This window comes from Biomphalaria glabrata, chromosome 10 (genome assembly GCF_947242115.1).
Source record: "Biomphalaria glabrata chromosome 10, xgBioGlab47.1, whole genome shotgun sequence".
Taxonomy (NCBI): Eukaryota; Metazoa; Mollusca; class Gastropoda; family Planorbidae; genus Biomphalaria; species Biomphalaria glabrata.
The window spans coordinates 13600912-13722807 of NC_074720.1; the positions used below are offsets into that span (position 1 = coordinate 13600912).

General features: G+C 38.2%; 1 protein-coding gene across 5 annotated transcripts; it reads left to right on the forward strand.

Annotated features, from left to right (window-relative positions):
* Positions 1-10893: 10893 nt before the first annotated feature.
* On the forward strand, positions 10894-121342 carry LOC106066568 (uncharacterized). 5 transcript variants are annotated; one of them, XM_013225633.2, is made up of 5 exons: positions 10894-11061; positions 22715-23538; positions 109691-111354; positions 112241-112518; positions 112792-121342. In XM_013225633.2, exons 2-5 carry the CDS (start codon positions 23515-23517, stop codon positions 113940-113942), a joined length of 3117 nt encoding a protein of 1038 aa, XP_013081087.2. In that variant the 5' UTR covers positions 10894-11061; positions 22715-23514; the 3' UTR covers positions 113943-121342. The 5 variants fall into 5 exon arrangements, with proteins under 5 accessions (XP_013081087.2, XP_055900228.1, XP_013081089.2 ...); XM_056044253.1 differs by lacking the exon at positions 10894-11061 and adding an exon at positions 21237-21564; XM_013225635.2 differs by lacking the exons at positions 10894-11061; positions 22715-23538 and adding an exon at positions 88926-89800.
* The last annotated feature ends 554 nt before the right edge of the window (positions 121343-121896 follow it).

Here is a 121896-nt window from a genome sequence, read left to right on the forward strand (position 1 = left end):
CTACCCCTGACCCTCACTCCCCCCCCCCTTTTTTTATTCTCTCCCTCCCCCATCCCCTAAATCAGAAGCGAGCTGAATAGTTGGACTACTACTGGAACAGTGGGCGCGTGAGGGAGTCGAAGCGCCGCTTGAATAAAAAACTCATCAATACGAATAAACCTCGGCGCCCCGTATTGGTTCCTACTCCGCCCAGGAAACGCTTTCCTCTTGCACGTTGCGCCCCCCCCCCCATCCCCCCCACCCCCTCCAACATTTTTTTTTCACCAGCCTTCACCTCTCTAGAATCGACTGTGCTCCTTCTTACTATCGCCATCTACCTAACGGTTTCCTATAGCGACCACACTGACCAAAAGTTAATGTACTGGGACAGAAACAGACGGGCGTGAAATGTGTTTGCATACTGCTACATATTGTAAACACAAACAAACGAAAAGCAATATTTGATGTCTACAAATGTGTCATTTATTTATGTCCTGGCATGCAAGCTGCTTATGTTTGCGAATCTTGGCATAATCATATGTACACGTTGGTAAATAAAGGCATTGCGTTGTGTTAGTCTTAAGCAGGGGCGGACTGGCAATATGGGCATTCGTGCAAATGCCCGGTGGGCCGGTACCCAAATGGGCCGGTAAGGCCACCTAAAGGACGACACTATAGAAAGTATTAAATTGTTAAAGGTTTTAAAGTTGTTTGTTGTTAAAGGGGCCCTCTGAGTGTTGTATTAAAAAACAACAACAACAAAAACAAACTTTAAATGACTCTAATAGCCTTCACCCGTAAACAGTGCTACAAGTAGGCTTCATCCTTGAAGGGCCGACATAGTCAGCAATCAAAAAGCAACATAATGACAGGTAGAACTAGAATTGGATGCCCATTTATGATATGCAAGTTATGGGCCGAATGGTGTAGAAATACCCGGGCCGATTTGGACACCCAGTCCACACCCCTGAGTACGGTAATATCTCCAGTTGCAATGCTAGATTCAGTAGATTCGTTACCCTCACATAAACGCAACACATTTTTTCTAATGATGAAAGCACACCATTAATCCACGTTTAGGAAATCTTTTAGTGAACAAGACTAGATGACAATATTTATTAATTTGATTAATTAAGCTCTATTAATAACAGAAATTGAACGAGCCTCGACACTATGGGTGCGTCTTTCCCCGACTATTTCAAGAGTCTGGTATAGTCTTGACAATTCTAGACACAAGTGTAACGTACGAAGCAGCCTTTTTTTTTCTTAGCGCTGCTAGAAAATAGCCTACTTAAAATGACGTCAACCTAATTGCATTTTTTTCCGTTTTGTAAACAAAGTTCAAGGTTAGACAGTCAGCACAGTGCCTGATTTGTTAGTAACAATAGACTACCAATGTACTAAAAAAAATACATATTTGGAAGACAAATGAAACAAAGTGCCTTGGAAAAACTTTACTAAAAAGAAATATGTATTTACGTACATTTAAAAGATTCAAATAATTTTTAAGAGTTAAAAAAAAACTTGCAAAATGTATCATTTACACCGAATCAGCTGGTAGAGCACTAGTTTGATCTGTACATTTGAGACATCCCTTCAAAGCGGAAGTTTATTTCCTTCTATTCCAAACCAGACAGGATGGTGGTGGGATCTTGAATGCAGGCAGCCATCTCAAGAGTTTATTTTGACAAAGCTTACTCTCTCTGTCTGTCTGGTCAAACGTTTGTACACCTTATTTCTCCTACACCCACTCTCAGACCATGCTGACATTTTGCACAATTATTTCTTATATCTTGCAACACAAGAATTAATTTTAAAAAAGATAACTCATTAGTTAATTGACTATTAGTCATTAGAATCTTTATCTTTTACCTGCATTTTGTACCAAACAGATATCCAAAGGGGAGACACTTCATTTTAATCATTTATTTATTTATTTTAACATTTTGGGGTAGTAGTACTGCAATATCAATCATTATTACTGTCAAGAAAGGTATATCTGGTCGATTGATTGTATTATTGTATATTATTGTATTATTATTATTTAGCAATCCAATCTTGTTCTGAACACAAAGCTCACATAAACCTGATAGATAGTAACCTTGTTAGTTGTACACCTATTCTAACGCCAGTGCCACTATTTGAAAAGACATTCTAGTTAGACTGAGGAGATAGTTACTATTGCTTAACATGTGCGGACGATTGTTCCATGTCTTTTGTCACGTGTTCAACTCTTAATGGACTAGTAGAAGCGTGACTGTAACACCAGAGATGCCATGTCTTAGTGACACGCTTGCTAGATGACATTTTGATCAGGGACCAAATTCGTGGGTAGGTTTTTGTGGATTGAGGGGCCTTTGTGATGGCTGTGGGTGAATAGAGACAGTAAACATAAAATCGCTGACCAAAGTATTATAAAGTGGTCGCCCCAACTGACCGGTAGACTAAGTGGACACCTTTTTTTTTTCAAACCCTCTTACATACCCTCTGTAGACCAGCTAACTAGTTATCACCGGGGGGAGCATAGGGAGAGTTCCTCTCTGATAATGAATCTACGAGGGATGGGCAGTGGCTTGGAAGGGAGGGCATTGTTGATCCGGGCTTACGGTGGACAGAAGCTGGACAATGGCTTGAAACCAAGCCCTGTTGTCTGGCTATCATTGGAGGGCAATCACGCAACGCTTGAGATATAAGCGACATAACAGCATTAGTGACCAAGGGGCTTTCAAAAAAGGAGGACATACCTTTTGTTAGCTGTTTGATAGAGTGGAAAGGTGGAAGGAGGGGGGTGCCTACATCACAATTAGTGAAGAGGGGAGGAAAGTAAAAGCTTATTATATAAGAGGACTAGGATTGTAAGAACGGTGTGTGTGTGGGGAGGGGTGAAAGGTGGTAGCGTCAATTTAATAGATGGAGGGATAAATACAAGGGGGGGGGGGAAGGAGGCGTGGACTGTCCCCTGTCAGCTTAACGGGAAAAAAGAAAAAGAAAGTTCCGGCATGGGGGAAAATAAAAAGCTGATAATAACTCTGAAGACTAAATTGAGGAGGACGGAGCGGGCGGGGGGGGGGGGATGGATTACAGTAAGTATGGAAGGATGATAACAGATTATAAGTACCACCAGCACACGAGATAGGTTCCCCAAGTCTCTTCTCTTAGTTTGTATCTGCTTTAAAATCCACTTCCTTGTATCTCCCGTAACCAAGCGAAGCAATTAGGGGGGTTGTCTATCTCACAACTTAACATTGTATCGGTCAATTGATGATCTCAATAAATCTAACTGTTATTAGACTTCTATAAAACTGCATAACAACATCAATAATAATATTTATATGACCCTTCACAAAGCTAGAGCCCCATTTGATAGGTGTTTGCCACACATTTTATCATATTGTGTTTCTTTGTTAAAGAGTGTCTTGCGATTGGTTCTACGTACCCACAGTTGTATTGTTATTAGATACTCGTGAAAGGGATTGTTGTGCATCTAAGAATATCACCAAAACATTAGAGGCAGCGTGGATATTGCATGTAGGATACCGATGCCTCAATTCATTATAAAATTTTTATGTAGGTCAGTGATGTCTGAATAAATTTTCACATCTTTATGTAGGTCAGTGATGTCTCAATAGAGTTTTCACATCTTTATGTAGGTTAGTGATGCCTCTATTCATTTCAATTTCTCAACATATCCAGTCAGTGGACAGCGGTACTGGAGTGGGTGGGGGGGGGGGGGAGGGGCGCTAACAAAGGCCACAACATCACCCGTTACAATAGGATGACAGACATTTAGACAGGCATTAGTGATCAGTGTAAGACACATCTCCAAGGAAAAAGTTTCACGACAGACAATGGACAAAAAAAAAAGTCTCAATAGACGTCGCCGTACCAAGGAGTCTGTGAGATAAAGAATCAATCATTGGAAGGCAGCAAACAATAGCTACACCGCAGAGTTTAAATAAAGTAGTTTTGTCTTTTGTTCTTGGAGATCAAGACATTGGTCAGTACGCTACAGAAAGATAGGAACAATGGAGAGTCAGTCACCAGTGACAGAGAAATGTTTGCTAGGACAACAGTCCGACTGCAATGTTTAGGATCAGAGACCAATATGTGTGTGTGTGTGTGTGTGTGTGTGAGAGAGAGAGAGAGTGGTTGTGTGAGTGGAGGGATTCATTCATTACGGATAAATGACATGTATGTGTGAAATTAACTGTGACTAAGTGCAACAAAAGAAGCCCAACATTGTGTGAGTGTGTGTGTGCCCAATGTGGAGGAGCCGAACATTGAAGGCTCCACATAGATTTAGGTCTCATCAGCCACATAAGGAAGCAAAGTACTCTAGTGCAAAGCTATCAGCCCTTGGAGGACACAAAAATGGTCATTATTTTCTTTCGATGGACAAACTATATAACTAAATACCAAAAAAAAAAAAAAGTGTCTAACCTTAGTTTAAGAAAACATTTTTACAAAAATATTTCTATTTTATTTATTGCAATATTTTAATTGCTGACAATCTGTAGGGTTTCATTTAAAAGAATTCATTTTGAGAAGGAAAAAAACAACAACTATATTTCATAATGCTCACGATTGATTACGAGTACTTAAATTAAGAGAGAGAGAGAGAGAGAGAGAGAGAGAGAGAGAGAGAGAGAGAGAGAGAGAAAGAAATTGTTATTGGACATTCTCCAGTTTCGAAAAACTTTGCATTATGTCGAAAGTACTGAATTCTTAAAATAAAATAAGAAACAGTGTGGACTGTGTGGACTGTACCAAGTGACTGTACCAAGTGACTGTACCAAATGACTGTACCAAGTGACTGTACCAAGTGACTGTACCAAGTGACTGTACCAAGTGACTGTACCAAGTGACTTTAAATAATAACATAAAAATACAACAAGACACACCAAAGCACGAGACGAGACGAAACACACAAAGCCTCTATAGAGAATGCCTAGCTCATTTAGTGAATTTATATATCGAAGTTTATCTTTGGGACTCAAATTTGGTCTCTAGGCCTCAAATTTGATCTTTGGGTATCAAGGTTGATCTCTAGGCTAAACGGTTGGCATCAACGTTGATCTTTGGGACTCATGGTTGATCAGTAGGCCTCAAAAGTTGATCTTTAGATCACATGGTTAAACGGTTGGCATCAACGTTGATCTTTGGGACTCATGGTTGATCAGTAGGCCTCAAAGTTGGAACTCAAAACTGGTCTCTTGGCCTCAAAATTGATCAAGAGTTCTCAAGGCTGATCTGTATGTCTCAAAGCTTTTATTTAAATTGCACAGTTGCTCTGAAAGTTCTCGAAGTTTAAACTTTAGATGTCAATGATGACCTTAAGTTCTGAGAGCTGCAATTTTATTGCATTACAATTAACATTTTTAGCGGCCTTCGAACGAGGAAAAGACGCTATTAGTTTTGTGTGGTTTGTCTGTCCGTCGGACCGTCCGTCCCTCCCGTTTACATCTCAGAAACTAGAAGAGAAAATGTAAATCGGACATCATGATATTTTAGATCGTTCAAAGTTCTGATGCAACGGTTACTTTTTTTTTTTCCGAAAGTGACCATCTAACTTTTTAAATTATATATGCAAGCAGATTTTTAAAAAAATTACACCACTTTTAAATGAAAAACTTCAGGGAAGGTATTTATTTTTAAAAGGTCATGGACTTCTATATGAATAACATAAGCTTCATTCATAGATTCGCGCATTGTAAAAATATTTGCATCTAAGGTCACAATGGTAAAAGTGTCAATGGATCATTATAAAATATATTTTCCATTTATTAACTAACTAATTGAGTAAAATACTGATTTAAATGTTGTTTTTAAAAACGAACTTTGATACGAACTTCGTTTTAGTTATAAGTTTAAAAAAAAACGAACTACTATTATAGCGCGCAGTTTTGACATATACAGTCTAAATAAGACTAAATAGAGCCCAGATCTAGATATATTATAAATGTATTAATAATTTGAACAAAATTTTAATTATTATGGCAATAACTTATCTTCTGACAGCTTAGGGGTGCAGATTTATGTATGATGTAAACAGTAATATTACATTAAGAAATTAATCGGATACAAACAGCATAGTACACCATTACACCGTAATTACACGGTAACAAAAGGCTTACAATTCCTAATCATAAAATTGGCCTAGGTCCAGTAATTCTAATTTTAATGTGTGAAGTCCTAAGATTAATGTGTCAAGAACTAGGTCTAGATCTAGCTAGATCTAGATCGAGTTTGTATGACAAATGACAATAGAGATATTAATATTTTTTTGCGAGGGGAAAGTTTTGTCAGTCATGTCTTGCTAGCTCGCTTCCTAAAGTAGGGAAAGAATTTTTTTTTCGTGTTGCCAATTTATCTAATTTTATAAGAAGAATAAATCTTTTTTAGTTTCTCTTTATTACATGTAAAATGTTGTTAATTTTGAATATATGGATAAGGTTATTAATTATTATTAAAAATGTATATAAATATACGCTAAATGAATATATGGAGATGCTGTGGCTAAGGGGTAAAGCATTTGGAACCGGAAGTCCCGTGTTCGAATCAGTTGACCACTTCAAGGTCCGATTTTGAGTTTGTGTTTCTACACAAACTGTCTTTGTAACCTTGTTATAATTAGAAAACATCACAGTTTGGGACTCCCATGTATCATTTAGCAACAACTTAGTTAAATGAGCTACAGGTAGAAAAAAAAACATCGTTCAAGGATTCTCAACCTGTGAGACACTAGTACGGTCATATTATTTTTAAAGCGACAAAACTTTTCTTGTATTAGCCTTGTTGTATTTACCGTGTAGAGTTTTGATCCAGAAATCTGTCTTACACTTTCACGTATTTCTTGGCGCAAAGATGACCTTACAAGTCGACCGCCAAGCACATTGCACGAGCGAAACACGTGCCTCGACTTCCACATAGGCACGTCCTCACCAGTCTAAGTTTAAATGGTTTTTTTTTTAATCTGCGCTCTTTTTACAAGGAGAAATAATGCAGTGTAGACGCCAGGAGAATGGAATGCTGCATTTACACTGTGGGAAATCCTTGACGTCGGAATTCCTAGGAAGCAGAGTAGTAGCAGAGTTTATTGTTAGTTGGAGAGGGGAGTATCACAAGTAAATGGTTGATAGGCTGATAACTATTACTACACCTTATAGTTCAAAATACCAATACATTGCAATTCACAATTTAGTGCAGCTTGTGTTAAAAAAACAGAGTTCTGGAGCTTCTAACCTAAGAAAAGTGTTTCATTACTTTAAGTAAAATGACACATGAAACCGTTTCTCCTTATTCAGAAACATACTGTGCTACATTAGAAGTTAAACGTGTTTACGATGCTATTATTAGACTGACAATGAAACCCGCACATTTATGTGTGTGTGTGTGTGTGTGTGTTTTCGCGCGTGTGAGTTGCAGCTTTGTTTGACCCATGGTTCACACCCACGCGGACACAAGCTTTTCTCCCCTCCCCTCGCAGGCCCGTTGTCGATTCTTACAGGTGGAGCCCGATTCGTTATCAACGGATCGATATCTATGGTTGACATTAACCTAATTGTTTCTGGACATTTAGTCTGACTTCAAATTGATTTGTGGAGATTTCAAGAGTCGACTATCTAAATTTTAAACCCAGCACGATACAACATTATAAAGAGGTACCGATGTTTATAAACTTAGACATATTGCATATCCATCACAGTAAGAAATGAGGGAGAAAAAAAAGAGATTTATTCTGAAGAAGCATGGACATTTTACCTTGACTCGTACAATTACGACAAAATAGGTAATGTTAGTTTTGGTGATTCATGGGTAATACACATTTATAATAGTTGAGGGGAGATAATTTAGATGTTTAGTTTCACTGCATTGTTCCCATATTTTCTAGATCTATTCTGAGATTTAAAGATATGTAAGGATAAAGAAAAAGAGAATTTGGGAGGCCACTTGTAAACTGTGCTTTTTTTTCCCCAATATTTTTACAGTTAATTTATTTATTTAGTTTATTAATCCTGTGTCATTAAGGATAGGGTACACTGTAGAGGTACTCCTTTTAAACCTTGAGATCTATAGTCAAAGCAATGTGGAATATTGTTAGTGTAGTATCATTTGACCAGCACAATGACCAACCGCATTTACTTCCTCAATCTAAGTCAAGAACCCATAAGAGTTGGGTGGGCTTAGGGGGTTCCTAACAATCCCGAATTCAATTCCAGTCTTTACCTGGAGTCAAACTGGTGACCCCTCTGGTCAACACTATCTAGACCTCAAGCTGGCTGGTGGGATGAGACCAATGTTTCACCAGCTACATCTAACCTCTACCTGGTTTAGCCCGTCAGAAGAGACGGTGGCCAGTTGTTGCTTGCTGACAACTGTTTGGAGACACAGGTAAGAACTTGGCTCAGAGTAGAGACCAAGGTACACGAGCCGCACAAAGATCTCGACAGTATCCCACAATCCTCGTATATCCCAGTGCATGTTTTCTTCGCTGATGCATAGTTCTTTAAACTTTTTTCTTAGGTGTATAAAGTAGAGCTTCAGATGGGAATGTTCACGGTAAAGGTTCAATTCTAAACAATTTTAAGGCGCTTTAGTAAGAGATCACTAGCTAAATAATATAAACTAGTTTGTGCTAACATGTGAAGAGCTTGGAAATATATTTTTACAGTGCTGGAAATTGTACAAGCTTTATCTTATCTTCTTATCTTATATATGCACAGCATCTATGCTCTTCTTACACAGAGAAGACTACGCTGGCTCGGTCATGTGACTCACATGCCAGATGGAAGAATCCCTAAAGACATACTATATGCTGAGCTTGCAGAGGGAGTCAGACCCAAAAGCCGCCACTACAGAGATGTCTGTAAGCGAGACATGAGAACCACGGCATCGAACAAAGTATGTGGGAGGAGATAGCCAAAGACAGGACAGCATGAAGACAGGCTGTACGTGCTGGAACGAATATTGCCGAGTGCAACAGAAACAACGCTGCACCAGTCAAGAGAAAGAAGAAAGCTGCACTGTCAACTAGCCCTAAGTCAGATACATATACATGCACGAAGTGTAGCAAACTCTGCCGCTCCGGAGTTGGCTTGATCAGTCGCACCAGATTCTGTCCCGTCTCAAGACGAAATCAAAGCCATTGATTCACCTTGGCGCATCCATTGTCTTCCGAGACACAAGGAGCCATCTATCTTATATAATAAAGATGTTACTTTCGGAATTACCATAGCTATATACACTTTCTATTGTCTGTACATCGGATACACCAAATAGCTATCTATTTCTGGCTATCTACCATAGATTAAACATTTAAAATCTATGTTTGTTCTTAATTGGGAACGGGGCAATTATTTAAATCTCTTATTTCCACCGCAATAAGACATTCTAAATAATAAAATATATATTGGCATCACTTTCTATGGAACAAATATTGAGACATCGCCAAATTTCAAAGTTGTCTTTTTGTTTTATACATTTCTGAAGCTTCTATGGAACAAACAAAAATCTGAGTCTTTACCTCAAAACTCTTTCAGGACGGAAAAGGAGAAAGTGGAGAGGATTCGAACTCGGTTACCTCTTGGAAACACTTTGAAGGGCTAAACCACGCGACCAGCTAGGGCCGCCCTTACCCCACTGCAAGTTGTGAGGTCACAATGGGCACCGAACTTATATAAGCGCCTATTCTAAATCTCCTGAAAACTCATGAAAATCTCCAGGAAAAGTAGACAAAAATGTCGTTTTGACGTGTCATTCAATATAGAAAACGCAAGTCAACGCGTGATATAAAAGGCATTGTCAGCTTTCATTTAATACGAATGTAATAATAGGGCGAATTTGAACCAAATCCAGAAGTTCCATTACTTTTTAAAAACTATAAGAATCACTGGCATATAAATATAGATCTAAATCCCTCTCAATCTCTTTAAAAAAAAAAAAAAAAAAATTTTTTTTTTAATTTGATCGTGATTTTGTACGTAGTAAAGAATGAACAAAATGTAAAGACGAATTTATTTTCTAATAAAAAATCTTAATTTCCACGTATTATCCTTATCCCTACACAGACTGGGCCCCGCGCAATCCCTTTTGCACAGGGCCCCGCAATCTGTAGGACCGGCCATGCCACTAACCAACCATTTAGAAAAGATTTCTAGGTAATTTTTTTTTCAGAAAACGGTAGCACGAATTTGTTAATTGCCTAATTTATTTGATTTACTTTTATTTTCTTAAAACTTGTGACACATCTAAACCATCTTAATAATAGTGGCGCCCCAAGTGATGCTTATGCTAGACACAAGCAAACAGGACCGGATTTAGAATTGATAAGGTCCTAAGCGATTTTAGATATGGGGCCCTTTGTAATCAACAATGTTTCGTTTGCTCTTTCTTCAAAAAGATTTTAAAAATGGAACCATTTTGGGGTGCCCTTAAGTAAGTTGGGGGCCCTTAGCTACAGCCTGTCTTGCCAGTTCAGCTATGTAAGCAAAGTCATACTGAGATTTTATGAGGAAATAAACAATAATTATGTTGCACATTTTCAATGTATGTTACTTTGAGATGAGGGGCAGTGTAGGTACTTTTTAGTAATATATTTTGTTAATTATCGCATTGCCTATAGCTTCTTGAAAAACAAAAGGGGGGATACCTATGCGATTTTAACTTGAAAGAGAAGGGAAAGAGAGAGAGAGGGGGGGGGAGAGGGAGAGAGAGGATATTAGGTTAAGCTACAAATCGAAAATTAAAAACAACATAAACTGTTCTAATCACCAAATCAGACAAGCCAGAGTAGAGATGGTTGCCGCTTGGACACGGCAGGCCGAAACTCCAGCGGCTTTGCATCGCCGTAAGGGGCCGTAAGATCTGAATGCACGCCAATATCGATCTGTTGTCTCTCGTCCAGTGCTTTGTGCCGTGGCTATAGTCCCGTCGCTTGCACGGTGCCGGTGAAATAGTTTCAATAGTTTTCGCTTTTTATTTATTTTATTTAGGTTGTACTTTTTTTTTATTTGTTTTAAGTTTTGTCTGTTTTTTATTTCGAAAGATTCCGGACTTATATTAACGTCTTCATGGAACCTCTAGGTAAGTTTAACCCAACATCTGGGTTTATATAGATTATGCAGTTTTTGTTTCTCTCTTATGATTCGCTCGTCTGTCGGTGTTACTGCTGGTTTACGAGATACCTTGATTTTGGGCACAGGTTCCTATACAAATTAAAAAGATAGGTAGATCTGTTTCCTAGTTAATGAAGACTATGTCAGCTGCCATACATTGGTGACAGATTTAGAATCTAGTACAACGATCCAGACGAACACTTTCAACCCAAGATGAACAGCGTACACCTTTGCAGTGCCAGGTTTTCGCCTGTGTTCACTGCACACCGGTGTCTCCTTCTCAATGGACATCTCAGGCCAATTTGGGTGTTTGTCAAATCACAAACGAGAAAACAAAATGGACAGGCTAGTTAGGTAGATGGACATAAATGTAACGATTCTCTTTCTATAGTACCGATTGTATATGGCTTTCATAATATCCTCATCACCCGACTAAGTAACACAGACAGTCGCATGATTTTACAATTTGATTTGAGGTTTAATTTTCTGTCATCAATAGGTCATTGTATCAATATTACTTTAAAGAAAATAGATAAATATACACCTTAATATACAATATATATATATTTATACAGAGATAGATAGATAGATAGATAGATAGATAGATAGATAGATAGATAGATAGATAGATAGATAGATAGATAGATAGATAGATAGATAGATAGATAGATAGATAGATAGATACGGACAGACAGACAGACAGAGGTGTTTTATATATTTTCTACTGATTATTTGAACATTGAATATCTCTTGTTCAATTACTCAAAGCCCAAAATGTGGCTAATGTCTAAGGTTTCCTCTAAATAGCTTTCACACCTGTCTACCTCGTGATCACCATTAAACAACTAAATACCAGACTAAAGCATACTCTAAACAACATTTTCTATGTCATGGGAACGAAATTGAAAAGTTTCAAAGATAAATCTTTTTTTTTTATATATATTAAATCATAAATAATTTATTCCCGCTGTACGATCGACGTCAAGAATCTAACAAACATTTCTATAGTAATATTTCCCCACGTTTATATCGTATATTGAAAGATAGTCGGATCTATTATTTCAAATGTGACGCACACTTTTATCTCCCCTCAACGAGAATTCAATAGATATACACTTGCCTATGTAAGCCTTTTCCCTGTCTCCATACTCCCATTCCCCCCCCCCCCCCAACTTCCACTTTTTCACCGGGTTTCTAAAGAAACAGATTTGCGCATACCTAATGCAATGTATACATGGGTTTACACTAGAATTTATGTTCAGAGCTAATAAAGTTAGTTTCATTGAAATTGTTAAGGTTTATTTAAAAATATAATAAATAGAAAACATTAGTTTAAGATAATAATACTAAAATTCTGTCAAAATATCCATACGATATCCCTGTAAAGCTAATCCAAGTTTCCTTGCATCCGTGATCAGCCTATTTATTTAGGATAAGATTTATATAAGGTTTTAAGATTGCCATAGGCGTGAGCCATCATCTTCACCTATTCCTGAGTCTTTTGGAACGTCAGGGCACGACACAAGATTTGTCGACCGTCTTTCTCCATTCCTCTCTGTCTTTTGACGTCTTTCAATGGCTGGCCATCCATTCTTTAATGTTGTCTTCCCATCACTCTCTCTGCCTGTTCTTCGTTTTCCTGGTACTGTTTCTTGAAGGAAGGTCTTGCAAGCTTCGAAGACCTTGTAATATGGCCATAGGGAATTAGTTTAGATTTACAATAGTTAGCAGGTCCTCGTGGGGTCTAATTGATGTGTTAACCGTCTCTAATATCTTCGTTTGTGATGCGGTCATTAAATGTGATACCTAGGATCTTTCTGTAACGTCTATACTCCATTGCTAGGATCTTTCTGTAACGTCTATACTCCATTGCTAGGATCTTTCTGTAACGTCTATACTCCATTGCTAGGATCTTTCTGTAACGTCTATACTCCATTGCTAGGATCTTTCTCTCTAGCTCTGCAGTTAGCAGATACCAAGGAGCGCATCACAGATTTTGGTGCCGAGGGCTATGTTTTTGTCTTTCCATATTTTTTAGAGTTTCGCAAGTGCTGCCGTGGACTGTGCAATTCTGACCAGTAGTTCGGGTCATCAAAGACAATAGCTCCGAGGTACTTAAAACTACTGATACTTGTTACTTTTTCACCTCCAATACTGATGCCCCTTCTAAAACCCTGTTGACTATTGGTCATAATTTGATTTTTTTTCGGCATTTATTTGTTTACCATAAGCTGCGGAAGTCTTGTCTATGCGCATCACCAAGTCAGCTAGTTCTTCTTCTGTCCCTGCTAGGCCATCCATGTCAACCTCGAAGCTCATGTTAGTAATTCTTCTTCCTTACAATGCTTACATTACCTTCATAGCGTTCGAGAGTATCTTCCATTATCTTTTCAAGGAAGATATTGGAAAGAGTTGGTGTGATTTTAAACCAGTCTCCAATGCTATTGTTGAAGTACACGGCATCTGTAGAGGTTTTGTATTACTTTTATGAAGTTTTTATTTCTGTTGTACTTTTCCATTGTCGCCCACAGTGCCCCATGCCATAGTCGGTCGAAAACTTTCTTGAAATCAATAAAGACATGGAAAAGATTCTGTTGGTGTTGGAGGTATTTTTCACTGAGTAGTCTGAGGTTTAGGATCTGTTCTCTTCTGCTGGGACCTTGTCTAAAACCAGTTTGTTCTTCTGATATAATTTTGTCTACTATCGGTTTTAGTCGATTTAATAGGGCCAGAGTCCCATTATTGATAAAATACTTGTAAATAGCATTTGACAACAAAGTCCTGCATCTGCTCGGCTTAGATATTAATCCCGACAAAACTACTCATACTGATAGGTGAAGGCGGATACCGGGCGCTCCTCCAATAGGGCGCACCGGACAAATAACGCTGGTGAGCCCAGTTAGACATGAGGAGTCGTTTGATTTTAAACTGCTGCTGCCTTGCGATGTTAAAGCTTCAGAAGTAAATCTAGATGAAATATAACGGCCAACCCTGTCATTTCCTGCAACAAGCGCTCAACTAAGAGCCTAATTGACGAGAGTCACATTCCAGGCCTCATCGCTGTTTCGCTACGGGACCGTACGCTTGCGTTGATTGCGTTTACTCCCTTAGTTGAGGTACACAGAATGCAAACGTGCCTCAAAATAGACGAATGTGATGAAATGATTTCTCCTCCCGAAAGAAGAGACAATCCTTCATTCCTGGCCTTTGGACAAAAACCTTCCTTTAGGTCGAGGGTCATAAAAGGGCCGCTATGGAAACGCCACAGAAGTGCTTAAGGATTTTACGCGGAGACCACTGTCCAAAGGCTCATGATCAACCAGGTCCGTTTTTTGTGGAGCCACGACTTTTTGAGGGTTCCTATACTGTACAGCCACTAACAATGCGTGAGGAACGTTATCTTTCTTTCTGACTCACCACGTTCAATGTTCTTGGTTCATTGAAAGCTCACTGGAGGCTATGTTTCCTCTGGCATGTTCGCCCAGCTAATGGACGTTTCCAAGATGGCGGCATGATGAGACCGGGAAAAGAGTGCCCTCCATGGACGGGTTGTCTCCCTTAACCTTTGGCTTGACTTTCATTCTTGCCATCTGATCTCAGGGCTGGCTTTCTTACACTGTATCACATCTGACGATTTCGTTTTGTTAAACTGTTGACATTTTAATTGAAGTACTCCCTATCTTAATTGTGTCATAGTGTGATGATGTGGTCCGTGTTTTAACCTAAGTATTGACTTCACTTTTATATGCGTGTGAGTCTTGGACGCTGACTGCAGAGCTAGAGAGGAGGATCCTAGCAATGGAAATGAGATGCTACAGAAGGATCCTGGGTATCACGTTCAAAGACCGCATCACAAACCAAGAGATTAGAGAGACAGGGTTACTGCAGCGATTGAACCCCATGATGACCTGCTAACTATCGTAAAAAAATACAAGCTTAAAATCTATGGCCATATTGCAAGATCTTCGGGGCTCGCAAAGACCTTCCATTAGGGAACAGTACCAGGGAAAAGAAGAAGAGGCAGACGGAAAAGGTGATGGGAAGACAACATAAAAGAATTATACTGTAACAAGGTTAAAATACGTTATTCTTTGAATGTTTGAAGTTTAAAATAGGTAATTGTTTGATTTTAACAATGAAAAATATGTTATTCTTTGATAGTAACAAGGCCAAAATAGGACATCTGTTTTCCAAGTTGAGAACCAAACTAATCGAATATCTAGCATTAGAATCACGAGGCTTCAGATGTAGAAATAATGTCCGCTCCCCCTCCCCCCTCACCCAATCGGTTCAATCCTCTTTAAAAAAAAAAAAGTTCACCTTTGACGTCTGCTTTCTGTCCTCTAGTTAGTCAACCCAACAGAACATACACGTACAATGAACACTCCAATGTTTTATCAAGGTTATGTATCCTTGTAGCACTTATTACCTATTTCCGCTCTATCCAATTCGTCCCCCTTCCCCCCCCCCCTGCTTCTCCCCCCCCCCTTCCAATAGGGTGATAAGAACAAGTAGACTTTATCTTACTTTTTCCACTCCGCTTTAAGACGCGTCACTTCCCTCTTACTGCTGTTTGAAAACTGTACAAGTATATATTGAAAAAAAAAAGGGGGGGGGGCTATAACTTAACGGTTACCGTGACTTTAAGATTAGAGACACTTATCAAGTACAATTGGCGGGTGGGAAGTGGGTGGGAAGTGGTGTGTCTGCAGTGTCAGACTTGTAAGCCAGTAGGTTAGAGTTCTAAAGACATCCCACTAAGTCAAAGTGAAGAGTTTTGTGCACAGGTAAACTAAGCCAAAGACAAGGTTAAGCCTTATGCACACAAATAGATTTAAAATATCAAATATTTACATCTTCTTTCTCCAAAGCAGAAAGTTGATCTCAGTTTGGCTCCAAATGATGACCGTTCAGAAATAGTCACACTGACACGATCTGTACAATTAATTAAAGATGAAAGAAAAATAAAAGAGAAAAAATGCAACATCTATTCAATTATTCAACCAATCTTATCATTAGAAATCAAGATAGCATTTTAACCCCCCCCCCCTTTCTTTTTGTGTCCTTTTTACCCACATTTACAATTCACAATCCAATAAATGACCTTTCACATGCATACGCCACTGACCAAGGTCACAAAAGCCATATAGTAACTTATCTTGCTTTAAGGTGGGCGTTGTTTTTGAAACTACTCTAGTAGAAATAAATATTTTTTTAAAGATAAGAAATTGAGAAATCGAAATTTCCAACACAATTTTGAATGAAGAATAAAAAAAAACTTTGTTTCTAGATTTAATTTTTCCAAGGAATACAATCATTAAGGTTTGTAATATTCACTGACAGTTTTTTTTTTCTTTTTGTGATCAATTCTGTTGATTATTTTGCTTTCCAAGAACATTACCAAGTAGTTCTGATACAGTCAGTGAAATATTGGCCGTGAAGGTTGAAGTAAATAATGAAACAAGTATTATACATTTCTAAGCCTATTCCTACTTTGTGAAGCTAATCATTTTCTGTAAGAGCGATTACTTCGCGCTCAATAACTAATGTGTAATTAATTATTAAGACAAAAAATGGGAAAATGTTAACCCATCTCCAATATCCCTACACCCGAAAAAAAATAATCCTGGTTACACTCGTGTATAAATCTAGTATTAAACAATTTTAATTTGACATTAAAGACAGTAGCCTTGACTAGAATATAGTTGGAGATTGAGTGATGAATTTAGTTAGAGATAAGGTATTAATAGTGTGTCATTGAAAAGAATGTATAATTATTATATACATATGTATATTGTCACAAATTAATGTTAGCAGTGTGGCCAAAGATTTCTACCTAAGATGGTGTACACTATGTAAGGAAACGTCTTTTTTTTATTCAACTGTTTACTGAATATATGCAAGACTTTCTTCTGACGTGTATTCAAAATAGACCAAATTAAATTTTAAGATGATTATATTTTGGAAAACTATAACGGTCAAACCTGAGTTTCCATATGTGGCTAATTGGCTAGTATTCCCCCCCCCCCAAATATATAGACTACAAATAATGTCAAATTTCTAGGGAAATCATTAGAGCCATTTTCTAGATCCGTGAACTTGCAAGCTAATAAGAGGAATTGTAATCAGAGCCATTTCTATTGTAAATGCATAATGAGGAGATTGTAGGATTGGAACTATTTGAAGATACAGGCAAGTGAGATTTCATAAACGACACTTGATTGGAATCAAGATTTTCTCATTTGGATCTCCCAAGATTATATTTCGATAACAGAACTAGATTGGAGACTCACAATTTTTATTTTTCATCAACAGCAATAGATTTGACATCCCAAAATGTTATTCTAACAAAAGCAATAGATTTGACATCCCAAAATGTTATTCTAACAAAAGCAATAGATTTGACATCCCAAAATGTTATTCTAACAAAAGCAATAGATTTGACATCCCAAAATGTTATTTCAACAACAGCAATAGATTTGACACCCCAAAATGTTTTTCCAACAGCACTAGTAGATTTGACATCCCAAAATGTTATTCTAAAAACAGCAATAGATTTGACATCCAAAATGTTTTTCCAACAGCACTAGTAGAGTTGACATCCCAAAATGTTATTCCAACAGCACTAGTAGATTTGACATCCCAAAATGTTATTCTAAAAACAGCAATAGATTTGACATCCAAAATGTTTTTCCAACAGCACTAGTAGAGTTGACATCCCAAAATACTATTCCTACTGCACCAGTTGATTTGACACCCCAAAATGCTATTCCAACAGCACAAATAGATTTGACATCCCAAAATATTATTCCTACAGCACCAGTTGATTTGACACCCCAAAATACTAATCCAACAGCACTAATAGATTTGACATCCCAAAATATTATTCTAACAGCACTAATAGATTTGACACCCCAAAATACTAATCCAACAGCACCAATAGATTTGACATCAGAAAATGTTATTCCAACAGCACTAGTACATTTGACATCCCAAAATGTTATTCCAACAGCACTAATAGATTTGACATCCAAAATGCTATTCCAACAGCACTAATAAATTTGACATACCAAAATGCTATTCCAACAGCACTAATAAATTTTACACCCCAAAATGTTTTTGTAACAGCACCAAAAGATTTGACATCCCAAAATGTTATTCTAACAGCACTAGTACATTTGACATCCCAAAATGTTATTCCAACAGCACCAATAGATTTGACATTCCAAAATGCTATTCCAACAGCACTAATAGATTTGACACCCCAAAATGTTATTCTAACAGCACCAGTAGACTTGACATCCCAAAATGTTGTTCCAACAGCACTAGTAGATTTGACATCCCAAAATATTATTCCTACAGCACTAGTAGATTTGACATCCCAAAATATTATTCCTACAGCACTAGTTGATTTGACATCCCAAAATATTATTCCTACAGCACTAGTTGGTTTGACATACCAAAATGTTGTTCCAACAGCACTAGCAAATTTGACATCCCAAAATATTATTCCTACAGCACCAGTTGATTTGACATCCCAAAATGTTATTCCAACAGCACTAGCAATTTGACATCCCAAAATGTTATTCCAACAGCACTAGCAGATTTGACATCCCAAAATGTTATTCCAACAGCACTAGCAGATTTGACATCTCAAAATATTATTCCTACAGCACCAAGGGACTTGACATGCCAGAGTGTTTTTCCAACAACAGTAATACCTAATTGGATACCTAAGAAACTATTTCAATTGAATTTCACAACAATATAATAAGAACTAAGTTGAAGAACAGAAAAACTAAAAGCTCACGAACTATCCAGACGCACATTTTAATGAAGTAACTGTTTTAGTCTGCCAGGAAGATGACTAGAGATGACCTGTACTTTGCTGGCCAGTGTCAAGCAATAAATAAGTGATGAAAATACCAGACATGGTGAAGGCAACCAGTTAAATAATGTTACAATTTATAATTGAAATTAGGATTAAGTTGGTTAGTTTTTAAAATAGAATCTATAGTCTATAGACTTTGACTTTACCAAATGATTGTTATAAGTGGTTATGAATTGAAACATTTTAAATTTTGTCAATGCTAAAATATTTTGTGTAAATACTGAATTGAGGTGTGCATTTACAATTCAAGTTGATTTTCCTCACAGATTTTGATTGTAACTAAGTTCTTAAATGTTTTTATTTATGAATAAATACATAAATAAATATATTTATATATATGCTTTTTTGTGACGGTACGCACCAGTACGGCGTAGCATCACCTTTTTCAATGTGGGATAAATATTATTACTTTTCTTGTATTTTAACGTTTATTATTAATTTATTAGTAGTTAAAAGTTTAAGCAATCCATCACTGAGTACCTGCACCTATTTTTTTTTACACTGTATATATATATCAAACAATACTTGTTTTAGATATATATGCATCAGATATTTATTAAATCTAATTTAATTATTTTTTTCATGACAATAAGTTTCAAATATTCACCATGTTTCCACTACAAATTATCCAAACAAAAAGAAAAGCTTCTTCAAAAGAAACAAAAATGATCAGAAAAAGAAAGAAAGAAGGCAATGATTTGACGTTTGAGGTTCAGACGTTCCTACACAGAACAAAGAGTATTAAGTCCTAGCCCAAGCTGCAGGACATGGTGGCGGACAGTGTTCGAACCCGGGCCCATCAAGTCGACAGTTTGAAGCACATACCACACAAGCAGGCAGACGTCCTGATATTGTATTTTTTATCCGTCTCCCACTTCAGAACTTTTCTACTTGGTAATCTTTTGTTTTGTTTCTCACCTGAAATATTCAATTCTAAATAGCTGACATTCTGGGGGGGGGGGGGGGATACTAATACTAAATATCAATACAATTTTTTAGATGTTAAAAGCTAAACTAAATATCGGTGCTTTTTTTTGGGGGGGGGGGGGGAACTTCCCCTCAATTAGACGATCTTGTCAAAAGAGCAGAATACAATGAAAATGAAAATAAAATTTCCCCTTTTAGTAATAAACCCTCCATGATTGTCGTCTGCTGGGAAACACACTCCCACCGTTTCCGCTTCTGGAAAAAAACAAACTAAACACTTGGATAATTAATCTTCATTTTGAGATTACCAGAGATAGTCTGAATCCTTTCTGGAAATTTAGAAAACTGACTCCCACAGCTTTTCACTCTTGATAGAAGTGCTTTTTTGTCTTTTTTGAGTTTTGATCAATCAAATCAGAAACATCTTGAGGATTCCTAAAGAAGTATGCAAATTTTGGGGGGAAGTTTATATTCCGGAACATACGCCTCCAATTGAAAATTTTTCAAAGTTGCCTTAGGAACAATGATACGCCCACGACTACGAAGGGATTATGTTAGTAATCTCAGACACTGCATTATGCAATAAATTGTTGGGCGGTAAATCCGTCTCCCCACGAGCCTAGGCCCCCCATTGTACGGTACAGTCATGCCTATGACGATAAAAGAGGTATTGAGCTTTAAAAGTTCCAACAGAAATATTCCGCCGAATATTGGAACAAAATAAAAAACACCGGATGTTTGACCTTTTTTTTTTTTTTTGTTGTTCACAAGGTTGCCTACCATTTACGTACAGCATAAGTTTCGGCCTTAATTTTAAGACCCTTAAATGATTCATTGGTAATACGAGAGAATGGGGGGAAAGAAGGGGGACAAGGGCGCCATTGACCTAGTTTGAGTCATTCATTTCCGTGATATCAAATATACATATATATATATATATATATATATATATATATATATATATATATATATATATATAATATATATATGTATATTGGACGTAACAGGTATTAGTGTGTTAGCTTATATCGATGTCTGATCGCAAGTGTTCTGGGACTAGAAATGAGCAGGCAAAATGGCGGAGGGGGAGTTAGGGAGGGGTGGGTAAAAAAATAATTTAGACGCTTGCAAAATGGACTTCCGTTGTCCATTTTGGTTTATTAAGTAATGAAAGACATAACTTTTAGTTGGCATCATCGTGTTATGCTTTCATCCTTACTTTAAGAACACTCTCATTAGGGTGAAAAAGTGCGGTGGTGGAAGGTGGGCGAAGGTAAAATGGGGTGGGGGAGGAGTGTACACCGTAGAACACAGAAGTAAAAAAAAAAAAAAACAGATATGGCGTAGAATTATTGAAGTAATATTCATTATACCGTATCTAAAAAAGATATGGTATAAAAAAAAAGTTAAGGGGTGAGGGTGAAAGGTGGTGTTGAGCGTGTGTCTATGGTGGCAAGTTAAGTGTCTTGTGTTTCACTGCATGAGTGTAGCCCATAAGTCATGTGACTAGCGGAACATAAACAATAAAAACAGTTTCAGTTGATCGGGAGACTTAGAACTTTCAATGCACTAGGCGAGAAATTGAACTCAAGTGACTGCAGATAATATGCGTTTGAATGCAGGTGAATTCTAATTATAGGTGTTTTAGTACAGGTAAATTTAGAATATAGGTGACTGTTTTAGTACTGGTAAATTTAGAATATAGGTGGCTTTTTAACTACCAATAGAAACCGATATCATATATTGTACAAACCTAGTTAATTTTATAGAGTATGACTAGTACTTAAAAAAATGTTAGTTAAAGACAATTTACAGTTTGTTTGTTTTGTGTGGTTTTTTTTAAAGAAAGGTTGATAACAAAGTAAAAGTTAGTCCATTTGACAAAAAATTTTAATAACCAAAGCTTTTTCTTGACATTACATATTGTTCTATAAGCATTAAATAGTAGCAAACTACTAATTGATATAATCAACAGAGAAATACAACAATATTAATTAACTATAAGAATGTTGTACAACCTTTTTTTCGGCACGAGGAGCATTAAATTTCCGGCCCTCGTGTCAGGGGGTGTATGGCCTGTATCATCGTCAGTCCAATGGAACTGAGTTTTCTTCGGTTTAAATATGGGCGGGTAGAAGTTTCGAACGGACCGGATATAACACGCGGGCCGTTGGCATTAAAACACTTGACGGAACTAGATATCATTTGGTTTGAACTGTGTTTGTAGGGGTATACATCGATACAATTAATTCACTCATATTAAAGTATCGTAATCCTGAGGGCGAGGATAAAGGGTTTGTTTCAGGCTGTAGCCTACTACATAATATTTTTAAAAAAATCATTTCCTACTTTAGATAAATTCGATTCAGATATGGTCTAATCGAATCTGATCGGATTGCATTTGATCGGATCTGATCTGATAAGATAGTCATTGAAAAAAATGGGAATTCGCATTCGCGTTATTAGAGCTGCCAGTTTCAGAAATTTGCAGACCCCCCCCCCCTCCGGGGCCGTACACACATGAAGAGAATTGAGTAATTAAACTCAGACATCATTTAATACAGGAGGAATTAATACAATTGAATCGCTGAAGAAAAAGCAACACTCACAAGAGTAGAATCCTCAGGCCTCACGAATATCGGGAAACTGCCTGATACATCTCCGGTAAATTCAGGCAGCCAAAGACAAGTACTTACGCAATAGCTTTGCGGCATTTTTGTGAAAATAAAAGCAAACACTTTGTCTGAAATGACTTTTGTTTTACTTTTAGAACTAAACATTTTTCTTTTTTTTTTCTTTGCAGGGGGGATCTAAAAGTGCTCATCAATTATTGTTCCGATAATAGAGTCCAGCTGCATGTTTGCTGTTTTTAAGATAACCAAGAACGGAAATTACCTCTGCGTATAACTTATAAACAGGGATTGGTCACTGAGATGTGTCAACAATATTATCAATATATCTAGATCTAGATCTGTCTATAGATCTAGACCTATACATCTATATTTAGAGATGGATTTAATCTAGAACCTGATGTAGAGTGTAGATCAAAATCTATATTAGAATCTAGATCTTTATAGAATCTAGACTAGAGTCTAGATCGAACAAAAATCTGCATTTATTTTTGATCTCGTGGTTTAGATTTCTTAACAAATTCAAAGACTAGATTCTAAGTCTAAGTCAAAGATGATTAAATCTAAGTTAAGACTAAGACATTTCTCGCCTTATTAAATTAATTACGCAAATAAACTCAACTGATAGGCTACTCAGACTCATAGAGTTGAAAGACTGACAACCTGCATTTTTGATGATAGGTCTATTCTATAGTAAAAGATCTAAGGTTTAGTGATAGATATTATTACTTAATATTAGATAGATTTAAATCAAATCAATAGAATTTAGATCTAGCTCAAGGCCAACTCAACTGTCACCAAGCTAGAATACATAGAGCCACTAGAAGCTAGATCTAGATCTAGATTTATCTGAGTATATGAAAGATCTATACTATCTTGATCTAGTCTTAGACCCGTCTTAGTTTGTATACAACACTAATAACGACTAGTCACTAGACTCACTGTATAGATCTAGTGGCTTGGATGGATCTGGATGAATTCTTTCAAGCGGTTTGAGGTAAGTCCTTTTATTATCTATGTTAGATCAAGATTTAGATTATACAATATCAAGATCTGTTATACACTCTATATACTCTGAAATACACTCTAGATCTAGATTCTAGAGTCTAGAATAGATCTTTATCTAGAATATTATTGATATGACTAATCTACTTATTTCTCAGCGAGATCCACAGGGGAGTAGTCTGCTTGAAAGATCTTTGAGTAATGATGAACAAAGCTTACATAACTCAAATTAAATAACATCTAAAAAAAAAACAGTAACAGTCTAGTGTAGGACGTTCATCTATATTTACCTAGAATCTAGATCTAGTTCTACATTTTAAATGGAATTTTACACAAGGAACAGTACACTTTATTGAGATGGTGATATTGAACGGTAGACATCTACTTAGAGCTAAAAGATCTATTATAGTGATATATATGATTGATATTTTTTTTAAAGTCTAAATACTATTCTTTTTTTAGTGACTTTCTACAGATTTTAAAGGTTCCTTTTCTTTAAGGATTTTCTACTCATTAAGATTTAGCTAACTATGACCTCATTTTTTGTAACAAAGAGAAGTTGGATCCCATCCATATAGTCTGCCTGGGACCTTGATCCTACTTTATCTTGCCAGAGAAAGATGTTTAAAAATCTCAACACATTTAACTTGGTACCCCTTCCATAGCTGAAACAGAGATATATGAATCTCAAACATTATGATAATGATTAATTGCAACAAAGTGATTTCATTTACTAATGAAAAAGAATCCCCTGTTGTCAAGTATTGCCTTGTTGGGCTGTTTTCAATTAACTTCATGCCACTGTAGGCATTGTAAACAACTTCTGCCCAAAAATACAGATCATTTCTTACCCCTGGTTATACTAGAGAGTTGTTTTATTGAGGTAAACTTTAAGATGCTAACTGAAATAGGGAAATGAGTGAACATTGAGCAAGAACCATTTCAACCCATGAAATAGCAAAATGAAGTGCTTTTTATTTCATACATTTGATGCTGTCTGTATGTATTTAAATTTAAATAACTAGATTTAAATTTAGATTTAAATACTATAAACAGATACATCTTTCCTATGAGTCTTTTTTTTTTCTTTTTTTCTGTATTTAGCTTTTCAAATTCATGTTTTAAAAATGTTTTACTCCTTTAGAAATCCCAATCATTTTGATTTGATTTTTCACAATAATTTTAAAGCACAATTAGTGCTTGTACTGCTCTCAAAATTGATCAGAATGTAAAGGCCTATACCTTTTTTTTAAATTAGCTAATGAAATGTGATTTCTTATAACTTGTTTCAATGTAATCCAACTTTTTTTTTTTATAAATATACTTGTGATGAATAATGTTCCTATCAGGTAAAGATCCTTTACCTATCCCTTAGTCTGTTGGACTTTTGGGGCACCACGCATTATATGACGGCTGTCTCTCTCCATTCATCGCTTGTTTTTCGCTATAACTAGAATCTCTTTCAATGACAGGCCAGTTCATTATTTGATGTTGTCTTCCCTTCGCCTTTTATCTGCCTCTTCTTTTCCCTGGTACTGTTCCCTGCAGAAAGGTCTTTGTGAGCCCTGAGGGCCTCGTGACTGGGCCATACAATATAAGTTACGTTTAGACAGTGGTCAGCAGGTCATCGTCCAAATAGCTATGGTATTTTGTTTCTGATATACTCATTTGTGATACGGCCTTTGTAGGTGATAACTAGGATCGGTCTCTAGCCCCTCGATTCCATGACTATGATCGGTCTCTAGCCCCTCGATTCCATGACTAGGATCGGTCCCTAACCCTCGATTCCATGGCTAGGATCGGTCTCTAGCCCCTCGATTCCATGACTAGGATCGGTCCCTAACCCTCGATTCCATGGCAAGGATCGGTCTCTAGCCCCTCGATTCCATGACTAGGATCGGTCCCTAACCCTCGATTCCATGGCTAGGATCCTCTCTTCTAATTCCGCAGTTAGGGTAAGAAATTTGCGAAAGCACACAAGGATGTCGTCATTTTCATTGGAAGAGATAATATATATTTACACTTTATTAGTTAGAATTAGTTCACCAATGAGATGGCTGGTTTTGTTAGTTAGAATTAGTTCACCAATGAGATGGCTGGTTTTGTTAGTTAGAATTAGTTCACCAATGAGATGGCTGGTTTCCCTTATACATGCTGATAGGAAAACAAATAAAACACACGTTAGCCTATCTACACATTGTTCTAACATGAAAAAAGTGACAGTGGCGACTGGTGTAGATGGCAGAGGGGGGTCCTCCTGACAGAGAGATCGGTGAAGAGCCAATTTCTCATCCTGGCCACGAGATAAAAGCCTTTCTCGGGTCACATGGTTCATAAAAGGGGCGTATTTGCCTCGAACCATTTGGACAACTGAATCAGGTGTAGATGACTGAAATCCGTATTGGCCGCCTCTAAAAGTGAAGATATTTGCAACATATTAAGTAATGTTTTGTCCAAACAACTGAGACAGGTGTTCGTTCGTGTGTGGACTGGAAGGGTGGGTCAATCTACTGAAGTTTTTTGAATAGCTTCATCCCTGTGAGAAATGGAAGAAATAAATCTTATTATTATAATTCTGTACAAGCTGTACCGATTTTTTTAAGGGAAAAAAACGAATATCAAGTCTAAAATAGAATAAAATGTTCTAAAATTTCACGCATTTTTGAAAACCTCCTTGGGTCGAAAACAAAAATAAATACGAAACATAAAGGTCTGAGGAGCAGTAATTTTGTAACAAATAACAAAAAAGGTAACAAAAAACAAATCCCTTAAACTTCCTCGAATAAAAACTTAATTTTTTTTTTAGTTATAATTCCACTTTATTGTCACGAGGCTGATGACTACATACAGATACAACTTTAAAAAAAAAAAAAAAAACACTAGTCTCCTTACATCTCCTCGTGATTCTTTGTTATCATAAGGTTGACGTTTTTATTTTATGGTGTAGAATATGTCACAGGCGTCCTCTTGGTGTTGCAGCTTCCGTCCTCATTGCCAGGCATCCTTCTCAATGCGCAACAATACAGCCATTATTAAAAACCATCTGCCAGATTTGGCTAAGATAGATAACTCTTTCTACTTGGCAATCAGTTCCCGCAACTCTGCAATGCTAGAGCTTTTGTAAAGACTTGATCTTCGTTATAACAAGACAAAATAAACATCAAATTAGGCGGAGGAAAAAAGGGGGGGGGGAATACAATGTAAGGAAAACAAGAAGATACAAGAATAATCAAAGTCGACGTATTCAAATTAGCTTACAGTTGGCCGCCCCCCTTCTCCTTATCTCTCGCGAGATCTACAGCTAGCCCGAGAGCTGAATCACGTCAATTGCCGGACGTGTCCCTGCTTCCCTCATGTTGTATCACAGGCGTCCGTAATGGACCCGGCCTTGATCTATCTCCATGATTTCATTAGCGTTTAAAATGTCTGTCAAACGTCTGCTGAGTTGTTTTTTTTTCTCTACGGCCTAAATAGGGAGTGGGGGGGGGGGAGGCTAGGTGCACGTTGTTGTGGGGGAACATTGGAGATTAGTGGTGGGAGCTGGGCGACATGCAAGGCGCCTGAGGGGCGGGGGTAATTTCACAGCTTATTTTGTATCTAGGTGGGTTTGTATGTAAGGATTTCGGATGAATATTGGCGATCCTCTTACATTGATGTTTAATAAGGTTTGAGTCAAGCATTTGTATTCGAATGCTTGATGCTGTTTTTGTGTTTTGTTTTTTTGACGTCACTGACCATTCACTGTGTTTTGTTGTTGTTGTTGTTGTTGTTGTTTTAATTCACTGATCGTTCACTTAATTGCTGTTTAACGTTACTGATGATTGATGCTGAGTCTGCTGAATTAACTTTATTGATTGTTGAGGTTACTGCTGTGTAACTTAACCCATCATTGGTGTTTCTTCTGTTGACTACTAATATTTGATGTAATTTCACTAATCTATGATGTACTTTCACTAATCTTTGATGTGACTTCACTAGTCTTTGGTGTATTTTCACTAATTTGATGTAATTTCAATAATCTTTGATGTACTTTCACTAATCTTTGATGTTATTTTACTAATCTTTGACGTATTTTCACTAATCTGATGTAATTTCACTAATCTTTGATGTACTTTCACTAATCTTTGATGTAATTTTACTAATCTTTGATGTACTTTCACTAATCTGATGTAATTTCACTATTTTTGGTGTACTTTCACTACTAATCTTTGATGGGGTATTTTTATATTACTATGTCACTTGGGGAATAAACACATTTAATTCACTATGTCATAAAGCTCACTGGTGAATAAACACATTTAATTCACTATGTCATAAAGCACGCTGGCGAATAAACACATTTAATTCACTATGTCATAAAGCACGCTAAGGAACAAACACATCTTACTCACTATGACGTAAAATACACTGGGGAACAAAGACATCTAGTTCCCTTTGACATAAAGCACACTGGGCTTATTCACTGTCATAAACAGACGAGGAAATAGACACATTAAATCCAGAATGTTTTCAAGCATGTTGTTAGGAATGGCTATATCTATTTCACTGTCTTAAAACGGACCAGGATATAGACACGTCATATTCGCCATAGACACACTATTGAACGTGTCCTAACGGAAGGTGGATATAGACACGTCATATTCACCATAGACACACTATTGAACGTGTCCTAACGGAAGGTGGATATAGATACGTCATATTCACCATAGACACACTATTGAACGTGTCCTAACGGAAGGTGGATATAGACACGTCATATTCACCTTAGACACACTATTGAACGTGTCCTAACGGAAGGTGGATTTCATTCAAAAATACAAAACAAAAAAACTTTGGCATTTCATGTAAATAATAATTGCTGTTTAGAACAATCCACTCACACACACACATACACACACCTAGTATTTCTGCAACGTCTCTGGGAATTCATTCAAGCGTAGATATAACAATCTACTTCTCCTAGCGATGGAAATAATAGCACAGGACTCAGCGATGGGTGCCGAGCTCGCTGTAGATGGCGAGCTGACCAACCATGCATTCATTTACGGATGACATAATGTATCAGCCTAATTATTAAGGCTAATTGAAATGGTCGAACGAGCGAGAACCCAAACTAAATTCACTCATATCGAATCGATGTGTTATTGAAACTCCATAGAATATTGACTTTCTTTTCATTCGTTATTTCCTAGGAGAAGGGAAAAATTGAATAAAAAAAAAAAAAAAAAGATCTCTTTTCGCTTGATGGAGTTTCTATAAACAGCACGAAGACTTCGGAATAGTTTTATTTCGAATTTCTCTTCATGGAACTGTTATTTTCGACTACTTCTTCTGTTGATTCATCTTTTGACATCGAGATTTCAATGCCGGCCTCTTTTTCTCCATCGCCTGGTGGAAGCATCAGCTTCTTAAACTCTTTGACCTTCTCAGACGCCAGAACTGCATTGAAAGTGTAGGTCGTTGTTATTCTCGGTATTTATTTCGCTCGTTCTATTGTTTATAGACGTATTCACACAGACCTATATATATATATATATATATATATATTATATCTAGACTGGAAAACGGAAACAAACTCTTATCTAATAGGCCTAATTAGGAGACGAGAGGGGTCTTTTTTTTTTATGTTCAATTACTAGATCTAGATCTAAACATTAAATTATGTTACATAGGTTAGGGTTGAAAAAATCAACTTTACTTCTTATAACTACTTTACAAAACAACGCATTGATCCAACTTTTAAAAACATTTTCACGACATTTGTGTAGTGTTAAAAAAAATCTCCATGTCCAGTCTAGATATAGATATATAAGGCTATGATAAATACATTCTTTGCACTTTTACACACCCTAAAATCAAGTTCTAAGCTCATGCCCTTGTAAGCACGAACTAAATTTTATTATTTAGTGTTGGTAATGATCTTTTAATAAAGCGTCGTTGACATTGTTTAGGTCAAGACCTAGGCAGCTTATTTCTATAGGTCTGTATTTTCAGGTGTGATCAAAAGTCTAAACTATAACGCAGTGAAACGGTAAAAATGGATAAATAATTGAGAAAGAATCAAGTGTTTAACTAAAATAAGACCCATTTTAAAGTGTAAAAATGTCAACTTTTCGGCTGGCGAGTTACTCTCATGAACATATCTTAAAGATAACATTATGAGTAGTTCCTATTTACCATTATTTGTTGAAAAAAAGATCTATAAATAATACTTTTTATCAAAACTATTATTCCAATCAAATGATTAATTTTAGTAAGTGTAGATGATTTACTCAGTCTGTGTGAACTATTGAACTGCGGATCTAGCTGTAGACTTACACGTTCAGAGACACACATCTGGGGTAAAAAACATGGCAGTGAAATCACAGCTAATGTATTGTTACGTATTTCTGAATCTTCTGGCTAGATGTATTAGTTGGCACACAAATAAAAACACAGCAAAGAACGTGACGACTAAACTTTCAGTTTCATTTAACTTTAATGACTATTAACTTCTAACAATTCGTTACTGTAACATGTAGCGTAGAAGACTGTACAATATCTGTCAGTTTACAGTTAGCTATACTTCGTTGCAATTCATCTCTTCACTTCGTTGCAATTCATCTCTTCTCAACTTGCATCGAGCCGTATTCCACAGAACAGACCAACGACACACTTCCCAGTGTCGCTCCAGGTCTCCTAAAGCTGAACCAAGTCGTAACAGACCAACGACACACTTCCCAGTGTCGCTCCAGGTCTCCCAAAGCTGAACCAAGTCGTAACAGACCAACGACACACTTCCCAGTGTCGCTCCAGGTCTCCCAAAGCTGAACCAAGTCGTACTCTAGTCTACCACATCAGAGCCGCACACGTCTTACATCGACTGTATCGACTGTAACGGCTCAAGTCCACTGTAGTTCGCTGTATAGACTTTAACGACAGTAGTCCACTCCAGTTAACTCTACCCTAGTTAACTTGCATCGAGTCGTACACATTTCTCTTCCACAGAGCCGCACACGTCTTACATAGTCTGTATCGACTGTAACGGCTCACTCACGACTCCATACGACTGACTTTCACATTAACTTTCTGGCTTATATAGAGTCCCTAATCGCTTCTCCAAAGTTGCACACTCCTAGTATTCTCTGGAATAACATGTCAGGAAACGTCACATCCTGTCTTTATTTATACACGTAGATTCCAGAAAACACTCGCTGCAGTGTCATCAAGTCGGGGTCACACGTAGTGACCTTTATCTGTCACTGTTCATTAGTAACTGTCCCCCTACTTAGATCTGTTCGTCCCCTGGAACAACACGTGTGGACACGTCACATCCTGTCTTTGTTTGTACATGTAGATTCCAGGGAACACTAGCTGCTGTGTCATCTCGCCGGGGTCATACGTTGACCTCTACCTATCACTGTTCATTTGTAACACTGCCCCCTTCTTAGATCTGTTCGTCCCGAACAGATTCTACTTCATCACGATACTGATGAAATCGATCGACGATCAAGTAGGAAGCTTTGGAGGTTGCCCCCTTCTCAGAGATGTTCTTTCAATCTGGCAGTCGCAGTCCATCTTCTTTCCATAGAAGAATGGGAGCCAAACCTCATTTTTCAGCAGTTCTTCACAAATGTTTTCATCATTCTTGGTATGGAAACATCGACCTTCAGATGACGACATTGGGCACTCTTGTCGAGAAAATTCATCAGCATTCTAACGAGTTCGTGCTTCACTGGCTGAGTTTTACATTTTCAAGCATCTTTTTCCAGAGCTTCTTCAGAGATACACAGGTTCATCACAGTACAGCAATATTCACATGCTCTTCTTACAACAGCAACTGACTTTGGGTTTGTACGATGTCTGTTGGGTTGATCTTCTTGTACAGTTCTGTCACAGATGGTTACTCACTACAGTTCTGACATCTTTAAACTACTTCTTTTCTGTCCTTCTTGCTTCTGACTTAATTAGCGTTCTTCTAAAACCTTTGTTATACTTCATCAAGCTATTCTCATGAGGAATGTTCTTAAATTATTCTTTAGTGGCTTCACACTTTCAACTGATAGTAAGGCTTTCTTCTTTGGTCTGATGGTTCCGGACAGAATCTTTCTAAAAACATAGGCTGTGGAGTTTCATCAGTGCAGGTGGGGGTCTATCAGTGGGAGAAGTGGTGGGCTTGTTTTCTAACAACATGGGCTATGGAGTTTCATAAATGCAGGTGGGGGTCTATCAGTGGGAGAAGGGGTGGGTTTGTATCTTGATCTTGTTGGAGCCATCCACGTTGCACTCTGCATGTGTCGCTTTCTCCGCTTCCTCCATTTGATATTTCTTTGGTTGCGTTGATGTCGTTGTCTTACTTTCTTGTCAATCAATGCTGATGGCAGCCACATAGCACATAGGAAGGTATTGCATTTCATGGCTGTAGTCATCAAGACTGTTGATCTAACAAGTTGTTTCAGCATTATTCTTCGATGGGTGCTTTGCGAATGAGCTGCAAGTTCACTTGAAGGCAAGTTGTCAAACACGTCACCACCTTCATCCGAGTCTGGAGGACTCGACTGTGGGGCAGGTTGATAACATTCAACGTGCAAAGGTCCATCAACTTCAGCATCAGTTTCTATTGTAATTCCTTGACTATCACCAGGGCTTCTCGCGCCTACCTTGATAGCTGTACAAGCTTCTGTTAGGTCTAGAGCTTGTTGGTGTATTTCTTGGCATTCACAGTCTTCTTGCATAGCTACGTACGTACAGTTCTTGTCAAACGCATGAGTGCAATAATCAAGCTTCGAGTTCCTCTCGTAGACACTGGCAGATAGACAGAAGTCTTTAAGGCCCACAGCAACAGGCTTGGACGCAGACCCAACGTTGTCTTCATCTGTTTGGCTAGTTGAGGTACTCATATCAGGTATATCTATAGCTAAAGCTTCGGTCAAACTATAGGTCTCTTCTATTGTTTCTTCAGCGGTCTCATTCTGCTTCTCGTTGAAATAGTAACAGCTACCGTCTCTTTTCATTTCTTGTGGGCCACATTCGTTTGGTTTGCTATCACAGTCACAGACAGCACAACCATCACCAGCATCCCTATCGTAATTGTCTGTATCGCCACATTCTGGGTTGGACAATTGTTCGTTGTTCATCAATGGTGTAGTTCTTTCATCTGTCGACTCAATCTGATACTGCTGAGTGTTCAGTAGCTGGTTCATCATGATTCTCGTTTGATCTTTTATTGTATCTGTTTGTTCTTCAGTCTTGTTGGGCGTGGTAGCTATTTGTTCATTCTCATCCATGACTTTAATCAACTGGTTAAATGAAGAAAATCGGGTGTTGATTTCTGATTCTATCTCCTTAATGCTCTTGTTCACCGAGTTCATTTTGTGTTGCAAGGTTCTCAGGAGCTCCGTCATATTAGGTTTGATTTCAAATTGGCATTTTTCCGGATTCACATCTTCCTCCAACAGGGCTTGTCTGAGACGTGCTGTTAGCGTTTCCTTATTTCCATTAAGCTGTAGACCTCTTTCTCGAAGCTCTTGTCTAAGTTCTTTCATGTCAAGTTCAATAAGAAGTTTGATGGAACACATCCTAGCCAGAAAGATCCCACTTCTGACACCAATTGTTACGTATTTCTGAATCTTCTGGCTAGATGTATTAGTTGGCACACAAATAAAAACACAGCAAAGAACTTGACGACTAAACTTTCAGTTTCATTTAACTTTAATGACTATTAACTTCTAACAATTCGTTACTGTAACATGTAGCGTAGAAGACTGTACAATATCTGTCAGTTTACAGTTAGCTATACTTCGTTGCAATTCATCTCTTCACTTCGTTGCAATTCATCTCTTCTCAACTTGCATCGAGCCGTATTCCACAGAACAGACCAACGACACACTTCCCAGTGTCGCTCCAGGTCTCCTAAAGCTGAACCAAGTCGTAACAGACCAACGACACACTTCCCAGTGTCGCTCCAGGTCTCCCAAAGCTGAACCAAGTCGTAACAGACCAACGACACACTTCCCAGTGTCGCTCCAGGTCTCCCAAAGCTGAACCAAGTCGTACTCTAGCCTACCACATCAGAGCCGCACACGTCTTACATCGACTGTATCGACTGTAACGGCTCAAGTCCACTGTAGTTCGCTGTATAGACTTTAACGACAGTAGTCCACTCCAGTTAACTCTACCCTAGTTAACTTGCATCGAGTCGTACACATTTCTCTTCCACAGAGCCGCACACGTCTTACATAGTCTGTATCGACTGTAACGGCTCACTCACGACTCCATACGACTGACTTTCACATTAACTTTCTGGCTTATATAGAGTCCCTAATCGCTTCTCCAAAGTTGCACACTCCTAGTATTCTCTGGAATAACATGTCAGGAAACGTCACATCCTGTCTTTATTTATACACGTAGATTCCAGAAAACACTCGCTGCAGTGTCATCAAGTCGGGGTCACACGTAGTGACCTTTATCTGTCACTGTTCATTAGTAACTGTCCCCCTACTTAGATCTGTTCGTCCCTGGAACAACACGTGTGGACACGTCACATCCTGTCTTTGTTTGTACATGTAGATTCCAGGGAACACTAGCTGCTGTGTCATCTCGCCGGGGTCATACGTTGACCTCTACCTATCACTGTTCATTTGTAACAGTATTGTTTCCAACTACCGTGTCTTCTGTCCTCTCGGTTGTAACTTGCATCGGGTTTGATACCAACTCTTCGTATTTTCGTACAGAATATTGGCCTTCATTAATGACACTGAGATGTGCAGCTCAAGCACGTGCTTTCAATTTTAAAAAAATAGATATGCAAAGAATATGTAAGGAAAAACTCATTTACGACCCAAATAATGTATTTGCCAAGAGAAGATAAGCGAGTTGCAATATCGAGCATTATTGCTTGACTTTCCTTGCCAACAGTTCTTGTCAATGTTGTAAGGCTTGCTCCTTTTCATTGTATGTTTTGCTGGATATTTGGCTTTCTACTTTTTACTTTCCTGTCTTCACTAATTTGTAGGCGCACACACACGCACGCGCACGCCCATACGCATTCTAACGTAAACACACATATACAAAGTAAATGTTCTGAAGTAAACACACATATACAAAGTAAATGTTCTAACGTAAACACACATATACAAAGTAAATGTTCTAACGTAAACACTCACACATTCTAACTTAATCATACATATACAATGTAAATGTTTAGTGTGTTTTATAAAAATAAATCAGTGAGATTTCTTCCATTCACGCCACTCTACACACTGCTACTTATGAAGGACGCAAGGTACAGCGACTCATTGCAACCATACGGCTTATTTGTTGTTATAACCACACGTCCTTAGCACATCGATTATTCTAATCCTTCAATCTGGCTTTTGTATTTACATTATTTATTTTGTAGCCCTATATTCCCACTAACCATGCTTATAAACAACACCTGTCCACACTGGTTTACTTTTACAGGTTATAGTGGTATTTGATTTTAATTATTGCATGAGCGGGTGAGGTCTAATTTGTAATTGAGTCACCTATTATTATTACTAGTTCAGTCTGCAATATTGTATCGGTAGCTATTAATATACATAATATTTTATATCAATTTATTTCCTTGTTTGCAGACCCAACCCTAACTACACGCTTTTGTCTTGATATGCACTATTTATTTTTTCTCTATCTTAAAAGAGCATACAAATAATACACTAAGTTGAAGTAGAATTAACTGGCGTGACGACATGCGCAGATTAGCTTACAAATAGAAACTACTGATAGTCTTTCTGTAAACTACCGCTCGCTTTGCTTTGATAATTACACCCTGATGACGATGTGTTTAAACAAGTGAACTTACTGAACTAAATTTCCCATCTACGTTTAGGGTCTAGCAAGTTTTTATGCCAATTGACATCCTCGTTTACCGTCGGCCATAGAAACAGATTACCTTTCCAGCATCTGCCCTACAGATTGCAAAGTTACTGAAAGAGGGGTGTTTTCTAATTATAGACATCGTCTTTGAAAAAAGAAAGTGTCTTCAACATATTTAGTCTTCAACATACTTAGTCTTTAACATATTTAGTCTTCAACATATTTAGTCTTCAACATATTTAGTCTTCAACATATTTAGTCTTTAACATATTTAGTCTTTAACATTTTTAGTCTTCAACATATTTAGTTTTTAACATTTTTAGTCTTTAACATTTTTAGTCTTTAACATTTTTAGTCTTCAACATATTTAGTCTTCAACATATTTAGTCTTCAACATATTTAGTCTTCAACATATTTAGTCTTTAACATATTTAGTCTTTAACATTTTTAGTCTTTAACATTTTTAGTCTTTAACATTTTTAGTCTTCAACATATTTAGTCTTTAACATTTTAGTCTTCAACATATTTAGTCTTCAACATATTTAGTCTTCAACATATTTAGTCTTCAACATATTTAGTCTTTAACATATTTAGTCTTTAACATTTTTAGTCTTCAACATATTTAGTTTTTAACATTTTTAGTCTTTAACATTTTTAGTCTTTAACATTTTTAGTCTTCAACATATTTAGTCTTCAACATATTTAGTCTTCAACATATTTAGTCTTCAACATATTTAGTCTTTAACATTTTTAGTCTTTAACATTTTTAGTCTTCAACATATTTAGTCTTTAACATTTTAGTCTTCAACATATTTAGTCTTCAACATATTTAGTCTTCAACATATTTAGTCTTCAACATATTTAGTCTTCAACATATTTAGTCTTTAACATTTTTAGTCTTTAACATTTTTAGTCTTCAACATATTTAGTCTTTAACATTTTAGTCTTCAACATATTTAGTCTTCAACATATTTAGTCTTTAACATTTTTAGTCTTTAACATTTTTAGTCTTCAACATATTTAGTCTTTAACATTTTAGTCTTCAACATATTTAGTCTTCAACATATTTAGTCTTCAACATATTTAGTCTTCAACATATTTAGTCTTCCACATATTTGGTCCAATTCCTAAAAGTACACATTTGCAGTGTTTCTTTCTCTCATTGTTGTTTTGTTGTTTCTCATCTCCCCTTGTGCTCTGGCCAGTCAGTATTTTTGTTGCAAAGCAACAAGTAAACGACAACTAAGGAGCACAGTTTTTAAATTGTTTTTTTTTTTTTTTTGTCGTTGGTCAGTCTGTTGACCCCACTCATTAAACTGTGGGCATTACAGTTTGAATTGACTTACTTCTAGCAACCTGTCTTTTGAAGCCCAAGACAACAAAATGTCAGTTAATTGTAGCGTCATGGCCACTCTTGGTCCCAGCACGGCCATTTACTAATGCAATTACTTTCTGAAGAGCATCTTTGCATACGAAAATAAAAATAAATGTATGGGGTGGGGGGGGGGGCGCTAGAAAGTAGTTCAACTTTTCATTGTTTCTATTTCACGTCATCTTTCTCTTGTTTCTTCGTTATTGTTGTTTACCTGGGGAGTAAAGGTGCTGCTGAGACATTCGATTTACTTGCTGGGGTTGATTATCTATGTTGTTGTTTTAAAATACAGGAACTAAAAATAGGTAATGAAGCTAGATAAAACGAATTTATGTCACTTCGTAAAAGTTCAAATTTAAGATTGTGTGTGTATGTGTGCTGTCTGTCTGTTAGACTGTGATGTTTTAAGTTTCGATCGCACATACTAAATATGCTATTAAAAGTATGATTTCACTAAAGTGAATACGTCACATATCGCAAATGTGCACTAAGCGATATTGTCCATTTATATTACGTGGAGATCAACATATCATTTGGTTTGTTTCTTTATGAATATCTTTTTTTTGTAGCGCCACTTTCGTGACTACAGGTTTTCCGTACTGTCTTTAGGTGCTCAGTACACACAACTCTGCTCGAGTCGGGTATTGAACTTGAGGCCCCTTAAGTCTCTCGGCCTCACATCCACAAATTTAAAGTTCCCTTTTCAGACCAGACGAGGGTGTCGTGTGGCCAGCAAAACGACCAGCCGCCTTTACTTTTCCCCCAACAAATTTCAAGTATACCCATTAGAGCTGGGTGGACTCAGGAGCGCCCTAAAAATCTCGAAATTAAAAATCTCAGTCTTCCCGGTTTGGAAGCCAAGTGTTTTCCACTCCGCCACCGCGCCTCCATCCATAAATTTAGTCTTTGCTATGTATGAGTCGTGGGAGGGGGAAGCAGGCAATGCTCGGGTCAATACTGGAACAAATAGAGCTTAGTTTGTCAAATGACTTGTCAGTGTTTTTATCAGTGACAACGAATATCTATTCCAGTACGATTGAAACAGTACAATATTATTATGTCTTAAAACATGAACTATTGACATTCATCTTCGAACGATGTGGCAGGTCTGCATCAGTGGCGCCACCTAACATATAAGAATTCCATTAAAAAAATGTTGAGGACATCAAAACTATCAGCTCGGCTAGATTTCACCAGTCCGTCGACTGCTATAGTGAATATTTTCATTGTGGTCAACTTCCTTACTTGTTCAATTTTCCAAGCTGAGGTTCTATTTCATATTTTGTAATTATTACTAATTATTCAATATCCTCTATTCACATCATTCTTGAGTGTAGTTGTAGATTTGAGTAGTTTTCCATATTTTCTACTCATTTCTATTATTATCTTTGTTTTCTTTTGTATTTTTCAAGTCCAACAACTTTCTTTTCCTTCTCTGATCACGCCTCCTCGTCTTCGGCCTCGACCACACGCCTTTTCTCAACACACACACACACACACTTGGGTACTATTTTAAAACTTATAACGCGAATCAATAAGAAAGCATATTTTCATTGAAACTAATTAGCAGTAAATAATTAAATGAAGTGGATGAGTCGCTAATACCTTGAAGATTTCTCTCATTAAGACCAAACCTGCGCCGTGAAACCTCGCTTGTCAAGAAAGGAAAACACCATTAAACAATTAACATCAATAACGGCATCCACTTTAATTGATTTGACGTCACGACATACTCTGGGACTCGACACGTGTTTTTTTTTTCCTTCCAAATTTAAAGCTTTAATAAATTTTCAAGAGCAAAATGCAGTTGATGATAACCTGAAGTTAATTAAAGAAATAGAGAATTTAGAATGTAACTTTTTTTTAAAACCGACCTGGGCTTTGAGTCATGCTGTACGCCTCGCTTTGAGACGCTGCTGTTGATATAATAACAAGTGACCTTGCATGTCTTGTTAGCCCTTATCAGATTCTTCGTTTTTAGCCAGATACATTTTAGACTCCCAGAATTATAGAAAAATTCAACCAAAAGAAAAAGAAATTGGGGGGGGGGGGGGGAGTGCTTTGCGTATTCTGATTTCAGACCAAGAAATGTTGTTGATAGTAATGTAATGATTATTTTAGATTCATTGATTGGCCATGGTGACATGATTATTTTAGTGTCATTGATTGGCCATGGTGACAGGAATAGTGTGCTGCTCTTAAAGAACATTTCATTGCTGCCTCTTCCCACGTCTGACACCATCTCTCAGTTCCTCTTTCTTTATCCATAAAGTTTGGCCGAGTGAATAAATCCTTTATCCGAACTTTGGGCCTTGAGTTTGAATCCTGGTGGGGGACTAACGATTTTTAATTTGTAGATTCTGAATTTAGCTAGACATAATATTTGATTTATAACATAACATTTGATTCATAACATAACATTTTCGTTTCCTACCAAAAATGCTCTAAATCGTTAGGTCTTCAACATTTCTTTAGTCTCTAAGGAAAATAATGATAAAAAGGTAAAACTGTTGTTGATTCCTAACAAAGGACTTTGCAATCATCGTGCAACTAGACGTTTGGCTTTGCTTACATGCATTCATAAGTGTACGCTTTTATTTTTTACTTTTCTATGGATCAGAATATTGTTTCATTTCTTCGTACATTTGACTTTTTCAAGAACTCTTCCAGCAGTACAACTGATATTAAAAAAAAAAATAAAGAATTTCATTGCTTAATATTGTGTACTTAACAAATAAAATATGTCACTACAAAAACAATGTTGGACTAATAGCTTATTTCTTTTTTTTTTGCTAAAGCTCCTCTCTTCATCTCCTCAAAGCATCAACTAGAACAGCGCCTGTGTTGAAAATATTTGATTTGCGCAGCTCTATTTTTAACCAAAAAATCTGGGATGTTTCCCATAGAGACTGGATGCTGTTTTAGCGCCGTTCTAATGACAGGTAAACAAAAGCAAATAATGCTCAAATGAACTTTATTTGAAAACTGGTATTAACTCTAGGGGGAGGTACAAAGGTGAGTGAAAATGTAGGACTTGTGAGAAGTTGGAAATATTTTTAAATTAATAGATTTGCTTGATTTTATCTCCTGCTGTTTTTCTTCTTGCCAAAGTAAACACAATTCTGTTTTAACCTCTTCACATAACGTAATGTTAATACACTGAATTGCTGCAAATATCAAGAGTAGGCGAATAGAGCTTTCTCTGTCTTTAGAGACTAACATTATCGGTAACATTGATAGTTAAATTAACACTTTGTTTTTTTGCACAGAATGAAGCAAATATTAGACATGTGAAAACTCTCGGTCTGTCAAATCCTTGCCTGAGGAAACTTAAATTTTAACCAAGATTTTAACCCAGACTTATCTAGCTAAGCTGACACGAACATCAGCTCAGTTGCCTTGACAAACCTTGCGATGTTATGTTAAAGAGGGTATCATGTGACAACAACGAACAACCGCCTCTACTTCCCACAACTTATATCAGGTACCCATTAGAGTTAGATGGACTCAGAGGCGTTCTAAAAATCCCGAATTCGAAATCCTAGTCTTCAGCGAGATTTGAACCTAAGACCTCCTCGTTTCAGAAACACTTTACCACCACGCTTTGTAGTTTTCGCAAACTTTTTTTATCAAGGTGCCATGTTGGAAAACAACTCTACCATCTGACCGTGTTCCAAAGACCTTAAAAGGAACACATTTTAAGTTTGACTTTAATCATTTACATTTTGAGAATGAATTATAAACAAAGACGCTAAGGCGTCTCTTTATATAGACTGCTCATTGGTTTAGTTTCTATTGTCCTAAAAGGATTTAAGGGACACTACCATACACCAGAGATTGTCGTTAAGGAATTGACGAGATCTTTATTTCCCATTTTGTCTGTTGGTTCGACAGAAAAGCAAAGCGCAAACCAAGAGAGGAAGACACAGCAAAGCATCGCCGTCTGAGAGGAACTTTGTCCAATTCCTAGTCCAAAAGATGGGATTTTGGCAGAGAGATGGTAACAGAATGTAGAGTTATCCGCTCCTTTTTTTTTTTTACACAAATGCTTGGCCGGTTGTGGCAATTGTAGGAACGACTTTCTCGGTTCTTGCCGTGTTGTCTTCTACACTCTAGTATACAAATGGTGTGATCTTGGTCAAATAGTCATGACTAGTTTAGACCATCTTCATAGAAAAAATATTCTGGTCAAAACAAATATCTTTGCCAAAATTGAAAACATAGGAACCTAGGCACATACCTATTCTTTTGACTCATTCTACTCAATGTTAATGGCCTGAATTGGTTTCTTATTCTTTTGACTCATTCTACCTAATGTTAATGGCCTGAATTGGTTTCTTATTCTTTTGACTCGTTCTACGTAATGTTAATGGCCTGAATTGGTAATGGTCAGTGACATGGCCAATTTTTTTTTTACTTAATTTTATAACTGTGTAATTAGAAGGGCGTAAGTTCGTTGAGTTATGTGTCAGACAAATACGACCTAACATAAAACCTAGACGCGGGCCAATGTATTATGTATAATATATCGATCCTGTCCACCTTTCTGGCGTGACATATTCTAATTTTTCCCTAAGTTTTTTTTTTTGTTTCGCTGTTGTTTTGTTTCTAATAATAATGAACGGTAGCTCTCACGCACAATTCATTCACGCCGACATCTAGGTACTCACTCACAGATAGAAGAGAGCGCGTGCACACATACACACGCGCGCGCACATAGACTTACTCTCTTTGTGGCTTACTCTTTCAAATGGTGCTCACTATAAAGTCTTCACTTTTGCACTCTCTTCCTTTTTCTGTTCTCTCTCTCTCTCTCTGTTCCTCATATTTCCACCACCCCTCCCCGTCTCCTTACTTTCTTATATGGCTTTCCCTGGTATTGTTTATCTTGGGTTTTCCTTGTTTGGTCTAGTGATGGCTGCAGATGCCATTGTCTGCAGGCGTGTGTTCCCACCGTTGTCTTTGGTCAGATTTCAAGCAGTAATTAAAAAAAAAAGCAATACTTTTTTTTTAATTATGTATAAACAGAATGGAGAAAGTAAGCTTGAACATGGCTTGTTTCAACCAACACATAAGCTAAATAAATATATTTAAGTATCACCAACTCTAAAAAGGAATCTTTCAAAATAAAAAAAAAAATGTGATTCGAATTATATCATTTAGCATTGAAAGTCGGACTTTTCCTTTGTACTGAAATGAATCATAACTACAAAAAAAAAAATGTCGGCTAATTGAGAGTAACAAAGCATCTTGGGCGACATGATGTTGCATATAGAACTTCACACATTTTCACCGCTTTATATATATATATATACAGTTATCTCACCACAAAACTATTATTTCTTTTCGCACTAGAGATCTACAACTAAATGGTAGAAATTAAGGTTCAGAGAGTAATCTCTCTAGACCTTGCGATCTAGTGGCGCAGATAATGTCAAGCTCGTCTCTATGGCCGACGGTTATGGCCAGCCTAACGACCAACCGCCTTCACTTCCCGATGTACCCATTAGAGTTGGCTGGGCTCAAAGTCGCCCGAAAATTTCCGTCGTTAAATCCTTCGAACTCGTGACTCTTTGGTTCGGAAGGCTCGCTTTGTAACTCGCCAACAACGCCACTCAAATCTGATTTTCACCTGAATACAGAAACATGATTAAGAAACAATATCCATGGAATCAAAGAAACAAGATTAAGAAACAATATCCATGGAATCAAAGAAACAATATTAAGAAACAGTATCCATGGAATCAAAGAAACAAGATTTGGTTGTCTTACCACACTTAAACAGCGAATAGAAACTTCTCAATTGTAACATGCTGTTTGAGATCAATAGACGCAGATGTACGTGAATATTCATATGTAATAATCGTTGCGATCTATTTTAAAATATTCGGATACATCAATCCTCGCGATTTCTTTTTAAAATATTCGGATACATTAATCCTTGCGATCTCTTTCGAAATATTTAGATACATCAATCCTTCGATCTCTCCAAGTCTACAGTATTCATCCTTGAAAGGACCAAGTCTTCATAACAAACATAACGCGGACAAAAAAAAAGTTATAATCTGTGTACTCGGTTCTTTCCGGAGACTCGATCTGAAACCCAAATATTGGTTGGTCAAGACGGGTTAGGGTTAGAGCTGGCAAACATAACCTCCTGCGGTTACTTCCTTCCAGACTCGTGTCCTTTGTCCTCCTTTATGACGTCACGAAACTTATCTTCAAGGAACATTTTGCAAGTCCAAAGAAATTGGTGTATCAGTGAAAAGTCTGTTATGTTTCTTTTTAAACCTCTGTCAGAGTTTCCGCAAAGTCGATACTAACATAATAATCGATTTCGCCCAGTAGGGGGCAATGGATGATGATAAAGTAATTCTGCGGCAAAGAATATACTGCTGTGGCTGGTTCAGAGAGGAAAGGGGGGGGGGCACCGAGGGCGACTGGGGAGAGGAGTTTGACGATGACTGTGGCGAAGATGTCGGCTCTTAAGGTGACTCTGAAGAAGAGGTTGTTGGGGTAGATTGGAATATAGTTTAGGCGTTGAATGGAGTGAGGATGTCGGTGGTGTCGAAGGCTACCGGAGAGACGGGAATGAAGGTGGTGACTTAATGAGGACGGCGACAGTGAGGGTGACAAGTCAAATAAAGAGACTTAGAAACTGGGAGGAACGCTATTTCAAGCTCAGACTTTAGGGTTGAACAGATAGATCTTGGCTTTCATCAAAGGAATGTATTCATTATTCAGCAAGTTTCTTGATAGCTGATGTTTTCTGCTGTCATTCTTCTAGGCGTGATGAAGTAGACAGCATCATTTATTACTCTTCCAAAAAAGAGATAGTGACTGTACTGACCGTTGCGAGGACGTTTTCGTTACATGACTATTCTTTTTGTGGAGTTAGTATCTTTTGAGGTATGGAAATAAGGAGTCGTTACTTTATGGTAGTGTAATTTTAAAAAAATAACAACCATAGAACACACACAGGAAATTATATTTTTTATAGGTAGTTATTTTAATCATTAGGACTTATGAGCTGATACATTATTGAATTTAGAAGTACACACATGTATTACTTTTCTATTGTGATCGTGTAGGATTTGGTTATTGAACTAGAACTAACCAAGGATGAAGACAATGCTTGAGACTGCGCCACTTGGCTTTTAAATAAAAAGTGGCGGTGGTGGCGAAATTATTTTTATATTTATTATGTAGAGAGAGATAGAGACAGAGACAGACACAGAGAGAGAGAGAGAGACAGAGAGAGAGAGAGAGAGATCTATTAGCGCTGGTTTAAAAAAAAAAACACTTTAAGAACACTCCGAAAATGAGAAGAAGAAAATTGTTTTGAAATTGTTGAATGTACTTTACTAAGACTTCATAGTCACAACAAACGCTGTTAGTTAATAAATAAACCCGATTGATTGTGAGATATAACTTTCAACAACAGTTTTACTCAGCACCGCCCTCTCCCCCCTTCTCACACATATACACAATCACTTCAACCCACTCCAACCTATCCACCTAGCACTTTAAAGGTAAAGTATCGAACTTCTCTGCTGCCTCATTAATGAGCAACCCATTTACATTATTCACATTAAGTGTTTTCCATCTGGAATGAAAAAAAAAATATATATACTTTTTTTTTTCCATGAAAAAAAATCGATGTTTTTTTTTCAGTCATTAAAAAAACATTAATTGAAGATAAAAGCGATACGGTCGTTATTTTAATGTAGTATTTTATCTTTAATGTTGGTCGTTTCAATGCTGGGAAATGTCATTACAACGCATTCAAAGCAGGAGCGGTATATAGTTCTTTTTTTTTTCTTACTGGAATGGCGTCTATATGTACATTGATTGATACGATGTAAAAGGAATTCTCTTTCTAATTATCTTTAAATGATGAGGTAGATTTCATGTCAAGGATAGGGATGCTCCTTTGAATGGAAATTTTTAATACACGACATTTGCTGGCTTGGTAGACTGTACAGAGAACGAACATAAAGGAAGATAGAGGACGAAGACGCTAAGAGTTATGTAACATTTTTCTATCGGAGCTCATTGAATATTGCTTGCTTGGTGTTTTGTTGGAATTCTACTTTTTTTTTTTTTTGTGTGTGTGCATAATCAGCGTTTCCATTAGAGAAAGTCACCATGCCAACTCTGGCAGGTACCTTGGTTTTATGAGCTGATATCAACAGTCAACACTAACTCAAACCTGTTATGCTTTCACTGCATTTTATAGTGTTATTATTATTGTTATTATTATTGCCATTGTTGTTGCTACAGCTTTAGTATGGCGCGTCTTCCTGCTCCTAAGTCATGCTCAGCTCGCAATGATCCAATCTTTGTTGCCAAGCGGTGCACGCCACTCAGCTACACATCCCACTTTAAAAAAAACAACTAATCACTTACCATTAAAAGTAGTCTGTTTAAAGAGTACATTTATCTTGTAGTATTGCTACGTAACAGTGGAAGGGAATTACTTTTACATTTATGCTCTCTGTAAGAATGACGGTATCACTATTTAGAAAAACTTGAACGAAAATCGTTTCTGAAATGGTATTGCAGATGCCCTTTTGTTTTTTTAGTAAGCTGTAGATCTAGTAAGCACAAAGTGGTAGATCTAGTTGAGAACAGTACAACCAGTAATTACATATCAGTAGCAATACAAACACTAGCTCTGCTCCCTCAATGATGAAAAACAAATGGTATTGAGTTGATTGAATGTTTTTTGTTCGTGCTGTAAAAAATGGTATTTCAACCAGAAGTCCCGGTTTAGTCAATACTCCGAATGTGAATGCATATTCTTAAAACCAATACTCAATTTGTCTTTGCATTTCTCTATTCCAAACAAAAGCATTCTTACTATAAATAAAAAAAACCCCAAAACTTTCTTATTCTTTGTGATATGTTATCAATAGTTGAGTTGGCTGCTATTGTGATGTTAAAACTTATCAAGACATGTCTGTAAATCGATGGTAGTGTCTATAATCACGGAATATGAAGACAATACGAGTCCCAGCTTATCAAAGAATGCAACCTTCCCTACCCTTCTCATATATTGATAGTTTTCTCAGCCTTTTTTAAAATCACTTTGACTAGCACTGGTTCTCTGGACTTGGATGTCCATGAAATGACCACATTCGAGCACGCGCGTACCCTCTCAGAGTGAGGAGGAGATAAATGAGGATGTTGTATTTTTCCTTTTTCGTCCTGCAACTTTTTGTCGGTGTCTGAAGCTGTATAGATCTAACTCACCAATGATCACCGTGCTACTTTGCTTCACTCTGGCACAAGAAAGAAGCAGACAATGACCGTTGTTTTGAAGTAGTAAACAATGACCATTACAAGCTGATGGGAGGCCAGGAGGGGTGGCGGTGGACGAAGGGGGGGGGGACTTGATGGAGACGTGCGGTTAAATTGTCATCTGTATCCTCGCCGTTGACATCTCTTTCAGAGCCGCAGAGAACGAGAAAGACTGGAGTAAAGACGAAAACATTTATGGAACCGAATGAATGTTAGTGTTCAAGGCGTGCGATTGTAGACTCAAATATATTCTGATAGGAGATTGATTGACAAGCAAGATAAGAAAATAGTGAACATATCTAAATAAGGCTTCGGGAGAGATAGAGATGCCAGATGCATCGAGATACAAGACACCCATAGCAAAGACAAACAAACACAAACACTCTTTTGTTCCCCTGGCAACCAAATCATTAAATAAAAACTATCTGATATACATTTTTCACATGTAAATTATGAGTGAGTCTGGTGTGAATGTATATTTTGGATTTCTATAGTTATAATGTTTTGCTTAGTGTAATGCACAAATTGTAAGACAAATTTCGTGATGGATAATAAAGATTATTATTATTATTATTACATTTATAGAGAGGGAATCCAAAAGAAATGTGTTTTTTTTTTCTGCCTTTCATTGGCCAAAACAAACACATATAAAAACGTGTACTAAACTAACGGCATTCAATTCTAAAACAACGTTAAATGAATGAACCAGCGGAAACGGAGAGTTGACATCTTTTAGCAGCATGAATATATATGTAGAGCTGTGATGCCCTAAATACGGCGACATCCTTGGTTTGAACCACGAATAAAAGATTGATTAACTACAACTAGCGATTGGAGGATCAATGGGAATATTTACCAGAAAGAGACAAGAAAATGAGTTGGTTTTAAAGGTACCTACACTGAAATGAAGCTGTTTTCTGACGCTTAAAATATATAATCGTCAAATATCACATGAATGTAGTACTAAATCTAGGGGGTTTCGGTAAAATAGTTTCAGAACAATTTCGTTTAGTTTTTGTAACTTTTCGGTCATGTGGCCCGCGAGACGAGTGTTGGAAATTAAAATGGCCCGCAGGTCGAATTAGGTTGGGCACCAATGATGTAGAGCGTACAAATCCGTTGTTTGTGAAGGAATGTGTATAAAGTGTGATGCAAGATGTCGCGCTAAATTATCTGGGATATGTAGATAGATAAATAGACTTCACAGAACTGATTTCTCTTAGGTAATAACCGCATAGACAATCCTAGCATTATCTTTACTACCGATATATTGATGTTGTTTTAAACACAATTGTACTATTGCTCCAGAAATCCTTTCAAAACCTCAGTTCTGACTCCATACGTCTTCCTCGCGACCAGTTTAAATGTCATCGTTCAGTCTCGGTAAATAAGAAAATCATTTCTCAAGCCTGTCACTGGTAGTTTTGTCAACAACATTGTTCTAGTGTTGTCTTCACTTGGACTCTCTTAGAACTCGGTCATTGAGGATGTCTTGTCGAGACCAATGTCTTTTTTTTGTTCCTTCCCCTTTTCTTCTTTCTCTCTCTCTCTCTCTCTCTCTCTCTCTCTCTCTCTCTCTCTCTCTCTTTCTCTCTCTATTTTTTGTTTATTAATCGCAGTGTAAAATAATATTATCCGAATTATGCTACGCCCGCATTATAAATCTCCCACATATACTTTTGGCCCGTGAGTTCTAGTATCCATTTCTCCTCCAGTCCCGCCACCCCATCCACACAAAAAAAAAAAATAAAAAAAAAATTACACTCTATGACTGTTCTTCGGTTCCTCTATTCTATATCCTTATAACATTCCCTTTCAAGCTGTAATACACAAATACAAGAGTTCATGCAACTGTTTCGTATTTTAGAAAAAAAGTTAAAATAATTTGTTTTTTTATAAAGTGTCTTAGACTCTATTCCGACTTGGATATTTGCTCTCATTCTGACATATATTTTCTTCTAGTCTGACTTGGATATTTGTTCACATTCTGACATATATTTTCTTCTAGTCTGACTTGGATATTTGCTTCTATTTATGTACTCTTTCGGTTACCTCAGAAAGTCCATCAATTGTGTGTGTGTGTGTCTCTGCCTTCAGGAGTCCTGACAGCACATCTACCCTTACAGTCATAACTCCTTGCCCTCACCAGATCTCATATTCCACCAACACCCTAACCCACCCCATCTCTCAGCACTCGTACCCCGAAACCCATCAACGCCCTCCCCCCCCCCTTCCCAAAACATATCTACAAACCTCACCCCCCCTCCACACGCACACTTTTCACCCCCTGCTCCTACTCTGGCCCCGTTCTCAAAAGCCTCCTATTACAGCCTACTATATAATCGAATTTGACGCGCCGTGCGATTGGTGAGCGGTCAGGACCTCGGTATGTGACTCACTCGTGTCACAGCACGCGTCCTCTTTCACAATGGTTGCGGGTACAGGCCGCCACCACCCCACCCTCCGCCGCAGTGTACCCGCTTTGTCACTCAACAACAGACTATGTGTAACCATAGTACTCACGCCGGAGATTTTTTTCTCCTCCCTCCTCTCCCCCTTTTTTTTTTTTTTTTTGCATTTTCTCTCCCCTTGTCCGTCTCTGCCCCCCCAAGTTCTGTGCGACACACTCCAAAGTCTTATCTTGTGTTGACTATGTTAGTCGTGTATGTTTTATGGGACGTAGAGGGCGCAGGGGGACTCAACAAACGTTTGGGGCGAAAGATAAGGGCAAGAGTTTGTTTCCTTGGCTTTTTAGATCTGTGTGTGTGTGTGTGTGTGTGATGGGCCCGTTCTTACTCTTTGTACAGGCTCAGCATCTGTTAGAACCGACCTTGTTGCCATGGAGATTTTTATTATCAAGCAGGAATATATTTACGGTAATGCCGTATCACCGCCCCGCCCCCCCCCCTTTTTCCGCTCTCAAATCCTTTATGAGAATAATATATCAAAGTCACTTTACCAAGATTTAACGTGTGCTTCAGGTTTGGTGCATGCATGTACTAGCCTTTGGCCCCATCAAAGCATGTATTTTTTTTGGGAATTAGCAATATTCAGTATGAGTTATGAGAGTTACATGCGATTTGGTATTTCTAATCTGATGACCTAACATTCTCTACCGTACGTAGGGATTCTAGTTTACATGAAGTAATAACTCTAGTCCTCTTTACGAATTATAATTATGTTATCGTTCAAAAAGAAATCATGTATAGATTGAACACACTATAAACTCGGCAGCTTATAACTTATTGACTTCTGTCTTTTTCACATTAGCTTCTCTAGAAATAGACAAACTCTTTGACATAAGATCCGTTTATTTTTAACTCCCTTAACTATCCTTAGATCTATTGGAAGCGCACTGTTGTTTCTGGAAATGTAAACACGTCGTCTATTGTTGATATTAAAAACAACATTGAAGCTTATTATTATGTGGCACGAGATAGTAGTCCGTACAATGGATCAGATAAGTAAGAGCTGAGTGCTTTCTCTTTAGAATCTTTTTGCTGGTTGAGGAAGAGATTCAGGAGACTTGCTCTAGCCAATAATCTGCGGTCTTGGAGAATGTAATTGTCAACTGTTGAGGACTGTAGCATTAGCCTTTGAATTTGTGGAGGCTCAGTGACTGAGTGGTAAAGCGCTTGGCATCTGAACTGGGGATCCCGTGTTCGAATCCTGGTGAATACTGGGGATTTTACTTTCGGTATCTTTAGAGCTCGTCTGAGTCCGCCCAGCTCTATTTGGGTACCTACATTAGTTGGGTAAATGTAAAGGCGGTTGGTCTTTGTGCTGGCCACATGACACCTTCGTTAATCGTGGGCCATAGAAACAGATAACCTTTACATTATTTGCCCTTAGATCACAAGGTCTGAAAGGGGTGATTTTAATTTACTATACTTGACTTTGAATTGGTCCATCTGTCCTTTGAGAATGTTGAGTGTAGAGTCCTAGAGTTGCCACTTGTGCTTGCCAGTAACGTTGAAAGCATTAATCAACATTGACCTGTTACCCAAACGTACTTGTTTAGTTGACTATCATTGCGATGATTAATTGCAGTTAGGAAAGGTGAAGAAACATTTGGTCTTAGTTCTAGTTGCTAAACAGTCAGTAGAATAGCTTACTAGAATAACAAATAAGTCCGCACATTTTATTACGTAGAAGAAATCATACAGCACATTACAATTGAATTAAAATTATTTTTTTGAAATTGGTACAATCGATAGAAGATAATACGAATATGTTTATTTCACTTGACTTTGATGTATATGAAAAAAAAAACTACGATGTTTGACATTGAAAAGTACAATAGGTCGTAATCCACCTTCAACATGATTCTCTGGTGTTTCAAACTATGCTTCTTGGCGGAAGTATATAAAAAAAGATTGTACTAAAAATAGAAGAAATTTGCTATTTCTCTTGTAAAGCACTGGAACAGCTCATTAATGTACGCACACATTCAGAAATACATCCAAATGTATCTCATCAATAAGTCGCATACATATATTTTAGTGCGAAGAAAGGGAAAATACTGATATAACTGCAGCCCTCTATTCAGTTACGTTTTTAAGAGTCTCACTCTTCTAGATCTATATGTATTACACTTTGTAACAGTGAGTTGACTTAACGAAGCTACATTCTCATTATCAGTCAAGCGTAGCCTGTCCAAGATCACGGGCATGTGACAATTGCATTGCACGCTCAGGGTTGAGCTTGTTTAAACATTCAGATTGAAAATCAGTTTCAGCTTAATCAGAAGCAAAAACAAGCAAAAAAAAAATGCACTTAAGATCTCCTAGGTCAAAGATTATGAAATGTTTTAGGAATATGTAGTGAGCTTTATATGTTTACTGCTTTGTTTTAAGCCTTGTACCAATCAGAATTAGTTGGACTCTTGGGAAATTCCTGACATTCCGATTTTCCAACAACTGAGCATTGGCACCCGAATATTTCTTTTTTTACAAACTGAGCGTGACTACACTATCCTTTTTAAAAACTCTTGGATAGCTTTGAAATAAGACTTTGGCGCCACGGATACCTGGACGTTTCAGCCGTTAAGGCCACCTGTTTCTCTGTTGTTTTTCTAGAACCTCTCATGCATTCAGCAGCATAGTTAAATAAGAGTCTTCACAGCGCCGACGAGCGTAACGCTGGGCACAGCTACTCCCATTGGATTACCGGAACAGAAACAAATACATTCGCACGACTAACTTCAATGACATCATTAATTATGCAAGGCGGATGTCGTGGCCAGAGAAAGAGGACGCCACTGCTGCAATGATTTATCATAGAAAGTGTGTTCGTTGTTTGATAGGCGAAGAGAAGACGACGAACGTGTACAAATGCGATGATATATTCTTCGGAGCAGACTCGCGATGTTAGGTCAATAAGCACAAAGCATTGTTCAAGTCTTTACATCTGAGACTCTAAACAAGGTGAAACACATTGCTCGGCTTGGAAAGTGAGTAACGTCTTCATCCGTTGATTGATGCTGCTTTCCTGACGCTCTTCCGCTTTTGTTTTTTTTTTTAGAAAATATCTTCGCAATTATCTTTCACAATATATTTTGCTGGACACTTACTAAAAATGAATTCTGAATATGTTTATTTCTGGCAAAAACTGTTCATCTTTTACGTGGCCTGCTGGTTGAGATGTCAGGCACTAGTCAGCCAGACCAGAGGTCTTGAGTTAGTTCAGACTATCATGACGAAGTCTATATGCGTACCAGACATAAGTTTGTTGAGGCCTCGTGCCATGGAATTCTGTTCACCAAATACAATTTCATTATGCTATGTGTCAGAAAACCGCCAAGCTACCTATCAATGAGGCTCGAATCTCGACTCTATGTGAGTTTTGTTTGCAGAGCGCCTAAAGGCAGCACGGAAAACTTCTCCCAGATACACCCCTGCCCCAAGGGTCCATTACAGAGATTGGACCATTGCACATTGATCTTTCTATAAGCATGAAAGATGCGGGACACAAAAGTAATATTTTTTAAATTAAATCTTTACTTTACTCCCCCGTAGACCTGTAATTTCAAATTAAATATTTACGTATTTTACATTGACCATGCCCCCCCCCCCATTACAGTTGGTGGACTCGTACATATACTCACACTTAGGCCTCCACAGATTAGTTTGTTATAGGTCTATATGTTTATAAATACTGTTCAGCTTTAACTCATCAATCATTAGCAGAGATTAAAGCAATAAGGAAAATAAAAGGAAAACAATATATAGGTTTGTCATTTAACAGTTTTGCAAAATGCTCAGTAAACACAAGCTTTTTACAAGACATGTAGGTATCCGGCTCCGGCTGAATATCAAATTTTACTATCCGGCCATATCCGGCTCCGGTCGAATATCAAAAAGTACTATCCGGTGCATTCCTAGTAATTTGTGAGGAAGTTTTAGTCTTTTTAGGCTATCAGCGTTTGTATTGGAATACCCAAAGGTTGACCTCATAGAAACTTCTGGTAAAGTTGGTGGCCTTTATGCATATTTGGATGTGAACTGGCCATTTGATGATGTACTGTCGTCTGTCATCGCAGACAAACCGCTCAAATAAACTCGTATGATAAACTTTAGTCTGGCTCAAACTAGTTCATTTCCATTCAACCAGACCACATTTACATACACTTGTGGCCAAATAGGTAGGTAGGTAGGTAGGTAGGTAGGTAGGTAGATAGATAGATAGATAGATAGATAGATAGATAGATAGATAGATAGATAGATAGATAGATAGATAGATAGATAGATAGATAGATAGATGGGAAGCGCGGTGGCTGAGTGGTTAAGCGCTTTGATTCCGAGCCTGGGGTAATGGGTTTAAATCTCTGTGAAGACAGGGATTTTGAATTTCGGGATTTTTAGGACGCCACTGAGTCCACCCAACTCTAATGGGTACCCGGCTTTAGTTTGGGAAAGTAAGGCTGTTGGTGGTTGTGCTGGCCACATACCACCATGCTCGTTAACCGTTGGTCAAAGAAACAGATGACCTTAACATCATCTGCCTTATTGATCGCAAGGTCTGAAAGGGGAACTTTAAAAGATAAATATATACATGCAAACTAAACGTCTAAACTTCTTTGCAGAAAAACTGAACTGTTTGTCTCCCTTTGTCAATATGTTGTTGCTTATTGTAGCCCACCTTCTCGACGCCACCCTCTATCCCTTTCCCGACCTCCAGCCTCAGCGCCCAAGCCCTATAATTCACCCTTGACACCGCCGTATCGTAGCACTTTTAACGCCCTAAAGTTAGAACAACGGGGCTATTGATTTTCATTCAATATACCTGCAGTGTAACGTCCACTGGGATTGGGTTGAGCTAGGCGGGAGGCGAGGTGAGAAGAGAGAGAGAGGGGGAGTGGGATGGACAGAGAGTAGGGAGAGAGAGAGAACGAGCAAAAAATAAGAAGGGGAAAAAAAGACATTTAAAGGTGAGCGCTTCTTTGAACAGTCGAGTGTGAGTTGCAAATTCTGAAGTGAATCCACGGACTGGCCGCGCAACATTAGACCCAGTCACGGGCCGCGCTCAAGTGATCAGCGCCCAACGCAAAGGTAATTCCCCGTCACACTCAGCCCTATATGGAGACGTTGTGGGGAGGGTGCACACCGCGGCGCATGTACAGGGGCGCCATAAAAACTGTATGTTAACGGTTGGCGATACATCGCAACAAAGATAATTGAGCGCACAGAGGGATTGGGTTTGATTAGGATCGATTCACGCCTTGAACAGTATGTATGTGCGTGTGTGTCGGGGGGGGGGGACGCGAGGGCTATGTATCTGTCGGGTCGATACCTTTGTCACATTTGAGGTCAGCCATGTTCCAATATGTACTATTTCTCCCCCCCCCTTTTTTTCCCCCAGTCAGAACGTCATACGAAATGTATTGATGTGTTTATAAATTAGTTTATACCACAATAATTTACGCATACCTTTTTAAAGAAAGTTGCGAATAAAATATCAATACCGGTATGCGAACCTTTTGAATGCTAAACTTATGTATAATATATGTATGTATGTAATTATTCGCTTAACAAAACTGTACTGCTTTCTTTTTTTTTTTTTTTCTCAAAGCGAAATTTGTTAGAAAGTGTTAGGATTAGAACTATAAATTCGAGAAAATTTTTGCAAGCTAGACATAAAGACTCAGCCATGATCTGAGACTGTTCTGTCCTTATTTTATTTTTTGTTCCGTTATAACCAACAAGGCGACTAATCTTTTTCTCACTCTAATTCTTTCTTTCTCTTTCTCTCTCTCTCTCCACACGTTTACTCTATAACCCATCTTCTTCGATCAAAGGTAAGCTATTTAACTTCTTTCAGAGAGAGAGAGAGAACTTAAAATGAATCGTCTGCCATTCTGGCGCCAAAAACATTTTCACATTTTTGAAAGCAGCATAAGATGAGGAAAGAAAATACAAAAAATAGGGTTCATGGAAGGGTTTAAAGATTATGTGTGTATGTTGTTTATGTTATAGTCTTGTTACATCAAACGTGACGACACAAGGACATGCGTTCGGGAATAAAAGATGTTGGCTCAGAGAGTATGTGTGTAAATAGAGTTACAGATATACTAGAAGCTGTGTTCTACGTCATCCTTAAACACGCAAACTATGATGACGAACTACACATCTTTTTTTTTCTTCTCTCAACACATAATCTGGAACAGTGACCAAATAGTAACTAACTTTAACTCGACCCATCAATGCACTGTGACTTCAAATAAGAATAGAGGAGAAAAAAAATAGAACATCGCACTTCCGTTCTTTTTCCACCCCCCATCCTCTTTAGTGTTCCCAGCCACATCTTCAGCATCCATCAACCTCCACCCAGCCACCACAACGCCCGTCCTCACTCAAAGCCTTATCTCTCTTTCTCATCTCTCTCTCTCCATCTCGTTCCCCCGACCTTCCCTCCTATGTCACCCCCCCCCCTGTCGACTCACACAGACTAGCTATGGTCAATTATACCAACCATAGATAGACTCGTGTAATTTAGGAAAATGCCAGTATCGATCTGGTCCCTTTGTCCCCCCGCCCTATAAACTGTATTAAGTGCCAGGAAGCCGGCCGGTTAAGATTTCTCATGTATAAAAATTGATCAATCGGCCTCCATTTAAAGGCCTTTGTACACGGTCGGACTGTAATCGCATCAAGTGGATACCATGTCCACAGATAGATCAATTTTAACTCGGCCGTGCTGATACAAGAGACAAAAAAAAAAAAACACTGTATATTTTTACATCATAATCAACCAGAGAAAAAAATCACTAAATTAAACAGAAAAAAAACAACAACACATTTCTAAATGTTCAAAGGCCTAATCAGAATTAATTGTTAAATATATCCTGGCTTTTAATATACATGCATATACATATAAGAACCTCATGCTGTAGTAGTAATTAATAATAAAAAAAAATATTTATAATATATAACAAAAAAAAAAGAGCTTTTAGGGGAAAAAAAGAATTCTTTGTGTGCCAGGTAAGTGATCAATGGAACGGCTATCGTTATGAGTCACAGAAAGATCTAGCTTGAAGGTAGAAAGCCAAACGATTACATTTATGGCACCAATGGTAATGGTTCTGGGATGCTTCTTGTAGGCCATTGGGTCAATTGGTAGAAGGAGGTCTTAGAAGCTATGGTTTGAGAGACCCTGTGTTCCACCATAGTATCATTAGGAGAAAACAGGAGGCGGCAACGGATACCAATATTTAGAGAGAAAAAAGAGGCCCTGGTGAGCATTGTGCAATTGAAGTTTTCAGTTTATATGCAATAAAAAGAGGGGGGGGGGTGTTATAGACGGTCGTTGACTTGTAGCACCAAACTGCTGGTAGACAACTAAACCGCTTTAGGCGTATTATATCTTAACTAATAACCTTCAAATAACTTGAATAACTTCCTTGGAAACAGTACTAAATAAAACTTTTATTATAATATTGTTACGAATCTCACTATCCAGGCTCTCTGCAAACTGCACCATACACCACCAACTTAGAGAACTTGACAACTCAGGGCTCCAAAGTAACGTAACACTTTAATAGTTGAATAAATAACAGCCAATACTGTACAATTGGCAGCACGTTACACAAGACTGTACTCTTGCACTGTCATCTCCGTCTCGTTCCGGGCTTGCACTGGGTTCAATAGTTCAGGACTGACTTCACACACTAGGCTCGTTGTGTCGGACTCGATCGCAGACCAAGATCAAGACGCCAGTAGTCTCAACTGTACTTGACAGTGCTCCGCACTAAACCGTCGTAATGCTCCGTACAGAACCACACCGTTAAGCTGTGCTGTAGTCGACCGTGTTCTGGACCCCTGTCGTGAACCTTCTGTCGTGAACCTTCTGTCGTGAACCGTTTTGACTGTGTCACCTCCACTCTTTATATAGGGTCCCTGCTGGCCTTCTAGAACCGGGCAGAACGTCGCTGGACCATTCTGGGTGGTCAGATGACTACAACCCTCGTGACGCTCCTGAGCTCTGTTCACGACGTCGATCCTTCCCGAACCATCATGTTGACACTCGTCTCGGCCGACCGTCGTAACTCGTCACGGTTGACCGCTCGTCTAGAGCTGGCCTGGGGCGATTTGCGTCGGCTGACTACACTCACACCACTACCCCCATCTGTGCCACCACCAGGTTTATAACAATATAAACAAAATTAAGTTGATATGAAATAAAATAAATGTATTCGACTTTAGTAATAATATTCTTTAACAAAATCTAATTCACTACAATAACACATTCTACCCGTCTCACGTTCTGGAGTTGTCTGTCCTAACTAAAACCAATGACGACAATGCCACCTATCTTGCACCATTCACTACTAAAGCGCTAACCTCTTCCCACTGTCACCATAGTTGGATAGACATAGTCTTGCCTTTTACTAGATTTTAAAAGATTTATCTGAAAATAAACAAAACAAAAAAAAAACAACAACACACACGCATTCCATAACAGGGGGACTGGTTAAAAAACAACAAAATAATGTATACCATGTGAACAAATCAACACGCCTATGGCAGGAGTTGAATGCTAGTAAAAATATAAATGTAACTTGGCTTGTTGTAATGATGTTCTAGCGGAAGGATTGTGTAGACAGACATTCTGCTCTGTGTGGGAATTACATTTGTTGCAATGTATAGACAGACATTCTGCTCTGTGTGGGAATTACATTTGTTGCAATGTATAGACAGACATTCTGCTCTGTGTGGGAATTACATTTGTTGCAATGTATAGACAGACATTCTGCTCTGTGTGGGAATTACATTTGTTGCAATGTATAGACAGACATTCTGCTCTGTGTGGGAATTACATTTGTTGCAATGTATAGTCAGACATTCTGCTCTGTGTGCCACTAACATTCGTTGTAATGGATATTTACGTCTTTTAAAAACAAAAATACCTGTACACAATGAATAAGAAACAATAAAGAACTTTTGTAAGGGACGCTTGTTACCTTACATTTTCACTGGTTCCAAAGACTTTTAAACCATTGGGACTCTACGGAACTTTTGTAAGGGACGCTTGTTACCTTGTTGATGTCTAAGAGCTGAGCCGAAGGCTCTTCGAGCTCTAAGTTTGAAAAAAAAACCCTGTTTGGACGCCAAACAGTAAAAAAAAAAAAAAACCTGTGTGAACACACAGTTCTGTTTGGGAGAGACCCTAGACAGTGCCTATGTAAGGCATTGCTGTTGACCGATGCGTTCGGCCCCCGACACGTGGGCTAGATACACGGCCGAAGGCCGAGAATGCACCGGGGACTTCTGCCATTTTCCTTCAATGTACCAAGCTAACTGTGCGGGATCCGCCATTTATGTAACGGTCCCTTTGAGGAACAGCGCATGGATTGGTGACGTGTTTGTGGGGACTTACAACCCCGCCCGTGCAATGGGTGGACTCTCGTCCTGTGTTGCTACCCATTTAGCCTAGCCAATTCCTCAAATGGCCGTTTCCACGCGGGCGCCACGATGAGGCAGGGCAACGTGCCCGCGCGCTTGTTACCTTACATTTTCACTGGTTCCAAGGACTTTTAAACCATTGGGACTCTACGTAACTTTTGTAAGGGACGCTTGTTACCTTACATTTTCACTGGTTCCAAGGACTTTGGAACCATTGGGACTCTATGAGTACCCAGCTAGCCAGCTCTTTCTACTACTGTTTGCCATCCTGCTCGGCGCTGCTCACAGCAAAAACACGTGCTTTTCACAATGTTGTCTTTCTAGTGTTTGTCTTGTATTCTTCCACTTCTTTTTTTTTTTATTTTTACAATGCCTCTATTCAGGTCAAGGCTTCTTGGAGGATGGAGGAACCTGAACGCTGATCTTGAGAACGGCTCTGATGTTTTCTCTAGAACTTTAACAGTGGATGTACATCACTGAGAAAAGAATTACTAGCTCGTTAGCCATACGGGGAAAACTCTCGTTTGATCGTTATCATTTTTTAAGTCAAAAAGGAAATAAACTTAAATTTGGTTAGAGGTGTACATCTAGGATTCTAGGTCTAGATCGGTTTTGAAAGGACTATCGCGTTCTTGAAAGGACTATCGCTTCCGGGAATTTCCTAATGTAAGGCTTTACTGATTCAAGGGTTAAATAAATTCATGCTCAGGAAAATTGTGCACATCGTCTTCTAAGTCTAGACTACTCTAGATCTAAATGCTTATCATTGGAGACCCGGTTTGAGATAATTTATTTTTAAATCAATTTTTAGCAGCCCCCGAAAGGGGAAAACACGCAATTAGTTTTGTGTGGTTTGTCTGTCCGTCCGCCCGTCCGTCCCGATTTGATCTCGTAAACTAGAAAATATAAGGAAAATTCGACATCATAATATTTTAGACCATTCAAAAATCTTATGCAACAGCTACTTTTTTTTCTTTTCTGAAAGCGAAAAATCTAATTTTTAAAATCAAGTATGCACTCAGTTTTTTCACAAAAATACAACATTTTTACAACTATTCACTATTAATAGTAACAAACACTGGAAGCTATTTAGTATTATAGCTTACTATTTACCATATGTTTAACACATTTATGCAAACGGTTTTAAATTTGTTGTCCAAAAATTATTTTTTACGGTTGTATAGTATATTTCAGTTCTGTCATACTAACTACTTCATTTACAAAAAAAAAAAGTTTACTTTTTGATAGTCTTTCCTTATACTAGATTTTATAAGATTAAATTAGAAAAACACCAAAAAAAATGAATTGCCAGACAACATGTGTTTTTATGTGTGGATGACTTTGTGTGAATATGTGAATTCAAATAATTGGTTTTGTATTCTTTGAGACCCAAAGTAGAAATACAAACTACTGAAGTTAAGGTTTTGACTCGCACATTCATTAACCCACAACATGTCTCGGAATGTTTGCAATCTGTCAAGTACAGTTTCTTTCCTTTGTTCAAAATATAAAAAAAAATAACAATAGTTAATTAACTAATTGATAAATTTTTCTTTTGTGTGTCAGGTAAAAGACATAACTGTGCAAAGTTTCACCTTGATCCGAGAATGGGTGTGTGAAAAATAACGTGTACAAACGTTTTACTATACAGACAGACAGAGTAAGTTGATAGAAGCTTTGTAAACACGTGATTTTCTACCTGAAAATAAACACGGAACCCTTCTCAGCTGTTGATGACCTCCTTTCGTTATAGAATAACTATGGTTCATTTCGTAGAACACTTTTTCATTTGACTGTGGAGCCCAATACTCTACATTCAACGCAGGTTATAGGACATTGGCTTAACACACTTTTCTTCTAAAGCTAAGGCCAATGCTTTTTTTTTTTGCTGTCCAGTTTCCTTGGTCACCATCTCTCTACATCAATGCCCAGTACTTTGAGGTCTCGTTTGATTACATGCCCCTATTGGAGGTGGGGACGACCAGTTTAGTTGTCCATAAAGAATGACATATCGGGATACGATTGTCCTCCATCCGGTGGACATGACCAAGTCAGCGCTAGGGGCCTTGTGTGAGGATTGTAAAGATGCGAAAGGATATTCACTCTCTTAGCTTGCTCTCTCCCTATTTCCCTGTGTGTGTGTGTGTGTGCGTGCGTATGTTATAATTTATTCTTTGTTTAATCTATAATAGTATAATGATTTTTGTATCCAGTGATATGGGGGCCTAGATAACAAAGATGTTCTGTATATGACACTATCATGAGATCGGCTAATCTTATACGAATAGTTAATGTTCTTCTTTGTAAGGATCGATTCCTTTCAACTACAATGGCCAACAAAACATTAGAAAAAAAAAAAAAAGTTATTAATTTTGATATCGATACTTTATTACACCAGGGGGTAAGCAGGTAGTGGACAATGTGTGCACGCCAAGCAACTCGAGCCTCGGCGATCCCTGCAAAGACGTTGGACATTCAACGATCCCGTCAGTTTGTTCTAGTCTCTGAGATCATGCAGCTTTACCCGGTGCCGAAATATTGACGGATAATGACGTTGCTGTAGTTTTCTTCATTCCTCCTCATTTGTTTGATGGTAGTTTGAGAACTCTTTCCGATGTACAGCGTCTTTAAGGAAGATGTTGCCCCATATGAGCACATCTGCCAGAGATTATTTCTTAACAAATGTCCGGCGACTGGGAGAAATCGTGGATGACATTCCTGTGACAATTTCGTGGGAATTGGAACCTGGGACCATCGGTCTAAAAGCCGATCACCTTACCACCACCCGGAGCATGCGCTCAATTACTTTCCCCACTCTTTAGTGTTGTTGCTATGGTTATTAGGTACGTCAGTACTTTATTTAGACCATTTGGTAAAAAGGGCGAATTCATAGCTTTTGACCGTAGGAAGTTGCGATTTCTTAAAAAAAAAAACTTGTATCAAGTCACTCTGTCTAGTAAAAAGTCTGCACACTTTATCCCTCCCACGCCCAATCTCGGATCAAGCTGAAATTCAGCACAATTGTTTCTTTACCCGACAAAACAAGAATCAATTTAAAAAAACAAAACAATTAGTTAATTAACTATTGGAAAGTATTTTTGTTTTGGTATCTCGAACAAGGGAAAGAAATTTTACTTGACTGATGTGGTGGTATAAGTTCAATGAGTCACCTTTATACTTTGTAGAGAGAAAAGTTTGAAACTGAAATATACAACCTTATTTTTATAAGCACTTCCCTGGCATAGTGGCACAGTGGTCAGTGTGTCCGCTTGAGGAGGCTTTAGCCCTCTAGTTCGAATTCAGCTTTTTTAAATATTTGTATTTTATTTTATTTATTTATTATTCTTAGTATACCTATACTAATTGATACAACTACGCTTAATATACGCTTTTTTTTTTGAGGTTATGTATATATATATATATATATATATATATATATATATATATATATATTCCTGGTTTAGAAATTTTAAGCCGTTTAACACTAACCCTCTTTGTATTATCTGGCGTGGGGAGGAGCCTTAAGTGCGTTCATTCCATGTCGGCACCATTCAGTGCATGTCGTGGCCATCCATTAACCCATCTACACTAAAACTTTCTGTTTGGCCATATTTTATATATGCCGATCCTCAATAAAAAGAAAATATCTATTTAATCATGGCTGCGCTTGGTATTTTCCTTTTCGCTCACCTATTTCTCAGTTGTATTTAGATAGGTTCTCATCTTTTGTATCACCTTCCCTCTTTAACTAGTTCCATCCTTATCTGCATTATTCCCTTCCCAAGCGCATCCCCTTTAGTCCCCCCCCCCCCCCCTCGTTCCGAGAACGATCTAATGCTTATTGGATGTTAGTGTAACGTCCAACTTAATGTTATCAAAACACGAGGATAATCTCGTGTCAAAATATGTCAGCCTGTCCTTCCTAACGAGCAGGGATAATTCTGTTACGTTTTCAATCACGCTCTTCTTCAATCTTCCTTCATGCTGTCCATTTTCTTTCTTTTCTATCATCTGTTTCTTTCTGTTTTCTTACTTTTGGTATCTTTCATTCTTGTTCTGTCTTCTTTATGTTAAATGTCCTTCTTTTTTGTTTGTTTGTTTCTTTCTTTCTTTCTATTTTACTTTCATTTGTTTTTCTTTCTTTTCAGTCATTTCTTTCTTTCTTGTTTATTATGTCCCTCGCCCTAGCTCTTCTATTTTTGAAAGACTTTTTTTTTGGGGGGATTGGGGGGCGATGTTGGTGTTATTTCTTTCCTAAGCGTGATATATTGAAGGAGGATTGTCCCCTGGGGTTTTACCCTTGCAATCATCAACCATCTCACTAATCATGTTCATTTGTTTTATTAGCTAATGACAAGGCCTAATGACAAAAGTAAATTTGAAATGGCTTGTTATGGTTTTCAAAGATGGCTGACGTATTCTGAGAGCGCTCAATTCTTTGTTGAAGGTTGATAGGTGTGGCAGGGGGTAGGCAGTCATTTGTTTACCAATGCACATCTAATGCAAGTTTAGGATTGGCTGCTGGTTCATGATCGTATCAGGCTTCTACATTTGGAAATGTATACTACCTACTGTGGGTGTAGATTGCTTAAGAGATTATTGCTCTAGAGATGCCACAATCTTTTAACAGCTTCTTCTAATGTCCAAATTGTATTGCCTCTCTATCTAGAAGGTTATTGAGCGAATTCGGGATATCACATAGTTAATGACAGAATATCATCTTGTACCTTTTCTCCTCGCCAGCCCCGCCTTCCGCCATACACAAGTCTACTAACTGGCTGACTGATTCTTCTGTTTATTCCAAAACGTATTTTCTTCCTGCCTTTCTCTCTGCACCAACCTCAACACCAACTTTTTGTGTGTTTTCCTTGCTTTGAAGGTCCTCGCGAATTTCTTTTTAATATCTGAACAACAACAACAAAGTAACGATGATTTGGAGCCGCCCACATATCTTCCATCTCATGTTCTGCCTCGCCTAGTACAATGTATTCCAAAGCCGCCCCCTCCTTTCCGCTTTCATTTTTTTAATGCTGAGCTATTTATTTATCTTGATATATTATGTTTTGTTGTGTAATAGAAGATCTTGTGGATGTCAAGTGGTGACAACAACAAACAATACAAAACAAACAAGTGTGTGAACCGAACTCCGAACTGCTTCGTTGAGTGAAAAAAGAGGAAAGGGAAAGGAAGTTTAGTATAAAAAAAACGCACCATTTGTTTGTTGTTGATCAAGGATACCTTTAGTTCATCAACGTAAGAATGTCAAGAATTTTTGTTGTTTTTGCAATCGTAATTTCTCTGGTGAATCATGTGTTCAGACAAAAAAAAATATTTTATTCTTTACCGACCGGCACTCGGACATACGCGTGCCACCTTCCATCGGCTCGTCTCTTTGTCCTGTCTGTACCACTGACTGAGGCTCCATCGCGATTTGAATCGAGCTTCAAACTTTTTATTTTATATATTTTATATAAATATATATATTTCAAATTAAAAGTTTGTGTGTATCATTTGCATAATTGTGAAAATAATGATCCCTTTCGCGTAGGTTGTGGACCACAGCACGGTGTCCAAAGTTGGGTTTTTTTTCCTTCCGATTTCATCTTCTTATCGAAACATTTCCACGACACATGTATATAGGCCCATGAATTCTAGTAGTTCTTAATCATGTAACAACTTCACTAGTCCCAATGAACAGTTGGAAAGGGGCGCCCTCTATCGACCAATTTAATGCTAGCTAGCCAGGAAAACCAGTGACTTGGCAGAATTTAAGTCATTGGTTAATATGCATGACGCGTAGGACGTAATCATCTTCTTTTTAAAGTAACGTCTGTATTATATAAGATAAGATAATAATGCTGGATAGATTGTCTTCCGAAATACAATAACGAAGAACCAAAACAAAAACCTGCATCAATTGTGGGAGAACAAACTATTCCAACTATGCAATGGTCTAATGACAAATTACAAACTGTTATTTTTGCTAGTTCTATTTTTCAATTAGTCAAACTCGACAAATCATCTCCATTTTGTTTTCTTTTAAGCCTATTCTGTCACATCTTCTGTCGCCATACTCATTTCTGCATGAATAGAAATATACATTCTTCCTAGCCCTAGGCAGTTCCCACCTCATCCTCATTTTATCGTGTATGTTATCCTTATCCCAATACTCGGCGAAGCTGGTCTTTTCTTTTTTATCCTAATGTAGGCCTATATTGAGCAAGCGGATGAGCTTTGTTGAGCGCAAAGTTGTTGTGCATTAGATTAATCCGCCGTCTAATGAACTGCGACGGTGTTTACGCTGTAAAGATGAGTGGGAAACGCGGGGAGGGGTTGCGAAAATAGAATGGGAAATCAACATGTCCCTGATCCAGCCCAACGGCTTTGAAAACATTAGACGACGAGATTGTAAAACATGAGGTGGGGGGGGGGTGGAATCTCGGAACTACTTATTTCTATTTTTAATTCGGTAAAAGGAAATATTAAGCTTATTCATTATAGTGCAATACAATTGTACAGCAAGTGGACCTTTACCAATGTCAAAATAACGTAAACTCAAACTCTATGGCCACATCACAAGGTCCTCAGAGCTCGCAGAGAACAGTACCAGGAAGAAGAAGAAGAGGAAGACAGAGAAAGCGATGGGAAGAGAACATCAAAGAATAGACAGGCTTGTCAATGAATGCAATTTTATCCAAGGCAAAGGACAGAGAGGAAGGGAGATAGACGGTTGATTGCTCTTGTGTGGTGCCCCAACAGACTGAGGGATAAGTGAAAGGTGATTATAGTGTAAGTTTTATGCAGTTTTTTTCTTAAAGTAGCAACAACACTATTATAGTTGTAAATATAACTAAAAGAAAGAAGGAAGAGACACAAGGCGCGTGGAAACAAGAAGAACATGAAATGAGAGACGAAGGTTGTTTTTTTTCCCCTATCTTGTATAGTCTCTTTAGCTAGTGATAGGGAGAGATCAACTTGTCTAACATTAGCTTGGCGAAGGGATTTGAAGGCAGCCATGATCGACGCCAGCGTCCATGTACAAGCACGCCATTATTAGTAAGCGGGCAATGAGAAAGTCCAGGAGCGTCTGCTGGAACACCAAGCAGCAATTCTGACTAAGAGTTGTGTGCCTTGTACAACAGAGACCAACTTCTGAATGGATGTACTGTTCAGTGGCATACGCCGATGTTTCTTACACAATGGCGATGAATAGTCTTCAAAATCAGTCGAAAGGGATAATATATGAGGACAACAAACAGCTCCATGTTTAAAGTCTTATAGATGGAGTGTAATTTAATCATAGACATTGTAGACTGTTATAGATAGATTGTAGACTCTGAAACGGTATGCTGTGAACAAAAGGAAGGCATCGTTCGGAGTTCGCTCTTCTTGTATTCAGTTTTACTAATCTAGTCAATTCTAGTGTTCAGTATGAACATTTTGTCATCGCTAAAAACTAAAAACAAACCAAAAAAAAATAAAATTCCTAGGTGGGCACGGTTCTTGAAAACGGTTCATGGCTGAAGAAAGTTTCGACGCAATCATTTAATCATTTAATGTTGTTGTTTTTACGCTGTCCATACATAATTTCCCCGATCTTCCTCACGCCCTGACTATTGAGAATCTGGTGTTATTAGCAGTGAAAGCTTTGGACTGATATCAGAGTAATCTCTGCTGTGCCTTACATTCTATACGTGTTAGGGTACTTTCTATAGTACTAATTGTATTGTTTCTTAATGATCTGTTCGATATTTCTTTACCTTTTATGGTTTTAGCCACCTCTTGTCACTATTCCAAATTGATCACCAACTCCACTGCTCAAGATTCTCGCTTCTTTGTTTTCATAATCCTGAAGACTTCCAAAATTGTTGTCATATCAAGATATATTAAATCTCATTATGCAGATTGAACTCAACGCTAAGCCAGGCTGTACAATCTCCGCGTGTTCACTTCCTAGGTCGTTCATTAAGAAATATAATCTTATAGGTTTAAAGTAAACATTGTTGTTTTCCTCATAGCATAGCAGACAGTGACAGGAGATAAACAAACCTAAAGGGACACACAGAAATATTTTTGCCTTGTCCTATTTTGGTTGCGACCTCACCCAGTGTAAACATAGCTCAAAGCGGTCTGATCTATTCATAGAGAATATCTATAAGGTCATAACGCTAATGGAACTAGCGCTGCAGCAAATCTATAGTTTCCTTCAAGTCGCTGACGTCACGGTGACGTCATGAAAGGTCCTCTACCCTCCCCCCGTCCCCAACCCTCCTTCCGTTTTCTGTTTAGACTAATTTTAATAAGTGGAACAACTTTTAAAAAACAACATGTTTTATCAGTTTATGGTCAGTCTGATAAGGGCACACAATGACGCCAAAATGGAGACAGTTGGCTTTATGTCAACGTGACACGTTTTAATAAACAAACTAACAAAACATGAATTTTTTTTAAAGACTTTTCATTTATCTAGTAATGTATATTATATATATATATATATATATATTAATATTATATCAGATCTTAATTACGGATTTATTTATTTTTACTAACAAGTTAACATGACTAAACATAAAACATAACAACTTGGCTCGCAAATTGTGCATACAGTAAGTTGGATAGGCCATTTCAAACTTTTTGCCTTGAAATCAGTTATAGTCAAACAGAACTGTGATCGTTTTTTTTTTTTCTGCATCTTTTAGTGAATGTTTGTTCATCCACAATCAATATAGTCTTATAGATCACAGTTATAGCCTATTTTCTATGGAAATGTCATTCATAAAAATCAATTTTAATTACTTCTGTTAAAGTACGCGCGTAAGTACCATACCAGAATACACATATTGTCGATTTTTTTGTCATGTCCAAAATGAACCGCACGCAATCTCGCGCCGTTTCTGGAAAATGTTCAAACGGTCGTGCACGAAATGAGCCATCAACTTTTGGGAAGTTTCTTAACATACAACTTCGGTCACGCTGAACATCAATTTCCAACTTCCGGTCCAACTTGATTATCTAAAAATAACACGGGCGAGTACTCGTGCTGTCCTATAAATAACCGCCAATGGAGTCGTTCGATTTAGAAATAAGTCCATTTAAGTGGTTCACTTTTTTTTTTTAAGTCTTACTTTAGAGAGATGGGCGACGAATAAAAAGTAAAATAAAATGGAATTGAGATGTTTATTTTTTTTTTAGGCCAGAGCCTGGATGATCAGTTTTTTTTCGTTTGGTGGGGGGGGGGGGGCACTTTTTTATACGTACTAACAAAACCGATAGTTTGGCCATAGATAGAATCCCGTCAAGTCTTTTTGCCAGGCTGGACCATAGAATATGTCATCGACCAGGTTTTGGTCTCTGTGGTGTCTTCACCAATAACGTATAGGAAAAAGAGGGGGGGGGGTCTATAATCATATGGATTGATAAACAGGTTTCCAAGACTGACTTTTTTTTTTTATTTCCTTGTTACTATTGAAGAATTGGGTGTGTGCTCTAAAGGGAGAAAACTCGGTGGATCTCACAAGAAGAAAATCCCGAGGAGCTAAAGCTATAAAGTATTTGATATTGCGAACTCTCGATCAGTCTGTCGTGAGAAATAATTAAGACGAACCTGACATTTCATTACAATAATTTGTACCATATATACATACAAATTAGTAGTCGTTTAATGGCAAAGAGTCTGTGTACGTTGCATGTAATGATTTGTAAGAGAGACTTTACATATATCTGTTGTTTTATGTTTGTTTATATATATATCGTGCGCTAGGGATAAAACAAAGATGAAATTCACCAGTGGCTATGATCACTTTAAATTGACTGGAAAACTAAGTAGCTCCCCGGCAGTGCAATTGTAACATTAACAACTTTCCGAACCTCGACCCATCACTGCCCCTTTCCGAGCCTGCGATCTATGAGACGGATTGTGTAAAGCTCATGGTTCTGGGAACAATGAGGGTATTACGTGGCCAGCAAAACGACCAACGGCTTTTACTTTCCCCAAATTTCAGGATAGGAGTTAAGTGAACTCTGAAGCGTCCTGGAAAATTCACTGGATTCGAACTCGAGACGCATCGGTTCAAAAACCAAGCGCTTTACCACTCGACCAGCACACTCCAAAACCGTCACTGATAGCTTCCATTAGATGTTGGTATGTAGCTAATTTTAGTTTCTTAGATTCGATCCCCTCAACTTGTGAATCCTCCAGTAGGAGATTTTTTTTTCCTTGGAGTGCTTTTTTTTCAAGCCTTGTTGGTAATAGTGCAAAAATTTGTAGGAATTTTTAAGAGACATTAACAAGCAATTGAATAAGCAGATTGGGGGGGGGGGAAGGGGGGGGGGAGGTCAGTGATATGAAACTGTCTAGAAGTCTATACCACAAATTACAATCCTACTTTCACTGTACTGTATGCACTTGTATAGTTAGGATATTAGTTTTGCTATGGAGATTTGTTCTTCCACTCTAAAGCCCCAATGCCGCCAAAAGCAATAAGAAGCGTCCATAGCTGTCCCCAGAATCAATACTAAAGATAGTCACGTGTCGCTTGGTGTCTGCATAACTCTGCACGATGGAAAGTGGAACTGAAATAGCTGGAGGGGGGGTCTGAAAAAAACTGTGGGAGGTGTCGGACTTGCTCCCCTCCCTCCCTATTTTGAGTAAGTTTCACTAACCATACCATAAAAGTATTGCCACCAAAGCGCCTTCCTCTGAGTACTTCCCTCCCCACCCAGCACTCTCTCCCTGCTCTCTCAAAGTTCCACTCTCCACATATGGTACTACCCGGACCTCCAGGCTTTTTTTTTTTTTTTTTTTTTTTTTTGGGGGGGGGGGGGGGGGGGGGAGAGACATCGATGTAGAGTTCCAGTACTTCCAAGAGTAGAATCTCGTCTGCGTTTTTTTTTTTTTTTTTTTTTTTGGTAATGATATCGTTAGTTGGCTTACAGCAGCACCAGGGGATTTAACACTTCTTTCTGACGTAACGCCTTAAACTGACATTTTCCTGAGACAACTTTGTATCACTGTTTGCAGTGAGTTCACTATAAACATAAAGTACACAAAGTAACTTTAACTGACAAAAACAAAAACTTTAAGACCCCCCCCCCCTTTTTTTTTCTCCAAAATATTTTTTTTTCTTTTACTACAGACACATTTTTGACAAACGCTACTCAGTGTGCAGACTCATTTTAAGTTTATCTTTTCGCATTTCCCTAAGGAGATGTCGCGGTGACGTTTAGCGCCACGGTTGGTTGTTAGATGTGAGCCTCTTGACGAAGATGTCAAACCAACACGATCAAACTATATTTCAAAAGCTTAGAATATAAACAGACCCTCCTGATAAGTGTCTACATTTGTGACAGGTTTCAGTGGATTGTCTCTTACAATATCCGGGCTGTTTGTTTGTTGTTGTTTTGTTGTTGTTTTTTTTTTGCTATAGTTTTTTTTCTTCTTCCGCCAACTAATCGAATGGTCTACGAAATATCGACTTGACACGAGATAAATGAGTCAATTGTTCTTTTGTAAGAGATTCTTATTTCTTTGTTAGTTGGAGCAATTCATTATTACATGAAGACATGTGCCTTAGTTTGTAGAAGAAGAACATAAGTTGTTGTTTTTTTCTTATGTTATTATCAAAACAGAAACAACCAATCAGAACAATAGACCATTTGTAAGTAATATCATTAACTGCGAACATTTGTTTATTGTAAGTTTGGCCTTGACCTTTTTTAAAAAAAACTGATCAACAATTGAACTGTTGCTGTGGAAATGTATATCATTATTGATGTTAAAATTTATTGAAATAGAAAAGTATCGATACATTGATTTATCGATCCGTTCCATCTCTTTCCGTTTGTCTCTCATCTTTTTCCACATTCATTCTCTCTCCCACAAATACTCTCTCTCTCTCTCTCTCTTTCTGTCTCTCTCTCTCTCTCTCTCATAACATTCGAATCGGGCATAACGAAACAAAACATAAATCGATTTCTAGACAACCGCGATTGCGATTCTAGCTATTTGACTCGTATCGACTATCCATAGTTCTGAAACAAAACATACATAACAAAAAGAGGCGAGGCTCAACCAATCGTGTGTTTGTTTCTATCAAACGAATGTAGTTTAGTGTCGGCTCCAGATTCAAACGTGGGGGGTTTTGTTCGTTCTCCATTCAAGCCTCTATTTCATCACACAGCTCCGTGACTAAGGCGCAATTGGCTCTTGACTTTGAGTCAACAAAGTTATAATTTTAATGTTGTGTACTCACAGGCTAATAGGCGCGCGTCAAGAAACATTGAACTGTTGGTTTAATTGGGAGACCAAAGTAGACCAAACAATCAAGTAGCTGGTCCCAGAGTATATGAGGCCGAGTTGGTGAGAGCACGACTAGCAAGTTTGAAAGTTGCTAGTTCGAGTCGAGTAGCATAAAACTCACGGGAAAACTGTCGGACGCACTAACTTTTGGCGCTACATCGCCATTGGCGTTGAAGTCTTGAATTCAACGTGCTAAGGAGACATAATATCATGGGAGTAATGATAAAATATTGACCTTTGGCTTGTTGTAAAAGAAAGACAAAGCCATCTCCTGTCCATTGGTTTCATATACACTATTCAGTTTAACACAACGCAAAATCGCCATCTGCTTCAAAGATCTGCATTCACGAACAATAAAAGATTTAAACATTACGGATTGATAGATCCATTTGTCTGTAAATTTCATACTAGTGTCTTGCGAAAAAATTAGACTAGAACAAGTTTTGAAATTGAGTTCCTTGCTAGACAGGTGTAATGTAATAGGAGATAAATAAACAGGCTAGCCACTTTGGTGTGCTGGTACGTAAACAAGGATGACCTCTGATTCATTAATTGATTTATTAATTGATTCTTTTTTTTTTTTTTTTTTTTTTTTTGGGGGGGGGGGCGATTTTTGCTCACTTTCACCTATCCAGCATCCTGACCCCCCTAGCTCCCCGCCACCGTATGTTAGTAGTGTCTTGTATCCCCCTAAGCAAGTGTGACATGGCTGAAGCCCTACTTGATCCCCTGCTTGCTGCCTGTGAGTGTGGGTGTGCGCTTCTGTGTGTGCTTACATGGAAAGAAACCCTTAAACGTCTCACGCTCAACTCAGGACATTAGGTTAAACTGTCTAGAACAGTGCTTCTCAAACCTTTTTTTTTCCCTCAAACCCAAACAATAGACTTTTTTAAATTCTTAAGTCATCCCCTCCCAACATGCACAGTTTTATCTCCCTTGAGAGGCTTTAGTCTTGAGTCCCACTGGTAAACTTGTGAGCATCTTCGATCAGTAATTTGTGTGTGTTCTTTGACTTCTTTTTGAGACTCGCTGGGCGAGAACAACTGAGGGTTAAAATAAATATAAAATGTGATCAGAATATTTTTGTGTTGCTTCTTCAGTTCGTCGCAATTTTTGGTTTTCATAGAATTTGTATCAGCTTTATTTTTAGATTGTGTTTTCAAAATGATTCTATAACTTTAATTTTTGTTTACTTTCGCTGTTTAGTATTGTTTATGCCTGATTGTTTTGTTTGCTTTTTTCTCCTTAAAATACTATTTAACTAAAGGTTGAATTGGTTATCTATACCACGTGCAAGTTGGTCCTCTTTGCGACGTGTCACATTAGCTACAGTAACACAATGACGTGTGTGTGTGGGGGGGGGGGGCGAGTGGCAAAGCACTTGGCTTCCGAACCATTAGATCGTGGGATTTTTAATTTCGGGATTTTTAGGACGTCCCTGAGTCCACCCAACTGTAAGGATACGTGACTTAAGTTGGGGAAAGTAAAGACGGTTGGTCGTTGTGCTGGCCACATGACAACTTCGTCAACCGTCGGCCATAGAAATAGATGACCGTAACATCATTCGCCCTATATATCGCAAGGTGTGAGTGGGGAGCTTTAACAAAATGACGTCAAGAAAGAATCGAATGTTCATATGGTACGTCCAAGAAATTGACTTCAAGTGTATCCATGCAAACGTTCACTCATTTATTTTTAGCCAAATTACTGACGTCATTCTGTGTCTGCTGAAAACTGCTCTAGCTTGTACAGAAACAGTTCAGTTTCGTAACTAAATAGATCTATAGGTCTTTGATTGATAGCTATTTTCATCTAAATATAGTTTTGAGAAACATGGAAATCATATTCTTTTAAAACCAAAGAATAGAAATAGGAGATTTCTTGATTGAACTATTTGCGTGACATTTTGACAATGATAGTTAAATAATCCATGCACCCATCCCATTGGCGCTACAGTCCATACAAGTCCCTGCCCCTATGTATATCTGATTCTTCAAGACAATGTACGCTGTAGCATTTTAGTTTGCACTTCAAGTGACGTGCACGGCTAGGTCACGTGACCAAGCCCTATATGTTATGTGTGCATGCTTGCTGCCCATATCATCCAATATTCGCTAATGAACGTTCATTATATGTAATTAATACGGCATGGTGTCGTGTGTTGTTGCTTTTCTTTTAAGAAAAATGGAGTTGAATAATTGTGTATAGTAATGGCGCAGAGAAATATTGTGTTACAAACTGTATTAAACTTCGGGACGTAGTCTAAGACTGGCTGATTTGAGAGTTTCTGATAAGCTCTTTCTGCATTAAAGAGTAGGCCAATATCAGTTGAATCACTCTTGGCAAGAGACAGAGGCCGAAACTTTAGATCGTATAATCATCAATGTTTCAATAGCAAGTTGCATAACACTAGACGTAGAAGATTTCTATAACCTATATAGTGTTGTGTATAACAAACATTTGATGTATGTTTATTTTTTTGTTATTTTTAGGAAACATAAGCCTAATTAAGAGACAGCTCTTCTCTTCTCTCTCTACTCTCTTCTCATCTCTTCTTACTTCTTTTTGCCTCGTCTTTCCCCCCCCCCCCTCTTTTTTCTCCTCTCAATTATTTTTTTCTATCCCTTCTCACTTCTTTTCTCTTCTCTGTTCTTTCTTTTTTTCTCTCTTTTTTCCTCTCATTTTTTTCTCTCCTCTTTACTTTTTCCCATCTTTTCTCTTCTCTCTTTTCCCATCTTTTCTTTTCCCATCTTTTCTTTTCTCTCTTTTCCCATCTTTTCTCTCCGTCCTCCCTTCTTTTCTCCCCTCTTTTCCTCTTTCTTTTCTTCTTTCTTTTCTTCTTTCTTTTTTTGCCTTCGTATCTATCATCTTTTTTTCTCCTCTTTTTTCTTCTGCTTCTCCTTTCTTTCTCTTTTTTGTTTCTTCATTTTTTCTCCCTTCTTTTCTCTCCTTTTTTTTGCTCACCTTTTATTCCCATTCTTCCCCATCCTACAATATGTATTGGATGGTATATCATTCTATGCTAGCTAGAGCAGAGACATGGATTTCATGGTCTGTACAGCTCCCACCTTTTAACTTTGGTCTGGAAACCTTTGTTGTTTATCCCCCCCCCCTCCTTTTCTTCACTAAGATTTACACCGTCCTTTTAACATTTTAAGTAAAAAAAAAAAAAAAAAGTTACTGAATTACTGAATGCCACTATCGGGTACGGGTGAGAGAGGGATACTGGGTAATTTTTTTTTTGTTTCTGTGTTCATTCTGTGCACGCTCTTCTCGTATCAAAAATAGATGTACGTTTTTTTTTTGTGTTTGTTTTTTCTTTAATATTTTATAAGTGTGGGAGTTATCACCTACTGTGAATTACGTCATGGTATATTTATAGCCGATTACATCGATGGCGTTAGTAGCTCATTAGGAACTTTTGGTGTGTGCGTACACAACGGCTTCTCAGATTACTCATTCACTCATACTTATTCTTTAGGTTCATCTTGGACATGCCTAGGACTCGAGCAAGATGGCTTCATGCTTTTTAGAACTATTATTACTATATAAATTAGAAACATTCAAATAATCTTTTCAGCTGTCTATCTCTCTTGTTCTTGTGCAAAGCACATTGCGCATCTTATTAGAGTCTGTCGAAAGTCTAATCCAGAACATACATAGATAGAGACATTAACTCTACAGCAGTGATGTTTCGCCCTGCGGGCCAAATAAATGTCTCACACTCGGGCAACATCATCTGCATAATAATAATAATAATAATAAATAGCATTTTAAAAAATAGAAAGTGATTATAACTATTTTTATGTTTTCAAATAAATTCCACCATCCCACTAATTATTGTTAAGTACTAGAGTCTAGAGTCTAGATCCAGTTTGATTGGAAGTTGTCTACATTCAGGGTCAACTTTTCATCTCTTCGTCTCTTCCTTCCAGAGTTGCACAAAATGTTGAAGATAACTTTACTTAGAACAATAGAATGAACAGAACTATTAGAATACGAGACCATGAATAGGAGTTTGAGTCAGTTCGAGAGACGCCCCAACAATAGAGAGACATATAGTCTTCACTCGTTTTTTAGCGGCCCCCCGAAAGGGGAAAAGACGCTATTTGTGTGAAATGTCTGTCTGTCCGTCCGTCCCGTTTAGAACTCGTAAACTAGAAAATCCGACTTCACAATATTTTAGACCATTCAAAGTTCTGATGCAACGGCTACTTTTTTTTTCCTGAAAGCGAAAAATCTAATCTTTTAAATCCCTTATGCAAGCAGTTTTTTAAAGAGAAAAAGCTAATTAGTATGCATTATAAGTTAGACCTAATTTAAAACGAATAGTAATCTTGTAAACTTCATTTTCCTGAACTTTGTCTTTACAGCATAGTTACATATATGTTTTTAGGATTCGAATAAGAGATTGAGCCTTTTCAAAACAATTATATCAATCATAAGACTTCAGTTAGGCCAGGAGAGGCGCGGTAGCTGAGCGGTAAAGCGCTTGGCTTCCGAACCGGGGGTCCCGGGTTCGAATCCTGGTGAAGACTGGGATTTTCAACTTCGGAATCCTTGGGCGCCTCTGAGTCCAACCAGCTCTAATGGGTACCTGACATTAGTTGGGGAAAAGTAAAGGCGGTTGGTCGTTGTGCTGGCTACATGACACCCTCGTTAACTGTAGGCCAAAAAAACAGATGAACTTTACATCATCTGCCCTATAGACCACAAGGTCTGAAAGGGGAACTAGTTAGGACAGGTTCACATCTAACTTTGCATTCACTTGCACCTATCCTTTGATCTGCTGGACCGTTGGGGCACTACACAAGATCTGTCAACCTTCTTTCTACATTCTTATCTCTCATTTTTCTTTGATATAATTTCATTTGGATGTTCTTTCTGAAAATATTGAAGTCTGCCTGGGTGGACCACTTCGGGGGCCGATTTTGAGTTTGTGTTTCCACACAAACTGTCTTTGTAACCTTTTTTTTTCACGAGTTTCTGCACAGTGCGTCGACGACTCGATTGGCCGAATAGCGCTGCGGGCCCGATCTGGCCCGCGGACCTTGCTTTGCGCTTCCCTGATCTAGAATAGCCATGGAGATGTTTTTAAATTTAAAAATTGCTGCTCCCAGCGTTCGGATTTTTTTTTTTTTGTTCCTTTCAGTAAAAAAAAAAATATTTAGAAACATTAGACACGTTATTCCGATGTACAAAGAAACAAACCAGCTCTCATTTTTTTAAAGTATATAAACATGGCAGTTCCCTTTCCCACGTTTATTTACGACAGAAAAAAAATATATCAATTTGAATGCAATTTACATATTCACTGTATTTATAACTGGTTAGTCTAATGTAGGCCCCTATACACATCTTTATCTATCTAGATCTGTGTGTGTGTGTTAGATAAATATTTGAGCAGGTCGTCTTAATTTCGCAGACGTTTCTTGACAAAAGGTAGATATTATACGCTCATCGCATGTCGCTGTGTTCATCTAGATCTAGGAGTTCATGTTAATTAGAGATTGTATCTCCTCCATGCTAATTGGTTTTCTGGGCTGATTCATTGAAGCTATTCCCTGCTCATAATGCACCTGGGGGAAACAGTGTTCTTATATGCTGTTGATACGATCATGTGGAACTTCTTGAAGAAGCATCATCCTTTAATGAACAGAAATGCAATGAAATTAAAAAAAAAGTGCTTTTGTCTGTGTGTGGGTTTTTTTTTTTAAGCAGACGATACTTAGTCAAAGGTAACGCCCGCCCCCCGGCTTGTTTACCGCTTTTTTTTTCTTCATACGACGACACAAATAAACACCCGACATATTATACTGGCGGAGAAATACTAAACAAAATAGTCCTGACGCACCCACACGCGCGCACGCGTTCGAGACTGTGGAAAAGGAGGGTGGAGGCAAAGTCCCTGGGGCGTTGCAAGTCCGAATCACTAACTTAGAACCAAAAGTAAAGGGATACAACCTTTTATCTTAAGTCAGATTGACTATTTTCGGCCATCGAATACGACCTAATAATTGTCCAACTCGGTGGCTATCTGAGCCCGTAGCTTCTGGATGTTGACGAGATAAAGTGCGGGGGGGGGGAGCGTGAAGGAGATGAGAAAACATACTGTAACTCTCTGTCTCTCTCTATCTTTCTCTCTCTGAGTCTCTCTATATATAACTCTCTTTATCTCTTTCAGTCTGTCTCTCTCGTACACACACATTCTCTAGTCAACTCTCTTTTTCTGTCCGTCTCTCTTTAACTCTTTCTCCTCCTGTCTCTATATTCAAATATCTGAGTGTCTTTCTAACCCTCCGTACAATCTCTTGCCTCTTTCTGTGTGGGTTTTGTTTTCACCCCTTCTCCCCATTTTATTTTGTTAGTACTGACTGACTGCCAATCCAAGTCTCTGCTATTTATACATATAAAGAAATACAACAAAAAATGGAGTTTATTACAAACGTGGTAGAATGTTCTTGTTTGTTTAATTTGTAACTGTCCTTACGATCTCATGACATTATTCGGTGTAATTGTCAATTATACCTGGCTGGGTTTTTTTTTTGGTGAGCTGCAAAGAAAATGTCTGGTAACGGTATCCTGTCCCAATTTTCTTTTTTTTTAATCAATACTGACCAACACGAGTGACACTGCCAGAGTAGATGGCAACTTTTTGGCCATGTGACCGACGGACAACAAATGTCCGCTGTAATCTTACTTGTTGTTGTAGAAGAGATGTATTTTGATTGGCTCGTTCTTTTTGCAGAGCGACATTCACAATATACGTACAAAAAATATTCCGAAAAAAAAGTCCAGAGAAACATATACCTACAAATACATTGTCCTACTTTGATGATTAATAGTGTCAGTAATCTCAACAAGCTATCTTATTGAATAAATTAAGTCCAAAATTAAGAGCACAGAGCAGTAGGAAAGAGGGCTGAGATAACTCCAGTGGGGCTGCTCTTTGGATTGGACAACGTTATCGAGTGAAAACCGAGTACCTACAAACGATCGTAGAATAAGAAAGAAAATAATTGGAGGTAGAGAAATAGGATCGCTTGGGTGGCTCTAAAGCACACATTTTTTTGGAATCTCAATTTTTTATTTTTTTATTTTTTATTGTTATTTTTTATTTTCTCTAGGGACTTGCTAAGCTTGAAATAAATACCATTACTTTATTATAGGAAACCAAAAAAAAAAACTTATGACACTTTTGCGGATCGAGCATCAATTTATTGGGCCTTCACTTTACTGAGCCATCACATTATTTGACCTTGGTTTCACTTTGCTTGTATAACTTATATTTAGACAGTCAAGGAATTTAGTTCGATCTCTTCATATTTGGTATGGACCGCACTAAATGTTGGCTTGGCGCACGAGTTCCATGTGACACAGGCCCACACGTGGAGAGAAACTTGAGATAGTGCGTCGTGAATAGCATTGAAACTCGTAGACATATCGAATTGGGGGCCCAGATGTTAGGGTTTGGGGGGGGGGGCATGATACACACATTGACGCTTCGGTAATATTCTCTTACTTTCATTCTCACACTCTCACACACACATGGGCACATAGTTAATAAGAGTCATTAAATGTGTGGACCGTAGGACCGTGCACTCTCTTAGACCTACACACACATGCACACACACACACATAGATGTCTAAACACTCACTCCCATGCACAATGACAATTAAGCCAACAAACCAAATGTCTCGAGTGACAGTCCCCCTCGCTTATACTTTCTGCAACCCCCCCCCCCCTCTTTTTTTTTTTTTTTTTTTTTCCAAAATGAAGGACAAAAAAAAAAATGTTCAATCGTCTTTGACAATTTAAGCTGAACGGTTGTCTTGAGTTGTTATTGTCAGCCTCCCCTCCCCCCCCCCCCCATTGATGACGTTCCCGTTTTATTTCACTCCCCCCCCCCCCTCTCTCTCTCTCTCTCCCAAATTTATTCGTATAAAAAAAAAACGGTTGTTTCTCCCCCCTTCAATCAACCGTTGAGGCGTAGCACTAACGCCCTTAGTTCTTACTGTGCAGAGATCCGCTTGAGGAGGTACTGGGGGGCCAGGGCAAGGCTGATGACCGAGGGTGCTGAGCTTAAGATTTTTTTTTTTTTTTTGGCTCTATCTTCTAGATCTGTATTAAAAGTGTGTGCTATGGAGAGGGGGCGACTGGTGACAATGAAAGGATGATTACACGGCACGCGAGCCTTGTTAGTTCACAGGGGAGGCAACTTGGGTGACGTAGCGCACGTGCTGGGTTCTCTGCCCTTCCCCATTTTCCCTTAATTTTTTTTACGCGCCCCTCTTGATTTTTTTTGAAATTCTTTGTTCTTTTTTTTTCCTCTTTAAAACTTAATACAGCTCTATGTCTTTGCCTTAGTCTCGGCATTCTGTCTACCCCTTCTGCATTACCAGCCCCCCCCTCCTCACACACATAACCCTTCTCTTCTTATCAGCATGCACACACAACTCAGGGTGAGGGTAATTGAACAGGGAAAAAAAACTGCCCCCCCCCCACTCCTTTTTACGACATATTCTTCTTCCCCGCCCCCCCCCCCCTTTCCTTTTTACCCCACACATGCCTTGCCCCGAGGTCGCCTCTTCTTCCGTTGCTCTTTTTTTGTTGTTGTTGTTTGTTGTTGATATGGATGGTCTGTTCCGCTCAGTGTCACGGCCAGGCTTCTTACGTCATAATGTATATATATAATATAATAATATAAAAATACAACGTTTGATGCAATGTGAAAGTTCACTGGCCTGGATTACATTGTCTAAAGAGTTCTCTTCATGTAGACATTCAAGCGCTCACTGTCTTCGTATAAATGATCAAACAATAAAAACATTTTAAAATACTTTTTAAAAAAAAAAGCTTATACGAGGTGCAATTATATCAATTAGTTTGGATCAGTCATGTCATTAAATTTTGAATAGATCTAGAACAACAACAATAAATTTGTGCGATTAATCATATTTTTACCAATTGTTTTTGTTTAGCGCCATTTCATGCTTTTAGCTTTCTCAATACGCTAGGATCCTAGCACTTGTCTTGACCAATTGGGGAAAAAAAAGGGGTGGGGGGTGAAGAAAGAAAGGGATATCTGGGTGGATTTTACTGTAATTGGTTTTTAAAAGCTTTTTTTTTTTTTTAAAAAAAGGGGGGGGGGGGTGCGACCTTAATTTGAACTCGTGGCTCACGCCTCCTCGGGCCGACGGAATAACACTGTTTAAATATATATTGTTAGTCTCAATTTAGAGCGGCGACCTATGAAGAGGACTAATTCAGCTTATACCACCACATCAGTCAAGTACTATTTCCTTTCCTTGTTCGATATACCAAAAAAAAAATAATTAAGTATCAATAGTTAATTATCTAATTGGTTAATTTTTTAAATTGGTTCTTGTTTTGTCAGGTAAAGGAAATAATTGTGAAAAAAAAATTCAGTTCAATGATAGAAATAATATACACTACTGATAACTTTCAGAATGGATATGGTTCAGGACCCATCAACCATTTCCTTCTCTACTCTCTTTACCATATTTGTTTTCTTTGCTGATCAGTAGAGTATAGCAGATGATGGGGCGGGGCGGTAGTCGAAATAGTGTTACTGTTGATTTTATACCCCCCCCCCTCCTTTGTCGGCGGACTCAGTGACGCCACTGCTTCAAGACAAACATGCGGCATTGCTTATTAATCTCAGCAATTAAAATGATAACGTGTGCCGCTATAAGCAATCAGGCCTGGATAAACAATATATGTGCATGTTAATAATATTGTCAAAGAAATGTCAGAATTTCAAATGAGAGGCTGTGGAGGGAGGGGTGTGTGTGTTTGCTCAGATGTGGGGGAGGGGGAGATGAGAGGGTGGGGTGTTTCAAAGAATGGAGAGTGAGATTGTTAAGGCAGCTTTAATGTAAATGTTAACTGTAGGGAGTAATGAGAAGTGGAGGGACGCTCACGTAAGGGGGGGGGGGAGAGGAATATGATACATCGGGCAAATCTTTCCCTCCTCTCTTTCTCTCTCTCTCTCTCTCTCTCTCTCTGGCAAACATTAAGTATCGGACATTCTCATTGGAGAAGCTACAAATGATGCTGTTCTATTATTAACCACCAATCAAAAGCGGCGTTAAAGTTCTTTATTTTATTTTTTTTTATCTTGATTTTCTTTTTTTAATCCAACCGAGTCCTACGATGTGTCTCCCCCTTCCACCCTTTCTCCACCCAAAGTCTCTCCTTTTTTTTTTCTCTCTCTCTCTCCGACTTTTTCCGTGATGGACCGGAAGCACTCGGTTGCCGAATCTATTAATTTCGTTTATCGATTGAGCTTGACAATAGAAACAACAACACCGCGTGCTTCCCCCATCTCGTCTTTATTCTCCATAGCACAATCTGTATCCCAAATATTTCTTATCCTGAGAACACTGACACAAAGTCTTGTACCCCCCCCCCCCCCACTCTTCCTACCCCCCCCCCCCCCCACGTCCAGTGATGATCTTTATTTCCAAACCACCCCGGCTCCCTACTCAGAGATATTGCACCCTGCTTGTTACAATCTGATTGCAAGTAAAACACTACCATTCTTGTTTTCTTCTGCAACCTCAGAAAAGTGCTCTATGTCTCATCCTCTCTTCGTTCCCACAAACCAATTCTGCTACGCAGTGTTTACGAAACTGTGTTCCGCTGACTCCAAGTGTTCCACCAACTACTGGAATAATTAACTAGTAGGCCTACACGGGAATTCATCTCTAAACGCAGGGATAAAAAAAAAAAGAAATTTTTATTTGCTCTCCTTGGTAACAAAATAAATTTGATAACACCAGCTTTGAACTGATCTAGATCCTAACTCTCATTGGAAACAAAGCTACAAGAAATGATTTCTGGTCGAGTTTGTCTGAAGAGTGTCACAATCTTTGAAAACAAGCTGCTCGTTGGTGTACCTCAGTTCCTACAGTCTCTAGGGCCTAAAGATAGTGTGAAACTGTTGTTTTTTTTCTTTTGATGTTGCAACAGAGTCAAAGTATAATATAGAAAAGGCTTGACGCCACATCAGATGTTAGAATTCAGATTGCTAATATTTTATACCATGACAGATAACAAGAAGTTTTGCTCTTCCAGGATATAATACCATAAAACTCATTAATATATATATAAGTCTTCAATTATTGCTAGGTCTTGCGAAGTAGGCCGCAGGCTCACTAAACCAAACCTACAGAGTTGTTGACACTGCCAAGAAGTGTGACACCTACATTCATTTCATTCCATCAGACTGTCCACGTTCACGTCCAAGTCTCCTGGGAATGAGATTTTTGCAATATTTTTGAACAGAAAATGAATAATGAAAACAGTAAACACTGCAGCTTTGTCTAGATTGCATCCGTTGAGACCCAGAAAACTAGAACAGCTGTTTGTTGTTATAGTGAGTCTCAAGATAGAATATTTACAAACACAATAACTAGAAGATAAATAAGAAAGCAGCTAGACTCAGAAAGGAGGCGCAGTGGCTGAGCTTGGTTTCCGAACCGAAGGTTCCTGTTCGAATCCTGTTGAAGACTGGGATTTGAATTTCAGGATTTTAGGACGCCTGTGAGTCCACCCAGCTCTTTTGGGCGCCTGACATTCGTTAGGGAAAAGTAAAGGCGATTGGCCTCGTTAACCGTAGGCCACAGAAACAGATGACCTCTACATTATTGGTCCTATAGATCGCAAGTTCTGAAAGAGGTAATTACTTTAATACACTCACATTTATACAATAATTTAAAAACTATCCAAAAAAAAAAAAAAGTGTCTTAAAGAAAACTAAAGGTGAACAGTGGGTCGGCTGATGTGAATCAGAGGTGTACTGATTAGGGTGGAAATGGTAGATGTAAGATAAACTGGGCACAAGCACAAGTTGTAGTAGTAAAATGTCTAGAGTGCCCAATGGAAATGAGAAAATGTTGGCATATGCAGCGCTCTGTGCTGTGAAACAGCGCTAGTCATTTTCTGCTAGTTCCATTCAAGTCCAAACTTGGTGTGAGGGACGCAGTCAAGATTTAAGCCACGGAGTTACTAAAGACAATAATAGATCTAGATTTGTTTCAGTTCTGACCCTGGGACCGCATGGTTTGTATGGCATATGTAGACCTATAGGGATTCTTAGACGTTGGACATTTTTGGAATTTATCTGTCAAGAGTTTTCAGTTAATTTAAATAAATCTTACATGAAAAAAAAAGTTAAAGTTAAAAAAAGTTTTTATTACAATATAAAACACATTAACAAAATATGTTCATTATCATGTTAATCAGATCATCTGGTACCCACCATGTTTATGTTTGGATACGCCACTGATTGCTTTTTTATTTTGTGTATGGACACCTACTCAGTAAAGCGTGTTTGCATTTTCCAAAATTGTTCTTCATTTTGTTATCTTCTGTCTATGGAAGTCGTAAGTGGGTGACTCTTGACAAGGAAAGAAAGCTTGTTTCCCCCCATAGATTTCTGCAAGGACTACAAATAAAAACATACTTTTTTTTATCGAGTTATTTTTTTCTCTTGTGAAAACTGTAGCTGTGTGTTGATGTTTGAGTCTGAAATAGTTTATAGACAAGATATTTTCGATATGAATGTTACCATCAATGTTCCTTAAGTTGTGATTTTATTTTGTCAGATTTCTCTCTCTCTCTCTCTGTTTCTATCCCGTCCTCTCTTTCCTCACCCATTTCTTTCTCTCTCAATATCTTTTACATCCTGTCTCTCTCTCTCTGTCCAATGTTCTCTCTGATATATATATATATATATATATATATATATATATATATATATATATATATATATATATATATATATATATATATATATATATATATATTATGTTATTTTTTGTTATATCTATGCGCTTTATTGTGCATACATCGTTTCAAGGCTTTGCTAGAGCAGTAATTAAATGTGATCTCCGGTTCCCTTTTGTTGCTACATGTATTTAAAGGAACGCCTTCATGGTACTAAAACCTTGCAGACATAACTCAGCCATTAATAGAATGGCATGACTTTGATCCACAGCGCCACCTCCACTTCACCCCCCCCCCCCAGAGCCCTCTCGTCATCTCACACCTATATCCTCCCTCCCGAAGTCTAGCAACTCACGCGTGCCTATTCCAATGTGCAGGCGTGAAATAAAGCCGTGCCCCCAGGGGAGTCGTCACTGGTGGATAGGGTGCCATAGTTTTATATTTTGTATTCGGGGAGTCGCTAGGGTGCCAGAGTTATATACACTTACGCTCACTGTGTTTCCATTGAGTTGCAAGGGTGTCAGATGTAAACACATACACACATTTCGTAGAGCTCGCCAAAACGCTATCACACGTGACTCGTACGTGAGTCCCAGTGTTACTGTGTCCTCCTTACTGTCTTAATGCGTTTACGTTTTTAAAAAAAAATGACTTGGGGGGGGGGGACAGTTTTCGTTGGCATCATTTTTATATAAAAGAAAGTGGGGCACTAAGGTATTGGAGATATCTTTCCTATCACCACTTTAAAAGCAATGAAGTTATAAAGTTACATTGCTGCATCGTGGTGTGCGCTTCGGACTGCCTTCACGATGGTCTCGAGTTCGAGCCCTGCCCGCTGCTATCCCCTGCTATCCCCTGCCCGATGCCTCTGCCCGCTGCTATCCACTGCCTGATGCCCCTGCCCTCTGCTATCCCCTGCCCGATGCCCCTGCCCGCTTCCTGCAGGATGTTTAGTCTAGGGCGTAATAATTTTTATTTCTGAAGGAGAAAATGTCACAGTTCAAAACGAAAATCTGTTCGAATAGATTAATCCTTATGGCTGAAAAAAAAAAGCAAAATAACAAATATGCTTTAAAAAAAATGCTTCTATTAAGTGTCATTGTATCCATATGTTTGGATTATTCATGTAATTAAATTTGTAATAGGTCTAGAATATTATTAATCTGCGCAATTAGAAATATTTTACCAATTGTTTTTGTTAAGCGCTATTTTATGTTTGAGCTTTCTCACTACGCTATGATCCTATCACCTGCCTGGACCAGTTAGGAAAGGGGAGCTAGAAGGAAGGGAGTATCTGTCATCGGTCTGATTATTACCGTTATCGCTTTTTAAATGCATTTTGTGAAGAAACAAAAAAGGTGTATGGCTTGAATTCGAACTCTAGGGCTTAAGACTCCCAAATAGACTAACCACTGTGCAAGCGAAGTGCTTATGAAAATAGAAGGTTTTGTAGTTATGCATAGTTAGTTTCAATTCTTTAAGCCACGACCTAGTTCTCTACACAGAGTATAAAATGGACTAGCTCAACTTATGCCACCACATCTATCATCTACCAAACAAAATAATTAGTTACCAATAGTTAATGAACTCATTCGTTAATTTTTTTCTTTTATCGGTTCTTGTCTTGTCTGGTACAAGAAAAACATTTTGCGAAATTGGTGCACTAGTTCTAAGCTGAAACAAACAAAACAGGGTTACAAAAGACAGTTTGTGTGGAAACACAAACTCAAAATCGGCCCCCGAAGAGGTCCACCCAGGCAGGCTTCAATATTTTCAGAAAGAACACCCAAATGAAATTATATCAAAGACAAATGAGAGAGAAGAATGGAGAAGGAAGGTTAACAGATCTTGTGTAGTGCCCCAACGGTCCCGCAGATCAAAGGATAGGTGTAAGTGAATGTAAGGTTAGGTGTGAACCTGGCCTAACTGGTTCCCCTTTTAGACCTTGTGGTCTATAGGACAGATGATGTAAAGTTCATCTGTTTTTGTGGCCTACGGTTAGCGAGGGTGTCATGTAGCCAGCACAACGACCAACCGCCTATACTTTTCCCCAACTATACTTTTCCCCAACTCAGGTACCCATTAGAGCTGTGTGGACTCACAGGCGCCCAAGGATTCCAAAGTTGAAAATCCCAGTCTTCACCAGGATTCGAGCCCGGGACCCCCGGTTCGGAAGCCAAGCGCTTTGCCGCTCAGCCACCGCGCCTCACCAGGCCTAACTGATGTCTTATAATTGATCTAATTGTTTTGAAAAGGCTCAATCTCTTATTTGAATCCTCAAAAAAATGTTCAGAAAAATGAAGTTTATAAGATCACTATTCATTTTAAATTAGGTCTAACTTATAATGCATACTAATTAGCTTTTTCTCTTTAAAAAAACTGCTTGCATAACTGATTTTAAAAATTAGATTTTTCGCTTTCAGAAAAAGTAGCCGTTGCATCAGAACTTTGAATGGTCTAAAATATTGTGATTTCGGATTTTCACTATCTTTTCTAGTTTACGAGATCTAAACGGGACGGGCGGTCAGACGGACAGACATTTTGCACAAAACTAATAGCGTCTTTTCCCCTTTCGGGGGCCGCTAAAAAACCTAGCGATACGTTTACTACACATTTAAAATGTGTACTCCACATTTGAACAGGATTGTATTACAATAAGATTAAGAAATGTACATACAATCAAATTATTAGATTTGTTTTTCTTTATTGAAAATTAAAACATAATATAGACAGTTCATCTTTTTTCCCCCCACCAACTTTTTCTTAGGCAATTTCTTTCTTAATTTTCTGGCCCTATGACGTGTTAGTGTGTGTGGGGTGGTGGAATGGAGGGGGACTTGGGGGGCCTAAATGAGAACAGATGCCTACATTTGGGACATCCAACACTCATCCGCTCTTCTCTCACTTATAATTCATTATTTTAATCATAGTTTTGTTCCGTTATTTTCTTCTCTCTGGCTCACAGTTCTTTTTATTTTTTCGGCTTTTGCGTTTTCTTGTTACGTCACGCTTTATTCGGATTGGTTAAGGTGAGGAAAGAGAAGATAATCCAGTCAAACTTGTTGTGGCCATAATAATTATCGTTCGTATGCTTTAAGATATGCGAAATTTTCCAGCAATTGCCCGAGTGATTTTTTTGGTTTCCAATTATGCGAGGCTTTAAAAAAAAAATAGTAGTAATTGTCTTCTTTTCTTTTTCGATTACTTTTCTTTTATTATTGGGCTGTTTTGAAAGTGTTAGGCATAGATTAGGGGTTTTCTCTCATGCAAATTCATCTCGCCCAAAACGCGTAGTAAATGTGATGTTGGTATTAAATTTGTTCATCGTCTCCGGCGATTACTGTAACACTGGCGAAGCTCTAACCGGATGTTGCGTCATTCTAGGGGTGCAAAGAAGACGGAAACAGAGATAATAAAAGTGTGTGGGTACAGTAACATGAGTGGAGAGAGAAAAGAAGGAAAAAACAAGAAGAACGACCAAGAGAGAGAAAAGTGGTGGAGCTGATCTGAGATTCTCTTTGACAAATTATTGTGTACGTCTCAGTTCAGATCTTCTTGTAACGGCCCAGCTTTAATGGAACACAAACATTTTCGTTCTTTGGGGGAAAAAAAATAAAAATAATTTGTTCTTACATTTATAATAAAGAAACATACCTTAGCACACACACACCTTTTGTTTTCCTTGAACTGCTTATGTATTGCGCATCGTGCATGCTCTGTCTTTTCACCACTCAGACACACATTGACAAAAAAGTAGAAAATTACACCTCAATATAGGATGTATATATATATCTCTTATTCAATATTATCTTTAGCCCACCTTTTTTTTTTTGTTGTTTACTTCATTGTAATCTTATTGCATTCATGATTTTTGTCACCTGATGTACGCGTCAAGGTCCCTAGAGAAATGTGAACAGGAAGCTTACTTAAACATTCAAGTTCTTCAACAGAAGATTAAAGAATGAGTGAGGTAGTAAAGAAATCAACAGTTTTTAGTTTATTTCCTGTTTAAGAGGTTTTTCAAAAACTTATATCGGGCCCCTTCAGTTGATACGTTTTAAGCTTCATGTTAAATACTTTTGTGAATCTTATATCGAAATAAAATTATATTGTGTGTTAAAAGTGTTTGCTCATCTGTTTTCGGGATTTCCATTTGGAAAATAAAAGTGTTTTATTTCTGGAAACATCTCTTTATATAAACAACACAATTCCAATGTAACACTTGTCGTCATAAGTCAATAAGCACTGTACCATCATCTCCCATCATGCAAACTTGTACGTGTCATAGGAAATAAATTCTAAATTACAGTCCCAGGATGCATGAGTGAACTTTTTGTTAGTTTCCGCTTTTTTTTTAGCGCATGCGTATCGGCAAAGTTAATGGCGGTGTCACATGGCAACCATTTCGCAGCTTGGCCGCAGCAATTCCCGACTTAGCACTTTGATCACAGAATATTTCAAACGCTTTCAGGATTCTGCCAGCGAACACCTTCAGCCATTTATTCACAGCTGGATGGTACTGTATGGTAGAACAAATGTAGGGGGCACTTTTGGTTGCGACTGTGCAGATTATTTTAACGCGGATGTAAAAATCTTCATTATGGGTTATATATTTTTTTTTGTGCTTCGAGTAAAAAAATCTGACAAAGTGGAATCAATGTTACACCATTATTTGTTTTGTTCTACAATGGCTTTATTGTATTGATTGCCAGATTAGGCGTTGGGGGGTTGACTAAGAAGACAGGGTTAGGATGTACACCAATGTACGCGCTAACGCAAACTGATTTTTTTTCTATTTTGTCACCTTGTTTCAAATATGTTTTATATCCATATGCATAAAATATGTCTACTTATTAAAAAAAAATTTTTTTAGAAAGCCAAAAGTTTTAGTTGAGGGTATGATGGTATTTCAAACACGATGAGGCGAGGGTGAAAAACGTTTTTCTGTCGCTTTTCAAGATTTTTTTTTTTTAGATATAAGTCTCACGAATAGGCGACTGCATAGACGTAAAATAAACGTTTCTCGGCAAGGAGCGCTAATGGTTTCCAGTTGGTTTTGAGCTACAGACTTTTTAGTCTGTTCATACTTCTTATGGGAATGTGGAAAGTAAAGCCTCTAGCCTTTGATTGCTGTTGTTTTACAGTAGTTCTCTTATGAAGCTGTTTTAGATATTTTTAATGTGTTGGTTGGGTAAATACTTCTTTTATCACTAGTAGCCGCCTTCACCATCACTACTCACCGTAATAGTGGCAGCCTATTGTGGCTAGGGCAGTTAAAGAAACTGCAGCCCGCCTTGACGACTAAAACATCTTCACAAAACAGTTCCCTCCCATATCTGTGTGCCCCCCCCCCCCACTCCCATTTTTTTCTACGGACTTGAGAGTTGAACTAGAAGAAAAGGGAAAATAAATAGTCTGACTTGATTGGAAGAAACACTGAAATGCGGGGAGAGATAGAGGGGGTGGAGAGATATACACTGCTTCCTTGTTATAACTCCCCCCCCTCCCTTCTCTGTCCCCCCCCCCCCCTTTTATTTTTATTTTTGGATAAGCCAGCCATCCATCTATCGCTCACAGCATCATGGTAAGCCTTGTGGGGCGAGCAGACAGAACGTCCTGTGTGTATGACTATTGGACGGGCCACTACAAGACGAGCGTCATCGCTTGCCCAAGCCTCCTCGCTTCCAGTTACCCCCCTCCCCCCCTTCTCCTGTACCGTCCTCTTCCTTCTTACGACTTCAAATCTTTTTTTTTTTTGTTGTTTCGGCTTGCTTTCTAGGTCCGCCCTTCTTCGTGTCTCTAGCCTATAGACCAAATACAAAAAAAAAAAAAAAAACTTACCTAACTCTCGGGGGAAGGGGGTATTTTTATTTTTTAATAGTAATTAATAGTCCATTAATAATATAATAGACTTAACATTTTACTTTTTCCCTCATTCGTCTGTCCTTCTGATTAAGCGTTACAGTTCCGTTGTAATCTGCAAAGACAAAAAAAAATGTGGAGGCCGGGAGGAACATGGCGAACCATTGGACCTAGGAGATTGCTGGTGGGGGGACACTTTCTGTGAGTGGTAGAGCTTACTACAACTTTAAAAAAAAAAAAAAAAAAAAGGCGACAACAAAACGGGACCCAACCGTTAAGTCATTTCTGGAGTAAAAAAAAAAAAAGCGCCACCTCTCTCGCGCGCCTCCCGCACCGTCCCGCAACCACCCTCTCGCCGCTGCGTCCATTAGTTGGGCACAAACCTACAGTGCAATTCTCTTCCCCCCCCCCTTTCCTCCCCCACCCAGCACCTCGCGGGGTGATTCTTTTCGTTTTTTTTTTTCCCTTCTCTCCATGAGTTGTCGTATGTTCGAACTCTAGCATTCAGTCAGTCCAGTAGGAAGAGAGTGTGTGAGAGAGAGAGAGAGAGAGAGTGCGTGGAGAACTACGCAATCACTGCCCCTGTCAGTAGTTTCTCTCTGAACCAACTGGACCTTTTTTTCATATTTTTTTTTTAAGTTCTGTTTCGTTTATTTTATTTTTCGTTTTTCCGACAGTATATTTATATATACATAGATCTATATATAAATAGTGTCAATTTCAAACTGACATTCGGACTGTCACATCAGAAAGTTTAATTTCGCAACAAAAAAAAAATTCTTGTGATAGGAAATATAAAAATACAGCAACTTCTTGGAAGGCCTACAAACTGTGGAGGTGAATTCATTATCTTCGTTTCAGTGTATTTCCCCTGTGATACTTTGTGGACACCGTATATTCCTTGATTGATGGTTACAATTTAAACATGTAAGTAGTTGACATCTTTATATCTCATTCTTATGACATTGACGGCCGCTTTTGTTTGGTGTGCGCAGATTTCTATCGAAAACTACAGCGCTGCCATACATAACGCTTAGATTCTTGATCCATAATTACAACTTCGGCGAACAACTTGAAAAAAAAAACATTTATGTTAAATGTGGGTTTACTACTTATATTAAATATTACATCATATAGATCTAGGCGTTATTTTGTACGGGATATTTTTTGATATAATAAACTCAAGAACATATTAATATTTAACAATGAGACAATTAGACATGCATATACAGGCGTAAGTGGAGTTTGCGACATCAATCAATTATCAATCTTTATCAATCTTTAATTCCGTGTTTGTTTCTCGATATTATATCAGTGCTGTATAACACGCGCGTAGTAATCAATGAAAATTATAGATTGAATATCACGCATTGTGTCATTAGATCTAGAGTATCCTAGAGGGACACGAAGTCAATGATCGAAATGTCTGTGGATCCGATCACTTGTTATATTCTAACTCCAGAATTCAGTTCTCTAACTGATATTAGGTCTAAACATATAGGTACTTAATTGTTACTATGTTTTATGGCTAGTAGAAATCAAGTATTTATTGAAGACGATCCGATGGGTAGAATTGTTGTTATGTGAATGTAAAAAGAGTCAATGTAACTCCATGTTCCGTATTGAATGGACAACTTTAGTTACATATATATATATGTATATACTTATCTTTATGTATTATATAGATTGGGTTCAATAAATAAATAACAAAAGAAAAAAAATGCTTTTTTCTAAACATCATAAACTTTAGTTCCGGGTGATGGGAAGTTGACATACAGACAAGTCTACATACAGACAAGTCTACATACAGACACTAGTTTCAGTCCAGTTCATATCTACGTAAAAAGAGCGGGTAAATGTCTTGTAGGTGACGCTACTGTACGTCTGCTTAGATTTACACCTTTGGCACGGTTCATGGAGCTCTATAAAAAGGAAATTACCTACCAGTCTAGATTATTAGAGAGTAAACAAAAGTAGGTTTCGGTTTCGGGCCGCTATCCAGACGACAATTTAGGGAGAAGGGGATGAGTTAGGTATACCATTTCAGACCGTGCCTATTGGTAGTTGATATCGATGCGAAGCAAACATAACAATGCAATAAATAAAGGTATGTAGATCTCTCTTATATACACATTACAAGCTTGAGAGATAAAGATTTCGTCTTGATGACTCGCTGGCGTTGATGAGATCATCGCCTAAAGTTCGTTAAAAATGTTGTTTTAAAATCCTTGCAGACCCCTCTTTGGATACGTGTGCCCTGAGGTCGAGCGTTGACTGTCGTTGCAATCAAAATGTGTCTTTGTCAGCATTACATCGTGGGCCGTCTTGTTGGACTTGTAAGAATAAAATTGAATTAGCGACTGTTACAAATAATAAAAATTATTGAATGTTTTCTAGCGGGTGAGCCTGACATGATTATGTTTTGCTCTGCTCTACTTTCTGTCTAGATATTTATATCTACATAGACTTGAACATTATGTCAAGGGGGGGGGGGACAAATAACTGTAATCAAATTTAATTTTATATGTAAAATCTTTTTTTTTTATTTTTATTTTTATTTTTTTATCTACATGAAGATATTCTGACATCTGTTTTATACAAAAGTGTGTGCACGTCTTTAATTATCTGCTTAGTTCTAGTTTCCTTTAACAAACAAATTAAGAAACAAAGAGAACTCTGTCAGCGTAGAGATTCTAGTACATTGTATTAAGGACACGCGATGGTCTGTTAGTAAGAAAACCATTCAGACGAGACGGAATCATAAAGAACTTCTTTTTTTCTTCTTTCTTTAAAAAAGTAAGCACCCCACATACACGCGCTCGCGTGTGGACGTACGCACACACCTAAGTTCAGACCCTCCTCTCCTCTCCCTTTTCCCTATTTCATTTCTCTTCGTCTTTCTTCCCGTTTCTTTTTCCAAACTGATAGGCGCCCTTGTAACCGTGCGTCACTAGGCGCCCTTGTACCCGTGCGTCACGCCGTACATAGTTCGTACTAATAGAGGGACCCTAAATGTCGGGCTATATCAAAGATAAGTTGTAAAACCTGGCGTACGCGATACTTTCTAGGTGTAACTTCGCGAGAGGGGGAGAGATGGTGCAAGGAAGGTATATAAGTTTCTGTTTGGGTTTCCTTTTTGGTAGTCTATGGCGTGACCAGAAGGGCCAGAACCGAAACTTACCACACACACAATGTGGTTTACATATTCCCCGGAAATCGTATGTATTAGTCTTATATCCTGTCAACAGCAGCACTAGTCGCCGGTTGATAATTGGACCTTTATACAAATACAGGGTTATTGTTTTGTTGTTATTAGTATTAATATTATTTGAACACCAACACCGCCACTAGAAGACATTCTTTAGAAATGATCGCTTTTAGCTTTGCAAACGGATTTTGTTAGGGAAGAAAATCAGCGACCAATCGGCTGAGGCCTTGAAAGAACTCTTTAGCTACTGCAACATTTCTCACTCGAACTGTACGGCTGAAATTGACCTGTCACACACATAGTCTTCGAGATCTAAGCAAACCTTTTTTTTTGTTTCATAATGGTTGATTTCTTTCAATTGGAATGCCCTGACCTAGATCTGTAAACAGTGTACTTATCTCTCATGTCACCGAGACATTTCGTTAGATTGCACAGTTTCTACTTATAGTCTACACTCCTTTTTTTCCCTTTTTTTTACATTTCGCGCGTTCTGCTGATGTAACCGCTAGCGCCTTCTGCCTGCTACCTAACACCGGACGTAACAATAGAAACCGTCAACGTTTTGTCTGTTGGTGTGGCCATCCACCACCTGTCAGTGGTTTCCAAAACGCCCCAACCCTCCCCTTACAACCCCCACCGCCACACACAATAGCGTTGACCATTCCCTTAGGGCTAACCCCTGCTTACATGAGACAAGTTTTGGAAGAAGAAAAAAAAAGGGGGGTGGGGATAACATCATAACGTGTTTGTGGCGGCTGTTCATTGTCTAAATCTGTATCAGGTGTAGGGATTGGTTTTTGTTTTATGAGGGGTACGTACATTATCTATACATCTATATGGATTCTAAGCCATAGAAGAAAGTTTGATCTAGAACAATATAGATCTATCAGTGGTTCAAGCATTACTGTTCACAATCCCTACAAAGTGTTATTTCAATTGAGTGTTTTATTAATAAATTTGATCTATGATCTATCGTGCGTGTTCTTGCTGTGCTATTTGGCCTAAATATGGTGCAAAAAACTAAAAGTTGTTATTTTTAACAGATTGTCGAGGAAAGGAGAGTATCTGATAACTTAAATAAGTGAACGGAATCTTGTGCGTCTTGCACATTGTCTTTTCTTATAGACAGTTTAGTCTGGCTCTGTAACATCTAATGTGTCAGCGTGAGTCTACTTACATATACACTGGATACTCTTCAATTCTCAGTAAATGGACTTGAATGGCTAGCCGTGGCGAACAAAAATTGACAGCTTATTCCGGTGCTGTTCTGTGGGTCCAGTCTTGGTGTAGACATTGAAGTAAAAAGTCAGTCTTTGCTCCAGAGTTAATTTGAGAGTAACTTTACTAGGTATGGTGCTATCCAATGCTATTTCTTTGCTTCAGTACGCCAACGGTAATACCCCTATATATTTCATTTGCTTGTTGTATCTATAAGCTATGCATTAAAGTTGATTGTATGACGTGAAAGTCAAGGACGTAGAACGTATTTCTAGACAGTTTTGTGCGATCGCGGAAGAGCGCAGAGTAATTGCCCAGGCGACACTTTTATGGTAAAAGACGCCATTACATATCGTGATCCTGGATTCACCACGGCCCATTGACCCGCAGTGATTGTCTAATGTCAACTCCGCTGTCGTGCCATGGTTATAAAGGAATACACATGTATGTAGGCAATGTCCAGTGGTCAGTTGGAACAGCTGGGGGTGAGAGGGAATGCGAAGTTGGGCTGTTTTGGTGGTGGTGGTGTTAGTATTTACATTATGTTTGTACCAAAAAGTTGCTACGAAAGTCACAAAGTCGCGAAGGCTGAGATTTTATTGCCATAAGTTTATGACTTTATTTGTACTAGATAGCATAGTATTGTAGATCATACACGCCTTACTGCATAGTAATAAAACAATCTTTTTGTTTCGTTTCGCAAGAAACTACTTTTATTTTGTTTTGTTTCGTTAGAAAACACTCTTTGTTTTGTTTCGTAAGAAAACACTCTTTGTTTTGTTTCGTAAGAAAACACTCTTTGTTTTGTTTCGTAAGAAAATCTCTTTGTTTTGTTTCGTAAGAAAACACTCTTTGTTTTGTTTCGTAAGAAAACACTCTTTGTTTTGTTTCACACGATAACACTCTTTGTTTTGTTTCGTTTTTGTATTTACATGTTTTTAAGTTGCAATGTGTGTTGGTAGTTATTTAATTAAGGTACTTATACTTTGTTAATACGCGTGCATAATAAGCCTCTATGTAGAACATCTGTAAATAGATTAGATTACTGACATCGTAGAATATTAAAATAATATTATACTAATAGTAAAATCTACCCATATTTACAGTAAATTAGTCAAATTCAATCTGTTAATTTTACTCTTTGCCCCTATTACGAGTTTTCTTCTTTAAACGTTAGATAATTGTTTATTCTTAGTAACTTCCATTTTTATCTCACATTCAAGCGTACTGTGAGACATTTCACATAGAAAGAGTGTATGTTCTAGAAACGCGTTAAACAAAGCAAGATGTTATTTATTATGTGTGTCCACATATATAAATGTTTACAAAAGAATAGTGTCACGATGTTTTACAATGCTTATTCTTACACTATTATATTGTATGCATGTGGTGTCTCATGCAGCTAAGAACACTTAACGGTGATGTTACCTCTGTGTGTGACTAATGATTTGACTTTCACACTGACCGTGCCGTTACGTCGGATAGACTCATACGTGGTGACGTCAGACCTATATCAGGGACTAGCCTTTGTTGACTTGTGCTATCGATTGTCGTATTTACTTCCTGTGGTTTAGGAAAGGGGGGGGGGTGTCACTGGTAGGTGCGTAGTCCAGTCCACCAAGCTATAAAGAGTCTATTGCGTGTTGCTTCCCTGGCAGAGTAGACCTAGAAACGTCAGGAGACAGACAAAAAAAAGATGGACGACCCTGTGCTGCTAGTTTGGCAGTGACCACCCCTAAATAAAGACCAAAATAGTGTACTAAAATCTATGTATTTAGTATACGATGTAATTAGAGACGTCATGCGTTCACATTTTCGTCAAGAAGATGTAATTAGGCCTATTACACTCCTATCTATGCACAGATGAAAAACCGTGTTCTGAGAGTTTATTGCGACAATATTTTTTTTTTTTTGGGGGGGGGGGGGGGGTTCTAAACAAAAAAGAAAGTATTTTGGACCAAATCTGTATGAGATGTGATTGACTTATTGAAATATCACTTTATGTTTTTTACGTTCGTGCTGAAGTAGATTGCCTAATCAGAACTGTCACTTTATCATACACACCGACAATGACATGTTAATATAAATCAAACAGTGTACTGTAGAAATTAACCAGGAAAAAATACATCACAACTCCTATAACTTATTGCAAAGTCACCGCCAAATGTTTTTTTTTTTTTTCTTATTTTTAAATTCACAAATGTGGAAAGGGACATAACCCATGTAATAAAAATGTACGCGCCACAGTAGCCTATCCCAATACAAAGGTATTTTATTGTTATTTAAGGGGCGTTACCGTTGAAAAAAAATGAAAACCCATTCCGCTTTGATTCAGCAGGTACTTCTCAATGCACGGTAGGCCTACTTTAACTTTTGTCAATGGAATACTTCCCGCCTTTTCTCCCTTCTTTCAAGACACTCTAACCTATATAGCGTATCTTGTGTCCAGGTCAGACGTTTGAGAGGGGGAGGGGGAGTGCGAACCATGGTCCCAGTGACTGTATACGTACCTCAACAATGAACGTCAGTCTCAGCCTATAGTAAGATGGATACCGCGGGCATATCTATCAATGTTATCTGCATTCAAGTGACGCTCCCTTGCGGTGTGTGCATTTCTTTCATTTTTATTTTTTTTTACTTTACCAAGAAACTCTCTGCAATGGATTGTGTTCTAGAGCTAACACCTCACGTCCAAACAGGGCGCCAAACGGAATGCGCGGATGCATATCTGTGTGATTTGGTGCCATAGTATAACACTCTTCTTACACATAAGAAAAATTCCGCATTCCGGTTCTAAATACATAGGGGTGGTGGTGGGGGAATTCAAATCTACGGTTTCACCTTTTGAAACGAGTTATTTGTGAGTAGAACATTTCACGTATCCGACTTTAGCTTCAATGTGTAATAGTGTAGATATCTCAGTGGGCAACAACTTTTTCAACGTTATGTGGGGCAAATTATGCATGTCACGACTTGGTACGCACTCTTACTAAAACAATGCTTCATTGTTAGATTGAGTCAATATTTAAGAGTATGCTATATATTGTACGAGTTCTGAGTAGTCTAGAAATCGGAGGCATTTTTAAAAAGAATTTTAGACTGTCAGAGTTCGTCCATTTGTCCAATATGGTCAAAGTCGAAACACGAGGTTCCGCTCTGTTGTGGTGCCGATGGCGTATCTGGTGGGTAGTTGGGTGAACTCGTATTTCTGATAGATTCTTATATTTAAATAATAGATGCCTGCATTTATGAATGCCCGTGTCAGCCTTTACGTCGACAGGTGTGTGAAATAAATGTCTTGCGATTGCATTGTCTGCGGCGATTTAAACTAGAAATCAATGCAGACTCCTTACAAATCATCGCTCGCTTGCTTTTTTAAACATTGCATCCTCCACACAAACCAATTGTGTTCCCTCTTCCTCTACAAGCACATCCCAGGCAAGACAATAAGGTCAAGCCAATAGTACTCTTACTTAACTAATCCTCTGCGGCCCCGTCGCTCTTTGAATAGTTTATGAGAGTCACTGAGTGAAAACAGCCGCACCGAAGAAATGAAAAGAAAAAACAAAGGAGGGGGGAGGGGAGTTTAAATCAACAGAGATTGCAAGTGATGGATCTTTATAAGACTGAAATTTGGTTTCAAAGTGGTGAGGACTTTCTTCAAGTCATAAACGACTTGTGTGTGTGTGCGCGTGCTTACAACAGCTTGTTTATTGCCGCCTCCCCTCCTCTCTGTAAGGCCTTTTACAATGTTCACTTCCTAGGACCAAAGTGTGTTAAGTACTTTGATTGGTCAGTACATCATGGAGAGCACAAGCACTCAGAAAGCGCGCTTTTTTTTTAATCACGATAAGAATGGCGGAGTAATACATTGGACCTATATAGTTGACTTCATTTGATGGTGCTGATTAAAAAACATGTTGGAGTTAATGCCCGAAAATACAAATGTGATTAGATTTCTGATCCGTTTGTCTAATTAGTTGTGCCCCCCCCCCCCTTTTTTTTTTAATTAAATCTAGCTTTTAAATATTTAGAGAAAAAAATTATATCGCAGCTTTTACATTTGTACAAGGACATCTCAGAATACCGAAATCTACCTCAAACATTTAGCCTCATCAGAGGCACATTGGTTGTGACTTATCCACTATGGCTGAGACTTATCCACTATGGCTGAGACTTGTCCCGTTTTCTGAAGTTCCCATCAGTTTCCTAACTTCCACTTGGTACTTTCTGTTCCATTGAGGTAGAGAGTATCACGTGTAGTACAAGAGACAAAGTTCACGAAAAATGGTGACAGTTCATAAGTCTCTATATGATGTCAAATAGAAACAAGAAATTTTAAGGTGAATGAAAAAGTCAAACCTTTGATGAACAGTTTGTGGTAGTAATCAAAACGAAACAAAACCAACACCAACAAACAAAACAAAAAGTGTGCGTAATTCGTAAAATGGGAAGCTGGAAGCTGTTTAAGGCACCCCGATCGATAGCCTTCCTGACCCCCGTCTCCTCCCCCCCCCCCTTTTTTTAACACTGCTTGGGTGCGTAGCGGTGCGGAATGGCCATACGCGTGCGTGTGTGTGTATGTCTGATACGCCTAAAGCGTGAGTGCTGTGATTAATGAGGGTGGGGCGGGTGATAGAGAGGGAGGGAATTGAACGGAGGGAGGGGGGGGGGCTAAGGCTGTATCAGTATGGAGTGACTCCTTGTATTTGTCAATCTCAGTATAGCGCACGTGAGTAATCAAGTGAGTAACACAGGACTGGCGTAGAATCGGTGGCGATGTTATTGGTACGGCTCGATTCACTGTAGTCTCACATGCGCACTGGACCTATAGCACTGTACAGGCCACGAGCTGGGTAAGTTCTTTTTGTTTCTTCCCTCGGCACTATCCTGCTCTACGTGTTATGTCACAAAGGCTCTGGTTCTATGGACATCACAGAGGAGTGCGATTCATTGTATCGATTAGGTCTAGTTAGGCCAGGAGATTGGTGCAATTATCATTAATAAAAGTAACAGATTCGTGTCACTACGAGGATTGACTTAGGGAGTGTGTCAGCTCTTACTAGAACACACAACTTCCAAACGTGTAGTTTTAGAATGCAGTCTAAATCCGTTTTTTTTTTTTATTTCTCGTTCAACGATTTACTTTACACAATTATTGTGGACGCAATCGTTAGTAGCACGCAGTCAAGACTCCTTACTTAGAAGCACAACGGACCACATCGACTGGATCTAAACAACATTAGATCTCTGCTAGTGCTCCAGCCTTTAGTCGTTACTAAGGACGCACTTTAAAAAAAAAGATTGTTCCTTTAAAATTAAGATTGTTTCATTATGTAGGCTACACACATCTCAATGAAAACCGACTGACTAGTTTTACAGCTAAGTTTGAACTAAGTCAGTCTAATGCTATGCATCTTCCTTATACGTAGATTAGAGTTACCTCTTGCGTTAAACCAGCTTTGTACTAGATCTAGAAACAGAAGATGTTAAATTAAATTTCTATGCACATTTTTTTGTTTCATTATTTTAACGTTTTCCTTTTTAAGCCATGTCCAGACATTTTCTATGACTCTGTTTAAAGCCGTCAATTTCTCGCTTGAACGATCGATTGATTTGGGAAATTATCCGGTAAAACTTATCGCGGGAAACTTCCAGCATTTTTGTGTTAGATTTCTGATGAAAGCTGTCCGGACAGAAACAAAAATGGAGAAGAGATGGAAAAAAAAAAAAGGGGGGGGGGCCTTCAAAAATGTGAGAAGAGTGATAAGAAGAGAGGAGGGAGGTGCCTGTATAAAAAACTGACTTACCAGAATCGGATGGCTTTTGTTGTGCTGGTATAGTGTTCCTCGATTCGGTCAAGTTCTAGGTACTAACAAACTTTTCTGGTAGGTGTGTCTGTGTGTGTATGTGTGTGTGTTTTATTTACCTCAGTGATTTATCTGCTCTTTGCTTTTCACTTGCGGCTGACTTCCCTCGTGAACGGAAGTCAGGAGTGGGCGTCGTTGTTTGTTCTATTGTTGTTGCTTACCAACTCAATATTTACCTCTGATTTGCCTGGCTTATCAAATAGACATGCACCTTTTGTTTGTGGGGAAACGTCTGGCCAGTTGTCCTGGGCCATGGACTGTCTGCAGTGGAATGCAGGGAACAGCATCAGGTGAACAGTTGACGAGTTACCCATTCATTTTGTTTGGTATAATGTACTAGTTTTGTATCATTTTAAAAAGTCAAAGCTTGATAAAATAATAATCTTATTTGGCCATGATAGTGAATTTCGAAAGACATGTATCTCGAAAAGTCGCACAAGCGCCCTTTGACTTTTTGCAAGTAGATCTAATGACGTACCTGAAAACTGATCTGCTTGCTGAGACTTTTAACTTTACAAAAATGTTCAGATTCATTTCAAACAACCAGTGACTTGGCAGAATTTAAGTCATTGGTTAATATGCATGACTAAATGCATGACGCGTAGGACGTAATCATCTTCTTTTTTGAAGTAACGTCTGTATTATATAAGATAAGACTTTTTGATTTATAAAAAGGTTTGTCTTCAACTCCGAATATTAAGAATGAGTGCAAGTATTTCACTTGGCGTATAAATGTTTAGCTAAAAGATGGATTTCTGAAAGTCATCTCAAAGTCTCTTCAAACGACAGCCCTGGCGGTGAGGAAAGAAGGACATCTGTTTATTCATCGCCCTTTGAGTTCAAACTTTGGTGACAGCCTGAGTCACATTTCAACACAATGCGATATGCTTAGTCTATTCCTCACTAACAGACACTCTTCTGTTCGATGAACTTTTAACGTGAGATTGAGTTTTGGAATTATTGGAAGGTTTTAATATCTAAGTACAAAATTAAACACAACTTTCTGATTAGTAGTTAGCTCCAGTCAGCTTCTTGAACAGTGTATGGACACACTCTGGTCTAGGACACACTCTGGTCTAGTCAGTTGTTTGTCCAACGTTAATTGAAACAAAAAAGTCATTTTTCCTTTAATTGCATCTTTAGTTCTCTTCTGTATGTTTGTTCTACTTTGTTGTTCGTTATTTGGGAGCAGGATCAAACAAGTGTAAAAGGCTGAACGTTGGAGGAGGAAATGACAAACTATAAATCGATGTGATATCGTTATTTCAGAGTTCAATTGAATCTATCTCCATGCAGCTCGGACTCCTTCTTATCCTTCTCTTGTAAATAGAGATAGTATTACTCCTGGTGTAAGGTGGTCTGCTGGACGATAGAAGAAAGAAAAAAAAAACTTTCGGCGCTTTCTGTGAAAATTACTTTTACAGGCGCCGTTCTCTCCCGCCCTCCTGTTTGAAACTCCCTTGATAATCCACCGCTCACTTCTGTCCTTCTTCCATTGACCTGTTCCTTCTCCACCGATGGTCTAAAACAAATAAAGTGGGTGGGTGGGGGCAGGCATTAAGGTGGTCCATCTTTCTTTTACTCATCTATCTCTCTCATTACCCTCCCCTCCTCCCCTTCTAGCTCTCCTTACTACCACCGTGGTGGAGATAAGGTTTTGAATCGATTGGTCATGTGTGTTGTCAAACTCTGCGCTGGCAGATTCTCTTATCCTGGGGTTGGCCTTGCAGAACAAACATTCTCGCCTGCCCTGGCCGGAGAGCAGACGTCCAGTCTATTCTGGGAAATGGACATTCGATGGTACACGCTGAGAGAGTCTACTCGGCCAAGATATGCCGATATGGGACTGGGGAGGGTGTGCGGGGGGGGGGGGCAGTCCCACCACAATTATCCCCTTCTCTCCATGTGTAATCTTGAACTAGATAGTCTGGATACCGAACTGATTGGAAACTGTGCAACGAAGTCATGAAGAGATTTCATGTGTGTGCTTTGTTATGGTACCTTGAAAAACAAAAAGTACATCTGCATCTGGAACAAGAACAACCGATATAGAAATATGGTTCCTGTCCTTTATTATATCTATAAGATATCTAGATCTACGCCTTTCCTTTGGAAAAGTTTTTGTCTTTGGTCAGCCAAATAGAATCTATATTCATCGAATTAGTTTCATTCGCTTACTTCTCTTTGTGGATTCTTCTCCAATAGAAACAAAAACATATAATATATACTTGACCAATTATGTTATCAAAATGTGTGGCATTTATTTTTCTAAATTTGCCTTTTTTTTTTGTGTGACCTTTGAGTGAAATGTACAAATTCTTTTTTTTTTTTTTAAATATTACTTTTTTGTCTCCTCCGCCCCCTCCCCCCCTTTCTTGCTTAGAAATAGATAAAAACAAAAGGCTAACCCTCCCCCCCCCCTTTTTTTTTTTAAATCTTTCCTTTTTTGTGCTTAGTTGTCCAGTCCTCTACACAGTGAACCATTGCTAAACGACCGGAGCCCTACAAAGCTATGTACGACCACTTGCTGATAGAGCGCAGCGTTACAAGTGAGGATGCAGCGTGATAACCTTATCTCAATGGCTCCCCCCTTAACCGCCCTTCTCTTTCTCTTAGTAACAGTAACACAACCTGGTATGGCGCCCCCCCCCCCCCCCCCGTAACTTTCATACACATAAAGAGAATTCAGTGTCTTTGTATATTGAAAAAAAAAACACCTCCTCACCTGTCCTTTGACTTACTTGTATTCAGTGACGGTGTCTCTACAGACGACAGTTTTGAAGCCGGTTAGTTTGATTTGATTGGCACACCGTATCTCTAGAGATGTATCTAGAGTTTATATAGCCTGGGTGGGATTGTATTCACGGATGATACAACCGACCAAAGATGCAGGTGAAATGATAGTGTACTATCACTGTGTTAAAGATAGAAGCGCTTTTCGACGAACGAAGGAGGGGCAGGCTAACAACTGGTACAGTTTGGGTTGTTTATATAGCTGAGGGTCCAGAGCCCTGATTTACACCTCCCACAATTACACTTTGGGGGCACGGTGGCTTAATGGTAAAACGCTTGATTTCCAGAACTGAGTGGTATCGGGTTCGAATCCCGGTGAAGACTGGGACTTTGATTTCGTGATTTTAAGAGCGCCTCAGAGTCCAACCAACTTTAATGGGTACCTGACATTAGTTGGGGAAATGTAAAGGCGGTTGGCCGTTGTGCTGGCCATATGACACCCTTGTAAACAGTGGGCCACAGAAACAGATGTTCTTTACATCCTCCTCCCCGTAAATTGCAAGGTCTGAAAGGGGAACTTTACTTTTACACGCAATCGGCTACGCTTCCGATTAAAGGTGATAGCATAAAACAGTTGCACTGGCTACACATTGCCATAGTCCATTTGAACAAAAACAACAACAACACCGTTGTCTCCATCATTCACAGACAAAAGTGAAAGAAGCTGGATGTGTACTTTCTTTATTTTTTGTTATCCTTTTTTTTTTTTACATTGAAACTTATATAGCAATACGTCATTTTTTAAAAACTTATTTACGTTAGATGTAGTTCTACATGGCCCGCTATTCCAATAGCAATTCAATCTAGATGTTCATTTGCACTCGTTTGAAATGTAATGAATGATCTGGATTATTCTTATTTTGTTCTTTCTGGTCAAGTGAATGATTTTTTTTTTTTTGTATTGGTGTTTACCTGAACTGAAAATAAATCAAACAACAGTCTATGGGATGAAATAAACTAAAACAATGCCAACGTTTTGACTAGCAAGAAAAAGAAACGCAAGAGATGGCATAGAAAAACGAGACGCACAGGAACCGTGTGGAAAATACCGTTGGGTTATGAGTGCGTGTGTGTGTTTGTCCCGCAGAGTTTGATTGACGATGGAAAGTAGCAGTAGATGGTGAGTGGGAGCCGGAGGGGTGGCGCCGGGGTCGGGGGGGGGGGATGGTCAGGGTGGAAACGACTGACGGGTTTTATTTTATAATCAATATTTCTATTGTGTTATGACACAGAGTTCCCAGCAAGCTGTCGGGGCGTCCATCCAATACTGGGGCTAGTTGTTTGTGTGAGTTGCTTTGTACAATATACTGTAGTAGAAAATAGTTCTTTATATGTAAGAACTGTTTTTACCTACACTTTATATATTATTAATTTATTGGTTCTTCATATGTAAGAGCCTGTTTTAATCAAGCAATTTAACATGAATGAAGTACTTTGCCAGTAATGCTGGTACATGATACGCCATAAAATATTATCTTCAATCCCTAGACCTGGATTTTGATTTTACAGCTTCGTCAGGGCAGCAATGAAGTGAGAATTTGGTCTCTTTCTCGGGAACCGTGATATTTAAAAAAAAAAAAAAAAAGCAATTATAGAAATGGCTTCGTTTCTACTTCTCTCAAGTCCTATTACAACCCTTTCTTTAAACATGTTGAACTAGTAGCAGATAAATACAGCAAGTGGATGGTATTTGTTGTCAGAGTCGCGGTGGCTGAGTGGTAAAGCGCTTGGTTTCTGAACCAAGTGATCCCGGGTTCGAATCTCGGTGAAGTTTGGGATTTTTAAATTCGGGATCTTTAGGGCGCCTCCAAGTCCACCCAGGTACCTTACATTAGTTGGGGAAAATGAAAGGCAGTTGGTCGTTGTGCTGGCCAAATGACATCCTCGTAAACCGTGGGCCACAGATACAGATAACCTTTACATCATCTGCAAGGTCTGAAAGGGGAAATTTACTTTATTTATTATCAGTGAAAAAAGAAAAGAGAAAACTATCGTTCAAAACCAGTGACAACTGAAGATGTCTAGAAACGTATCTAATGTTTGACCTACTCAGGAGGACAATAGGAGCTGACTTTTAAAATCTTTCAAGAGTATTTGAAAATTAAAAAAAAAAACTTGAAGTACATCTTGAAAACATAATAATTTGTCTTTGTTAGACTGGCCAAGACATTTTCAAACTCCGCGTGGAAGTACCTATAATTTGTCTTTCTCCCATCAAGCTCAGATAACCCTCGAAAAGAAATTTTAGTCGTTTCGACTAATTCCAGCCATTGTCTTATCTGCCTCTATAATGTCGGTCATTTTCTCAGACCAAATCACTCCCTCCTATTAGAGTTAGTCAACTAATGTTTCTGGAATGACATTAGGTCCAACCCAAAACATTTTTTTAAAGTATACTCTTTTTTTGAAAAAAAAAAAAGGGGGGGAGGGGAGAGCATAAAGAAATACAGATAGAGGGGGCGCTAAGAAAAAAATTGAATAGCTTTTAGTAATAACTGCTTTATCTGGGCTGGTGGTCTGGGCTGGTGGTCTGGGCTGGTGGTCTGGGCTGGTGGTCACAAGTGAGCGGGAAAAAAAAAAAAAGGGTGAAAACTGCGAAACGTTTTTCCTTACCAACCCGAGGGCCTAGTCGTGTGCTTAGCGCTCTGGATGGTCGACACGTTGGTAGGAGTTCGAACCCTGCGCGTTGCCGTCCCCGGTCGTCTTTCGGGAGGTCAAGGACGAAATAATCTTCATTTCTGAAGGTACGTGCTGAATGTATCAAACAAACAAACATAGCCCCAAGGTTTCGAACTCGCTTTCCTTTGAGTTCATACAGTCTACGTGCACCACTGTGTTTCAAAAAAAAAAAAAAGCATTAAGATCGTTCTGCGTGTTCATGGCATTCATGTCTGTTCTGTTCTTCAAGTGCATTCAGCCTACGTTTTGTTTGCTAACGACACACATGGCAATTACAATTATTACATCTTGATAGTAATGAAACTTAGCAATTGATATTTTGCAATTCAAAGTTTTGGCCACCGAACACAGTGATAAATGCATGTACTGACTTTCAGAATTAATTTGGTTCATGCCTGATAGTCACATGACCACAAACTCGAGTTTCTGAGGTGGCGCTTAGCAACTCAAGTTGTGATGACGTCAATCTGGTTCGAGTCGTTGGATTGGTTCACATCACGTGACAATAGTGTGCCGGCATTCCTTTAATAGCGCTGCTCTTCTAAAATCGACTTGAAATTTGGAATGTGGAACATGATGATATTAGAAGTATCTAGGGTTCATAGTGCCTCGAGTATTGTTTCAGGAAAGTGGTTCTCAAAACATGCTCGGATCGGCCCGTATTGTCGAAACTTTTGCTAAGATTAACTTGGGGCGCCGGGGATCATTTTCTATTTTTGTATACTATTCTAATCTTTTACTATGCATTTTTTTTTAAACTAAGTTTCACTTTAAAATCGCATCTCTCTTTTAATGATGCTGGTTGAAAGTAACAATTTTCAGAACCATTGGATTGGTTGGTCTATCGAACTCGCAAAAGTTAAAACAAAATTCTTTGAAGTGTTGATTTGTCATTCATGTGTTCTTTGACCTTAGTCAAAGTCTGACTACAATTTTGTATTGAACTTGTATTTAAAAAAAAACACTCATTTATTTGAATCAACGTCTTGATTTCTAAATAGCTGTAGATCTTTTTAATAGGTGTACACATTAGGGATTTTATTTTATTTGGTTGAATAGTAAAAACTTGTTTCGAATTCAACGCCCAATTTCAAAATAGTATTCTTATTATTACCAATAAAAATAAAGACATCGTGGCGCCAGCACGATACACTTTTACTGAGATCAAATCAGGATTGCACTTTTTCTTTAGACATACAATCTACCGGACCTTGTCCCAAGAGAAAAACAAAAATCGTTGAGTTTCAAATTCGGCTGGACACGACACCGTGCACGTTCCCCTCCTAAAGGTCTTCCTTCCTATTCAAGTGATGGTAACCGATCACAGGTCTGCCCAGTGCTCCTCCTAAACTTAACCAAACCGTGGAAGCCTGTCCATTGTGTCCACCCCACTGATGGTAAACCCCGGTTTTGAGCGTGGGTCGTTAACTCCACATCCACCAAACTGTTTCCCATACTCATCCATTGTTTTGTGTCATCTCCGATGTAAACGCCCTTGCCATGACTTGAAATAAGTTCACGCCAATAGTTATAACTTCCTGGACATCTGCTGAGACAATGTCAATGATCCTTGAAACTTCTCGTTTTAATAGGTCAACTGCTTCATTTGCATAGTTCAAACTTTAAAAAAGAAATGAAAATCTTACTCCGATTGATATTTAAAAAAAAAAAAAGTCCCTTGTTGAAGTTTGTTGAAAGGAAGCTGTCCAGAGACCTGGAAAACAGGGTCGTCAGTTTGAACAAAAAATAGCCCTCCCATTTTTAAGGGGTTGACCTAATAGAGAGGGTTAACTTCCGGTTTATCCTTGTCCGTAACTTGTATTCTCTATAATGTAAACCCTACCTGTTTTTTTTTTTTTAAGGAGAGGGGGTGGGAGAAAGCTTAAAGTAGTTAACGCCACCTCGCATCCTCTTTTTTTTTTATAGTTCGCTTGGCTGTAAGAGTACGGAAGCCCATTTTGGTCAGGGATTCCCACGAAATAGTTAGACTAGTAACTCTATGAAGGATGATGATAGGCCGCTGATTTGGCTAATAGTAAAGGAGTATATGTGTGAAACCGGAGCAGTAGTTTCCGGTAAGTTTTTTTTTTTTTGTACGTGGGTAAGCGCCAAGGGGAGAGGGAAGGACACTGTCCATTGTGATGTAGTTGTGTGTGTGCGTGTGTGTCCTTTTGTCCAGCCCTTCTCTTTTGTCAGCAAGACACAATGTTAGGGGAGAGCATCTAGCAAACATCACGGAGACACCAATCTCACGCCAAGAAGAATAGAGGCATCTTCAAAAGGGCGTGCTTTCAAAACACTGGATATAGGGACAGATTATACGAACCCCCCCCTAAAAAAATCGAGTGAGGTGAGAAAGAAAAAGCAAAAGATGAGAAAAAAATGTGGTGAATGTCCTGCTGGTCATTTTGGTCACTCTTTGTTCCTAGCGTTCGGCTTTCTTTCTTTTTTTTTTTTTTTTTTGGTCTCTATTAAAATGACTTTTCTATTGCATAAATAAGATATAAATCATAGCTGCTGGAAGACTTGATACACTGACACGAGAATGTATCTGTCTTTTTGACGTGCTATGTTTTTTGTTTTCAATCTCTCTCAACACACGAAAGGCGAGCTTCGGGTTCCAAAACAAAAAGTTTCAAGTCAACCAGATGGTTGAAAAGTAAACACAAAATATATTTTAAAATAGACCGGAACGTTAATTTTGATAAATAAGTATAGAAAAAAAGGGGAGGTGGAACGGGGGTTGGCAAAATGTTACTCGTGACGGGACGCCTCAGACAAAAAGGCTTACAGATTGTTTGAAACTGAGTAGGGTTCAGCGGCAGATGTTATATCTTTTGCGACGTCTCTTTGGTTTATGGCCTAAGTGTGTAAGTCTGTGGGGGAAGGAATGTTCCGTGCTTCATGTTGACTACCATGAATCTACTATGTTAAATAATGCATAGAAATACACGTTTTTTAATATGTGTTTATAATGATATATAAAGAAATAGTAATTTTATATATATATATGTGTTTAATAACAGATTTAAAAAGAAAAGAGGTTAAATACGTTTCAATTGAAGTTCGTAGGCCTACATACAAATTATTTTCTATCTATTCCTAGGCGAATGTCATTGATAGAAAAATGGATATTGTATTGTTTTCTTTGCTAAGAATGTCTCAAAGTCTGTCATATATCTACACGCGCTTGTTCCCTACCCAAGTTGAATTCCTTGCGTGCTCCGCACTTGAGATGTATAGTGTAGACGCTTCAGAAAATACTGTATTATACCAAAAGAGCGCCAGAGTGGGCCAGTTACAATAGTCCAGTCAAAATGCTCTGGGACGGGTGGGAATGTGTATGCATTTTTTTTTCTGTGTAGCTTACCTATTGTGTCGCCATGAATGAAAGGAAAGAGAGAGAGAGGGGGGGGGGGATAGTATGAAATGGCGCTTTTTTTTTATCTGACGGTCCCTCCCTTTCCCCACTGGTCAATCCATTCTGATGCCTGTGTGCCTCCCTGTGCGCGTGTGTGTGTGTGTGCTTGAATACACACGGGCCGTTACCTACACTTAGTTTATCTGTATAGTAGTCCCCCCCCCCAGTCCCTCTCCCTGGGTGGATGACTTGAGGTATAGGTTGGGCATTCTTCTTTGTGTCCTGTGTGCGGTCTCACGGGAGGACCTTTCCTTCTAAAGACACTTGAACAGAAAGAAAAAAATGTATATCATTTGGTAGATGTGTATTTCCAGCAGCTGAACCTTTAGCAGTGCGTTTGTTTTATTTTCTTGGTGACTACATACAGTACTAAGTGATGGTCACATGTTGTGGTGTAGGACTTGAGTGCCGAGCTGGACTTGTTCAATGTTTTCTGTTATTTATCATTCTGTGGTGTCTCCGTTGTTCCTGGATATCCACACAGTTCATCTCAACGTGATAGTGGGCTCCAAGTCAAGCCTTATGTTGACGGTGACTTGTCTTAATTATAGTAGAGCTATTCTATTAGTTCTGGAAATGTTCACAAATAGCAGCTGTGCATTTGTGTTAGCGAGATTATATTACACCGTATTGTGACTGTATTACTTTGGCGAATCTGCGATGGAATCTATTAACTCTTTCTCTCCTGACTGACGATGCCATCGTTGATCTGACCCAATTAAATTAACTTAAATGTTGGGTTTATAAACTTTAATTTGTGTTATATAAAAAGGGCGTGCGTTTATCTCTGTCAATTATAACATTTTGTTATTAAAAAGTAAGAGAGATAGAGTTAATCATTTTGTTCATTCTTGACTTGTCAGTCTCGAATGTTGACTTAGTTTCGAACCTAGCTCAAACCTTATGCCGGACGGCAGGGGGATGTCAGCAGGCGAGGTTTGAACTTGGGACCGTCGTGACGCCATTCCACACACAACGCTGCCAGGAAGCCAACGTATTGACTATAGTTATAGCCTATCACCAATATAGTGTTGGTATGCTCTTGTAAGTGAATGTATTGTCATTGTTAAATCGTGTACATAAGAAATGTATTTAGGCCATGATGACACATTTTAAATGCTAGGAAACACAAGAGGAAAAAACCTAGCCCCAGCCAAGAGTTACATAATACTACCTGAGTATAAGCGTGTTCCAGGGTCATAAGATCTGTGTCAAGGATTCTCCGAATCGTGGTCCACCGTTGTGAACTTATAGACAGTTTGGTAATAACTACTGTCTGACGTAACAAACATTCTGGGACTTGTGGACTCATGTTAGTAACATCAAGTAGAGTAGGCCTACATTGGTTATATTTGAAATCTTGAAATGGAGCAAGTGTACAATTAACCGCCCACAAGTGGGTTTTCTATGTGTTGTTATATATGTAAACTGTAACATTGTTGTCGCGAATATTCAATTTCAATATATTTAATGCGTCGCGTTCGCATTTAGTATTTTTCCGTCAAGCCGTTGCACGTATAGGCCTAATACTTTTTTTTTATTCCTTAATAAATCAGAGTTAAAAATATTTAGATTAAGTTCTAATTTCTTTTACTATGTAATAAAATAAACTTGTTTTGTCTTTACAGCACAATGACTTCAAGCAGGGAGGCTCAACTCTTCTGTCTTTTGACTTCAATATGATGGACATCAAGCCCCTGATTGCCACGCCAGACCTAACCGGTTGCTCTCGTGACACTTCTCTTTTGTGCCCCGCATTCGCCCCCAGAATCGCCCCCAACATGATCATCGACGCCACCACCCACAATTCCAGCTCCAACATGCCGGTCTCACCCAAGCAAGGGGAGACTATCACTGCGGATAGTCTAAATAAACCCGAGAACGTCTCCTCTTCTCTGACACCGACCTCATGGGACCAGACCCCCTTGCTTAGCAAGTCGAGGAGCAAAGATTCCCTGGATATCAATGACTACCCGATGTGGAGCCACAGCGCCACACTTAAAACACCGGCTTTATCCATGCCACCATCGCCACACTCCCCATCTTCAACACATAGGAAAGGGTCATCAGATCTGGAAGATCCCGCCGATAGTACAGCCATTTCCGCTTCCGGCATGTCTTCTCGCAATGGTGACAGGCCGGACAGCTCGCCGTCTCCCAGATCGCAGCTTAACTCCAGCTTCGAGGAATCCGACAGTGTAAGGGTTAACTCTAGTATGCAAATCCGAGATAACTTCGGTCCTGGCAGAATGACCATAGACGCTAGCTATGAAAGAAGGTCCAGGCGGAAGCCGACCAGCGAAGACATAAGGCGAGTTAAACCCTTGAACATGGTTCACTACGACAGCGAGGAGAGCGAGATTGAGGACGACATCCTCCAAGAGGAGCTGATGATGAAGAAGATGCGAGAGTGCGCCAGTGACGAAGTTGACGGCACTCTGAAGCCCGAAATCAGACTGAACGGCGAGGCCAGGTATGGTGACGAACCGGAGGAAGGACTTAACACGAACAGGTTGTCCCGCCACGAGGCCGTCGATGGTATCCCGGAGGACGATGACGAGGAAATGGAGATTCGGTCTGAGAGCGATAGCCTGACCGATTCCGACAAGTACTCGTTCCTGAAGGACGTCCCTAGCCACATCTACAACCTCATGCAGGAGGTGAAGATGTGTGCCCACGACATGGCCATGAAGCCTATGAACAGTATGAATCCGGCCGAGGCCAAGTATAGGAGAGAGCAGTGTCTCCTCCAGATGATGACCAACCTGAGGGACATGTGTCGGATGAACGGGCTCGGGCCCGATGTCATTAGCGCCATCCTAAATGACGTTGAGGCCGATTTCAATTTGAACGAGGAGCTGGAAGAGATGAAAATGAAGCAGTACTACTCAGATAGCGACAGAGAGTCTAGCTTCAATGATGGAGAGGAACACTTTCTGGCCAAACCAGAAGCCAAGAGAGAATCATCGGTCCGTGACTTCAAGGAACCGTCCGGCCAGGATCTGAGCTTTCACTCCGTCAACCCTCCCTCTTTCTTGAACACCTCCACGGCCTCCTCGATGCCATCGACATCTCCATCCTCCACCTCGTCATCTTCCCCGACATCTGACGTCAAGCCGATCATCGTGACTGTGTCGCCCGGCCGGAACCACACAACGTCACATCTGTCCTCCGGCGGGGCCTTCCCGCCACTCAACCCTCCCTTCAACATTAGTGAGACGGCTTTGAACCCCTTGTTCGGCAACGGCAAATTGCCGCCCTGGCTACCCGGCCTTCCCATGTATCCTTTCAGGTAAGCTGGGTTTTTTTTTTACAAAAAAGAAGTCTAGTAATCTGTCGGGTTTGTAGTACTTTTACCGGTAAAACTGAACACCAAAACAAGGTTCTACAAAAGTAGGTTTTACAAATAATTCATGTTGCAAGAAGCTCTCTTCCTATTTCTCACTTTAATACAGGCCAAAACCAATCCAGTCTACATGTATCACTTATGGAGTGTTATATATTATTATTAATATTATTTTTGAAGTACTAATTTTCGGTGAAATCCTTATCAACATACCACACATCAGGGGCGAACTGGCTAAATGGGCATTCGGGCAAATGGCCGGTACCCAAATGGGCCGGTAGGGCCACCTAAAGGACAGGATGCCACCATGACACGTACTAAATTGTTAAAGGTTTTGTTATATTCTGTTTTAAAAGTGACCCTCTGAGCGTCGGGGTTTAAAAAATCATTTAAAAAACTCTACAGCGTAATACTAATTTAATCTATTACATTTTTCGAAATAATGTTATTGCCTCCATCCGTAGACAATGCTACTAGTAGTGGTGCATGCGTGTACATTATCAAAATTAATATAATGATTTTGAGGATAAGTAGGATGTCCATCCAATAGTAGGCCTATACAATTTGTGGGCCGGATGGTATAGAAATGCCTGGGCCGATTTTTCCACCCAGTCCGCCCCTGCCACACACCTCTCACCAAGGCGACCTCATCATTTCTTTTTTAACTCGCCCTCACAAGTGGCCTACTATTTGCTGAGAATAACTATTTTATCAGAATAGGACAGTCATCCAACCGGACTAACCCTAACACTAAATTTATTAAGATATATTGTTAACCTTTGAATTGACGTCATCACTTATTGTTTCTCTCTCTCTCTCTCTCTCCCTTCAGTCCTGGGAATCCACTGGACCACGCGCTGAACAGGAAGTTTCTTAATTTCGAAGGCAAAATCGGGGAGAATGTGGACAAAGATTACCTAAAGTGTCAGTTTTGCGAGAGGACTTTTAGACGCCAGAAGAATCTGGAAAACCACGTGGAAAACACGCACCAGGGCAAAGGGCCCTTGAAACCCAGACGAGAGACAAACGATATGTACTTCAAATGTTCTCACTGCCCCTATACCACCAAACACCAAAGTAACCTGTATGTACATTTGCGTATCCACACTGGTAAGTAGGCGACTATGTCTGTTGTTTTTTTTTCATTAATAGTAGGCAAGGGGAGATAACCAAGTTAATTTTTTTTTCAAAATAGTTATACTCAAAATGTTTGATAGTCACCAATAACAAAATTAGATTTTAAAAAATTCAGCCCTTAATAAATGTGTAACTATTCTATAATTATCACTCAATATTTGATAGTCATGAATAACAAAATAACATTGAAAAAAACTCAGCTATTTCTAAATACGTAACAATTTGATATTTCTTTTGTGTGAACAGGTGAAAGACCATACATCTGTGGCGCATGTGGGGTGCAATACAGCCAAAGTCATAGCCTGAAGAGCCACATCATCAACAAGCACGATGGCATCATGTCCTACTACATCAAAGAAAAGCGGACACGTTCCCCCCGGGGCATGGGCTACCTTTCCACCCAGGTCATGCATGACAGCAATATCTTCAAGCTGCCCCCTCCTCCTCTGCTGGGACCATCTATGCAGCACAGCAACATGGACCTGGTGACCAAAGCCATTGAGATGGCCAAGTCAGAGCATGCTCAGCAGCAGCATTTGAAGCAGCAGCAGAACATGTCACCACTTGGGCTCGACGGTAGCATGAACAGAAACGGCTTGCCCCCTCTGATGACAAGCTCTGATAGTGGCTCAATCAATGGTGGTTCAGGGCCTGTCAACTCTAAAACACCATCCACACCTAATTCAATATCTACAAGTGGGAACCACACTCCACTGCCCTCCACACCCTTGTTCAGCACGCCAGGGCCTGGCCCACACCCACCCTTCATGATGAATAATCATCACATGCCATCGCCAATGTTTGGAGATCTTTTCCCTCACCTTCGTAACCCAGGTCATCATCCAGGAGGTCCACCACTTTTTCCTGGATTCCCTCATTTCCCTCCCCATAGCTCCAATTTCCCAAGCCCTGCGGGCTTCTCTCCTTTGTCTGGCTTAACCAACAGCCCCAGGTCAGCATCCTCCACGCCTACCCCACACATGCCTCATCACCTTCAGCTCCCAGGCACACTTCCCCATCTGTCTCCCTCCCCCCACCACTTGCTGCAGCACCAAATTAAAAAAGAGCCCCAGACATCTCCCACAACCACATCCAGGACCAAGTCGCCTGCTCAGAGCCAGGCAGATGAAGCTATTGACTTGCGAAAGAAATCGCCACCTCCCGAAATCAGAGAACCCCACCACCATGCTCATGACTTGAGTTCCTGCGGTAATAAAGAAAACTGTGCCCATGCTGCCAAGCTGAAGTACTTGCGCCTGAATGTGGTCAGGATGTTAGGTATCCTTGTGCCCAACTTAAACTTTGCTGAAAAAGGCATCAGTGCAGAGTCCGAATCAGTGGACGAGCTGCTTCAGGATGTTATTGAGAGCAACACTCATGATGATGACATGGAATAGATAGCTCTCTACTGTTTCTAGTTTCTTTTCCCAAAGATGTCTCATACCCTGCTAACTAGGCTGCCGCAATCCAAGATTTAATCCTAGAATGGCCATTAGCAACTTATTAATCAGATGGAGATTTGAAAAGAATTATTGTCGCTGATGACAACATTTATGGGTTAGATTCACTTTGACAGTGCATAAGACAGACTACAACAAAATAGCAGATTGAATCATTAATGGCTGTGAATTTGTTTAAATAAAAAGCATAAACTTAACATTTTATTGAAAATAAAATATAACGTTTAATTTCTGTTCTGCATAAATGGAAATTTCAAAATAGAACTGAAACTGCAGCAGCCAAATGGTTGTCTGATATCGTAGATTGAAGAGCCGCTGATTCCACGGCAATAAGAAATGTATTTTATGCAAAGCACAAACGTTGGGGGGCAGATCTCTCACCTTGATTTTTATTTTTGTGCATTGAGCCTTGAGGGAGGCTATCTCTTGCAAAGATCGGCCAACAAGCTTTAAGATGTTATATCCAGCATTTTCATTTTGAACAAAAACCTCACAGACAGACCAAAGACGTAATCCTATAAAAGATGCTACCATATTTTGTGTGTTATCCCTACCACTTTGAACACTTTCAAAGTGATTTTTTTTTTGCCTTCTTATGTTTAAGAAAAAGAAAAATCCATGCAATTGGAAGTTGTTGATAACAGATCTATCATGCTACATACGATTGTTTTCCTATATAGCATGACAAAACAAAATACAAAATTGACATTGTTCTTGTCTATTGCCAAGCAGACAAATGTTTGGTTGAAACCATAAAAAGGAACTTTGTGCTGCCATGAAGCAAGTTTCATTGTGTTTTCATTGTCTGAGCAAGCTGCTGGAATTTGAAATAGAAGAACAGCGCAACACATTTGATCTGCCTCTATCAAAAACAAGCAGAGTCTGGGTTTTTAATAATCTGCTGAGCGCCACCAAAGAAAAACATTTTTTTTTTCAACTCTCATTGCAATGACTAAACAAAATGACTATGTATCATGGGAGTCATCATTGATTGTTTCATCTCATTCACTGTTCTGCTTTTTTTTATTTCCATACACATGAATTTTTTTTATATATATATATATTTGTGTTTGTTGTTATATTTATTATTATACAATTTTAAAATCTACTGTTGTGATTATTTGCTAAATTGTAGACACACAGATAAGTGTGTGTAGCATTCAGTTGTTGTTTTTTCCCCCATTAAACTGAAACTAAAAATAAAAAGTGATCTTGCTACTGTGCATGCTAGTCAGAACAGGGGTTAGCCATTGTATTACTTATGGAGCTGAATAAAAAGTATCAACTATTTGATATCTGCCGGGCAACTTTCTGCCTACCTAAAGAACTATTGCATGTTGTGAATCTTTTTTTTTTAAAGAAACTTTCCATGAATAATTCTCTCCCTTTTTCCTTCCTACACATAAGCATTCAAAGTACTTCATGTCGAAATGTATATATTTCTATGTTTAACTCAGATGGTGCAGACAAAGAAACGCTTGGGAACTATTGTGTAAAGCTGCACACACCTTTTCTCCCACTCCCTTTGATGTTGTAGTTGAAATAATAATTTTCTTTCTTTGGCTAATAGTCCAACTAGCACAAATAAAATCTCAGCAGTTGCCAGGTTGCTATTTGTTATTTGAACAAACAAAACTCAAAAGAGCGTAAACGTTGGTTGCAAAAAAAAAAAAAAAAAAGCAGAATCTTTCCATTGTATTTATTTGTTAGTTCTGATTGTTATTTTGAATTGATGACTGCATATTTCTGCAAACATTTCACATTCCCACCTAACAATATGTTTTTTAAAAATAATATATATTTTGTTTGTTGTGCAATTCAACACATCAGATAGTTGCTAAATGTAGCCTCTACTTAAATTCAGCAACAGGCCCAGGTTTTGTTAATTGGTTAGTTATAAGTACTCATCTTTTTGTTTTTTTTTTCCATTGGATTACACACTTAGCACTTAGTGTACTTTGAAAAGTGTCGGGGGGGGGGGGGGGGTAAGGGTGACTAGATTTGTTTCCCCTTCGTTTCCCTGTGTGCCCATGTACTTACCATCTTCATGCATGTTGCAAGGCAGCATTATGTCTCCCTCCCTCCATCAGAAGCACTTTGGATATTTCTGAATGCAGTTTTGTGTTACCTCCACCTTTCTGTTGCTTCACTGGACCTGTTTTGAATTGAATGCTAAAACATACAAATATGGCATTGCTTCTAACAACCTATTCAGGCGTGCTAAATTCACTTGTTCAATTGTTTTTTTTTTTTTTTCTGTTACTTGTTAGTTAGCAATTTAAAAAGAAAACAACTTTTGAATCTATGAAAAGACTTTGCAATTTTTTTATTTTTTTTTTGTCTTTTATAAGAATAGACTAATTTAAACAAAAGCAATAAGCATTGTGTCTATATGTATCACTTTTGTTACCACTTTGAATATTTTGATGCATTTTAGTTTTGCATGCTCTTTTGAGATTTTACCAAAACAGAATCAAAATTTTTTATGAATTATCTAAACATCTTTTTTTTTTTATTCGACAATACATCCAATAATTGTTTTTTACATATCTTAATTTTTATACAATAATACATATTTTTTTAAGCTTTTTGCAACTTTTCTGAATTTTTTTTCCCCACTGGTCTATGTTCACCCACCATCACCCTCCAAAAGCAATGTACAGCAACACCGCTCCCTCCTGCAATATTTTTTTTCTGTCCTTCTACACTTGATTTCTTCAACTTTTATGTTTCGTCTGGAATCATTTCCATTTTCATTTTGTGTATTTGATCTTACTGCTGAACCAAAACACTAAGAACCTTACTTGTGTATTATGATGCCACTCTGTCCTGTTGTTGTAGAACTGAGCAAGCTACAAAACCCTTATCACCCTATTCATTGTTATTGTTGCTATTTATACATTTATCCATCAAATGAGTATTTTTTTGTTTGTTTGAGTGTGGAAACAAGCAAATGATTCCATTGTTTTAGATCTGTCTCATTCCAGTATACACAAATCAACCTTTTTGTGTTCCATTATTATTTTGATTCATTCTATTTTTGGTAATATATTTAGTGACGACTATTTATCCATGTCTGTTATTCCACTTGTATTCATGCTGTTACTTCAATGTGCAAGTTGAAATCATTTGTTGTGAAACTTGTCCTTCTTGACTTTGTTACAGAATTAACTGTTAATCCAACACAAATAAAACCATTCTTTATTTTATGGACATTTCATGTGCAAGCATTCCTTTCACTAGGTTGTAGAGAAATATTCTTTCATGCTCTTCTCAATCCATTGGTCAACACTTTCACATACTTTGCCCATTCCTAAACAAACAAAGTTTTTGTTGGGTTTTTTTTTTTCTCTTGTAAACTAAGTTGGCAATTCACATTGCAGATTTGACTTTGCCTTATTGCCAAAGTCCTCTTTATATTGTACAAACAATGTGTAACCTTTTTTGATTTCACCTCTTGACTGAAAGCTGTGAACATAGCTGGAGAGTTGTCTGAATGTTGCCTCTGACTTGATCTTGTGCCTGTGTCCCATGTTTAAAGCTAGAAGGTTGTGAACTCCCATTGCCTATATATAATCCTATCTTGCTGTTCTACACTTGTTTATAGATTCTATCCATTGACATTGTTACAAGGAACATTTTCTTGAAAAACAAAAGTTAGAATAAAATTCAGTTGGTTTTATTTATTAATCTTTTGCGTCCAAAGCAAAATGGAAGACAAAAGTCCAAATGAAGCGAGCTGTAGACTTAACAGATAGATTTTTTTTTTCCACATAAATCTAGATCTAGATTTTGTTTGACATGAAGAAATGGACAGTTATCTTAATTAGTTTACTGTATTCAGTATACTGTAATCATACATACATGCTTATTTCTCCTGTTACAAATGTTTATTTTATTCAACTCTTTTTGATTTATCTTTTACTGAATTTCCTAAATCTGTAGGCCTGCATAAAATGAATTAACTTTCAATTTTTCATGTTTAGTTTATAAAGATTGATGATAATCTTAGAAGGAGAATGTTTCTAGTTACTAGAGTCTAGAAATCGCTTGCAGTGCTCTATAACGTTGTCACTTGGTTCTTCAGCAATACACTGTTCATCTCAGCATGCTTGATTTCCTTTATATAGGCTCTTGTCATTGAGGATAAACAAAACACATTGTCAAACTACTATCACAGTCACTGAGATCTAGAGAACTTATTATTGCCTTTTTAGAATGGTTGTGAAAAGTTCATGGCCTTTGTGCACAACATTAAAACTTTCCCCCCAGCGGATAGAGAGAAAGAGAGAGAAAGAAAGAAATTTAGATCTACTTTTTCGAAAGTTATACTTCTTCAGTGATGCCTACTTAATAATGTTGATGTCTGCATCTCAAATTTGACTTCAATCTTGTATTTTATATTCAAGTTGTTTCTTTTGATTCAATTATGAACTGAAGCTTACACCTTCAACTACTTAAACCTGTAAGATGACTACTAATGGTGTAATGCTGGAAATGGGTGATTTATTGTTCTGTTTTTTTTTTTTTGTTCAGTTAAACTTGACTTCTTCTGGCATTTCCAGTATCTATTTATAGCACACTGACCTACTTCTTGATCAATTTATGCATATTGCAAGAAATTGAGAGAACTATATTTTACTGAGTTATGTATTTGAGATGTTTGTGTATAAATACTTGATACCTATTGGTGTAATCAACTCTCATCCCGTCTCCACCCATCCTCTGAACCAAAACCCAACATTTTTTTTTCTCTTGTTCTGTTTTCTCTACTGAGAACTTCATCACATGTCAGAAGTCTGTGTAAAACACCAAATGTGAAAGTCAAACAATGTGTATGACCTAAATCAACTCTAATGACTGTTCTTGGTGTTTAACTCTGTGTCTGTACAAAAAACCAAACCACCAAACTATCGCATATCTTCAGTGTTGTGTTGTATCAATGTGCTTTATTCTACTTAAACAATGCCACAAGAGAAACAGATCCAAATAATGACTCTTTGTTTTTTATGTACAAATGAAATATATAAATATATAAATATATAAATTTGTGTATGAAAAAGCAATTTTTCTTAGAAGAAAATATCCATGCAGTTACTATTTTGTCTGTTTTTTTGGGTTTGTGTAAAAAAAAAAAGCCAAAAATTTTCTGCTTTTACTGTCTGATTTCTTTTTTTCATTACTTAGTTTTGGTTGTAAATATTAATTCCTTCATTTTTTTTTTAAGTTTCCTTTTTTTTTTCTTTTAAAGAAAAGAAATTGTCTTTAATTTATTTTTGAATTTTTAAATAGTGATTTTGTTAAGTCTTCATTTTGAGATATTCAGAAGTCGAAAGAAAAACAGCTGTAGTTTGTAATGACTGGTTTGGTGTCAGAAGTAGAAGTGAAGGAACATGTAGACAAGAACATTGACTGACAAAGTTACATTGATAGTATGTAATTCCACTTATGTATAGAGTGAGCAGGCCTCCTACTTAAACAGTGATACACAAGTTTTGTTCAACTGTTAACAGCTTGTGGCTACACTCTATAAGATAAGAGCTGAGCCCAATGAGATAATTTATTTTGTTTTGTTTCCATGACCAACATTTACATATCACATTTTTTTTATTCCAATGTGTTCATTTTTATTTTTACATTCTGAAGATCTCTCAATGTTAAGCATTAAATGATTTTTTTGTGTGTGTTTGTTTTGTATATTTTGTTCATACACAATTTTGATTAGTTAAACTTTTTTTTTTGCTTGCATTTTGTTATGTTATGAAATCCTTTGTTCCATTATATTTCCAGTTGTTGTTTTTGAACAACAATCTGCTATGATCTGAAACTATTTTTGTTTATTTTACTGTGTTACAAACTACGACTACCACAGATCAGTTGATTCTATTGGAATGATATTTAAACAATAATTGTAAATAGTATTGTAACATTTTTATTTTTTTGTTTTGTTGATTTTCATCCCCCTGTGTTCAGTTTTGTTTTAACCCACTCATAGCCAAAGAGTGTTCATTTTTTTTTTTTTGTTTCTGGTTTATTAGCTGCCAACATTTTGAAAACTTAGATTAAGTTTGCTTGTAATTCTAGTCTCTGCTCTATAGTATTCAACAATGCTCAAACGTTGTTTCATATTCGCATTCATTTCAACTATTTTAATGTCAAGCTTATTTTCCTTTTTGGTTTTTATTAGTCAGAAAAACAAATGTACACATATTTTCATTTCTCTTTTTTTTTTCCTTGAATAAATTTTCAAACTAGGTTAATTTTTTTAAAAAACTTTTTATAATTTTGTTCATATTTGCTTCTTGATCAAGCTTAGAAGATAACAAACTTGAAGCTAAGTTTTGCAGTATTATTTTTTGCTTTTCTAGTTTTCAGTTTATATCAGCTGATTTTTAATTTATATCTTTATACATTGATTAAGAAAAGTATATTTAATGTACCTACTATTAATTTGTATAACATTGGAAAAGATCTGAAGAAGTATATTTTTTGAACACCAGACATACCTTGAACATTTTGAATAGAATTTCTAAAATTGTATTTCATGTTATTACATGGCCAAAATGATGAAGTTCAACCATTTTGATAGTCTGTATTTTTGTATGATTCAAATTTATCAAAAGTCAAATTTCTTTTACTTTTATGTCATAGTGAAAATGAAGTCACAATTAGAATTTATACAAGTATTGTACCAAAGTTACTTGCAAGCAAATCAATTAAACAAAATACTATTCTAATAATTTAAGTTTCAAGGAAACAAAAATGTATAGACAGTGCATCATAAATTTTAAGTTTTATTCAATTTTTATTTCCAAATTTTTTCATCTTACTCAAAACTCTTCCAAATATTTTTGTTGCATTTTTTTTTGTTGTTGTTGCTATTTTAACAACCTTCTAAAGCTGAGGAAAAAAATATTTTCTAATTGGCTTCGTACATTGCTGCTTGCATTTAAGTGATTCCTCTACTAGGCACAAAACAGATCATACCATTTGTTTCAAGACAGATGTGGGTACAATACAAGCAGTGTGTTTGCTCTGTTGTATTAATATTGGCATAAAGTATTAGCATTCAGCCACACTATGACTGGGAGACCAATGATCTTGTATTGATACAGTTGTGCACAGATTCCTGGAGATATAGAAATATATATATATATATATATATACTTATACATATTGATGTCTTCCTTTTAACAGTCAAATTAATTTTGTGTTTCGTCCTCATTTTATTTTCTGTTTTGTTTAATTTTTTTGGTTCCTTTTATTTGCTTTTGAAATGACTAATGTTTGTTTGCTGTAAAGTGAATATAGTGAGAAAAATAAACAACTGAAATTGATCAAGTTTTAGTTTGAATTGTTTTGTTTCTGTGTCTTGTGTCAAGTGATTCATTATTGAACTCAATGGAATGTCTTGTATGTATATACTTTAGTCCTAGCCCTGAAGCCTTACTTAGAGCTCATATGAAATGATATGAAGAAATAAATTCACCATGCACTCATGTATACATAGTACACCAGAGTATAACCTTGTCCTACATAACAAGATGTTCCTTTTGAAAATCATTTTCATTACACTTCCTTTATTTAGCACTGGCAAGCATTTCAAACAACAAAACATCATTATGTCTTCCATTTCCTTCAACATATAAATTTACTTAGGAAAAAAAAAAGTTTTTTTTTTTAAATTTCAAAATGACATATGAGTAGATGTGTTGACAATGAAAGGATATGTAAGAGAAACTAATTCTAAAAACATAATTCTATGTCTTGCTCAAATGTTTGGGTCATAGTGTCTATTTGTAAGGTCACTGCTCACTATAATAAGCTTGTGTAGAAATCCAACATTCATCTGCCAGCAATAATGGCTGCACTCCTTTGAATATAATATTAA

What these genes read in the sequence shown, in the direction of transcription:
- LOC106066568 (XM_013225633.2), top strand. Translation starts at nt 23,515, where the DNA reads ATGAATTCTTTCAAGCGGTTTGAG. An exon ending in ATTCTTTCAAGCGGTTTGAG is followed by an intron (nt 23,539 to 109,690) that starts GTAAGTCCTTTT and finishes TTGTCTTTACAG; the next exon opens with CACAATGACTTCAAGCAGGG. An exon ending in ACATTTGCGTATCCACACTG is followed by an intron (nt 112,519 to 112,791) that starts GTAAGTAGGCGA and finishes TTGTGTGAACAG; the next exon opens with GTGAAAGACCATACATCTGT.